The 132,670-nt window shown below is 39.9% G+C and overlaps 10 protein-coding genes, 2 long non-coding RNA genes and 4 other non-coding genes across 22 annotated transcripts; 5 read left to right on the forward strand and 11 right to left on the reverse strand.

Annotated features, from left to right (window-relative positions):
- Nucleotides 1–13,451: 13,451 nt before the first annotated feature.
- LOC112168281 (ketol-acid reductoisomerase, chloroplastic) lies at nt 13,452–16,071 on the reverse strand. Its single transcript, XM_040505438.1, has 6 exons — nt 15,624–16,071; nt 15,373–15,465; nt 14,889–14,954; nt 14,584–14,728; nt 14,094–14,168; nt 13,452–13,525 (listed from the first exon to the last, which is right to left on the reverse strand). The coding sequence occupies exons 1-4, from the start codon at nt 15,966–15,968 to the stop codon at nt 14,618–14,620; spliced, it is 615 nt and encodes a 204-aa protein (XP_040361372.1). The 5' UTR covers nt 15,969–16,071; the 3' UTR covers nt 13,452–13,525; nt 14,094–14,168; nt 14,584–14,617.
- A 5,267-nt stretch (nt 16,072–21,338) lies between these two features.
- On the reverse strand, nt 21,339–23,210 carry LOC112168228. Its single transcript, XR_002924158.2, has 4 exons — nt 22,834–23,210; nt 22,682–22,748; nt 22,374–22,539; nt 21,339–21,471 (listed from the first exon to the last, which is right to left on the reverse strand). It is a non-coding gene; the product is annotated as an uncharacterized LOC112168228 (long non-coding RNA).
- Nucleotides 23,211–33,290: 10,080 nt separating this feature from the next.
- Nucleotides 33,291–37,039, reverse strand: LOC112201420. The gene is made up of 4 exons (XM_024342297.2): nt 36,459–37,039; nt 35,921–36,370; nt 33,721–34,030; nt 33,291–33,626 (listed from the first exon to the last, which is right to left on the reverse strand). Exons 1-4 carry the CDS (start codon nt 36,912–36,914, stop codon nt 33,496–33,498), a joined length of 1,347 nt encoding a protein of 448 aa, XP_024198065.1. The 5' UTR covers nt 36,915–37,039; the 3' UTR covers nt 33,291–33,495.
- Nucleotides 37,040–38,042: 1,003 nt separating this feature from the next.
- On the forward strand, nt 38,043–41,580 carry LOC112166681 (ubiquinol oxidase 4, chloroplastic/chromoplastic). Of its 2 annotated transcripts, none has more exons than XM_024303561.2 (9): nt 38,043–38,416; nt 38,546–38,729; nt 38,995–39,088; nt 39,636–39,751; nt 40,122–40,230; nt 40,619–40,687; nt 40,807–40,878; nt 40,965–41,012; nt 41,218–41,580. In XM_024303561.2, exons 1-9 carry the CDS (start codon nt 38,247–38,249, stop codon nt 41,439–41,441), a joined length of 1,086 nt encoding a protein of 361 aa, XP_024159329.1. In that variant the 5' UTR covers nt 38,043–38,246; the 3' UTR covers nt 41,442–41,580. The 2 variants fall into 2 exon arrangements, with proteins under 2 accessions (XP_024159329.1, XP_024159328.1); XM_024303560.2 differs by having other exon boundaries at nt 38,049–38,416; nt 38,534–38,729.
- Nucleotides 41,581–42,329: 749 nt separating this feature from the next.
- Nucleotides 42,330–46,717, forward strand: LOC112167008 (E3 ubiquitin-protein ligase COP1). 3 transcript variants are annotated; one of them, XM_024303944.2, is made up of 13 exons: nt 42,330–42,935; nt 43,014–43,091; nt 43,188–43,343; nt 43,431–43,724; nt 44,044–44,183; nt 44,280–44,345; nt 44,626–44,704; nt 44,994–45,149; nt 45,238–45,336; nt 45,490–45,594; nt 45,793–45,972; nt 46,100–46,210; nt 46,304–46,717. In XM_024303944.2, exons 1-13 carry the CDS (start codon nt 42,654–42,656, stop codon nt 46,481–46,483), a joined length of 1,926 nt encoding a protein of 641 aa, XP_024159712.1. In that variant the 5' UTR covers nt 42,330–42,653; the 3' UTR covers nt 46,484–46,717. The 3 variants fall into 3 exon arrangements, with proteins under 3 accessions (XP_024159712.1, XP_024159713.1, XP_024159714.1); XM_024303945.2 differs by having other exon boundaries at nt 42,872–42,935; nt 43,184–43,343; XM_024303946.2 differs by having other exon boundaries at nt 42,892–42,935; nt 43,208–43,343.
- LOC112168543 lies at nt 46,612–46,725 on the reverse strand. The gene has a single exon (XR_002924304.1). It is a non-coding gene; the product is annotated as a small nucleolar RNA Z278 (small nucleolar RNA).
- A 109-nt stretch (nt 46,726–46,834) lies between these two features.
- On the reverse strand, nt 46,835–46,926 carry LOC112168541. The gene has a single exon (XR_002924302.1). It is a non-coding gene; the product is annotated as a small nucleolar RNA Z223 (small nucleolar RNA).
- Nucleotides 46,927–46,987: 61 nt separating this feature from the next.
- LOC112168542 lies at nt 46,988–47,079 on the reverse strand. The gene has a single exon (XR_002924303.1). It is a non-coding gene; the product is annotated as a small nucleolar RNA Z223 (small nucleolar RNA).
- A 436-nt stretch (nt 47,080–47,515) lies between these two features.
- On the reverse strand, nt 47,516–47,637 carry LOC112168558. Its single transcript, XR_002924319.1, has one exon. It is a non-coding gene; the product is annotated as a small nucleolar RNA snoR111 (small nucleolar RNA).
- Nucleotides 47,638–49,846: 2,209 nt separating this feature from the next.
- Nucleotides 49,847–52,865, forward strand: LOC112202147 (protein CLMP1). Its single transcript, XM_024343065.2, has one exon. The coding sequence runs from the start codon at nt 50,180–50,182 to the stop codon at nt 52,493–52,495; it is 2,316 nt and encodes a 771-aa protein (XP_024198833.1). The 5' UTR covers nt 49,847–50,179; the 3' UTR covers nt 52,496–52,865.
- A 276-nt stretch (nt 52,866–53,141) lies between these two features.
- Nucleotides 53,142–55,067, reverse strand: LOC112202148 (1-aminocyclopropane-1-carboxylate oxidase 1). The gene is made up of 4 exons (XM_024343066.2): nt 54,881–55,067; nt 54,565–54,791; nt 54,142–54,475; nt 53,142–53,678 (listed from the first exon to the last, which is right to left on the reverse strand). The coding sequence occupies exons 1-4, from the start codon at nt 54,983–54,985 to the stop codon at nt 53,406–53,408; spliced, it is 939 nt and encodes a 312-aa protein (XP_024198834.1). The 5' UTR covers nt 54,986–55,067; the 3' UTR covers nt 53,142–53,405.
- An 8,111-nt stretch (nt 55,068–63,178) lies between these two features.
- On the reverse strand, nt 63,179–64,632 carry LOC112164794. 2 transcript variants are annotated; one of them, XM_024301107.2, is made up of 2 exons: nt 64,273–64,632; nt 63,179–64,112 (listed from the first exon to the last, which is right to left on the reverse strand). In XM_024301107.2, exon 2 carries the CDS (start codon nt 64,053–64,055, stop codon nt 63,423–63,425), a length of 633 nt encoding a protein of 210 aa, XP_024156875.1. In that variant the 5' UTR covers nt 64,056–64,112; nt 64,273–64,632; the 3' UTR covers nt 63,179–63,422. The 2 variants fall into 2 exon arrangements, with proteins under 2 accessions (XP_024156875.1, XP_024156874.1); XM_024301106.2 differs by lacking the exon at nt 64,273–64,632 and having other exon boundaries at nt 63,179–64,264.
- A 4,505-nt stretch (nt 64,633–69,137) lies between these two features.
- LOC112167390 (plastid-lipid-associated protein, chloroplastic) lies at nt 69,138–70,657 on the forward strand. Its single transcript, XM_024304406.2, has 3 exons — nt 69,138–69,809; nt 69,888–70,083; nt 70,224–70,657. The coding sequence occupies exons 1-3, from the start codon at nt 69,349–69,351 to the stop codon at nt 70,536–70,538; spliced, it is 972 nt and encodes a 323-aa protein (XP_024160174.1). The 5' UTR covers nt 69,138–69,348; the 3' UTR covers nt 70,539–70,657.
- A 12,601-nt stretch (nt 70,658–83,258) lies between these two features.
- Nucleotides 83,259–86,135, forward strand: LOC112168293. Its single transcript, XM_024305411.2, has 5 exons — nt 83,259–83,823; nt 84,102–84,254; nt 84,377–84,460; nt 84,654–85,156; nt 85,236–86,135. Exons 1-5 carry the CDS (start codon nt 83,322–83,324, stop codon nt 85,869–85,871), a joined length of 1,878 nt encoding a protein of 625 aa, XP_024161179.1. The 5' UTR covers nt 83,259–83,321; the 3' UTR covers nt 85,872–86,135.
- Nucleotides 86,136–89,400: 3,265 nt separating this feature from the next.
- LOC112168360 lies at nt 89,401–93,003 on the reverse strand. Of its 3 annotated transcripts, none has more exons than XR_005810756.1 (6): nt 92,666–93,003; nt 92,439–92,532; nt 90,694–90,922; nt 90,532–90,595; nt 90,191–90,292; nt 89,401–89,794 (listed from the first exon to the last, which is right to left on the reverse strand). It is a non-coding gene; the product is annotated as an uncharacterized LOC112168360 (long non-coding RNA). The 3 variants fall into 3 exon arrangements; XR_005810754.1 differs by having other exon boundaries at nt 90,694–90,987; XR_005810755.1 differs by having other exon boundaries at nt 90,694–90,996.
- A 33,176-nt stretch (nt 93,004–126,179) lies between these two features.
- LOC112168308 lies at nt 126,180–129,615 on the reverse strand. Its single transcript, XM_040507132.1, has 7 exons — nt 129,011–129,615; nt 128,758–128,913; nt 128,532–128,639; nt 128,003–128,032; nt 127,359–127,909; nt 127,139–127,258; nt 126,180–127,067 (listed from the first exon to the last, which is right to left on the reverse strand). Exons 1-7 carry the CDS (start codon nt 129,576–129,578, stop codon nt 126,417–126,419), a joined length of 2,184 nt encoding a protein of 727 aa, XP_040363066.1. The 5' UTR covers nt 129,579–129,615; the 3' UTR covers nt 126,180–126,416.
- Between the last annotated feature and the right edge of the window lie 3,055 nt (nt 129,616–132,670).

The following is a 132,670-nucleotide window of genomic DNA, read 5'->3' on the forward strand; positions in this document are numbered from 1 at the left end:
CAATAAAATAAATTGAAAAAACAAAAGCACCGAACCAAAGGTTCAAAACAGAGTAAACTCGACGACCACGAAGTCGCTCCCCACCTCCTCAGTTGCAAGCCAAACAGTCCTAGTCTCAAGCTTTCTCAAGCTTAATTACACTTCATGGACTGTATTTGTCTTAGCCTATAATCATGAGATAAACCTAAAATAAAAACAAATTGAAAATTTAATGAATAATGAACAAGGTATGTATCAAGTATCAATAACATCATCATTCGCCAACAATGGGTAGTCCTCCATCAAATCCAATAACAATGGCTTTCCAAAACAAATTCATTTTCTACACATACGTGATTCAGTTAAATTCATCAAAGTACCAAAACTAATCAAGGTTTGGTCAGACTGCGTTTTGCTCCTAGGTCTTATTCTATTGAATTCATTCGATTACCCAAAAAAAAAAAAAAGATCAAGGAACCGGCACAGATGCTATTAAAAAGTCTTCATTCAATCACAATTACAAGACCTTGAATAGCATCTATGGAGAAACCCACTTGGGTCCAGATTTGCTTCCGCCCAACGTTATAACAGAGTCGTTCAGGGTTTAGGACGTCAGTGTCTATTGATGATTACAGAGCCAAAGAGTGACTACAAGAGTGAATGGGTTTGAAGGCCACACAACCCAGACTGGAGCCAACAAGAATATTAACGAAAACAGAAACCAAGCCCATTTCCCGACCCAAATGAAATTGATCTGGGCACCCAGACACTGCCCAGACCACAGGCGATAGAAGGACACAACAGCTGCACCACCATGGCGTAACCAGCCTCCAAACCTGGCAACCTTGATCACAACCCGATCCCTCGAAAACAAACTCTGATGCAGAAGCCAATCTGAAAGACAAGTGAAGCACCATGACAACTAAGCCGAGGACGATGCAGAAAACCAGCCGGCCCGTCGCCTCCCCTCTATGGATCCGGGATCCAATGACTGGTTTGGGTCCGAACCACGACGTAACCACCCATCAATCATCACCACGGGATCTGAGGACTGCACGAGCAAAGCCCGTATTGGAAGAATCCTAGCGACAAAATGAAATTCGGGTACAACAACTGAAGGGTTGAACAGAGGAGAGCCATGAACGCAATGAGAACGCTGGACAGGCAACACGAGGAGAAAAGGCCTCTGTGTAAGGCAAGGGGATTGATGGTTGAAACCCTAGATCTAGGGTTTGCCGACAGAGACCTAGAGAAAACTCTCACCCTCATTTTTGAAAGAGTTTGCAGAGAAATATTAGTTATAACTTTTTTTTTTTTTGTCAAGTAATATTAGTTATAACTTATAAGGCATCTCTGTACATCGTTTATTCTATTAATTTTTTAGTCAAATTTCTGCAATTAACTACACATTAAAAAATGAGCTATTTTTATATAAGTTCCTCCAACTACGCTTAGAATATGAGAGAAACTACGAGTGCTAGAAATATATATATATATATATATATATATATATATATATATATATATATAACCAATAGGCAATAGCAGTCATTTTTTTTTTTTTGTCCGATCCTCTGAGATTGTACAACAACTAATAGACGATTTTAAGAGTCAAATTCGATCAAGACTTGCTACTTACAGCGGGGAGCTAACAAAGATCAAGAGTCATGTTTTATTTTCTTAGATTACTGAGCATTTAATAATTTTGCTACTTTAGGTTCGTAACCTATCTCGTAAAAGTCTATACCAAACATGTCACTTGCTTAATATTTTGACAGTTGTCCATAGCTTAACAGTTTCCTAACTCCGTTAAATAATAAAACTACAAATAAACTCCACCGCTTCTTCTTCCTCTTCTTCTCCGCCCATGCCAGAAGTGATACCAGAGTAGTAATGTAGAAGATCTACGCCCACCACCACTTGTTGTCTTCATCATCGGTCGAAGGCGACAAGCTGGTTAAAAATAGAGCGTATGATTAAAGTCATCATTTTTATTTATTGTCAACTCATTTATGTAGTTCAGCTCAAGGGCTCATTGAAAATGCTCTGATTACACGTCAATGTAACTAATGTTTGTAATTAATTACTTTTCATTTATTTTCGCTTGAGAGATTATGAAGAAAATGCATGCAAGTGGACCACAAATGCAATTTTCCACTTCCACCCCAACAATTCATGTAAGGAGAATTTCTTAGGAGCAATCCAATCAAAATTAAGAAAATACTTTATATTTTTTGAAATTGTATTTCTTTTAATAAGCAATACATTTAAAACACTTCCGTGTAAGATCTTGATTGGACAGTCTCACAACCACGTGGTACGGCTGCTCTACCTAAAAATCTCTCTTCATATACAAGTCAATCACTCGAGCTCGAGCTCACAAAACCACAAGGATGCCATCAATGTGTGTCACCTTTGCATGACGTACGATAGAAGTATTGGACCTTTGAAAATTCACCAAGGCCAGCTACAAACTCTAGAGAATTAGAGCAACTCCAACAGATTCCCTATATTTTGATTTTTCTCTACTTTAGGGAAAAATAAGCCTCTTTTGCTCCAACAGATTCCCTATAACTATTTCTATTTTAGGAAAAGTGAGGAGAGAGAAAACCAAATTCCCTATATTTACAGCAAACTCCAAAATTTTAAAGAAGAATATAGAGTTTTTATAGATTACTGTAAACTAGGGAATCTGTTGGAGTTGGAGAAAAAAAATAGGTTAAAGGTTTGACTTTTGCTTCTCTATAATACAAAAATTATAGGGAAACTGTTGGAGTTGCCCTTAGTAACCTTGTCACTTGTGGTAAATGTGGATTTGAAAATGCCAATTTTCAAACACATCGATCCTGATGAATTACGAAATTTACATTAATGATTGTGCGTGCGTGCGTGGAGAACTCGAAGAGCAGAGGGATATTGATACCTAGCCTTCATTGATGTCAATAACGGTAGATCCCAAAACATCAAGCTCACCCATCAAAAATATATTTCAATTTGTTGTTAATAATAAAATGTACGATTATGGAGAGGATTGTATGCAATTGTGGATACAATTGCATACATATCATTGCCATTGTGGATGAAAAATAAAATTTGAATATTCAATGGCAAGAACAATGAATAATGATCAACTGACGGGAACTTCTCAAGTTAATTTGCTTTGTAGTTGTTTTTCTAGTACTCGTTTATAGCTTAATCTATGACTAATTTTACCAAAAATGAGCGTGATCTAGAGCTATGCAAAACCTAGCTGCCAGCAGCAAATTTTAACTATGGAGGCTTAACCGCTTCTCCACCACAGATATAAGAAGCACATAATATCTCAAAGTTTTGCATCCTAACAAATCAATATATATACAACCTTGCTCAGGTGCGGATATCTGCACCTAAGCAAAACGTACGGATTTCTCATTTTCACCCACTTTCCGATCATATTTTCACATCTTAACCGTTCAGTTTTTAGATCCTAATGTATATATCATATGTAGGTACAAGTTTTGATTAACTTGGTGTGTTGGCATTCCGTACAAAACGGGAAAATATCTTTGAGGTTTAACTTTCTTTATTTAAAGATATTTTTATGTTTATGAAATTGTGTATTTGATTCCCTAGGGTTTTTAGGATTTTGTGGATATCTTGGAATAAAAGCTCTTTCCTAATAGAAGTCTAATTAGGGTTGTTTCTGGTTGGTTTGAGTGGTTGCCGCTGGTTGAATATATATTGCAGGAATATACTCGGCAAAAGTGCACTTCATATATGCAAGAATTTTTGGTTTGAGTCTTACATGTTTGTTTGAGTTTGTGTCTTCACAAAGAGCTAAAACACTTGGTCCATGTATAAGTGTTTGTGATCATAGTTTCATATGCATAATACTCTCTCGAGATCAGTAGGGAGACTGTGAAGAAAGAAGAACAAGATTTGAAGATTGTTCAAGTGAAGGAGTTCAAGAACGAAGACAAACTTTGTATTAGATTTTGTGTGAATCTTATAGCCGAGCTAGTGCTATTCAAAGTTTGTAAAAGAACATATCATTTTCAATATGATGATCTTTATTTTGGGTTCTCAAGAGTAAGAGCCTCGCAGTATTTTTAATCTCATACTTGAGGTTTTCACTGCGTAACCAAAACCCGGTGTTCTATTTGTCATTTTGGTTTCTACTGCCCAGTGAGGATTGATCCGTGCACTGCAATCCCCATTCTCCAGAAAATCATATTCTGTCCTTGTATTTTCATCATCTCTACAAAATTTCAGCCAATGATCGTTAAGGCATCCAAAACTGCAATTTACACGAACGAACCGAATCTGTCGAACCGGAACCGTTCGTGTTTATAATGGTAAATTGCAGTTTTAGATGCCTTAACGATCACCAAATTGGCTGAAAATTTGCATAAGTGATCTATACATTAGGACCTAAAAACTGAACGGTTAAGATGTGAAAATATGATCGGAAAGTGGGGAAAAACTGGAAATTCGCACCTTTTGCTTAGGTGCGGATATCCGCAGCCAAGAAGGGTTGTGTGTGTGTGTGTGTGTGTGTGTGTATCTAATTACCATTCCATTAACTCATTTGTTCAAATTCCAAAATAATGAAAGATAGGATGGAGAAGAAAATGATGGTTTTCACTTATTTTTGAATTTTATCATATTTCAATATAACAATCAGTCAAACAAATTTTTAGAGTCAGAGTAATATTATAATGGGGCAATCAAATTATATCCTCAGGTAGTCAGTATCCTCAGGTAGAATAAAAATTATAAAACTGCAAAAAATTACAATTTAATGAGTTCCCAAAATCGCACCAGTGAACCCTTATAAAAGAAGCACAGCTATATGCACCTAAACCATATGGCTGACACTTTTGACCCGAAAAACCAAGGAACCGGTTTCGAATCTGCCGATTTGGATCAATTTTCTCTCTTATTTTCACTTTTCAGTTTCAGTTTGGTTCTTATATCTCACATGTCGGTTTGGTCACGGTTCTCAACTTTTGTTTCTCGTTTTACCCGAACCAAGAGATTGCAGTGTATAATTACACTTTCTCCTATACTTTTATATAACTAGGTGGCAGTATTTTAATGGGCAAGCTCATGCTTTTGATAGACTTGCCAGTATACTATCTTTTTCTCTAATAAAATACAAACCATACCCTCACAGACTCCCATTTCTCTCTGTCTCTCAGCTGCCGCTGCCTTCCCTTTCTCTTTCTTTGTTCTCGATCTTTTTCTTTTAATTATACTCCAATCTCTTCCCTCTTAGCTTCAACCATTCTTCTTCATCTCTTCTTCTCCTCCTCCTTCTCCTTCACTTCTTCATCGTAGCAGCCATTCCAGTCTTATAGAGGTTGTACCATGCCACCAGAGGCATAGTGTTATCAATTTGAATTGCCCATTTTTTCTTCTTCTTCGTAACTATTGGTATCGAGATTCTTCCGTGAATTTGTGTTATAAACATGTGTTTTAAAGCCAGAATATCATATTTCTCCATTGAACAACTACCATCAACGAAGTATAACCAGATTTTCAGATCAATTTAGATTGGGATTCAAGCATAAATGGAACCGAAGAACCGCGAAGCTGACCTGATTCTTGTCGGTTCGGGTTTTGCTCGATTTCAGAGTTTAGAAATAATCAAACCGACCCAAATTTTGTCTTGTCGGTTCGATCTCGGTTCTTGCATTTTTTTTGGTAAACCCGAACCATCCCAGCCCTACTAAACCACACTTCAGGGTTTTGCATCCAAAGCCAAATAACCCAGTCATATTCTATATCACTATTGCTATCTAGCTCTATTCCTTGGCTGTGAGTATGGATAACAAAATGATTTCCTTCTTGGCTTTCGCCTTGGCGATTATGGCCATCGTTCTCAATGCTTCCCCAACAAATAGGGATATCACATGCCAAGCTGCTTTGGTGTGCTGCCATGTAAGTCTTTCTTGGGGAGCTCCGACCAGCTGACCCCTAGTCTTTCCTACTGCCTAGGTGTTCAAAATGTGAATGCTCAGGCTATCACCACGTAGATTCGCAGGAGCCTTTGCGAATGCTTTAAGAAGGCTGCTGCTGGAATTCCAATTGACCCTGCAAAACTTATGAAGCTTCCTCAGTTATGCCAGGTCTCTGTTCCTGTTCCTGTTCCCCTTGACCATAGTCTATGCTTCCTCAGTTATGTTGGATAAAAACAATTTGTTATAACCATATACTTTTGGTGTGAAATCTCACTTTCCACATGTCCCTGAATCCGATAATAATTAAGACCGTGCCAACTCTTTTCCATCCAGTGCATCTTGTAAAATTTAATTTTGAGGTTTTTTCAGATTAGTAAAGATGTAAATAGGGAATGGAAAGCACTTGGGTAGGATCAAAATCTCATAAAGTAGTAAATTAGAAATGGTGCAAATAAGGAAGAAGACTCTTAGGTAGGATCAAAATCTCATGTGCAAATCTTTACATTAATGACAAGCCTATATAAGAAGCACATAGTACCTCAGGTTTTGCATCCTAAACCAAAACCAATATCTACTTACCATTCCATTAACTCCTCTGTTACAATTCCAAAAGATATCTAGAATATATGGAGAAGAAAATGATGATTTTCGCTGCGCTGGTGATTATGGTCGTCGTCCTCAATGCATGTCCTACAATTGGAGGATGCGACGAAGCCTTAGTCGAGTTGTTGCCCTGTGCCACGTTCGTGATGGGTCCTGCAGAAGGAACTCCCCCTCCTGCGTGTTGTGAAGCTATGCAACATGTCGTTGGTGGAGCAGATACCGTTGAGAAGCGCAAGAGTCTTTGCTAATGTTTGAAAGACACAGCTGTTAAAAATGAGGTTAAAATCAAGCCTGAAAACATTAAGCATGCTGTTGATGCTTGTGGCGTTAAAATCCTTGTTCCTATTGATCCTAATATCAACTGCAGCAAGTAATTACTCTCTCTCCCTCTCTCATTTTTATTACATAATACATGTGTGTTCGGTGTCCAACTAAAGACCAACGTACTTAACCAAAAACTCAATCAGGCGGTCCATATGTTCATTCAACATGAGAGTGGTTTGACACACACACACACACATATAAGATGTACGATACTTCTATTGATCTTGTGCTTTGATAATGTGATGTGCAGAATTCCGGCGTTATAAAGTGATCAAATAGAACTATTGGAGAAGAAGATTAGCTACAGGATGATGTTTTATGATGCATAATTAATCAGTATTCATCCAATAACAAGAATTTATATGAATAATATGCATCGTTTCTATCCAGATTTTGGTCTTGGTAACACATTTGTCTTGATTCTGCAACAATTAATTAGTAGCACGCTAGAATTCAATTGAGATCCCAAGCTTAAATTTTACATTCCCTAATATTGCCAAGCTAATCAAATTATTCGGGATGTTCTCTTGACGCTGATTGTAACATAGAGCATTTACATAAGGGTTTTTATCGTAGGTGAGAAATGAAATTTTTTTTTTTTGGACCAGATAGAATGGTACCTGAAACTTTCAAAGTGATCAAATAGGTACCTAGATTTCTAAAACCACATCATTATATAAAAATTATCTAAAATGTCGAAACCCTACTCGGTCAAAAAAAAACCCTAAAGCCTACGAGCTACACGAGCCCCTAAGCACATGTTTTGCTTCATGTTCGATCGTACTCGTCCGGCGGAGCGTGCCGGGCTGGTCTGGCCTTCCTACTGTCTGCCCTGCTGCCGGATGAGTGATGAAGGTTAAGGCTTGGGGCAGCCTCCTAGCGATTGTGGCTACTCAAAGCTGCGGCAATGATTCGGTGGGTTTCTTTACCTCTCTCTTCACACACGGTGGCCGGTGTTCGATTTCTGTGATGTGGGCGATGGATTGAGATGGGAGGCGGTTCGGATCCTGATTTTCTTTCCTTCCAAGCCGTGTTGCCAACTGTGTTTGGTGGCTTCGATCTGGTTTTTGGGTGAACCCTTGTCGGGTTTTTGCTTGGTTTCCAGTTTGGAGTTCTAGATGGTATGTGACGCTCTGTTGACGGTATCTGAGATCGGAAACGACGTGGTTCGGGCGGTGCTGGTCTCGGCGGTGACGGTGCTGGGTTGTATGTTGAGTCACAAATTACATATGCAATTGTGTTCCATAATTATGAAAATTGATTTGTCTTCCATGCTATTTTACCCTTTTTAATCCATTTCCTTTTATTTGTAGGAAACCTTGCATTAAGAATTCAATGATTATTTGAGGTTTGAAATGCGGAGATTTGAAGCTAGGGGAAGAAGACACGGAGATTGGAAAAAAATTGCAAATCGATTTTTCCGGCAAATTTTTCACGAGACTTTTCCTGCAAACTTTTCCGGCCAGCCGCCACTCATTGAGGGTCTTTTCTCCAGCAAAGGAGGACCATAGTTGTGAGAATCTCCCATCACTTGAAATTCAAATATCTCCCTACACCTTATCCTTTTGTCACCTTGCCAATTTGGGACCATTTGGGGGGACAATGGTGTAAGAGCGTCTCTTGCACACTTTGGGATCAAAGAGGACATACATTTAAGGGCAAAAGATTGAGACCTATCCAGTAATTAAATTTGTCTCTAGGTAGTTAACTCTAGGCTTATCCGGTTAGAGTTAATAAAATGAAAAGGGTTTAAGCCTTAGTAGTCATATCCGGATGCTAAGAGGGTAGTTGGACAATTAGCTTTGCATCATTCATATTCAATTGCTTTAATGCTTGCAAAGGAGGCAAAAGGTGAAACCCAATACCCTAACTCCCATCCATTTGATAACAACTTGTTTAGTTTAGCTTAGTTTATATTACTTGCTTTCATTGTTTCAATTTGAATAGAAACCAATCTCAAAATCAAAATCAAATCTCTACATACCATCTTGCACATACTCACCATGAACTTTGGTTCACTTGTGAGCCTTTGTTTGTGATTGTACATTTGCATATTCTTCTACTTTTTCCTTAAGTTTTCCCTAGCTAGGAAAGGATTTACCAATCCTCGTGGGTTCGACATCCTTACTTAATCTCCTATTCTATAACTTGTATCTCTTACACTTGAGGGTGGCTTCAATGCTAACATTGTACACGTCGATCCGGCTACTGTGCGAAGGATTGGGGCAGGGCCTGTTTGGGCCGGTTTTGCTGGGTTTTGAGTCCACTGTTTCTTTGGGCTGCCTCTTGGACTTAGAGATCGAGGTTGGGGTTTTGTGCCCGAGGCCCACTTTATTTCTCTCTCTTTTTTTTTCTCCGGGAACCTACGTTAATAGCTTTGTTTACTTTCAATAATTCCCTATGTATTTAGGGATCATAGCTTTGGTACTTTGCCTACAGAATGATCGGGGATTCTACAATCTAGATGCAAAGTTCTTTGGTGTATCACAATTGAGTGCATAGGCACTGAGAATTTTGTCTACTATTATTCTTAGTTTAGAATTATGTTATTCTGCTAGGCTCCTGCAAAAGGAGCGGAATTATTTCAAGTGTAATGACACCTATCCCTGATACGCTAAAAGCAAGCGTGCAATTTAACCCTGAAAATGTCATCGTTAGTATACGGTAAATAGGGATCGTTCTAACTGGGGATTGAGGGTACACCTGTAATTGCAAAAACAACTAAAGAATTAAAATAAGTATAAAGTATTATTTACAAAAATAAAACAAACAAAAGGGGGTTGTAGGATTATTAAATCAAAAAATAAATAAATAAAATAAAGAAAATGTAAAAACATATATACAAGGGTGGAACGCAAGGAACAAAGATCAAATCCACAATCATATGAATGAAATCCAATCACAATTCCTATAGTTGATTTTCTATGTCATGAGAAAGAAGTTGACCATGTGAAACGTTAGAAAGCAAACGATTTCCTATTTTTTACTTTCCTTCAATATTTAATCTAAGTGAAAGCACCTAAATCAATCCTATCACTACTACAAAAAGGTCATCAGACGACGGTGATTTTCTGTTGTGTGATGACCAAACTAACCGTGGTCTAAACGAGTGTTGTGTGATTGAAAAATCAAACAACGGTGATTTCACCGTTGTGTGACAATACTTTGCTCAACAGAATATCTGTTTCTGTTGTGTGAATTCTGCGCAAGCATGTGCCTGGCATGGCATGCACGGGGATGTGTCGGTACATTCAGACAACAGAAGAAAGAATTCACTGTTGTGTGAGATTCATAACACACAACAGATATAACTCATTCTTTGTTGTCTGAGATATGTAACACACAACAGATATTACTCATTCTTTGTTGTCTGAGATATGTAACACACAACAGATATTACTCATTCTTTGTTATCTGAGATTAATAACACACAACTGAAGTGAAATTATATCCCTTGTCTGTTGATTACTCAGACAACGGAGATGATTTCATTTCTGTTGTGTGTTATGAATCTCACACAACAGAACTTTTTTTTCTTTTGTTGTAGGTTGTTAGTTCACACAACTACTCTATTTGGTTTCTGTTGTGTGTTATGAATCTCACACAACAGAACTTTGTTTCTTTTGTTGTTGGTTGTTAGTTCACACAACTTCTCTATTTGGGTAGCTATGGTGTGAATATTGTAATCAAATTGGGTAACAAACCAGTGACTATTGTAGGAAAAGCCTCAATTTTGAACTCTTTTACAGTCAGACAACACATTGATTTGCATTGTGTTGTAAGACTAAATATTGGACAGTAATTACCACATAAAAAGTACTCAAATCCATATCATTCCATTACCATTTTTCAAACATCCATACATCCAAGTGACTAGGTAATGTACCAAACAAGAAAGCATTCCTAACTAGCTACACATGAATCAAAAGCTGATACAATATCTTTTCGCTTCAACAAAACCTTCTTGTGCCATTTTATCAAGCATCCTGTGCACTATATATACTCTCATTTGCATCACCTCCAAGCTTATTGTGAAGCTTCACAAGTTAGCACATATTGCAGCAGAAGAGCATGATACAGTACCAAAGGGGTTGGTTTTCCAGAGGAATAAAGAACAAGAGCATGTAACCCAAGTTCAAGTGCCTTTTCCCCACTCACTAGCACCAATGAAGCTGCACCATCACTGCTCAAGAGAAAAGCACAACCCATTATGCACTGTTAAAAATGTATGAGAAGTACCTAAACACAGACACAAATATAAATAATCTTATGATAAAAGTATTGCCAGCAGTAACTGTACCCCCATAATATAAAGTTTCAGATAGATGTAGATGGGGTGTGGGTAATTATTGCCTCTTTCAGTACCTAGTGCTAACTATATGAGTATACTTATTCTTCTTATTAATAATGAGTTCAATCTTATTGATGTACAATATTCTCAGGATTTCACAACTATCAAGAGAGTAATATTATATGAAACTACATAATAACTGACGATCTGATCATTCAAGTTGTCCAGAAGACATTGTAATGATTCCCCAAATGAATCTGAATCAACAAATAAATGTACGCAATGATAAATAAATATATATGAGATCTAGTAGCATGCTTCTCCGAAGACATATATAAACATGCCCTTCAGAGGAAAGTGGATCATGCAAGACTCGCAAATTGTAAGGACTTGCCTATGCCATATGATAAACCCATTGAGAAGAAATGCATAGACACTTGCAGGGCACAGTTTGATTAACTTATAATAAAGCAGTATTGATTCATAGTAGTATAAGGCTAAGTTTAACATTCAGATCAAATAGGACATGATCATGTAGCAGAATCTGAATCATACCTTGATATTTGGCAACTTCTTCTCCATCAAAGAATAGCTTAAATGTAGGATAAGAATGAATATCAACTTTCGAGCACACCGGTTTACTCGTACTGCAATCCACTTCCCCAACCTCTATTTCGTCTTCGCTTTCCACTGCCTTCCCAAAATCCTCCCACAATGACCCCAAGTTCTTACTGAAAAGCAATTATATATGTCAGTTGCACGCACTTAGTACCAACAACAACTTAATAAGTCCGAACTCAATCCTAGACTTGGCAAAGACAGGAAACCTTACCAATGTTTACACCATGGTAAACATGCAGGTATACTACATTATGAAACAGAGGCAATAGGTACTCTGTTTTATAATCTAGCAAAATGCAGGTATACTACATTCATTTCAGTATTTCAGCTTGAGAGGTCTTCTAATATCAGTTCTCCTCCACGGTTGCTATGCTCTTCAATATATAATCATGCAACAATGATTCAAAGAAAAAACATATAAAATACCTTCATCCATGTTGAACACACTCCTTTGTGAATCCTTCCTGTTGATGTTTTGTCCCAAACTAGTGCACAAGTAACATGAATTCTAGATGGTGCCATCCTGTGGAATATATTTGCAAAAAGTACACAATGAAATTCCAAGATATATGAATATAAAAGACATCTATAAACACAGAAATACATAGAAACATTATTTGTTGAAGAAGATCATCAGATTTTTCTAATGATATGTCTTACAGATACATAAGAAAGTCAACATGAAGGAGATGTCTTACATATAGTTGGATCAAATGTGAATAGAAATTTTAGAAATTATCCGCCAATAAGGTTCACAGAAAGCATAAGTACATATAGTTGTTCCCAATATAAACCCTCTATAAAACAGGTTTATTGAGAAAGGTCTATAACAACTGAGTGGAAAGATACAGTTGTTTTTAGGTTGTTCAGATGAGCAGACGAAAGAAATAAAAAAATCCAACCAAAAGTAGTGATTTATTTAAATAATTTCAAACTCAGAAAGCCATAGTTCCAACTCTCACTTACATTACTAGAAACCATTCAAATATGGATACTCACCTTGAGGCTTATACGAAGGGAACTAATAGATGTCTCAATTAAGCATTTTTCAGCCTCATTTTGACATATCAAAACATGTAATAGCAATTCCATGAACAAAAGACTGATGTCAAACTCCTGGAGAAACAACCTTAACAAGCTAGGTAACAAAAAAAATTTCCAGAATTTCCGAGTTTTATGTGTTCACTGACAATTTTAAATTCCTGTAAGCTGTAGCTTAAACTATGAAGTCTATATATTAACTTTTCAGGTGAAGACTACATTTCGGAACCTAGCAAAAAAAAGTTGTTCCTACTATATGGCATGAATACTCAAAAGTATGTTTCCACAAGAACAATATTAAAACAAAAATGAAGAGGAACTGCTCAGGATGTTTCCACTTTATTAGCTCTAACTTCCACCTTTTATGTGCCTGTTTAACTCTGAAATTCTTCATCCCTACTCAGAGAATTTGTCTAAAAATGGTAAAGATATTGTTAATAAAGCTTAGGCACGAATAGGAACTATCTTTGCCAAACTTTGAAACTGATACGACAAAGTTTACATATTCCAACATGCTTATTTAGATTAAGTGTGGGAAATAAAAAAGAATGTCAGTCCTTGCACAAGACAAGGCAGTAGAAACCACATATATTGAAAAAAACAAAACAAAAATCCATCTTTTGCAAACATAACCATTAAAGTAGGAAAGGTGGGATAAGAAAACTATTTTTTTTGCTATGTCAAGATGGTTCTCACAGGATTTAGCAAAAGTTCTGGGCTGGTCCTGCAAAATATGAATAGAAGATTACAACCTTCCTCACAAAATAATTCAGTCAACACTTTTAAATGGCACTTTAAATTTCAATCATATATCTATCTAACAATGAGCAACTAGGTTGTTCTATGACACCTCTTTCAATCTGCACGCATACTTGCAAAAGAAGTTTATTTAGTTATTCTGAGCTCTATTATTTTAGTCTACTGATGACCTTTAGTTAATTTAGATACCATTAGTATAAAATAGCCCTATAAAATCCAGAACACTTAAATTTACGATATGATGCATCATTAATTTAAGTTGCATGCAACAAGAAACCCCAAATGTATAGGTCAAGTGCCGACCCCATCAAATCAAGCTCAACCTCAAACTCGTCAATGTATCGATGTCTAAGAGAAAGATACCCGTCTATTTACTATACATGAAGATTATCCAGTAGGATTGGCCACTGGTGCTCAAATTTGAAACAAAGCCCAATTAGTTTCATATCAAAATTGAACTCACAATCTAAATATTGACCTCTTATATACAACCAATTGAATTAACAGAGCCCAATCTCAACCCAAAACAATACCTGACATGAGAGCTTCCTCGAGAGTCCGAGCCTTGAACTGCTTGGGGAAGACGTACTTGGCCAAATCAAGTAAAACTGCAACAAGAAGAAGAAAACACCAAATGTTAAAACCAACATTATGCACAGATATGCAGAGATTCCTGAAACAACCACTATATACAACTGCCACTTTGTTTCAACACCATAACTAAATTAATAAACTTAACTATTACAATCAATCCAAACCTTTGAGCAGAAAGTGTGTAATGTTGCATTATACAAGACCAACAAAAATAAAATATATCAATAGTTAAATACTAATCCTTTTTTCCCCAAGTGAATTGGTAATACAACTGGACAGGGGTCATAGATGGGGAGGTAGAGTTTTGAAAATTTAAAAAGTGGTAAATGGATTAGCAGTCTATTTTTAAGCATGATAGAACCAAGGTACTGCACCGCTACAAGTAACAGCCTATTAGATGTACGACTTTCCAATGCAGAACCAACATACCTGTGCGGGATCAGCAATTAGTAGCAACACAAGATCACTCTCTGAGATTGTTTCCCATATATATGTCACCTAAAGTCCCATTCTCCTCGGTGAAACCAGCTGCGCGAGCTTCATTAAATGAACGGGATCCCTTCCTAAGCCCAATCTGTGAAAATCATGGCATGAAATATAGCATTCAATCGTGATTTAGTTGACCACAAAAATCTTACAAAAGTAATCCTATAACACCAGAAGAAAAATTATAGGCTGAATCTTTTTACAAACTTCTAAATCATTTTATAACTTAAAAAGAGACAACAAATTACCTTGACCACAATATTCGACTTTGCTTCAGCTAGAGAATCTCTTAAGTTTTGAGCTTGAGCAGGTCCCTGTATACAAGAAAGTTATTAAGATCAATTATTACATATGTTGAGTGACACAGGTTAGTGAAAATATCTAGAAATGATTAAAATCAGATTACAGCAAATATAGCACGCCCATCTTTCTTCCTACAAGCTAAATATTGAGAAGAGGCAACATCAAGCTCATACACCATAAATAGGGTGAATTGCGGTACAAATAGAACCAGGAAAAAAAATATACATTCAAATGCCATGCAGTTCTTTGTTTCTGATTAAGTTGTTTTCACTTTCAAACATAAATAATCAGTACCGCAATTGACAGATACTCTAATGACAAACGCAGACCTCTTAACATAATTTAACCAAATAGACAATGAGTGATATTCAAGCAAATAAATAACACCATTCATTAATTAGATGAAAAGATTCGAGAGAAATTATTCACCTGTGAACCCCAACCGATAACACCGATCTGCTTGATGCCCTTGAAGGCATCAGGCGGCAGATGGAACAAGTACCTTTCTCCCTTTACAATATACTGCAAAATCAACAAAAACCAAATACCATATCTCAAATCACTATGAATACTCTGCCAATAAGTACAATAAATAAAGAAATGTACAAAAACAAGTATAAAATATTGAGATAGGATAGAGGTTAATATATATATATATAGAGAGAGAGAGAGAGAGAGACCTCATCGTGACCAGCGAGGTTGATCTTCTCCTTGTTGAAAACAGAGGTGTCGAAATCAAGAGAGAGCGGGGGCTTAATCGTTGGCATTGAGACCATACGAGCTCTGAGAGCGGATCCGCGGCCAATAGCAGCACCGCAAGAGGCGACTCTGAGCCTGAGAGGGTTGAGGGACTTGGAGACGGCGGAGGAGAAGGCGAGAGTGGAGGGAGCCGCCGCGTGGGCTTTAGAGGATGAAGGTGGAGCCATCCCTGACGAACCCATCAGCTGCTCATCCAGGTTGATAGAAATGGTGATGACGAAATCCACATGGCACTGTTTGGAGAAAATTCTGAACCGGAAAGGCATCGTCTTTCTTTTTAGGGCTTTTTGATGAAGAGAGAGGCAGACAAGTGCAGGGGAGGAGGAAGAAGCAGCGAAGGTTTTAAGGGTAGAAAGTGTTTTGGGTGTTTGGGTGGTTTGAGATTTCAATGTGATTCATAAAATTTCTGGAGAATTTTGGGGTTTCAAATCTACGAGAGAGAGAGAGAGAGAGAGAGAGAGAGAGAGAGAGAGAGATGATAGGAGAAAGAGATATGAGAGAATGAGGGACTTGATTGTTTGATGGCTTCACGATAGTAGTCGCGGAGCTTGGCGTGCTCAGGGAAGAAATGGCTAGCTTGAGGTTGAAATGGAGTGATTTGGGAACTGGGGTTCTTGGGAAGGATTGAAGATGAAAAATTGAGTTTTTAGGGTTTGATGGAAGAAGGGAAACATTCGGTCGAAGAAGTCTTATTTTGACTCAAAGTGCGGAAGAGGGAGAATGAAAGGAAAAGAAATTATTTGAACTTCAAATATTACTTCTCAAGTCGATCCCACAACAGAAACACAACACACTGTCGTAAGAGTGTATGACATAAAATCAAAATGTCAAAACATGGAGGGAAATCTGCCGCCTGCAGCATTTTGGCTCAAAATGTTGCCGCCTATGTTCCCACTTCACACAACAGAAAAGTATAATTTATGTTGTCTGATTTCTACAACTTGCACAAGGTTTACCTAGTGGAAGATATCCAAGCAAGCTTCCTCACAATTTGGCGTTTAGTTTTCAATCACACAACAGAAAATGTCAAGCACCGTTGTCCTAAGTACCCCAAATTTCAGATTTCAAGAGGCAACCGTGATTCAAGAGTGGAGGGAAATCTATTGCTACATTTTTTAGACTCAGACAACGGACAACACTTAATTGTGTTGTGCAATGTAGTTCTGAGAAAAAAGTTATCACTTTGTTGACATTCGCACAACGGAACATTACTAATACCGTTGTACAATAGATTTTACTTAAACACACAACAGAAGATTTCTGTTCCGTTGTGTGATTAGTGTTGTGTGATTAAATTTTTGTAGTAGTGTATTGAACATGCAAAATCATAGTCTAGAAAGCTAGCTAATCAAGAACACATTCAATGCATGAAGAACAAAGAAAGGATGTCAACCAAAGTGCACAACCTAGTTATGAATAAGTTCACCTATTTGCAATCCTCCTTAATTGATTTCGACTTTTGTCCAAAGCCTTTACTACTTAAATTAGCTCCAATTTCATGCATATATCCTAAGTTGGCCACCAAAGAACATAAACATATAAAAGTTTTCTATAAAACAAAATCAATTAAGCAATCTCACATAAGCAACATATAAATCAACATACAAAAATCACAACTTTATTTCAAAACATAAAAATGGGCTTTAAACTTTGCCCTTAATGTCATATTAACTAGAATTCATAACTCTACGAATCAAACAAAGGAAAAGAAAAGAAAGTTTGAAATACACCATGAAAGATGGATGACAAGCCTTGAGACGAAGAACTTGAAGATCCTTGAAAGCAAGCAATCTTCTAGGGACGACACAAGGGTGGATGGTGGTTAGGATCTTGATGTATTGCATGACTTCTTCTCCTCCTTGGTTGAGACGCAGAGCTTCTGAAGACTAGAGAATGGAGAGAATTTTTCTGATGTTTATTTTCTGAGTAAGAGAGGTGTGTTGTGTTGTGGTGTTGTCAGTGGTTGTGTGATGGTGTCTAGAATTGTGTAGAGAATGCTCCTATTTATAAGAGGATGGTAACTTAGTCTCCAAGTCTTCAAGATTGATCCACACAGCATTAGCCAATCAGATAAAGCCACGTCAGCTCTGCTATGTCATCCAACTAATAAGAAACCTCCAATTTAACACCTTGATTTAGGGAGATTATTTTTGAATTAATTGCATGATTATTTTCTGATTTATCTCCTCAAATAACTATCCAATCATGCCACACAGCTTCGACCAATCACAGAATGCCATGTCAGCTCTGTTGAGTCATCCAGCCAATCAAAAGCCTCCAAAATAAGTCCATAATCCTTCAAAATATATTATTGCTGATTTTCCAAGATTTTATCTGATTTTTCTCTTAATTTTCGGCCAAAATACTCTTGAGTGAAAATAAGAATGAATCTGGACTTGTTTTGGACATTTTCTCCCTTAAATCTCTCCATGGCGTCATTATCCTTGATCCTCTCTTGATTTTTGACATTAACTCCATGATTTTTCACATTATCTCCATGATTTCCCATGCAAAAATCAGATTTAATCTCCCATAATATCTCCCACGTCATCTTCAAGCCATGTGGTTTCCTAGTACCATCAGGACTCCTCTCTTTTCGCCATGTGTTTTCATTTCAGCTTATTTCTTCTCCATTTATTCCATTGTACCTAGAAAATAAAAACTAAATTAAAATTTAATTATTTAAGGAAATAACTAAGTAAAATATGAGGAAATAATTATTAAAATGTCGCATTAAAATGCTCCTATCAATCCCCCTGATGTACTAGGTCATTCTAGTCTGTGTTTGCTATGAATGAATTCATTCTTTACTTAAAAAAAAGTATCTAAAATGTCGTTATGGTGAAATATCAAAATCAAATAAAAGGAAATTAGAAAAGAAAAAAAGGAGTGGGTCAAAAATACAAATTCAATCAAAAAATTGTTGGAGATAGTTTCCTAACTTTTATTCTCTTTAGTTGCTGAAATTTGAGATTAAAAAATATTAAGTATCTACTATATTACTCTGGGCATCGCATGTGTATGACGCTAGTAATAATAATAATAATAATAATAATAATCCTTTCAGAAAAGAAAAAAAAAATATTATTATTATTATAGTTCATAAGACACAAGAATTTTGATAAATCTCGCAGTGACAAACTACATGAGACACTACAAAAAAAAATTCAAATTGCCACGGCGCTGTGCCGTCGCGTAAAGTGAAATTGCCGTCGCGAAAGACCAATGGCGACGGCTAGGCGACGGCAATTGCGCCGATGTCGTTGGGGGCGTCGCCATTGATATTAGCGACGGCTAATGCACCGTCGCAAGCTTATTAGCGACGGCAAGACGTTGCCGTCGCAAGCATTTTGCGACTAAAAAATGCCGTCGCAAGTATCTATAGCGACGCCACCGACGGCTACCAAAACTTTGCGACGGTGAAATTGCCGTCGCAAAATTTTATTTATGAATAAAAAAAAAATCTAGCATGCAAATATGCATTGCCAGATTTTTTTTTTTTTTTAATAAAAGATGTACAAAAAGGAATTAAACATATATTGAAAAGGGAATGTTACATTTTGATTTTTCTCATGAATGTTACAAAAGAAATGAAGCTCTTATACAAGAGTTTACAAGATAATACAAGGTACTTTTCTTCCTCTACTTCAAGAAAAGCTTTGCAGGGATCTTCCTCCATCTTCCTCAAGATATGTGTCCGTTTTCTATCTACATAGATAAGTGAAAAGTTTTCAGATAGAGAAACATAAATCAAGTGAAGAGAGGGAGGATGAGCATGAGAATTGGGACTACACTTACTGATATGAAAGTTCAGGCAAATTGACTGGTGCTTAAACCCGCGCGATGCTGCGGGGATTTTTTTTTTTCTCATGAAACCCTGTAAAAGAGAAGACACAGGACAGAGAAGGCTATAGATCCAATATACTCCAAAAAAACTACAAACTCAAAAGTCAAAATAAGACAGGTTACAAATAAATCACATACATACACCTAGCATATATGTGTTTCCAATCAGCAAAAGAAAGTATAACATTCAGTTTGGAGCATAAAGTTTATGCACTCCACTGGAACAATGAGATTTCTTAAAAGATATTATTTCACACACCTTATTCTACCAATTTCTATGGTATGATGCTATCAAAAACATAATTTCATCAAATTGGCAATGTCATTGAGCACAATAAACTACAAACACCCATTATGTAATTCTTTATTGGGTTGAAAATGAAAGATGTTTCTTGGTTCTAGAAAGAACCATTTTGAATAATTATAAACTGACTTTGGAACAATGAAGTAAACTTTTGACACCCATATTCCTGTTCTGAACACCCACATAGAACAGAAACATAGAGTTTAGCTCTGAGTTGGACATAGAAAAGTGACAAAGTGATTTCAGAAGATAAAAAGAATTGAAAAGGATATATTAGAAAGTACTGAAGCTCAACCTAAATTATGAAATGATAGTCTGTGCTGCTGGTTGTATTCAATATATGATGCATTTGCAGGTCAAATGGCTCATAGACATACCATGGAAATGAAAACAAATATGCATTAGGCATTTCTTCAATTTCAGGCACAAATTTAACCTAAAGATCACCAAGGTTTTGCATCAATTACCAGAAGACACCATATGAAGGGGTATCTTTGGTAATAACTGCTGGAAACAGATTCTTACCATAAACCCAAAATTTTAAACAATCTTGATTACTTTCGTATTCATTATTTCACCCAAAAGCAATCAACCATTTAATTTTTTTTTGTTCTGAAATTGAGTCGTGTTTTTAAGTAATATATATCAGATATTATATATCATTTTAATGATACTCCAGCATTACTTTCGTATTCATTATTTCACCCAAAAGCAATCAACCATTTAATTTTTTTTTGTTCTGAAATTGAGTCGAGTTTTTAAGAAATATATGTCAGATATTATATATCATTTTAATGATACTCATTTGTATAGAAACTTGATCAGAGGTATCCGCAGCTATAGGTTTGTATAAAATCATTTGTATATTGAATATGTATCTTTGCGACACAGATAAATACTCAACATAATCAGAAAGTTTAATCAAAATGTTAAAACACTTTCTCAGACTTGCATATAGTTATCCTAAAGATTTGTTTAACAGATGAGAGAGAAGATTTTTTTTTCATAATTAGAAGCTGTAGGAATCACAACAAACCTAATTCCTGGATATCCACTTTATCAAGAACAAATTTATAAATCCCAGATCAATATAACCTTCGACTCAATCTTTGGACATTATTATCTCCATCAATTCAGCATGTGAGAGTTCAAACAGAAGATTAAGAGACTATCAAAGTATCCATCATCAGTACAAACATAAATCTTGAGTTTTCATGTCATTGAAGTCAAATTTTGAAGACCATACCGCTGTACTACCTGAGGCTGTTGCGAATATCTTCACTCATCCAATACCCAAGTCCCACAAGAAAGAAACAAAATAAAAAGACGCTTGAAGCTTAAAATTGTAAATCCAACTATATTTTTATATTTAATCAGGAAAGAGGTAATTGTATTACCTAAAAATTAACAGTGTGTGAAGGCAGCACAAATATATAGAATTTACAGAATAAGCTCTCACAAACAGGGACATTCAAGTTTGAATTACTGACCTGAATTTAGATAAATTGAAAATCCTGACAACTGATGAGAAGAATACAATTTGTATTCCTTTTGAATAAGAAGCAGCTCAGATTGTTGGAATATTGTTTAGCCTGCCTTCATATTCTCACTGGAATATACTGCAAGCAGAACATCATGCAAATAAACATATTAATATATAGGAAACTAACCCAGAAACAAAAAACATGATGAAACACCCCCCCCCCCCCCCCAAAAAAAAAAAAAAAACAAATGCCACAAAATTGCATGCAATCCGACAATAAACATAAATGCATAATTTAAACAAACCATAATGCATAAATAATCTCATTTGAGCTAAGAAGCAGCAACAATATTTATTCAAATACCTGAAATTGAACAGACACATAAACAATTAATTAACCAACCCCGAACGCAAGCCATAAGCAAATTACAGAAAACGCATAGCAAGTGGAAGAGTTATTGGTCAGTTCTATCTTGAATCTGAGCTCTGATGAACTTCCAACAAATTACTGTTTAAAGAAGTTGCTCTGCAATGCTGGTGAAGGATTACACAACGATAGTGGAGGGAAGTGGTGGAGGTTAGGTGATATATACACCGCAGCTAAACTCTACACCTAGAAAGACTTTGTTACGTGTAAGGAAACTGTTTTTTCCACTCCTTAGGGGGCAACTAAGCAAAAGTCAGAGCAAAAGGCAGGAGCAAACAGAACTAACTCTTAGATAAATGATAAGAGTTATCTCACAATTCAATCACTCGATCAAACAATTACGAAAACTAAAGCACCAAAATTTCGAAATTTGAGAAAGTAAAACTGAGCCCTAATTACGATACTTTAGCTATTGAGCAATTAAGTAAGCATTTCTAACAATTCTTCCCGCAATTTCCATGAAACAAATCAAAATTAAACATGATCCAAATTTCATAATCGGTAAAAATGTAAGCTTGGCTCAGATTTTGCAATCCCAAATCAAATGAGTTATTGGGTTTATTATAATTGGGATTGAATTAAAATTCATGGTGTGCCCTAAATCTAATTACCTGAGACGGATGAAGCCCTGAAGCTTGTGGAATCTTGTTCGTCTGCTTCTGTTTTCTGCAAAGCCCAATCCAGTTGCAAAGTGTCTGTGACTAATGAGAAGCCAGAATGGTGCTAAAAAGCACAAAGTTGCAAGCTTGGGAAATTGATTCTAGAGTATCCGAAGACCTGAAAGAAATTGTGAATTAAACCACAAATCCAAATAAACCAACCCTTTAATCATCGATTAGGAAAAACTGGTACATTCATTAAAACTCGTACATTCATTATTAGAACCAAGAGAAACTGAGAAAGGCAGCGAACAACTTACCAAGCTTGAAGATTTTTGAATCGAACCAAGAGTCCAAGAGCAAGACCAGTTGACCAAAAGCTCGAGACTTCAATTGAAAACCCAGAAATCCATGATAGAGTGAGAACCCAGATAGATCGATTGAAAAAAATAAACCCAGAAATTCAACTTACCAAATTCCAATATCTTCAACCCAGAAATCCGCGTGCTTCCGATGAACCTCACGTTTCTGGTGAACTGTCTCACCTGGAATATGAGAGCTGCAAGTCCATCGTGAGGAAACTAGTGCTAAACTAGAGGAGATCCAAGCTTCCATACGCGATTCCATGGCTGCTTCCTTCGCTAGTTTCAAAACCCTCTTATTGGATGATTTCAAGCAGCAGCTCACCTCCTTCATCAAAGAGACCCGCGGTACGCCTCAACCACAGGCCACTAAGCACGGCGATCGACGTCGACGTAGCCATCACCCATCTGCGTGTTTGCTCTGTGACGAGAGGAAGAGAACGAGAGAGGAAACCAGATCTGGATCTGGCTTTTATCGTTTTTTTTTTCTTTTCTTTTTTTCCCCCTCATACTCGAATCTTATTGCCTAAAACAAGCGATGGCTTGTTAGCTCTGTCGCAATTGACACAAGTACATGCGACGGCATGTATATGCAGTCGCAATTGATAAGAATAGAAACGACGGTGATGCAAAGCCGTCGCATCTTATTTTTGAGTTCGCGACGGCAGTAATTGCAGTCGTTAAAGGAGGACCATTAGCTACGGCAAATCTGCGCCGTGGCCCTTTGCTGTAGCCAATTGAATTCTTTTTTGTAGTGAGACCCTCATTGCTGCCGTTAAAACTCAACGAAGCATTTTGTAGAGCAAAATAGACAAATAGAAGTGACTGTGACCAACTATAAGGGACATATTAAAAAGGGGTAATTCCCTTTTGCCCAAAAATCCTATGTATTATGCCCAAATGCACCCGTATCTTACTATTTGCTTAGGAAAAGACTAAAACGGGGTAGTTCCTATGCTATCCTGAGCTTTAGAGCTTTTGTCTACCTGAGAAACTTCATTAAAAAACAAAAATGAAAACAAGACTAGCCTTTAACATGCCCAAGTTTTTCTCCTAACGGCTCCCTGCCTAGCGGATACTTTAACAGGCGGAATCACTGTTGCTTGTCTAATCTTAGTTTTAAAACTGGTTTTTTTCTGGTAGGCAAAACTTTTCAAACTTCAGACTGCATATAGGAAACGGATAGTGATAGCTATGGATAGAATGCAAAACTATGAAACAGATAGTGATAGCTAAAGCTATTTGATTTTGCTACTTTTGACAAAATGGGTGGGTATTCCTTATTTTATTTATTCAACAGAAATACATGCTAGAAATCCAGAGCCTCATTCTCAGGTAAACAGCAAAAGGCTGTTTAGCTATCCATAAGAATGAAAACAGGTACTTACTTGTAATGAAAGCACACTACTACACACCAAACAGGAAAACACACTGCTACTATGGCTTTCGTATTCTTTGAGAGAAGACTCTTCTACTCAATTTTTCGATGCCTTACAACTGAAACTTAAAACTCCTTATATAGAGAGCGGAACTCAAACTATAATTCAAAACATAAAAATGTACAGGACAACTCCGTGAATTTTTGCTTTTCTGAGTGCTCCTGCTGGTGGAGGTCGGATGGAGAAAAACAAAAGCAGGTAGGTGAAGTGTTTCTCTTTTTTGAAAGCAAAAGTAGCCTTTAACTTTTAAAAGGTCAAAAGTGCTACAGTTACTAATTTGGTGTTTTTCTTCTTTCACCTGTAGCTTCACCCGTGATACTACATATTCTTGTCTGTTTCTGAATGGTAGCCAAAAACAAAGGAGCTGTTGTCTGCTTGGGCCATTCTAACAGTGGTAGCATTATCTTCGACGTCTGTATCAACATACATCTTGTAGTGGTTGTCATTTTCAAGCTTTTCCACCCAGTGCATGCATGCCATAGTCGAATCTATCTCTTTTCTGGTGAGAGATAAGAATAGGTCACTGCTGACTACGTCAGGATGATCGTATGCAGTGATAATAATTTTTTGTCCTGCTGCCAGGAAGGTATTGCTGATATATTCAGAGATGATCTTTTTGATGTATTCTAGAGCCATGGCTTTCATCCATGGGATGCTTGAGTTTGGTTGGCCATTGTACCCTACACAGGCTGGTTAAAGATATTTTCTTTGAATTATTCTCACATAATGATATGGAGGAATATATTCAACCTCACCGTTTGCCTTTTGGATCCATTCTGTAGGAGTGGATCTAAACTTCAGACGAAGCATACAGTCATTTTTCCTGATATTTTTAACTGTGTTGACAATGATAGGTGGCAAACCCTTCAGATCATCATTTGTTTTGGTCCACAAATTATGGACAAAACCATTTTCAACAAGCCAGAGCTTGTGTTCTTGAGGATGTTCACTCTGAACATTGACCAAGTATCTTCCAACATAAGGTCCTGAAACAATAAAGAGAGTGGGAGGAACTAGGTCTTCTGAATTGTGTCTTCCTATCAGATTATGGAATTCATGCCAGTCTGATTCATTAAGTGCCATGATAGGGATCCTAGCACTTTCAGGACTTTCTAGGAAGTGAATTTTTTTCTTTTCTTATAGCACTCTGCTGTGTATGAACTTCTTCAAATTGTGGCCTAGCATTTTCATAAAGTTCTTCAATTAGTGCAAAGAGAGCTGGGAACATCAGACCACTGCTTCTTTCTTGAAAGGCGAATAAAAGATTATCTAAGATTGCCTTCTAGTGATAAGCTAGCCTCCTGCCAATTCTGAACACAGGAATATCAAAAGTTCTTAGTATAATTAAAAACATTTATAACTCTAGTTGGAGTTGGTCTGCTTTTTGGCAAAGCAGCAGCCGTCAATGGTCTTGATGAGCCTTTACCGTCTACCGTTTGAGACGGGCTAGCCAATCCTTTACCCTGGGATTGATAAGTTGTAGCTAGTCCTTTTGGACTTAGCAGAAACCATTTAAGAATTTTTTCTTTGGTTTCTTTGGGATCTTCTTCAGGTTCATGCTCTTTCCCAGTTCTTCTGCTTCTGGGATTACGACCTTTGTCGTCATTGCTTTGGCTAAACATTGCCATTTCTCTGGTCAATGCGTCTGAAAGATAATTCTTGTTTCCTGCAATTAATTCAACAATATAATCATATTGGTTAAGAAACAATTGCCAGTTAGCTAATCTTCCTCTGTCAGCAGCTTTATCAAGTTTAAAATTTTTGAAATTCTTTACTCTAGCACAATCGGTGCGAACAGTGAGAGTTTTCCAAGAAAAGCTGGAGAATTTAAAATCGTTTTCTTGACAGCCAAAATTTCTTTTTCCCCTGTGGGATAATTCAGTTCTGCAGGGCTGAACTTGCCACTACAAAATTTGCAAATCTTTTCTATGTTAGTTCCAGGCGTTTTTGCTAGGACTACACCAGACCAGTAATTATCACTCGCATATGTTTGGAGGATAATTTCATCATTCTCTTCTGGTTGTTGGAGAGGAGGGAGGTTTTTGCAGAGATTTTTTATCTGCTTCACAATTTTTTCATCATCTTCTGTGAAGTTCCATTTTCTTTTGGAACTTGTCTTAGGAGATAACATTGCTGTTAACCCTGAAATTTTAGGGATGAAATCTCTCCCATAATTTATGACACCAAGGAATCTCTCTCGACTCTTAGCATCAGGAATTCTATCTGGGAATTTCCAGATTTTCTCAAGAATATGTGGTTGGAGTTTTATCACTCCATTCTTGATGTTTATTTCTAGGAAATCGACTTCATCGAGGATAAAGAAGATTTTCTTTTCTCCTAGGATAATTTCATGCTGAATTATCAGCTTTACAACCTCGTGGTGTGTTCTTCTCTATTTTTGGAGAAGACCAAAATGTCATCTATATAGACAACGCAGAACTCCGCAACATGTTTGAAGATGTTGTCCATCTTTCTTTGGAAGATTGAGGGAGCTTACTTTAGACCAAAAGGCATTACTAGCCATTCGTAATAACCTTGTGATGTTCCAAATCCAGTGAGAGGAATACTCTCAGGATGCATCTTGACCTGCCAGAAACCCGACTTTGCATCTAATTTCGAAAAGACTTTAGCTCCTCTGAGCTGGTTGATCAACACTCTTACTTGAGCAATTTGATAACCGTCTTTGACAGTCTTCTTGTTGACATCTCTGTAGTCAATCACCATTCTAGCTTTTCCTCTTAGATTTTCTGCATGATTTCTCACGTAGAATGCTGGAGCATGATGAGAGCTAGTGGAAGGTTGAATTAATCTCTTTTTCAGGAGATCTTCAATATCATTTCTGAATTCCTTTTGATCTTCCTCTTTGTACTAAGGAATGGCTTTGACATGACAGATGGCATTCATGTCATGTAATCTCAATTCACAGACCACTAGGTCTTTTTCCCAAAACTTCTGAGAATTTGTATCAACATTCTGCTCGAGTAGTTTCTTGATTTTTTCAAGAGTGGGAATTTTCTGAGACTCAAGCTTATTCTGAAAATGCTTGAGGTTGTGCTCATGGATGAAACTAGCTTCTTCATCTTCACTAGTTCCTTCTTCTTCTTCTTCAGAAGATTCTTCAACAAGCAATTCTTCTTGTTGCTTGATTTGGAGTATGGGCTCGAGTTTGGGTTTGTAGGGGGTAAAATCACCACTATTCTGTTGCGATCTCTGATATTGGGTAGTAAAACCAGGACCTACTACACTTTTTGCCCGTGTAAGTCGGTCTGCCCAGAACACCCGTTCTTCTTTTCTGAAGCCTATTTCTTCTTCATCCTGAATGAATCTTTGTTGGAGAATAAAATCATTTCCCAACAAGAAATCAGATCCTTGGCCTTCAGATTGCCAAACATTCTGGATGGTAAATGTTCCTCCACCAATGGTGACTTGAACATTTTTTGCTACTTTTTTCATGGTGAGATGGCTCCCATCAAATGTAACACTAGTAGCTGATTTTTTCTTATCTTTTTCCAGAGTTCATCTGGAATTGCAAATCTCTTTGCAACAGTAAATCCTGATCCATTGTCTACAAAGGCATGTAGATGATATTTTTTGTGATCAGGGAACTTTAGTCCAATCTCTATGTAGTTGCTGTATCTACTAGTAGAGACGACTTTTGAGGGCTGAAACTCATTTTGTTGAGCTTGTTCCTGAGGAATGAATGGTTTACATTCTTCTGGAATAATTTCTGGTGTTTCAACTAGTTCAATATCTTCATCGATTTTTTCTTCACCGATGATTTCTTCCTTTATTTCTGAGGAAGATGGTTCCATGATTTCTTGGAACAGAGTTTCTACTTCTTTCGACTTTTGCTCAGCGAAATACTCTTCATATTCTTGTTCAACCAACTGGCTGACAAGGCCATTCTTGGTTTTTCTTCTTGCTTTAGCTATGAAGCATTCTTTGTGATAAGTTTTTTTTGACTCTTCTCAAAACATAGGGAGACCATTCTTTTCGTGACATAGGCAGTAGTCACAAACGAATGTACCAGGGTTTACCAGATAAGAAGACATGAAGGATTCTGTCTTACTTTCTTCCCAGTTTTTGATTCTTAGAACATTCATTTGTCTGGATTCGAAGTACTCTACTTCAGAATCTATCTCAGACTCACCTGATGACTCTTCTTTTTCAGACCAGGCAGAATAAACTGACCTGTCGTCATCTTCATCACCAGAATAGACTATTTCATAGTTTTTCATGTTTGCTGTTTCTACTATTTGCTCATATTCTTCAAAGAGAGCTTTAGTAGATCTTTTACCCTTTTCCAGGCATTCATTGCATAGTGCCCTTCAGCTTTACATAACCAACATTGGCAAGCTTTCTTGCTTGGTTGTTTATGCTGATGAGTATTCTTCTTTTTCTTGAAGAATTTCTTTTTAGGATCTTCATCCTGCTGTTTCTTGTAATTGAAACTTCTCTTGAATTTCCAATCATTCTTCCGATTACTTTTTTTGAATTTTTTAGAGTAATATTTTTCTTTTTTCTTTCTGTGGAACTTGGATTCATGACATCCCCAGTTTGTGGGCATATCCAGTATTCCATAACAGAAATTTTCAACTCCTTTGAGTTGTTTCTTGGCCATCTTAGCTCTAAGATTGGCTTTGCATTGTTCTTTCAGTAATTGCCGGATTCTGTCGGCAATTCCTCCAACTGAAAATCTTTCAATTGGTTTCTCAGCTATGCTTTCTCTCACAGCTGTTCTCCATGGTTCAGGGAGTTTTCTGTGCAATAGATTAACTAGATCAGTATTCTCTAGTTCACCAATTGTACAGTAATATTCTTGAAATTCATTCAAGTATTCTACGAAATATCTCATGTCACAGATTTTGAGAGCATAGATATTCGATTTTGCCGTTTCTTTGGCTTTTTCACTCAGATTTGAGAGATCTCCACAGAACTGATCGTACAGGGGTACTGCAAAATCATACGGAGACTTGGAATTCTTGATTTCTTCCAGCCAGTCTCTTCCTCTGGCAGTTTCTTTGAAGGATAGGTAGTACTTTTCTACTCCAGTAAGAGTAGTTTCATAGTACATCTGCAAATCTGGTGCTTCAAATTTGCCAAGGGTGAGTGCAGAAGCCATCATCAGGCTATCTACCCATTGGTCAATGGTTTTTCTTTTGTCTAGACTCTTGTCTAGATTCAACCAGATGCCATAGTTCGTGATCGGCACTCTAGGCATATTGTCCTCTGAGACAAATCTTTGGGAATTTCTTTCCCCTTTTTTACTCGTGGGGGCTTTCTGAAATGGGAGATTCGTTTCCCTTTTTTCTCTGCTAATGAAAGTTCTGGAGCTTTCTCCATCTTCCATTTCCATATCTTGATAAGGAAAGACTTTTCTCGTCTTTCTGATTTTGAATTCTTTCATTTCTTCGATTAGTTTTTCTAATCGTTCAGGACTTTCACAATTCTCAGCTTCTTCATAAAGATCATAGAGCCTCTCAGCTCTGAGCATATGGACTGGTCTGTTTAGATCAGCTTCCAGATCTTCTTCTAATATTGGTTCTTCAATAGTGGGTTTTGTACCACTGATACTAGCTTCTCTAGTGCTGTAGTTTCTTCTCAGAAGACTGCTGTTTATCTTGAGGTTCTCAGGACAGACATCACTTTTTCTGTGACTGTCGAAGTTGAGGTTGATTTCTCCAGTTTTTCTACTCTCGTAGATTTTTGCTTTTGCTCTTTCCGGTTGCTTTTTTGGATCGGATAGTTTCCATTCAAGTGGAAAAGTCACTTCATTCCAAGTAACTTTATGAATCTGTTGTAAATGGTTCTTCTGATTGGTGAGGAGCCCAATAGTAAGACCTGGGATATTTGTTATCCTTGTCTTGGGGGCTACTGTAGTACTCATCAATTTATAGTATATTCTATATACTATTGCAAGTTCTTGCATATCTTCTTTCATTGATATACCATCTGTCTTGACTCTCAGTTGTAGACAGTGAGCTGCATCTTTCAAGCTGGTGGTGAAGTTTGGGAAGTAGTTGAAATAAGCTACTTGATCACATAAGGATGCTTCAAGTGTTCCCAACAGACTAGCTTGGAAGTCTGTCAACCTATTGTCCTGTAGAACACATAGGACTGAACAGTTTATGCCTTCACGAGTAAGCAGATTTATGCCTACTTGGACTGCTCCAATATGCATAAATTGATATTTTTTTGCTTGAGCTCTACCCACTTCTGAAGGAGTGATCAGTAGAAGATCAGTCTCTCCCCCTGCTGTAGCGGGGGTTGTAATTTCCAGTAGTTTAAAATAATGGATGTCCATTAGATCAAACTTTCCCCTTTTGTAGATTTGTTTAAAATCTAATTTTGGAATTGAGGAGTTTTTTACCTCTTGTTCGATTTCGTTGAATTCGAACTCTTTAGCATTTAGGAGCTGTACTCCTTTCTTTTTTCCAAAGATGCTTAACATCTTCATTTCTCTTTTTTTTTTTCCGGGTTTTCATACCGGATACTAGTCTGACTAGTAGATAGTTCCAGAAAAATCATGTTTAGAACACGATTTGTATCTGGTTTTTCTAATGGTTTGAATCCATTAGTTTTCTTTTTTTCTTATCCTTCAGTATATTTTTCATAGACTCCAGCGTTTTTTGTTATTCATTGATTTTTCTACTGACGACTGTCAACTTTTCTTCTTCCGTTTTTGAAAGTTCCTTGATATAATCCAGTTTGTTTTCCAATTTTTCCAATTGGTGGATTATAGAAGGTAATTTTTCTAGATGAGTTTGACATCTAGATACTTCTAGTAACAGCTTCTGATATTTCTCATCAGAAGATTTTAGTAGAGAATTTATTTTCTCTAATAACAATTCTGACATTGTCCCCATTAAGGAGGGGTTCTCCTTGAGCTATTTTACAAGCTCTGATACCAGTGAAGTGCGGATCTAACCAATGCTCAAATAATCAAGAGGTTTTTGTTCCTCTTCAAGAACATATAAGAGATTATCAATCTCTTGTTCTATTTTATAGATTCTAGTCTGAAGTCTATAAATGATATCCCAATAGTTGGGTGATTCCCTATCAAGACTATCTCTATAGGCTCTCAGCTTTCTCAATTTTTCTCTTTCCTTTTACAATTCTTTGCTAGTATTTTTACAGATAGCTACTAATTCAAGTTTGTCGACGATTGAAATTATGAATAGTAAATCGTACCGTTTACCTTTGAAATAGAGGATGAATTCTATCACACTTCTGTTTAAACAAATAATTTTAAGAATGGGTCCATCACGTTTCATCAAATGTAACAGAAATCTAAAACATATTATAAACTAATGTAAAGCAACAACAGAAGGGTACTGATGGAATGAAAAAGAGAAAGTTGTGTAGGTAAGAAAGAAAGGGACAGATGGCTGGGTGAAGAGGAATGAAAATAATTTGTTGGGGTTTTTGGGAAGTATTTTGATAGAATCAGAGTGTATGAGCATTAACCCTATTAAAAATGATCCAATGGTGTAAACGCTGCAACATCAAAATCAGATTTTGACAACGTGATTTTATTTTGAACACCTTATTAAAGGAACCTCTACCGCATTCTCCCCCATGGTTAAAAAAGAAGCATCTCATGGTTGAAAAAAGTCAAGTCACGTACATAAGCTTCATATTTGGTAATTGAATTTGGAGAAAGTTTATAAAGTTTATGATCATAAGGCACCAAACGCAAAATCTCAACTAGATTCATATAATGGATTAACATGTTTTCTGGAAAAAAAAAAAAAATTAACATGTTTTCTGGCTTGAGCAAGTTAAGTTTTTTTTTTTTCCTCTGTGACTTGGCTTTAAAATCATGTGCTGACATGAGCACGGCCAACATTTTCTAAAACAAGTCTTTTTCGGTGAGGAGACAACCCAGAGTTTGGTTTGACATTGTCATGGCTAAGCTGCCTTTGAAGGCAATGAACTGCAGATTGGTTTCAAGTTTCAACCCACATAATAAGAGATCTTTTTGGAAAATAAGAAAAGTTATGTTGGACAATAACAGCTGTGTGCTATAACCCACATACTTTCGGTATGAAATCTCACTTTCCACATGCGGCCGAATCGTCTAATAATTAAGACCGTGACAATCCAATTCCATCGGATGTATATTTTAAAATTTAATTCTGAGACTTTTTTCTGATTAGCAACAATGCAAATAGGGAACGGAAAGCACTTAGGTAGAATCAAAATCTCATAAAGTAATAATGGTGCAAATAAGGAAGAAGGCTCTTAGGTAGGATCAAAATCTCATGTGCAGATCTTCACATTAATGACAAGCCTATATAAGAAGCACACAGTACCTCAGGTTTTTTGCATCCAAAGTCAAAACCAATATCAACTTACCATTCCATTGACTCCTCTGTTCCAATTCCAAAAAAGTGCTAGTATGGAGAAGAAAATGATGACTTTCGCTGGGTTGGTGATTATGGTCGTCGTCCTCAATGCATGTCCTGCAATTGGAGGGTGCGACGAAGCCCTAGTCGAGTTGTTGCCCTGTGCCACGTTCGTGTTGGGCCCTGGCGTAGGGGAGCCCCCTTCTCTGTGCTGTGCAGGTTTAAAGCATGTGGTTGCTGGAGCTGATACCAGTGAGAAGCGCAGGAGTCTTTGCCAATGTTTGAAAGAAAAAGCTGTTGGTGCTGGCGTTAAAGTCGACCCTGAAAAACTTAAGCACGTTACTGACGCTTGTGGCGTCAAAATTCCTATTCCTATTGATCCCAATGTCGACTGCAGCACGTAATTACTCTCACGATCTCCCTCTCTCATTTTTATTACATGATACATGTATGTTCAACGCCCAACTAAAAATCACCTCAACCAAAAACTCAATTAGTCGGTCCATATATTCATTCAACATGAGTGTGGTTATGTGTGTGTGTGTGTGAGAGTACAATACTTCTACTGATAATGTGCTTTGCTCATGTGACGTGCAGAATTCCGGTGTTTTAAAGGGATCAAATAAAACTTGGAGAAGAAGATTAGCTACATGATAATGTTTTATGATGCATAATTAATTAGTATTCATCTGAGAACAAGAATTTATATGAATAATAGGCATCATTTCTCTCCTGATTTTGTTTTTCCTAACTCATTTGTGTTGATTCTGCAATAATTAATTAGTAATACACTAGAATTCAATTGAGATCCCAAGCTCAAATTTCACATTTCCTAATATCGCCAAACTGATCAAATTGTTCGGGATGGTCTCTTGACGCTTGCTTGTAATCTGATGCGTGCACTTACATAATTCAAGAAAAAACAATATCGCCAATCATATAACAAACAAAAAAAAATCCATCTCTCTCCTCTAATTAATTTGAATTAACTAATTGTCTTGTTGAGCATCCAGAGAAGAAGAGCCAGCTGAATTCCAAAAATAGAGTGAAGCCATGTTCTGTCCACCATGAACCCAAACACTGTAATTCCTGCTCTATTATGCTCTAAATATTTCACTGCAAAAAGAAATTAACAGGCCACTTTGTGATTTACAACATTAAAATGATAATTATCTAAAGGGTTTAAATTTGATATGTCCTTGTTACTAACCTAGAGCTTGTCTCTTCTGGAATGAGATTGTGTTTGTGAAAATTGGCACCAACTTGGTGTTGTCAAGATCGTCTTCTTCGTCCCCTTCTTCATCATCTGATTCCAAATCAGCACCGAAGGGAAACACTAGATGATCTGAGGAAACCTGAGGCACCATCGGAGTCTCAGTTTCTGCGTAATCAAAAGAGTGGATTGTGGCACAGACATGCCACTTTGCAGCAAGCCCAGTAACTTTCTGTGCTTTATGTGTTACTTTGGTTGCACTCCGCAAACATATGAATAGACTAGTCACAAGGCTTATAGAACATAACTGCACCATGATTAAAAACAAGAGAAAATTAGATATAAACCCAAAAATATAAGCTTCTATTGAGAAAAACCCATAGATATTTTTCTTTCAATTTACACCCACTCTACATAAGCAAACCTTCCATATAGAGTATATGTCTATAATTAATGGTTTTTCTCATTCTTTTGATATATCTAATATGCCATTCTGATTATGGAGTGTTAAATTAAGTAACTTGCTTAATCTTATCATCCATTTGAATTTGAATTTGAAATATTAAGCTAAAAAATCAATCATAAACAATTACGTCCTTAATTTCTTCCTTACTTTATATTTTGATTACTGACTTGAGTATATATTTCTATATATGCTCATTACAATAGTAGTTCATTTCTAGCACAAATTTCAATTATTGTTTTCCTTATATGTAGGTATTTTGTTTTCGAATAGATTTTCAATTTTCTTTTCCTTGATGGGGTCAATTATTGTTTCAAAAGATGAAAAGAGATTTTGATTCAATCACTGGGAGAAAATGTTTTTCTTGCTTGAAAGAAAGGGCCGGGGGGGAGCAGGTATGATACTTCTCTCTTGTGTCTATGAAGAACGACTAAAGAAATGTTCTTAAAGAAAAGAAAAGGATTCGAGATGGGGTCAAGAAATGGGAAAAAAGCTTTTGTTATTGTGTTTTCACTTCTAGGCTCACACTCGGTGGCTCTCTATATTCTCGAAAGCTTTCTAATTATAAGGTATGTATCTTGTTCTTGGATAACTTTCTTCTTCTTTTTAGGTATCTTGTCCCATGATAGCTTTCTACTCTCAACTACTACATTTCTAATTTACCTACTGAGTAATTAGATGTAAGTGAGGCTTGAATACCATAAACCTTCAAGCTAAAAAAAGGTCGTATCTTCTACGATCATAGGTATAATATAATAGAAAACCTAATAAAGAGGTATGATACAAAAAAAAAAATGATTGTAATATAGAGGTGTCTGTGTCATACAAAAAGAAACTTCCTATATATATTAGATACATACTTGAAATCAAATTAACTAGAAAAAGTGTTATGATGATCAAGTACTTTATTATATAGGTATACGCATATATTATAGAGACTTTCAACCGAATAAACATGGTCAACTCGCAATGATAGAATACCTAAAAAAGAGGCTGATGTTGAAAATGATTCTAATAAATAGGTTGATATGAAAATTTCTAGAAATCAAGTTAGCTAAACATACCTGTCTAATCTTTAGGTTGTAATAAAAAAAAAAAGACAATCTATTAGTTGGGTTAAAAACTTTAAACCTCTACCTTTCAGTTAGGTTGTAAGTAAAACAGAAAGTTACTTTTAAAATAGAAAGTTTAAATTACCGAAAAGTAAATTTCACATTCACTTAAATCTATATAACCTTTGAATTCAGAAAATTATGTAAAAAAATATCCATAATTCTAGCAATCATGATGAATTTAAATTCTTGCGATAATAATGGGACCAATAAAAAAATCTACAATTAAGATATTTAAAGATGACGTTAATTTTGCTAGTTGACTTATGTTTGCCAGATTTAAATTATGGCAATTTGTGTAATTCTTCAACAATTGAAATCTAATATTTTATCCTAGTTGGCAATAATTGGGTGTAAATTGAAAAGAAATAATAGGTGGGTTTTTTCTATTAGATCTTTTAGAAATTGGGTGTATAATGAAATGCCCCTAAAAACAAAACAAAACCAATCAGTGAATTAGTATATACAAGATATCACCCTATTAATGGCTACTGATTTTTCATTTCTAGAGAGCTAATCAGGACTTGTACTGCTGAGTCCAGATTAGCTCTCTAGAGATGTTTTTCATACTATTCTTTAAATGTTCTCTGTAACATTACTCGATCAGTTAATTGACACTCACAGCGAGTTCTCCAGCCGTGAAGATATTAACATGAGCACTGGACCTGGTTATCATGACAAGAAACGCGAGCTGACTAGCTGTAACCATAATCAGAGAGATCAAGATGAACGCTCGAAACCTGTGGCTTATAATCCTAAAGGTCCTTCTGATCTTGTTGTGTTCCATCATTATTGTCTCCACCTCGGTTTCCTTTTGAAAAACTAGCGCGTAAATTTCTAGTCTTAGTATTTGCAGATGGCAAATGAGCCGGAACAGAACACACACCAGGAAGAAAATTGTGGTCCTATAAAGCCATGAACACAGCTCCAACATGCATAATATTGTGTCACTCAAGTACATGTTACCATAGTATGGTAGTTCTGTGGCCCCTGAGACATACCACCAGATTTTGTACACACACTCTGCAGCAAAACAGGGGAAGACAATCAAGCATAGGAGCTTCATTGAATTCTGCAATAGGGAATCAAAGAATTAAAGCTTTAATTTAGTTACATGATTGTATAACTATAAGAATTACCAATAATGAGGTCTAGCTTACCTGGAACTGTTGCTTATATTCATGACGGACTTTCTCACTTGCATCACTTAACTTGTCAAGGAAGAGAAACCTCTTCAGACCAAATTTACGAGTCCAGCAGGAGAGGCTAATGAAGGAGAGCATTGCGAACAAGGAAAGCGAAATCTGGGAAACAACATGGTAAGGTCTGCTATGGTTCGCATCACAGCTCGAGCAGGAGAGAAGGAAGTGAGTGACTAGTGGTACGCCAATGGCTAAGACGAAGAAGATTGACCATGAAAGACCAGTTCTCCATATACTAGACTGGTCCACAAAGACCCATTTCAGCCACGAACCAAAGCTCGGCAACTCAAGTCCTTCATGGCTGGAGATAGAGGTCTGTTTTGGCAGAATTGGATGGCTTTGATCTTCCATGGTTCTGTATAAGCTTTCTTTGGAAGTCTGAATATAAATGAACAAAGAGACAAGAAAATCCATCCTAGTCCTAACGTAATCGTGATTTCTCTTATATATGATTATGATTATCTTTTTTTTGATGACATGATTATGATTATCTTTCAAAGAGATAAGTAATGCTTAGATCTACTTGAATCAAGGGGCACAAGACAAGTGTTAAACAACTTTGATAAACAAATGTTTATAAGGTCTTTGATTCTTGATTGTGAATCTATATGCTTCCACATAACATGTTATAGTTTGACGAATTTGGATCATATACAGCTGTAAAAGAGTTTGAGGTTGATAGAGATCTACCATTCAAAAGCGACAAATGATTAAGGTGATACAAAATTGATTCTCATTTGCTGAAATCATATACACCTGTTTTTGGGGGGGTGCGCGTAAAGGGGATGTTATAGATTGATTGCTTGCAGGACTGTCTAAAGTCGACTAATATAGAATTTGCAAATATCACTTCAAAATCATAGTCACTATTATTTATGACACAAAGGGTCTATACTTTGTGTGTGTGTCATAGCCGATAAGAAATTTTCAAAAACCAATTTATAAATTTCATTACTTCTTTAAGTTTGTAAGGTGGTCGCAACTCACAACCCCATAATTTATACGGTTGGCATCAAGCGTCTTAAATTTTCGACTATAACACTTATTTTTAAATTTTAAAGAAAATTTTCAAATACCAACTTATAAACTTCATTATTCCTTTAAATATCTAAAGTGGTCACAACTAGGACCTCATAACTTTTATAGTTGGCTTCAAACGTTTAAAATCTCAAAACCGGCCATGACACTCATTTTCAATCATCAAATACCAATTTCATCAAAGTGCTTTCTATTGGGCTTTTAGCAAACCCTTTTGTTTGGGCTCATTTAGCAAATTCCACAAAGAATAGGCCATTAGGCTAAGCCTCAAACACGAAGCAAAAACACCCGAGCCTGCTCTTTTGAGTATGGAACTATGGAGTATATGATTCATAGAACCGAAAATAAAATATCATGTAGTCCGGTTCGTGTCGTGTAACGAAAAAAGCACCAAGCAATAAAATATCATATAGTCCGGTTCGTGTCGTGTAACGACTAACGAAAGAGCACCAAGCAAAAATGGCACATAATCATGGCCACCCCCGAATTTAGGCTCAACGTCAACCGCCCACTCTCCCAAGCTCACAACAGGACGAGCAATACCCACTAAAACAAAACAAGCCCCTCCATTTCTCTACACCAAATTTGGCCGTTGACTCTTTCCCATTAGTTTCTCTTGTGCACCAAACTACCCAATTCCAATTTGATTTCCATTTCTCAGCTCTGAATTTTCTTCTCTGTTTCTCTTTGCAATAACAACAGTCGAGAATGGCAGCGGCGACTCTGTCTTCGACGGTGTCTGCAATCCCAACTTCCTGCTCTTCTTCGTCTCTCAAAGCAAGGACCTTGAAGACTTCAGCTTTTTCTTCTTCGTCCTCGCTCTGCTCTCTGAATCGTTTTCCTTGCAATCCCATCTCAGCTCGTCCATCGTGTTCCAGGTACAGAAAATCTTCACTGACTTTCCCATGTTGAAAAAGATTGAATCTTTGAATTACCCAATTTGTTAAAAGTGAATTTCTGATTCAAAGTTTTGGGCTTTTTCGAAATTGGTGTAGAAATTTGTATAGGGTACATGCAACTATTCTCCAAGATGAAGAAGAGAAAGTGGTGGTGGAGGAGTCCTTTGAGTTCAAGGCAACTACCTCTGATGAAGTCAAAGCCAGCAGTGGGGAGGCCTCTGAGAGTGAGCCTTCTAGTGATTTTGAGAAATGGGTTATCAAGGGTGAACAATCCATCAACGTTTTCCTTACGGTAAATCTCAACTCTTGTCAAATTGTTCGTTTTACAAATTTACTCTAGCTATAATGTAGAATTGCTATCAGTTTGCAGCTATGTTGATCCATTTTGTTGGCTTAAATAAGCTTAATTAATTCGCGCAACTTAGTCATTAAGATGTCATTTTTATCGGTTTGTTATACTCTTGGATTTAATAAACACTCTCGGGTAGATTGGAAGGTTCTGTCTCTGGCTGTGACGATGGTGTTGGATTGTAATTTAGTTCTGCTGATCGTTTCAGGATACAGTGATTAAGGTACTTGATACTCTTTACCACGACCGTGATTATGCCAGGTTCTTTGTACTGGAAACTATTGCAAGGGTTCCCTACTTCGGTAAGTGCTCCAGTTTTGTTTGGTTGTAATTTTTCAATTATCTAAAAGGTTTATTTGTATTGTATGTATAAAACTTCCTTTTCAAACAAGAGGGGTAAACCTCATATACTTGAAGAGAAGTTATCAATACAGTTTGAGTCAAGTGTGTACTGTGTATGTATTGTTGTCCTAGAATGTCAAGAAATGTAAAGGCAAGAAGTTTTGAATGCAGTTTAACAAGAAGATATCCATTCATATTCACATACACCTCGTAAGAGTGGCCTGCTATCTTTTGTTAGGAAGGCCTTTGTGTTACTATTGGTGGAGGCTAAGATCATGAAAGTGGGTGCTCACAGATTTTCTGTATATTATTATCTCTCCACCTGTTCATCTTACCTAGTTACGAATATGTGGCGATTTTATGTTTATATTCTAAGGACTATTGTGAATCGAAATGCTCGTGTCTCCTACAATTCCCCCCTCTCCAGTTGTTTATTTTATCTGTTTAGGAATATTATTGACTATTGTGATTAGTTGACATGTGGGCTTTGTTTTTAAATTTTGGCAGCCTTTATGTCTGTTCTGCACTTGTATGAGACTTTTGGCTGGTGGAGGAGAAGAGATTATTTGAAAGTGCATTTTGCTGAGAGCTGGAATGAGATGCACCACTTGCTTATCATGGAAGTGAGGATCTTTCTTATTTCTTCAGTATTCATGTTCACGCATGTTGTTGTGTTTTCTTTATCCATTGCACAAGTTATCATTACAACGTTCTGCTGTTGAGGCAGATCAACAATCCCTTGAGTGTTGTGTACAATCAGTACTTCTTACTCCTGTGATATTCATTAACTTGTTGGAGATTCCACAATATGAAAGTATAATCCTGCAGCAAGAATAGAGTGAAATTAGGAAGAAAAGAAATAAACAAATGTTTCTGAATAATGATTCTCTGGCTCACATATGCTCATGTAAAAGCTTTTTGTGGAATTATGGTAGCTTCATATCTTTACTTAAATGTTCCTGATTTAACAACAGCATATGGATCTAACTGCAGGAATTGGGAGGAAATGCTTGGTGGTTTGATCGTTTTCTTGCTCAGCACATTGCGGTCGTCTATTACTTTATGACAGTTTTTATGTATTTAATAAGCCCACGAATGGCATGTAAGTGTGAGCATCTAGTGTTTAATATACTGTACATTCTTGGGTTTGTCCTCTCTCTTGCATCCCAACACCCTGTTGGTTCATTTATCCTTAAATGTTACAAGAACTTCCTCTCTCATCTAGAAAATAAAACCTTTTTTTTTTAAAGTATATGGCAAACTTGTCCAAAAGATTGTATTCTTTTTTATCCAATCCAGGTGTAAATTTCAGAATACTTGCCTAGATAAGAATTAGGCTGGTAGCTTTGGATGATGATGAAGTTGTTTCTTGGGTCTTTTTATTGTATGAATCAAGTGGCATTACAGAATTAGGTGGCCAGAGAAATTAGCTTGCTGTTTTGCATTCATCTGTAAAAGATTATTGATGTATTTGGTGTGATGACTTGCAGATCACTTCTCTGAATGTGTAGAGGGCCATGCATTTTCGACATATGACAAGTTTATCAAGGCTGAAGGAGGTATGATTTGAAGTTTGTCAGCACTAGGATCACATCAAAATATCTCTAAGCATGTGAAACGCACTCTTTCTTAGCTCAAACACTACTTCATTTATGTGTTCTTTTCTTTTTGATTGCAGAGAATCTGAAAAAATTGCCTGCTCCTGAGGTTGCTGTAAAATACTACACTGGAGGTGACTTGTACTTGTTTGGTAAGTTTTGTCAGCTTTTGATCTTTGTTTCTGCATCATGGAAGGCAGTCGGATATTTAAATATCCCTCAAAATTTCTTTTTCCAGATGAATTTCAAACTTCCAGACCTCCCAATTCTCGAAGGCCGAAAATAGGTAAGTCTCAACACTCTGTTTCTGTTGTGGCAATTCATAGATCAACTCATCAACATGCTATGAGTTAGCTCAGTTTTAAAACTTTTATTGGTTTATTTCTGACATCATGTCTGATTTGTACCATGTAACATCAATTTATATAATGGTAAGACCATATCTTGACCTATTCTGCATTGGTTCTTGCCAATTCTGGTTTGCTTTTCAGAGAATTTGTTCGATGTATTTCTGAACGTAAGAGATGATGAAGCTGAGCACTGTAAGACGATGAAGGCCTGCCAAACTCACGGGAACCTCTTTTCTCCTCATTCAATTGTAGAAGATCCCTTGGATCCTGTGGAAGATGAGTCTATCTGTGTCTCACCTCAAACAGATTCTGAAGGTATTGTAGATTGTATTACAAAATCCGTTGCAACGAAACCAGCAGAGTGAACACTTACAGAGACACAACGGAAGAACAGGAAATTAGCTAGAAGTTACAAACGATAATAGTAGAGTTTTGTATACACTGAACAATAATATAGGTCCAACAGATTTCTTCGTTATTCAATGAAGTTTGCTTTCTCTTCCATCCTCACTTAAAGTGGTAAGTAGGAAAACAGTTTCACATTGTTGCTGGGACTTTCAGTTTTACCAATAGGGCTTGGTATTATTAGCTTGTCATACCTCAGCATCTTGCTTTTCTCGTACTCGTGGACCCACTAGGCTCAGAGGTAAGCAGGGCTTTCCTATGTTACCGCGTTGTTGTGACTTGTGACGTGTGAATTTGTGACAAATTTCAAACGTCCATCAGTGATCAGTGAGTTTGTGGTCCACCAGTAGTTGCTGTCATCTTAATGAGCTGTCGTTGTAATCGACCTGCATTAGGTTTATTTAGCAACACTCATTCATTATCCTTAACGACGTGTAACAAAACTCGCCCAACCAGAAGATCATAAACTCATGTTGCTCTAAATATGGAAAGAAAAGGAAAAAAAAAAAAAATGTAGTTCTAGTGATCAAGAGAGGTTATGCATGTCCATAACTACCAAACAGCAGTAAAAAATGATGCAAGAAAGTTCCGACTAAATACTACTCCGGCACACCTTAAATTTGCTTCATTGTCGGCCATAAAATTAGCCTCTCAAAAATATGACAAATATGACTGAAAAGACAAATTTGAAATGAGCTCGTATACCTCCCGCAAATTTAGAAAACTGATAAAGTAAGTGCACGTAACTAGGCGAAAATAAAATCTAATGGTAGAAAAATCCGGAACATGCGCCGTGATAGAACAGGAAGAGTAATGAGTACGGTAAAGTCTTGGTCTTTCTTCTGTTGGAAAAGAAATGATTCTTCTCTCACCACGTACCTAGTGCTTCACTATTTCCTGAACCAGTTTGGGGTAGCATCGTGCTCAAAGCTCGCTGGTTCAACATTTTCTGAAAAAATATAAAAGAAAGCACCGGTTTTACGTGGACTGTTGTAGCCCTCACAACGTTTTCAGGCCCCGCAATTAAGCAACGACTACGGAGACTAACTGCTCAACTCCATCACTGCCTTCCTTCTCCTTTCTTCTTCTGTAACAACATTTCCCATAAATTATGATGGATAACCCAAATTCTTCATAGAGTCAAATCTATTGCGAATAGGGGGAAGAACTGAATGGGTGGAGGACCAATGTTGCCGACCGTGGCGAACCTGGAGCTAATGGCGGCAGACTCATCGTCCGCGGAAACGGCGGCGTTTCAGAAGGAGGCTCCGCGGGACAAGGACTTGATGTGTCCGATATGCATACAGGTGATAAGGGACGCGTTCCTCACTGCTTGCGGCCATAGCTTCTGCCACAGCTGCATAGTCACTCATCTCGGAATCAAGAGCGACTGTCCTTGCTGTGGTCAACACCTCACACCCAGCCTAATCTTTCCCAATTTCTTGCTCGACAAGGTTCGTTGGAAACCCTACTTGTTTTGCTTTGGTTGAATGTGCGTTGTTACGTGGATGTTGATCAATATTTTGTTGCAGTTGTTGAGAAAATCTATGGCGTATCGGATGGAGAGGACCGGATCGCCGTTGGAGCATCTGCGGCAGAAATTGCATGAGGTCAGCAATGGCTAGTACTCATTTTGCAGTGGTGAATTGATTTTTTGTTGTGTAGATTTGAATGACTTAACACTTGTTTCGAAACTAATTAGACAGGGTTGCGATATGTCAATTAGAGAGCTGGAAGGGCTGTTGTCTCTTCTTGAAGAGAAGAAGAGGAAAATGGAGCTGCAAGAGTCTGAGTCGAGCATGGAGATCATGCTTGGGTTCTTGCATTGCCTTAGAAGGCAAAAGCTAGAGGAGCTCAATGAGGTAGGTTGAGACATGATTAAGTTTTTTATGTCTAATTAGTATTTGGCCTGTAGACGATTGATGATGATGTAAGATTTTCCTCGGCAGATACAAGCTGATCTTGATTACATTAAGGAGGACATGCTTGCGGTGGAGAGACGTAGAATTGAACTATACAGGCAACAACAGAATAGGTCAGTGAGACTGAGAATGCTTGGTGATGATCAGCAGAGCAATGACATTGTCTATAGTGCACAATATGTGCAAGCGCAGATGAGTTCTATCAATTTACATAACAACAGGGCTGTTGTAAATGATGATGTGCAAGACCATACACAGTCTATGCAGCCTGTTACTCCACAAGTACTGTCGGTGGCAAGGAAGAGGCGAGTACATTCACAGGTTAGTAATCCTGCAAGTGAGTTTTATGCTGATTTTTTTTTTACTTAGTTAATCTTAGGTTCGTTAAACAACAGCCTGGCCAATTGTTGTGGATGTTAATGACCTTTGAATTGTCCATGTTATTATTCCTTATCAAGTTTCTTTCCAGAATTGGACCTTCTACTTAATGTTTCATTAGAAATTTGTGATCTTAAGAGTTACTCATTGTGGTTAGGCCAAAAAGGAGTTCTGCACTTCAGATAGACTAGTAACTGAACTTTAGAGTTTCCGAGTCCTTGGGACTTTTATTTTCTTGATGTCATCTCTTATGTTGCAACAGTTCAACGACCTACAAGAGTGTTACTTGCAAAAGCGGCGAAATTGCAACAAACAAGGGGATTCATATGCTATGGATATAGAAGATTATAATCCAGGCCTTGAAGACTTCCACTCTGTGCTAAAGGGCTTTACACAGTACAGGTACAAACTTCTTGAAGTATCAGTTTTAAGTTTCTCTTTTAGTAAACCCTGTCCTGCTATAGTTACTTACACCTTCTGTTTGGTTGCTTGAACCAGCCGATTGAGGGTCATTTCTGAACTGAGACAAGGTGATATTTTTCACTCTGCAAATATTGTGTCAAGGTGAGTTTACATGCCATTCCTTTTGTACTTTTAAGTTTTAACATGCCATTGACTCTAAAATATTGGAAAATTATCTTGAGAATAATTTCTGGATTGATTCTCCCTTCATCAGAGAGTTGTTAATTTGACTTGGTCAGTAATACATATAGGCACAACAATGACATGGTCTACCATGTCATGTCATTTGGCCGCTACAAAGATCTCAGACTGTTAATAATATCTTCCAGCTGATTATGATAAAGTCTGTTGGCATTTGAGATTCCCATTATATTTGCTACAGCATAGAATTTGATCGAGACGAGCAATTGTTTGCTACTGCTGGGGTTTCACGGTGCATCAAGGTTTTTGAGTTTTCCTCGGTAAGCGGCCTTTTAATGCTTCAAAGTGCAACTGCTTCAGTCTGTAAATTTTGCTAAAACTATATATAATGTCTCCAGGGTGGATGTTAAGCTGTGTATCTGTTTATTTCACCGATGTCTCTCTTTGTTTAAAACTTGTTGGTTGTGGTGTAATTTGTGATAGATCATCACCTTTGGTTTTTATATGTTGCTTTATTTTCTTCTTATGAAAATGATTTGCTAGACTTTGGTCCATCACCTTCAGGCTTTATGCTTTGAGATACTGATGTTGCTTTCTGATCACTTCCAGGTTGTTAATGAACCTGAAGATATCCACTGTGCTGTCGAAGAGATATCCACACGATCCAAACTTAGTTGCTTGAGCTGGAATAAGTACACTAAAAACCAAATTGCTAGTAGTGACTACGAGGGGATAGTAACAGTTTGGGATGTAACTACTCGTCAGGTAGCGAAACTTTTTCCTTGCTTTCATAATACTGCTAATACAATACGGCACATCCATCCGATTACTTAACAAGATTTTTTTCTTCCAGAGCGTGATGGAATATGAGGAGCATGAAAAGCGAGCTTGGAGTGTTGATTTTTCAAGCACCGATCCTTCAATGCTTGTGTCTGGAAGTGATGACTGCAAGGTAACTGGAGCTTATAGCAAAGCTTTGTGAGCTGTCTTAATAACTGACCTATAACCGGACTGTTCATAGTCATAGTTAGCTAGGAAGGTATTAGATTGCTTTATGTTTATAACTGGTCTCAGGCTCTCAGCGTGTACTTTCCTTGACAAACAGGTCAAAATTTGGTGCACAAATCAAGAAGAAAGTGTTCAGAACATCGACATGAAGGCAAACATTTGTTCTGTCAAGTACAATCCCGGATCCAGCTTTTTCGTGGCAGTATGTCTCTGTTCTTAAGATTGGCCTCGTGTGCATATTCTTTTCTCAAAATGAAAGCTTTTGATACATGCATAGTATACCAGTTACTGGTACGGTTGAATAATCTTAGTATTTATATTGAACTGAGTTCAATCAACAAAGGGTGTCTAGCTGGTAAAACCCTCCTAGTAGCTTTGACACTCGAACAAAATTTTGCAGGTTGGTTCTGCAGATCATCACATTCATTATTATGACTTGAGAAATGTCAGCCAACCACTGCATGTGTTTAGCGGGCATAGGAAAGCTGTTTCGTATGTGAAATTCTTGTCTAACAATGAACTTTCTTCTGCATCCACTGACAGCACATTGCGACTGTGGGATGTAAAGGAAAACCTGCCGGTGAGTTGTCATGTTTCCGAGTTATGGATCTATCTTTCTTTACCGATAGTGTTGGTAGTTTGAAACTTGGAAGTATCATTCACTGTGCTCCTAAACTGAGTTTGCGCTAATTCTTTGTTTTTCACAGTTGTGCACGTATAGAGGCCACATGAATGAGAAGAACTTTGTAGGTCTTGCAGTAAACAATGACTACATTGCTTGCGGTAGTGAGACAAACGAAGTGTTCGTTTATCACAAGGTTTAAGAAACAAACTAAACCCCAGACACACAACAGCCAAAGTTGTAATCAGTATTTCATAGAGGCTGATATGGTGTTGATGGTTACTTGCAGGGAATCCCAAAACCTATGGCTTGGCATAAATTCGGGTCATCGGATTTAAACTACAACAACGAAGAAGACGATGGTGCAGGGTCATACTTTATCAGTGCCGTATGTTGGAAGAGGGATAGCCCGATGATACTGGCGGCGAACAGTCAAGGAACGATTAAAGTTCTTGTGCTTGCAGCTTGAGCAGCCACTCAACTCCGGCAGCGTCATTAGCACTCTCAAATCACAGGGTGAACGGAAACTGCAAACTTTATGGTCTAGCAGCATATTCAGTACTTGCTAGTCTTGTTATAGAATTTGGGTGTAATTAAACCTCAGTTGAATCCATTAATATCATCTGAAATGTAGCTTCACCAAGGGGTTCTCCCTTTTCAGGGTCTCGGATACACTACACCTCAAAACAATCGGATTGAATCATCACTGGTCTCATTTAAATCTAAAACTAGGCTACTAAAGTTTCAATCTTTTATATTCACTGGTCTCATTTAAATCTAAAACTAGGCTACTAAAGTTTCAATCTTTTATATTAAAGTCCCAAGGCTCAGAGTATAAGACAGCTCTCTCTATCACGAATTTTCTGAAGCAGAACTGGCATAAAGCTGTAAAATTCATCATCACTGCCAAAATTTTCATCTCATTTAAATCTAAAACTAGGCTACTAAAGTTTCAATCTTTTATATTGAAGTCCCAAGGCTCAGAGTATAAGACAGCTCTCTCTATCACGAATTTTCTGAAGCAGAACTGGCATAAAGCTGTAAAATTCATTATCACTGCCAAAATTTTCATCTGAAGATCCAAACTTTTTCAACAAAAATCACAAAGGCTCATCATACTGTGCTTCACATATTGCTCCACTGTGAAATAACCCAATCATGTCATTAATCAACTGTATATTTTTTCCGTATCAATCTATACCCTATATCCGAGTAATGTTCTCTAATTCATTTGTTGGGATCCTAGTATGAACCTCTATAAATCGATTACGATCCAACTATGAAAGCAATCTTCCATTGTTCATAAAAGCTAATCTTCGGGGTTTAGGAATAATACCAGAGTTGAAATACAAAACCAAAACTAAAAGTGAAGAAGAGTGCATCAGTGAATATAAATATCCACAAGGAGAAAAACGCTCCAATCGGTTCAAAGTGAAGAAATTTATAAAATTCAGACATCATTTGCACTCTTTCTCACAATCAAAAAGTTAAATCAAAATGAATATAGACGAGAAACAATCAGACCGCCTAACTAACAACGACGACTGAAACGATGACTAGCCCATTCGCTATGCCTCCATGTTCTTCCAAGCTAAGAGACACAAATTGTCCCTCATTGATTTACAGAACGGAGGCTTCTAGATTGTGTGAGAAGAGAGTTGCATACATTTTGATGCATTTGAAAAAAGATGAAGTCATTTGAAACAAGAATACAGAGAGAGAGAGAGGAGGAGGCGCAAGACACAATTTTGATGGAGGGTTTAGGGTGAGGAATGGTGGGTATTTATAGAGACGCCCAAACCCTATGTTCCATTTGCGAATTTACCATATTACCCTTTAACGGTATAGTTTTGGGCTGTTATTGTACCCGCGTCGATGCTGCTAGTCTACCCGCCCAAAATTTATCTTTTTGGCGGGGAAACCGGCCCAAATCTTTTGCTTTTGGTGGAGAAGGCCCAGTCCTCTTAACTATTATTATTATTGTTTAAACTTGTAGAGCTGTGGACGACTAATGCTCTTTTTGAAAACCCTATAATTCAAGGCAAATTGTAACATACATTTTTTTTGTTTTATCAAATTGTGTAAAAATTCTTGTAATACCAGAGAGATATGTTACAAACATTAGATTCAGTATTAATCATAACATAATTAGATACTAAAATCATGTACTTTAATGGGTAGATTATTTACTTACGCGCGTTTCGTAAAGAAATCTATCTCCACTTCTATAACTATACATGGGATTGTTGTATAAGAATGAACATATTGTGGAAATGCCTTGGTACCTATAGCTCAACCTGCTTACTCGACATGTTGCATATATACATTCCTACAAAAGGGTCAAACTATTAAAGTCAATGATATCAATGTTACAACAATTTAACCATAACAAATGATCTAACAATCGTTTGAAAAATAAGAAATGAAGTATTTAAAAATTGTATTTAAAATGACCATAAAAGTAGAAATAAGAAATTGCTTATTCTTTTCTGCCTTATTTTTGTTTTTCGTCGATGAAGATTTAAAAGACACAAAAGTAGCTGGGATTTATTCCTATAAAATATAAACTCCAACAACATTGAAAGAAAAGACATGTGTTCCAAACTGAACTCCAATTAGAAACCCCAACAACATTGAAAGAAAAGACACATGACTCAGACTCGACTTGAATTGATATCATCTCCATTTAATTACCTCCAACATCTCATATATAAGATAATCCATTTACTAAAATGATGAGATGTTATATAATCTAGACATCAAGTGGTGAAATCAAATAAGTGAAAATCATGCAATTTCTAGATGCCATAACACTAAGAAATGTGATTAAGGTGATATAAACAAAGCAGTATGTACATGCTACATGAGCCACCACCTAATGTATTTATGTGGCTTCTGAGGTGCATGTTAAGATGCATTTTAAAGTATATGACCACAAAAACACACATTCAATAAACATGCTAGAAAAATACTTACATCTAAACTGATTTAGACATATGTATCGAAACTCTCTCTTATTTACATGTATTTGGTAATCTAAAATTTATAATTTAACCATTCAAAAATTACATCAATCATTGAAAACAATCTCTATAAAAAATCAATGTAAACAAAAATCGCTCATTCATTCGAATGCATCAAACAAATGTACATAATTATAATAGTTGCAAGTAGTTAATTAAAATTAAATGAATCATATAATTGAAGGGCAAACTATTACTCAAAATTTCACACAATTTCCACGTTTACTTATTTGGCCTAAAAAAAATTATATTTCAAATAAGTAAATATGTCATATTTCTATCTCCATCTCTATATTGGAAAAGAAGTAAGACTTTAGATATATAAAGAAAAAAAAACTAATATTTGTTTGTGAAGATAAAGCAGAAAATCGAAACAAAATTTTACAGTTAAAGGCTTTGGCTAACAACCACTTGGTGTGGTAAGATTGGTCGAGTGGCCAAACATGGAACCCCCATGTCCAATGTTTGAGTTCAAACTCTCACCAGTTTGTGGCCAACATGTTTGAGAAGTTTTCAGGTCCATGCGTCTATTAGTCTGATTTTGTTGGGATACCCTCGTAAACCTCGGTCAGAATACTGATCGAGTTAGTGCGAACTTACTACCATAATCGAAGTGACTTGCTATCTCACTAAAATTTGAAAAAAAAAAAAAAAAAAAATCTGTGCCTTTTACACGATGTACTAAATATCCAAATCCAATTAGAAAGGGTCAAACCGTCAAAGTCAACGATACCAAATGCACCAGAGATCAACGGTGTTAAATAATCCAATCACAAGGACCCACCTCAGTTTATTAAACCCAGAAGGAATCCATCTAACTATCTAGGGTTTGAGCCCAAGAGTGTGCTTCCAGCTATTCAAGGGTTTTATCTCCCCCCTTCCCCTTCTCCGTCGCTGTGTACCCAAATTATCCATTTCCAATTCTCCAGGCTCCGAAAGCCCATCAATCACAATCGGAGCCTTGCATCAAAGACTCATGCTTTTTCGAGCTTGGTGATCGGTAAGCACCCATTTCTATCTAGCTGAATTATCATTCAAAACTGTCCAAAGCTTGTTGCTTTAGTCCTCAGATACCTCAATTTTGAGCTAGATATAGATAAGAGATTGTGTATATACAGGGTGAGTGATTTTGTGTTTATTACATGGGGAAATCCGGGGGTAGGAAAAAGAAGGGAGGTTCAAATCAAGTTTCGAATGACAGCAATTCGAATTCGGTTCCTAATGGTACTGTGGATTTGGACTCTTCAATCTTTTTGAAACGAGCCCATGAGCTCAAAGAGGAAGGGAACAAGAGGTTTCAGAGTAAGGACTATGTGGGTGCTCTTGAGCAGTATGATAATGCTCTTAAGCTCACTCCCAAGAACCACCTGGATAGGGCTATTTTTCATAGCAACAGGGCGGCTTGCTTGATGCAAATGAAGCCTATTGATTACGAAACTGTGATTTCCGAGTGCTCTATGGCGATTCAGGTTCAGCCCCGGTTTGTCCGGGCTCTTCTGAGGAGGGCTCGGGCGTATGAGGCTATAGGGAAGCATGAAATGGCGATGCAGGATGTTCAGGTGCTGTTGGGGGCTGACCCGAATCACAGGGATGCTCTGGAGATTGCTCAGCGGGTGAGGACGGCTCTTGGGCCTCGTCAGGAGGCTCAGCAGGACCTCCAGAGCCGTCCGTCCCCTGCTGCTCTTGGGGCTTCTGCAGTTCGTGGTGCTCCAATTGGTGGTCTGGGGCCATGTTTACCCGCCCGGCCTGCACCAAAGAAGGGAGCTGCTTCTGCTGGGGGTCCTGTTTTACCTTCAGTTAATAAGCCAGAGAAGCAACATACGGTTTCGCCATCTGAGAATGGACCTGAGCCCAAAACCCAGTTCCCGAAGCTTGTATTGAAGCCTTCTAATGGTACTTCAAGATCTTCTAACCCAATTAAGGCTAACCAGAAGGAGCTATCATCTTCTTCGTCAGTGTCATTGCCTGTTCATAGGCAGCGTGCAGAGGCTGCAATTCGGTGGAGACCATTGAAGCTTGTGTATGATCACGACATAAGGCTTGCTCAAATGCCTGTGACTTGCAATTTCAGAGTTTTGAGAGAAACTGTAACAAAACGCTTTCCGTCATCAAAGTCAGTTCTGATCAAGTATAAGGATAATGATGGTGATTTGGTGACTATAACCTCGACCCCTGAACTTAGGTTGGCGGAGTCTTCTGCAGACAGGGTTATTCTAGAAGATCCTGAAGATAAGGCAGAATCAATTGGGATGTTAAGATTGCATATTGTGGAGGTGAGCCCTGAGCAGGAGCCACCTTTGTTAGAAGAAGAGGAGGAGAAACCTGTTGAAAATGAGGGGATCAAAGAAGATGAGAGTGGTTCTCATTCATCACTTGGTGAATCTGTCTTGGAAGCTGCTGATGATGAAATTGATAAGACAGAGAAAGAAGCTCCAAAAGAGAAACCAGGAGCCGGAGAAGATCCTGAGTGCAAGGAACTAGAGATGGATGATTGGTTGTTTGAGTTTTCTCAGCTCTTCCGCAGCCATGTTGGTATTGATCCAGATGCTCATATTGATTTGCATGAGCTGGGAATGGAGCTTTGCTCGGAAGCTCTTGAAGAGGCAGTAACTAGTGAAGAAGCTCAGAGTCTTTTTGACAAGGCTGCCTCAAAGTTTCAGGAGGTGGCTGCATTGGCTTTCTTTAATTGGGGAAATGTTTATATGTGTGCGGCAAGGAAACGAATTCCCTTGGATGAGTCTGCTGGAAAGGATGTAGTGGCAACTCAGCTTCAAACTGCTTATGACTGGGTCAAGGATAAGTATTCCTTGGCCAGAGAGAAGTATGAGGAGGCACTCATGATCAAGCCTGACTTCTATGAAGGTTTGCTAGCATTGGGGCAGCAGCAATTTGAAATGGCCAAACTTCATTGGTCATTTGCACTTGCTAAGAAGATAGATCTCTCAACTTGCGATTCTACAGAAATGCTGAAGCTTTTTGACAGCGCAGAGGAGAAGATGAAAGTAGCAACTGAGATGTGGGAGAAGCTAGAGGAGCAGAGAGCAAAGGAGCTGAAGGATCCAAGTCCAAACAAGAAGGAAGAAATGCTGAAAAGAAGGAAAAAACAAGGAAGTGGCAATGAAGGTGAGTCATCAGGAGCGACTGAGTTGACGGCAGATGAAGCAGCAGAACAGGCAGCTGTTATGAGATCACAGATCCATCTCTTTTGGGGTAACATGCTTTTTGAGCGATCCCAGGTTGAATGCAAGTTGGGGCTGGATGGTTGGGAGAAAAACTTGGATGCTGCTGTGGAGCGCTTTAAGCTTGCTGGAGCTTCTGAGGTTGACATTGCAATGGTGCTGAAGAATCATTGCTCAAAGGTCGATGTAGTAGAGGAAGGTGAAAAACCAGTTCAGAATCTAGAAAGTACCATGCCTGGTGAAGCAAGTAAGGACAGTGAGGTTGTTGCAGAGAAGTGAGATATTATTTATTGAATGGTGGCTTCTGGGATACATCTTCATAGGGTGCTTGTTGACCATGAGAATAAACTGGTGGAGAGAGGAAGGTGCTTGTTTTTCTCCACCAAATGGTGGAATACTGGAATTCCTTTCATTCAGTTCTGAAGATTGAAGGTGCAGCTGTGTGTACTCAAAAGATTTTGGGCAACCTTCTTATGGTAAAGGTGACATTTTCGAAACAGTTTTTGCAGTGCTGATGAGTTAAAAGTGTCAAATTTATGTGCGTAGGGTCTGATTTTAGCTTTCCTGCTCCTATTTCGTGCAGTGCGGTTTGTAATTGCAATCTTTATATTTGATAAAGGTGACATTTTCTTAAACAATTTTCTAAATACTGATGAGTGCAAGTCTCAACTTTATGTGCCTAGGATCTGATATTTAGCTTGCTGTTCCAATTCTATGCAAACTGGTTCACAATTGTTTTTTCCCCCCTTTTCCTTTTTGGTATTGTTACTGTTGAATATTCCTTGATAAAGAATATCTGAACATGGATTGCCCTTGTTAGAATGTTGGATTATATTATGCAAAAGACCCGATAGAATGAGAATCTGCATTGTTAATTACAAAACCTCTTTACAGTCCAATACAGTGAAACTTTCAAGAACATGGGTCCCTGAAATTTTTGGCATTTTGATAATTATTTGTATTCATTCCATATTTTTTCTATGACAGTACATCAAAAACATTGATATTGATGTTATTTACCAGAAAGTCCCAAACTAGCTTATAGCTCTATTAATTTATGCTCTAAATTCCCACCAGACAAGGAGGAAATTCAGGTAGATAAAAACGAAATTAACTGCCCTTAACAACCTTATTACAATAGTAACTACACACAGACCGACATACAAAGTCAATCGACTGATTTCAGGGCTCAAACAGTTGCAATTGATTCCATAGCCTTCATAGCTTCAAACCTCGGCTCCTTGGCTTGGAATTTGAGGCCTGAATAGAGCTTCATGTAGTCATCAAACACAAATTTTGGATAAGTTGGGCATTCCTCAGTTTGTTTTTCAAGCATTGCTGGTGCTGGAGAGATAAAAGCATCATTGCCTGGGTTGTAGAACGAGGCTATCGACATTCTGTTTCCATCAGGTTGCGCTATCACACGGTGCATCACACTCTTGTACTTGCCATTAGTGATCACCTGAATTAAGTTATAGGCCAAAAAAGAAAAGAAAAAAACAAAATGAGCATTAAAATGAAAAATCAGATTGTTGTAGGCTCATAGTAAAACTAAGAAAATTTTGGCACGGCCCAGATATAAGAGTCTAAGGAGGCAATCGCTACATGCTCCTAAATCTCGAACCCCCCAGAAAAATTTTGGCCGATAAAGCCCTTTAATTTCTAGTATCCCAACACTGCAGCTGATATCTTAATTTTGTCATCGTTTTCTGATTTTTTTGTGGTTTGTGACGATTCTTCTTCTTTTGTCATAAAAATTTGAGTCCGGTTGATTTTCGAGAGTTTACATACTGTAAAGACTTTCTCTTCTCTATTTTCCTTTTTGGAGATGCAAAAATACAATATACAATTCAAAAGTACGATCAACTATCCCCTGACTCTTGTATGACAAATAATAATGCAAAGTGTGTAGTGGGGATCTATACCTCAAGTTGGTCACCTAAGTTGATGACAATGGAGTGGTGCATTGGGGGCACATCAATCCATTGGCCATCCTTGAGGAGCTGGAGGCCGCTGACCTTGTCATCTTGGAATAGTAGGATGATGCCACCGGCGTCGGTGTGGGCCCGGAGTCCCTTGATCAGGTCCGGTTTGGGGCATGGAGGGTAGTTGCTCACCTTGGTCCCAAAATTTGGTCCCTCGGATCCATAGAAAGCCTTCTTCAGGTAACCCTTATCCAGCCCCAGATTCTCACACAGCAAGTCCAACAGTTGCTCAGCCAGTTTCTCTAGTTCCACTGCAAATTCCTTCATGGCCTCCCTGAAGTCCACAAGATGTAAACTAATCAATATGCATGCATGCTACATAATATGGAAAAACATCATGTGTGATCTGTGATGAAGTGTGACCTGTAATCTTCGTCGAGATCGGGGATTTGGGAAATGTTGGAGAAGGGGAGGTGGCGCAAGAAGAAGGTGCTTTCCCAGTCCAAATCTTCTATTTCAGAGTTGACAGATTCGAGGCCTTTGCTTGCCACCATTTCCTTGAACCTTTGCTCCATGCACTTTCTGTAGTGCTCCTTTGTGAGCTTCTCTACCTTGTCCATCAGCTCATGGGATATCCCATGGTTCACCAACTTCATATATACACATGTAACTGAGTAAGTTATAAATACATACATAACAAGTCAAAACATAAAATAGAATCTTCAGGTTATATTATTACCTCAAAGAAACCCCAATTCTCACAAGCATCGTTCATCTTCTCCATGGTTGCTTGTCTCTCTTCACCGTTGAGTTGCTCCATGTTAAAAACAGGGAAATTCTCCATTTCGATCTGCCTCTTTGATGTCTTGATGTCTCTCTCTCTCTCTCTCTCTCTGAACCTTTCTAGCTTTCAGATGAATGTTGAGTGGAGAGTTCTAGCAACGCAATATTTATAGGCGTTTTGGAATTTGGAGTGGCAAACTGTAATTACTTGGGATATTTTAGTTAATGTTTATGACTGAATTACTTTAAAATGTATATATGTTAGCATATTTGCTTGAGTAAGAAATTTTGTCCGTACATCTCTAAGTATTTAATATACACACCTTATTTAATACACTAAATATTTGATTTCTTATTCTATCGTTTTATTAAATACACCACTTAAACTATATAAACCATCTTCAATACAAATCAATATTTATCAAACAAAACTTTATCATAATCAACATTTATGATTGAATTACTTTATATATATATGTGTGTGTGTGTGTGTGTGTGTGTGTGTATATATATATATATATATGTTAGCATATTTGTGTGAGTGAGAAATTTTTTCCGCACAATTCTAAATACTTAGTACACACACCTTATCTAATACACTAAATATTTAATTTTTTATTCTATAATTTAATATGGTGTATGAACTTTAGACATTTCTACACTTTGGTGTACCAACTTTCATAACTATCAGAATGGTGTATCAAGTTTGCTCCAATATTTCATTTTGAAATATGCCGTTAAATTTTCCGTTATCTTTGCCTAAAAAAAAAAATTCCGTTATCTTTCCTTTAGCTTTGTCAGTTTTTTTTTGTAAAGATAACGGAAAACTTAATGGCGTACACCAAAATGAAAGATTTGAGCAAACTTGATACACTATTCTGATAGTTATGAAAGTTGGTACACCAAAGTGTAGAAATGCCCTAAAGTTCATACACCATTTGTGATGTTTTCCCTTTAATTAAATACACCACTTAAACTATCTAAACCATCATCATATCTCATAATACAAATCAGTATTTATCAAACAAAACTTTATCATAATCACAAAATTCTAAAATATCATATTGGAATTGAATGAGTTTATCATAATACTATTAGAGCCTCTCCCTATTAGAATAATTATTTTATTATTATTATTAATTAATTTGAAACAACATGTACAAACATAAGAAAAACTTGGAGTCGTGGAGTCATGGAGTTTGTACCTCCTAATGGACTCTGCCAACTTTTGTGTGGCCATGATCTATGTGTTGTTGAGTCATTTTTTTAAAAGTCTTTTATGTAATTTATATATTTGTTTGTGCATAGATGATAGGTGATTGAGGCGGCACAAACCATAGGTGATTATTTATTTCTAATTTCTAGTAAATTATGAACAAACTTTTCACATTTTTTTGCATTTTGTAAGGGTTATAGTTTCTAAAAAGAATATATTTGTAAAATGCACCAACAAAAATTTATAAATGACAAGAATAAGTAACAATTATGGAACAATGAGATAATGCACAATAATTTTTTGATATAGGATGAATTTCTAGGGAAAAAAGACCCATAATATCATTTTGTTGATGTCAATTATCAGCAAACCATAAAGCCTGAAACTAGGGAAGTAATCGTGGTGCATGTTTTAGAAAGCAGAAACAAGGCAAATTAGCATTTTACCTTGTACCAGTTATACTTTATTATTTTTTTGCATGAAAAACAAAAGGCAATGCATGCTACAAAAGGTAATCATCAAATTTTTTTTTTGGGTCAAAAAAGGTAATCATCAATTGATCATCATTCATCAACAAGCCACACGTACGAAATGGAAATTTTTTTAATATTTTTTTTTCTTTTTGGTTGCAGAGGAAGAGGATCGAACTTTTGACCTCGTCTTATCGTAACCCAATTTTCAAAATTTGATATATAAATGGAGACTCCAACGAACTATAGATACTGTTTATGCAGGCGTTGCTCACCTGCTCAAAGGTGGTTTTGGCAGTTAACTCAGGTTGCTAATTACTTACTAAACAATGGGCGCTTTAGATTCATTTTCAACTAAAAGAAAGTTGTCGGCTAGCTTCAAGTTGACGAACCTTATACCCCAGCTCCATGTAGATCAACCTTCAAATATTTCCTGCTTTGGTCACTTTCAAATATTTCTTACAAAATACAGTAAAGAAATCACATCTACTTTTTAACTTTCGGTCCTTCAATAACATGCTCAATGACTGCTTGGTTATAATATTGCAGTACGTACCAGACCAAAGCATAAGCTTAGTTATATGTAAGTTTGTTCTTTTAGTTCAAAATGCTATGAATGCATGCATATGTATATATTTTGATTATTTTCCATAAAGAAGCAAAGGCAAAGCACATGTCCTTTTGTTATTCTCGGATCAAGTTCCAGATTCCATGTATTTCCTCCATGGATCCAACTCTTCTAAAGTTAGAGGGTTGTGAATTTACGTGAAGTTCATTAAATGTTGATGTTCTAAATTATTTAATCATCTCAAAATTCGCCACATCATTTTCAATCAAATTTAAAGATTTTATATCTTAATTTGCCGTTACCAAAAAATAAAAAACTAACAATTCTCTTTTGCATGAACGTGATCAATTCTTTTCTTCGTGAATATGATCGATCTGGGTTCTATCCCTTCTTCTAAGCTCTCTTTTTGTCCTCTTCCCCCCACCCCACCCCTCAATTTCTCTCCAAATAAGGGTTTTTCAGATAATAATCTAAATTGATCTTCTTTCAATTAATACTTCCTTTAATCTTTCTCTTTGCGCTTCAATGGACAAATTCCCAATTCATTCTTTGTAGATCCCTGTTCTATATATAGTTTAAACTCAATAGGAAACAAAAGGGACTCATTCAAATAAAGAAAAGAAGGTTAACCATATTGAATAAAACCATACTTCTTGTAAGAAGAAAGAAAACAATATTTCTATTCTGCAGCACTTAGGACTGTTTTCAAAGACGACAAATTGAAGAAAAAAACATATGTTGTTGCATGTTTATGTAGAGCAAATTGAGTTTATGCAAAGAGAAAATCAAATTGAACTTACCTAATAGTTAGATAGAGCAAAACTTCTTTGGATGTTCAAAACTGAAATTCAATGTCATTTCGTGAGAGGAATTGAGGAAGAAAAGAAGAGTACAAAGTGAGAGAGCTTAGAACACATAGAACCCAGATCATGTTCACGAAGAAGAAAACTGTTAATAAATTTTTTTTTTTTTTTTCTAATTGAGGTAACCGCAAGTTAAGGTATAAAATCTTTAAATTTGGCTGAATATGATATGACAAACTTTGAGACCATTAGATCATTTAGAGCATCAAGATTTAATGAACTTCACTTAAATTCGCATCCCTCTAACTTTAGAGGAGCCGGATCCTTCCTCCATTGTTGGCCTTGCTCTTGTCTTGTATATATAATCTGCAATATTGTTGTGAAATTTCCTGGGAACTCAACACGATTAGGTACCATAGCAATTCAAATTCATCTTCGATTTTAACTTCGTGCTTGGTCTTTACTTTCCAGTCTCAGCTAGGAAACTTGTTTGGTAGTCACCCTGATTCCTCATATCAACTTGTATTGTAACCCAAGAAGGGGCAGAACCAGGATTAAGATTTTGGGGGGGTCCAAAATGTAAAAGTTTTTTTTTGTCATCTGAACTATAAAATTGAAGTATATATTAAAATAAACAAAGAATATATTAACGATAATTAATGTCCTTTACAATCACATTAAAGATGTTGCTAGATAAAAACTTAATGTTTGATACATCGTTCCTTACTGGATATTTTGAGAATATTAAATATAAACCAAAAACAAAAGGGAAAGACTAAAAGCATTGAAGTATAGCATTAGTATGAAACTATGAAATGAGAAGGGAATGATTAATGCAGAGGGGTTCTAATATAGCATATATATGGACAAAGAAGGAGACTATTCAAACTGGCAGGAATCCAGACCCCCCAGACTCTAACGCAGGTCCGCCACTGCCCAAGATAGTATATATGAGATGATCGAAAAATGCATGTTCGATTAGTTTTCGTAACTATTCAGATAAATCAAAATGTCATCGATCGAGTACCAGTTCACTGATTGATCAAATCACTTGTATTGTAAAGAGGAGGAAAAAGAAGAATGTCTTTTTGCGAAGTTCTTAGTGGGCATGACATGTTACTCCATACTTAATCAGGAGAATGTCGAGCTGCTGGCATGCTTTCCATTATTAATTCCAGACGTGAATTATCTGCCCAAGCCTTCCCGATCATTTGTCTCTATGTTCCACTTTCGCAGCACTATTATTGAATCTATACATGCGTGAGTAACATATTCCATCATATCACATCTAAGTTTATAGTTTTTCCCTTTCAACTTTAAAATGTATAACGATACCATAGGTAGAGATATAGAGATCGAGATCGATACCGGGCTCATTTACTTCTTTTTTTCTTCTTTGATATTATGAGATTGAGGAGAAGAGACCCCAGGATGTTGTATTACTTGTATATATTAATTGAATAAATCATCAATGGGTGCTGCCCCAAGCTTAGATTCCATTTGAAAGTGAAGTCTAGCACATCCACTTTAAACTAAAAGTGAATTTTAATAATTGTATAAACTATATCTCGATTAGCAATCTAGATATCTCAATCTATAATGTCAATGGTAAGAATATAAGATATGTTATAGTCATCAAGAAGCACTGTGTTTAAGAGCATAAGTAATAGAATAATTGGATCGTCAGGGGACGAATATGATTCCTTTTCATATGGAAAATGATTTCGATCTTTGGCACTCAACAAGTTGCCCAATCAACAAGAAGACATTTATTAAGGAATAATCAGATCACTGTCTCAACCTAGTATTGAACAAGAGCACCGTAACCAAAGCAACGATTTGTACAAGAAATGACAAGACCTTATAAGTATCGTCTTATAGGATGTTATTCTTACTAATTTATACACTCTTTTGTTGAAATTACATGCTGATAGCTTAGTGAAACATGATTGTTTAGGTCTGATTCGTGAGCATATGAAGGATTTATAATTGTTCGCATATCGTATATGGTAAAATTAACAGTGTTATAGGAATACTATATATCAACTGCTTAAGTTGACTCAAGTCTATTGCCTCTCATGGTCACTCCCATGAGCCATGAGCAAATCAATTTTCAAAGCATGGCAGCATCTTATTGGAAATATGTTTATGTTTATTATTTACTATTCAATGAATCAATCAAAGCGTGTAGTTGGAGTAGTTAGATCTCTGATCTGACGCATGTTTGTATTTGTTTGTATAGTCGACTGAAGTCACTGGACCCTCAGTCATCTTCCTTGATCGTGCAATTTGACCAGGTCTAGCTGCTCTTTCGGTTCCAATGATTGTTCTGGATAACTCAGTAATGGGTCCATCCATATCTTCATTCTTCAACATGCACGTTATGGGCGACTGGATACTCATCTCCTCTCTCAAGTAATCAACATTCTGAGTTTGTAATATTTTCACCTACAAATTCTCGTGCCATATGATTGAAGAATAATATTTCACATGTATGAGCTGAAAGTTTTGTACTGTTTTAAAGTATGAATATATTTTTTTTAATTTTAAAATAATTTACACCGTTTAATTCTCGTTACATATGAGTTGTAAAGCACTATGAACGCTCTTAAATAGAAGTTTGTGCCGACATGTTATATGTTAATAATACATGAAATTTCAAAAGACTTGGAAATGGAACAAGACTCATAATTAGATCCATTGGGTTCATGATTGTACGTGTAAGATTAATTTGCGCACATTTTTGGTGTTATCATTCTGTAATTAATAGGCATGTAGACGTAGCACAGCAATCCAATCTCTCAAAAAGCATCGAATCCTCCTGCTTGATGCCAGAACTGTAGTTACTCACACAAATCCTCAGTGAATCAACATCAAAGTAAAGGCTACAGGGATTCGAAGCGACTGAACATGAAGCTTTTCTTTCAAAAGTAGAATTTTACTAAGTCTGCACATTGATCCGGCCACTAGCTAACTTGGATGGGATAAAGAAACTTTCATTGAAAAACTTGTCTATATAACTTGCACGTATATTAATAAACCATTTTTACTTCAAAACTACGTAGTCACCTCGATCGATCAGATTCGATCATATATACAGATGCTTTCTTCTTTCTTTCTCTTTGTATATGGGCCGCGTTGATCGATCATAATTAAGTATTTGCATGACCAACTTCTTGGTGAAGAGAGTAGCTCATGCTTATGCTTATTCATGCGCATAATATATGATGCCCACTTTTAACAGTATATATGATCACAGCGATCATATTATATATCTAATTAACTTACTTGCTATGGTTTATGCAAAGAAAGTTTTGCGTATGGAATGTGTAAAGGACACGTGGTAGGGTTAGGGCTGTCAATTTCAACACGACTCGAAACCCGCACGAAATAAAGCGGGTTGAACCCGCACGATTAAAAAGCGGGTCAACCATGGGTCAACCCACCATGACCCATTTAATAAATGGGTCGGCCACGGGTCAACCCGCCAACACGAAGTGAACCCGTATAACCCGATTAACTTTATCCTGAAATTTTAGACGTTGGGAGTATTTGATCATATGATTAGACAATTTGAAATATTTTTCTTTATAATTATTGGATTTAATTATTTATGAATTATATATAATTATTTATATTCTTCGTCTTGTGGAGTTTTTAGTGAATTTAATCAATTTATACATTTTTTTAGTTAAATGGGTGGCATTGTTAACCTTTAAATGACTTATTTTGTCAAACACGACACAACTATTTATTAAATGGGTCAAGCGGGTTGGAAACAGGTAACCCGTTTAATAAATGGGTTGGGTTTGGGCTTAAATTTTTGACACGATTATTAAATGGGTTGGGTTTGGGTTTGTATCTTGCGACACGACAAATACTTTGACCCGACACGAACCCAACCCGACACGACCCATTGACAGCCCTAGGTAGGGTTGTCTAATTAGGTTCTTAATAGGGGGTATTTTGGATATTTCACTTTAAAAAACAAATGTAGCTTTGAAATACAAGTAAAGTTTGGTGGATTTTGATTGGCCAGCCGCACGGCCACGTGGTGTTGCTGCCGGCCTGCCGTATGTAAGAATTTTTCGTTTATGCATTCATGAATAGGATACTGCGCACCATGGTATATAAGAATTTTTCTTTTATGCATGCATGAATAGAATACTAATGCCCGGTCACTATAGGAAAGCTCTCTTTCAATCGCGCCCAATATTGAAGGAAAATTCCAGTTTTGACTTTCAGTTTTATACTAGTTCAGGCCCAGAGCCCAGAAGACCACCTTTCAGTGGGCTACCTAGCTTGTATACTTTGTAGTTATGGACTAATGGTATGAGACCATCGCTGAAGGGATTACCTCCGTTCCTTCTTTTCCCTAGCCCAGAAGACACGTGGATGGATTAAGAGTTAAGGCAATGGGGCTACCCTTTGTATTATATACAGTTTCTTTGGTTCAACTAGCCATATATATACAGTTGAAGCCTAACACCATTGTCGTGGGCGCGAGCAAATCCTATTGCGACGTTTTCTGTACTATATGGGTCGTGGAGAACTGAACTAAGGAAAGCTTGTGGAATTTTTTTGATCAAGCTCGAGACAAAATGTACCACCAAGCAGTACATACTTTCAAGATCACTACACTTGTTTGAAGTGTAATGTTTTTCCATGTCTTGTAAAAGCACATATGCATATTTGGCGAACAAGTGTAGTGCGTAATATTACTGTTTCGTGCCTTGTAAGAATGTATATGCATATCCTATTTTCAAACTAACAATTAGAAAATGGGTTTTATAGTATCTTTTGCCAAGCTTGGTAACATATCCTTATAACATAAACGAAGATACTAAGGTGTTGGATTTTTGGCTCCGCATTAATAAGTCAGGTTTAGAGTGACTTTATTTTGACTTAATGAATTTAACAAAAAAAGTTGAGCCGTATGAATTTGGTGAAAATTTTAAATTATATAGTTTAGAGAACGTAAGATAATTCGTGAGATCAATATCTTATTACAATGTTTATAAGGTTAAAGCATCGATCTATAGCATGCCTCGGATGGGATCAAATTATTTGACTAAAGTGGATCGAACTCTTTGAACAGTCTTGATCTGGCATAATTCTAACCCTAAACTAGTGGCATGGATGTCCCATACAACACTCGGGAAAGTAAGAACAATAGTGAGAAAATTTACGAACCAACTTGACGAGACAATAGTGCATCAATTCAGCTTCGTTTTAATTCTCAAGTCGAGAGAGAAAATAGAGTAAAAATTACACTACTACATTCATAAACATATCATATTGGGTACAATGAGGACAATCAAATCAAATTTCTGTAAAACGAAGAAGATGACGATATTACTACTACACCTTTCAAAAGTTTCAACAACAGTCCCCGTCATCGTCGTCCCTGAATTCCACGGCGGCGCGAATCTCCATGCTCGTCAGAAGATATCGAGAATCTCGAGGATCGTACGGTTGCAGAGGGGACAGGAGCCTCGATTCAGCCACACCTCCCTCGAACACACCCTGCAAAAAGTGTGCCCACATGGTATGAACGCCGCGCCTTTCTTCCTCCCCATGCACACGCAGCACACCGAATCACAACCCACCACCCCCGTCGCCGCCGCCGCCGCCGCCGCTTTCTCATTTTTCTCCTCCGCCGCATCGCACCCGTCCATTTCCGTCTCCTCCAGCAATCTCATCAGCGACACCCTCATCGGCGTCCCCGGAGCCGCCCCAACGCCCGACGCGGCCTCGTCCGCCTCCCGATAATGCCGTTCCGCCGCCAGAGCCGCGGCGAGGTTCATCCCCGACCCGGGGTTCACCGGACCCAGGCAACCCGGATCCGAATCGGACCCGGCCGCCTGCCCCAGAATCAGCAGCTGCGATAGGTTCGGCAGCTGCTGCCGCGGTTGTTGTTGCGGCGGATGTAGGTGCTGTTCTTCATCGTCCTCGACGGTAATCGTGGCCGTCCGTCCAAATCCCCAGACGGCGCCGCAGCACCCGATTCCGGTCAATCTCAGCCGCTGCTTGAAGCTCCTCCTCCCGGCCGTCGCCGCATCGCCGTCGTCCATTTGCTCTCTCAGAACCTCGAGGATCGTCCTGGCCTCCCTTCCTCTCCGGACCGTTTCCTGCAACACCAGACTGAGTTGACTCATTCTCTCGAATTTGAAGTATTGAACAGAACCCACCACCGGATTAACAGAAATCAACAAACTCCACCAACCAAACTCCCAAAAATATAATACATAAAATAGAAACAGTGAATGGAATTGTACGGAAAAAAAAGACCTGCGAGTTTGGATTTAAAGCGAGGCCATGGAAGACCCGTGAGTATCTTCAAGAAACCAAGTAGCTAGATGGACATAGCTAAGAACAAAAGCCCACCTCAATCGACAGCGACCAAGCGAAATGAGCAGCAATCAATAGTGGGCAATGATAACGGTAATTTGGATTTGTAAAGAAAGATGCTAATTCAAGGCCAGCAAAGAGGGGATTTGGGAGTTTGAAAAAGGGAAGAAAAGGAAAAGAGACAAAATAGAAGAAAGAAGGAAAGTGAAAAAGAAGGGAGTGGAAAATGGACCAGTTGCTGATTCGTTGGGTTTGGGAAAACGGGAGCTATAGTTTTTGTTTTTGGGTAGAAAAAACAAATTGGTTTTTTTTTTTTTTTTTCCCTCTCTCTCTATCTCTCAGGCAGAGTTGGGGGGTGGTGTTCTTTGTTTGAACACTACTACTGGGTGGTCGCCGGCCTGAAGAATAAAGACAAAAGCTATGGAAGCCGGCGCATTGACAGTTGGTTACTAACTTCAAATGGCATCAATTATTTTTGGCTTAATCCGATTGGGTTACTAATTTCATAAACTCTACTTAATCATCTTACTTAATTATAGGATAGTATGATGAAGACGAAGCTAATTGTAATGTACTCAAACTTGTTTTAACAAAACTTGATGGATGATTCTATTGTCCGTAGTTGCAATTTTATGAATTTGGGAGATAATAGTATAATCTATCCTGTATTTGTTGGATAACCAATCACATACATTCGGTTTATGGAATATTAGTATTCATACTTAAGTATTAGGTTCTAAACCAGGTATTTATAAGAATACAATCAACAACCACAATAAACAACTGTAATAGGGTTTCTTCTCGGGATAACGCAAGCAAATAAAAGTTGATTCTCGGGATTATTACATATATAAATAGTATTCGTCTATGAATACTCAATTACCGAATAAGTTGTATTAAGTGTTATTTATTATTGAGATTATATAGTAATATCAATGAAAGTTGCCAAAAAAATCATGATCAGAGCTTAGGAAGATAATCCCCGATGAAAGCTCGAGTGTGTGGTTTGGATATTATTACTTGGTAAGAATACAGTCATCAATCGCAATAAACAACTACAATTAGGTTTCTTCTCAAACTAATGCAAGCAGATAAAAGTTGATTTTTGGGTTACCATATGTGTAAGTATTCATATATTTTTGTAAATTAAGTGTCATTCATTATTAAATATAAATAAGACATTAGATTTTGCCGCGTAAAAATAATGATCATAATTCAACAAGATAATCTCCAATGAACATCTGAAGATGAGGTTTGCCCAGTGAGATTGAATTATTACTTGGTAAGCGTCATGATATACTAAGAAAAGTTTGTCCCTCAAAAAAAGGAAAATCATGGCATGGATTGCGTTGAAAAGATAGAATTTAGCTATTGAGAGCATGAGCAAGCATAGGTGATGAGTGATTCCAAGGATTATTACAGATACTGATCATAGCCCACCAATATTGCCCTAACAGAAAATCATCGAAAAGCCTAAACTAAAGTCTAACCTAATAGTGATTACAATAATATAATAACGTGACTAAGTGAAGAAGTGGGGCTCACGTAACTTTGTATTGTTCCCACTCCGTTGGTTTTGGTTGGTTCCATTCTTTTGATTGCTTGTTTGAATGGAGAAGCTCATGCTGGCACGAACCATGTAACAGATAATTAATTAAAACTAAAACTATTATTCTTAGCATGAAGTCATCAATGATTGGCATTTGGCAAAGAGTATCATTATAGCATAAATAATTTTTCGCATAGACTATACTTTTAACGTGACACTATAATATTGGTAGTGTTATAAAGAAGTTAATTGATCATGTATACAACATATTTTTATGATTGGCATTACGAAGTAGTATATGCATCATTAATCACACTCCAAGTTTGATGTTGAAGAATGATGAGGTCTTTTGATGCGGACATGACCCAAATACAGAGCACATTAATTTACACGCTGAGAACAAGTCAAACACAAAGAAAAAGAGAATAGAAAGAAGGAAAATGAATCAAAGTTTTACATGTTGAAGACAATGTTGGCTTTTTGTTAAGATTATTAAGATTTAAAATTCATATTTTATTTAAATATTATTTATTTAAATTGAAGAGTCATAACTTTTCAAAAGATGAGGAAGAGTTCTGTAAATACTTAATTATTTAGACAAGGAGTGTACGTCTTTGTATTGCTCTCATTCTCCTACTCTTCATCTTCCTCATTTCCATTCACATTTCCTAATCTTTGGGCAATCGATAAACACTTGGCACCCCGTTTACCGTTAGTTGTGCAAAACGGATTAGACATCTTGTGAGACTTCAAGGGTTGTATCATGAAGTTGTAGACGACCATTATGACCTGCATGTAGGGAGACGTTTACAACTTTAGGACAGCAAATGCCGTGCCTCTTTTGTACTCAAAGACTTGACTCTTCGTATCTCTTCTTCTTTATATTATTTGTGCCGCTCAATTAGGGATGACAATGGGGAGGGTAGGGTAAGGGGATTAAATTACCATCTCCATACCCGACTTCATTCCCCATCCCCTTATCGGCCCCAATCCCCGTAATAAGAAACTGGGGATTTCCCGTCCTCGTCCCTATTGGGGATTAGGTCCCCGTACCCGCCCCAATCCCCGTTAATAATATTACTAATTTATTATATAAAAATTCATACAAATAATTATTGATTGTAAAGTATGAAGTTAAAATCAATCATCAACATAAAATAAATTCTTCATTTCAATCAAACAAAAACAAATATAAGTTTCGCTTAAAAAATAACAATAAAAGTCTGCATTTGACAAAAAAATTCCACAATCAACTGCTTAGTGTAACCTAACAACTTACTCATTCACTCCAACAAGGTGAATTGAATAATATCAAAAATATATTGATAGAATTTAAATATTGACAAAAAGATGAAGTTTACATAGATATATTTATAAATAATATCAAAAATATATATAATAAATATATATATATATATATATATATTTTTAGATCATTCTTATTGGGTGGGTATGGGGATGGGGATCAAAATATCATCCCCACCCCGTATCCGATTTCAGAATTCGAATACTGGGGATCCCCATCCCCGTTACCCGATTTCTCCCAAATTTCTCCCCATTAGGGTTAAATACTCGATGGGTACCCTACCCTATGGAGATTATTGCCATCCCTACGCTCAATTGATTACTTGATTTTGTTGCTTGATTATATTTATTAAATATGATTATTTGATACCATATTTCCAACAGACAATCATATATTAAAACCGAAGATTTCTGTTTGATTTTTTCTGATGGTTGATAATTGGGGAAGTGGAGATTATGGCCTAAGCCCAACAAACAAGGTCTCATGAACTATGTTGCTAGTCCACATGTCCCAACACAAATAAACCCACATTAAGGATCCAGCCTCTAACCCCTTAAAAGGTCCACTCCCTCAATGAATGGGCTTTATTTGAATGCCGAAGTTTTCAAGCACACTACTATCATTTCCCTGCCTACAGGTCCAGGTCCACAATACTTTCCGGTAGAGAGCCGTCATCAAATAACCATCCCACAGGCAATAACCCGGCTTCTGTTCCGATGCCAGCGACAATTCACTAGCTGAATGTTAACTAGAGTTCTTCTCGGTGCATATACCTAGGCCTGGCAATAGTGCGGTCACGGGCGGACTTAACGGATTACCGGTCTTAACGGGTTGAGCCTGATGGGTTCGCGGGTTATCTGTTAAGACCACTAAGGTTTTTTTTTTATTTTTTTAAAATTCTTTTATAATCAATTACCCACTAAAACCCGTTAATACCTGTTAACAATAAATTGGCTATTGAAACCCGTTAAGACCCGCTAACATAAAAATGAATTTATTATTTATTATTTTTTCATTTTTTTTTTAAACTCTATTTCACACCCATTATCTATTAAAACCCTTCTAAAAAAAAATGTTTTTATTTTTTATTTTTTTAAAACCCTTTTCCAACCCATTACCCATTAAAACTCTTTTTCATTGTTGATTTTCATTAAATAGAACTATCAAAAGTTAATACATATTGGGTTCACAATTCTAAAAAAAAAAAAAAAAATTTCTCTCTTCTAACCGGGCTAGATGGGTTCTGTCGTGAAGCGCGTTTCCGCCTGTTAACTAACGGGTTGGCAGCCCATTAACATGTTAAGTTATCGGGCTGAAATAAATGAGTTTTTTGCGGGTGGTTAATGAACAGTTAACGGGTCATGAGCTGAATTGTCAGGTCTACATATACCAATATAGAGCCGTCTTTGTGAGCTATATAGTGAGTCAACATTTATCCAACTATCCAAAGCAAAATCTTTATGAGGAGATGAAATAGTTGTTGTTAGCCAACACTTGACAAGATCACGAGATTAGTAACTTGGTTGGTACACATAAAGATTGCAGGATTTAAACGTTAAAGAAAACTAACTCACACATTTGTGCAATGCTATTATAAAATGTATTGAACTTTTACCGTCACAACTCAGAATCTCAACCTACAACTAGTCTTGGAAATCATAAAATATGTCCAATTCAAGAGAGATGTTGCGTTGGGAGATCAACATGTATACAATACCATATAACTAGATATTTTGTGGGTAAATCCTTCCCTCTATATATTCCTTCTCATTCATTTCTTCACTAAAATAGAATTCGGCACCTTTAAAGTGCAAAACAGACCAAACACGATTCAACAAAGAAGGCAAATAGGCCAATTTTGGGTATCACTTACCCAAATCAACTCCCCATCCTCCGGCCATGTGATCTGTCCATCCAACCCATGATTTGGGGACTTTGAGTTCCATTCCTGTCCTCACAACCACAGCACAAAACTCCAAACCAGTCACCAACCCTCGGGACAACAACGTCTTTTCAAAACCCTAGACTCCGTTTTGCGTAACTATTTTGTCCTCCTTAAACTCGCGGAGTTGCAGAAGCCACACCTCAGAACAATCACCCCCTTCTTCTTCTGCTTCTTCTTCACAGTCCCAATTTTACTGTGTTTTTAATTAATCCAAACATGGCCTTCGTCTCTCAGCTAAACCAATTCCCCTGCAAGACTCTCTTAGTAACTCCACGTCACCCCCGCCTCACCTCCAAGCCTTCAACTTTGGCGCCAAACTCCGTCGGACTCGCCACCCCCAAATTGACACTTTCCAACCCGGAATACCCACAAGTCATCCGACCCCCGACCCGGATCCGAGCCATTGACGAGGACGAGTCGGCCCCGGAAACCTCGGAGGAGCCGTCCGGCGTGGCAGCTGGAGCCGTGGCTGTGGCGGAGAAGCCGGCTGAGCCAGAGGAGATCTCGAAACTGAAGAAGGCTCTGGTGGACGCGTTTTACGGGACTGATCGTGGGCTCAGCGCCACCAGCGAGACCCGGGCCGAGATTGTCGAGCTTATTACCCAATTGGAGGCCCAAAACCCGACTCCGGCTCCGACCGAGGCCTTGCCTCTCCTAAACGCGAAATGGATTCTGGCGTAAGTTTCATTAATCATCATCCTCTGACCCCCAGTTTAGCTCCAAGTGTTTAATTTCAATATGTTTGAAATTTGTAGGTACACATCTTTTGCCGGTTTGTTTCCGTTATTGTCCAGAGGAACTCTTCCTTTGGTGAAGGTTGATGAGGTTTCGCAGACTATCGACTCCCAGAACTTCACAGTTGAAAACTCTGTTCGGTTTTCCGGGCCTTTGGCTACAACTTCTTTCAGCACCAATGCCACATTTGATGTCCGAAGTCCTAAGCGTGTTCAGGTTTAGTTCTTACTCTTTAGTTCGTTTGATGAAATGATTCGAAGTGTATATAGATATCTTTGATTGCCATAGGTTTTTCTTTTTCGATGTATGGGGTTTAATGTGTGTTTAAATGAGTGGTTTTTTTTTTTTTTTTTCAGCTCAAGTTTGAGGAAGGGGTGATTGGCACTCCACAGCTAACAGACTCGCTAGTGATACCAGAAGATGTTGAGTTTTTGGGACAGAAGATAGACCTTGCACCCTTCAAGGGTTTGCTCACCTCTGTCCAAGACACTGCTTCCTCGGTTGCAAAGTCCATCTCCAGCCAACCCCCGTTTAAGTTTTCGATCTCAAGTAGCAAGGCCGAATCGTGGTTGCTAACCACATACCTTGATCAAGAGCTTCGGATTTCGAGGGGAGACAATGGCAGTGTGTTTGCGCTCATCAAGGAAGGCAGCTCCCTTTTGACTCCTTGATCTGGATCTTAGGAATTTGTGTATTATTAATTATGTGTACTTTCAGGAACATGAGATGTAATTTTCTATAAATCAATAAATTGAAGCACTGGATTCAGTGGATTGTATGTTTGTACACACTCCGGTATTGCCGTATTGGTAATAGTTGGAGAAAACATATCTTACGCCTAAATATTTTTTGCAGAGTAGCCATGAGTAAGGCTTAGAATGAAACTGGAAAAGCCTATGATCTTTGTTGAAGTTAGTGTTGGTTAACAATAGGGTTGAGATAAGAACCTTTATTGCCTTTACGCTCTATATATATATGTGTGTTTTTGAATCTTTGCTGGGTGTGGCTGATTTAAGCTTCTCTGTTTTTGTCATTTTGAGTGATCTGGAAACTGAATGGGGTTGATGTTGACTAAAGTTAGTGCTAATATATACCTCAGTAACAGGCACAAGGAGTTGATCCATGATGTGTGATTTTCACGTTCCGTTTTCCCTTTAAAATACTAACCCCACTCCCTTTTATCTTAATCGTTAGGACACAAAAACGAGTGTGAGTTGTTTAAAGAAAATAGGAAGCAAAGAGATTGTAGAGAGAATTGGTGTGTTTTTTATTGATAATAAGAGTCCCTATATATATGATGTACGAGTACATAGTCTTTGAATACAAAGAATCCTATTCTAATTAGAACTAGGAATCTAGAACATTTTTCTCCTATTACAACAATAGAAAGTACTGATAGTTTGGTAAGGTATACATAATCCTGATATTCTTCAACACTCCCCCTTGTGCCGTCCAAACATGATGTCATTGTGACACCAAGGCGCTTTAAGCGTTGCTTCGTTAAAAATCTTGATCGAGTAATAAAAAACCCTACGGGACAAAAGCAACGTCCAGGAGGAGAAAAAGAGTACAACACGCCATTTACTCTTCGAGATCAAACATGTAGACATCATGCCTCCCTCTGATTGCTACAATCGTGAGAGTTCGGATAATTTATGCATTTCGATGCTCTTCACATGTTTCTCGAAAGTGAATTTAGGTAACGACTTAGTGAAGAAGTCCGCTACATTATCATCTGATCAGATTTGCTTTACTTCAATATTTAGAAGTGTTTGTTGTTGCTGATTGTAAAAGAACTTAGGCGATATATGCTTGGTGTTGTCGACCTTGATGAAACCTTACTTCATTTGTTCAATGCAAGTTGCATTATCCTCTTAAATGCACGTAGGTTCATATGTGGTTGACTTCAGACCACATATTCCTCGAATATGTGAAACTATGGACCTCAACCATACACATTCATGCACTGCCTCATGAAGAGCAACGATCTCTGCATGATTCGAAGAAGTAGCGACAAGGGTCTGCTTTATAGACCTCCAAGATATGGCGGTACTTCCCATGGTAAAGACATAATTAGTTTGGGAATGACCTTTATGCGCGTCTGAGATGAACCCTGCATCAGCAAAACCCATCAAAACATCACCATCATTTTGACGGAGGGAGAAAGAATGCGGGCCACCCTTGGCGGCGATGGTTGTAACGCCCCAAACTGCACCTCATCAGCTTGAGCACGTCATAAAAACCCGCAAGTCATTTTTGTTAAATATCTGTTCGTAAAACGCGTAGCGAAAATGTCGAAATACTTTTTGAGGTGACAGCTTTTAAAATCATTTATAGAACTAGTCCGTCTAGAGTGATTCTAATTCACCAGTAAAGTAAACAAGACTTGACACATTTTCGATACAAGACGGAACAAGGACTATCAAGTTCCAAATTAATGACTTTCAAGAGATAGAATTCTAGACTAGACACGGAACCTGATTTCCATTACAACTATTCGCCAAATCTATTCCTGCACACCCTGCTCCATCCGTCAATCCTGTAACCAGTGCACAGTACCTGCATCCACACTGCTGTTAGGTTGAGCTTTCGTCCTCGCTGCTCATTGAGAAACAGCTCGACTAGGTTTGAAAACAATATAGTATCGCTTTGTGGCCACAATATAAAAATATACTCAAAACCATATCATTTAAATAACGACAAACTTTACAATATTTTCTAACTTGAAAACTGATGCATGATGTTTAAATAAATACGGTGCCAAATCCAAGTATTACTTGATGGCAGGTCCCACTACACGACCTTAACTCAAATTAAATTAATTTATAACCAGGTAAGCGTAGCGAGAGCGTCCACTACCTAGCTACACACACGGAATCAGATCGTCATTGCGTTTGCGCACCGTCCGACCGGTGTAGCTAACCCTCTCTAGGTTAAGGGAATCGTACCCAAGGAAGTTAGTGTCACTCTTCACTCTCAAGCCATCACATCTCTCACAGTTTGGTTAGTACGCGTTGCATTTTAACATAACCAAACCACACAACTTAACATGCATCGTTTTATAAATAACATAGTATAAGAAAACCACTAATCGAGGAGAGTTCCGAATCCCCTACCTGGATTCCGATGCTTTTCTTCACGTACTCCGAGAGTCACGAACCTTCCGTTCCTCAGGTAACTGGAGTCCTAGATTCCGACATGATTCCATATCAATAACACTTTCTTAGGGAAATAATTATATAAACCTCGACAAATTAAATTGTCCGACCATTCCCTAATTTGACCAACATTTACCAATACCTATCGATGAGCTTCCAATTCCAATAAATATATGGAGTCTCTGTCCAAGCTTATAAATTAAGCTCAACCTTGTATTTGTATTTAATTGTGCTGCTCCCTGCACATATATTAAATAGAACCAATCTCTACATTTAAAACTGCTTAATCCCAAGGATTGAACAACGTGGTTCTTCAATTCCTTTAAAGGCAACGTGACCTTTTAAAATTTTGTCACTACTTGCATAATTAGGATATCAATTCTACCTTACAAATAGAACTAAATGACATAGCTTTACTGGCATATTACATGATCTACGCATTGAGCGAGTGGTTTTGCTCACCCACCCATCTGTAATACTTTTTTCAAAGAAGTACTTAGATTTTGACGAGCCGAAGTGGGTTGGACGAGCCTAGAAGGAAGATTTTATTTACATTATGCTTTGTAACACTCACACCTCAAATTTAGCATAAGGTGCTTAAAATCCACCGACACCGGGTCCAAAGAGTGACAGTTTCCTTCCTTTGTAGGGCGGTTATATAGACCCACACGTCCTGTTTGTTGTCCCTTATCTTTAGGGTTCCACTCCTTACGCCCTCATTTAAGTGTACTACCATAATTTACCTCATGAATGCTCTTAGTCCCAACTGGCCTTGAATTATAGTTCTTCACAAGAATATTGTTATGTTTCTTAGCAACTGACATAGCAGTAATAAACTAATGAAACCTCGTGATTTGTCCAGCATTACACTCATGCCTATATTGCTTTGCAACCATTAATGCTGAAATGGGGAAGGTTAAGAGGGTTTTCCCAATTAATTCTTGTTTTGTGAGCTGTATTCCAAAGAATCACATCATCGATTTGATGCGTAAAGTCTTTGAATTGTAATCAGAAATAGTCTTAAAGTCAGTGAAGCGTAGATCATTCCACGTCACCTTCAAGTTAGGGAGGAGGGTATCTTGAATATTTCCAAAACGCTCTTCAAGCTCAACCCACAAAGCCCTAGGGTCCTTGACTGACATATACTCCCATTGGAATGACTCATCCATATATCGTCTCATCAATATGAGGGCTTGAGCGCTCTTAGCCGTAGTAGGCGTAAACAATGCATTAGAATTCGGCTATCGAATTATGGGCAATCTCCCTTTTGCAGTGAGGTAATTCTTCACCTAACTGTGATATCCTGTGCCAGTTGAATCCAGTTTAGCAAAATCGAGTTTTTGCATTTTATCATTCGACATCCTAAAATGGAAAAAGAAGAATAGATTAGTTTCGGACTATAAAACTTCCATGACAACTAATTAAAGATTTCTGATCTTCTTTGCTTCTAAGAAATTTGGATTAGAGCGAAACAATGATGTTTGAATGGTCGTCAAATTTCGATGCTCACGAATCTCTTGTTCGTAGCTTAGCGCACACCCCCACAGTTCCGCTTTATATCAAATCCCATGTTATAAGAAATGTGGGAGGAAGAAGAAGAGATTTTGGAAGTCCTCGAAGAAAACAAAAAAAAATTAAAATTCAAAAGCAGGAACTTTAATTTAAAACTTACTTGTTGTTTTGAAGTTCGCAATTGTTGTTTTGAAGTTCTCAAGTCTTGATGCACGTGCGTGTTGATGCAGACATGTAAGGCTCGATCAGGTTTGCTAGGTGGTGTCGGAAACTTGTTGGAGCTTGGCTGGAGTATGGCAGAGAGGTGGCTGAGTGTTGGACGTTGTTTGGCCAAGGCGGGGCCGGTGCTGGCCTAGACAGGGTCGGTACTGGTCGAGACGAGGGCCGGGTACTGCTGGTGGCTGGCCGAGATGTAAGGGCGCGCTGATGCAGGTAGAAGCTTGCAAGGGGCTGCAGGGGCTATAGGAGCAGCGAGGTTAATGGTAGAATGCAGGCATGCAAGTCGATCAGGGTTGCTAGGTGGTGCCGGAAACTTGTTGGAGGTTGGCTGGAGTATGGCTGAGTGCCGGAAGCTGTTTGGCCAAGGCAGGGCCGGTGCTGATTGAGACGGGGTCGGTACTGGCCAAGACGAGGCTGGACAGCTGGACGCTGTCGGACCTGGTGCTGCTGGTGGCTTGCGGAGGCACAAGGGCACGCTGATGTTGGTAGAAGCTTGCAAGGGGCAGCGAGGTTAATGGTAGAATGCTTTCTTGGGATTTTAGCTTTTTGGTTTCAGGGTTAGGGCTCGTGCTGATAAAAGTTTAAGGAAAATAGAATGTAAAGAGATTATAGAGAGAATTGGTGTGTCTTTCATTGATAATAAGAGCCCCTATATATAGACTGTACAGGTACATAGTCTTTGAGTACAAGAAATTTTATTCTAATTAGAATTAGGAATCTAGTGTTGTAGGAGAATGAAATTGTGTGTTTATTATTGATAATAGGAGCCCTTATATAAGGAGTTACAAGGTATACAAAAGGTAAGAGAATCCGAATACAATTGAATACCTATAACACTTTCCTATTACAATCCTAAACCCTAGTTTGTAGAGGCACACTATGTTGACATCCTTCAACACTCCTCCTTGTGCCGCTCAAACTTGGTGATGACTCTTTGATCGTTGCCTCGTTAAAAACCTTGCCAGGTAACAAAAACCCTGTGGGACAAAAATAACTCTAGTCGAAGGACAAAAAGAGCACAACACGTCATTCACTCTTCGAGATCGAACATATAGACATCATGCCTCCCCCTGATGTCAATATCTCCCCCTGATTGCTATAATCATGGGAGTTCGGATAACTTTCTCAATCCGATGCTCTTCACATGTTTCTCGAAGGTGGATTTAGGTAACGACTTAGTAAATAAGTTTGCTACATTATCATCTGATCGGATCTGGTTCACTTCAATATTTAGAAGTGCATGTTGTTGCTGATTGTAAAAGAATTTTGGCGATATATGCTTGGTGTTGTCGCCCTGATGAAACCTAATTTCATTTGCTCAATACAAGCTGCATTATCTTCATAAATACATGTAGGTTTATCTGTGGTAGACTTCAAACCACAAGTTCCTCGAATGTGTCTAACTACAGACCTTAGCCATATGCATTCTCGCACGGCTTCATGTAGAGCAATAATCTCTGCATGATTTGAGGAAGTAGCAAAAAGGGTCTGCTTTGTAGACCTCCAAGATATCACAGTGCTTCCCATGGTAAAGACATAACCCGTTTAGGAGCAACCTTTGTGAGGGTCAGAAAGATACCCAGCATCAGCAAAACCCATCAAGACATCGTTGTTATTTTGATGGAGGGGAGGAGGAGCACGGAAGGTGGCGTTTTGCCTTGTGGAGTTCGATCTCACACTTCCGTTATTTCTCTTCTCTCTGTAGGGATAAAACAAGCCCATATCAATCGTATCTCTCAGGTATCAAAAGATTGTCTTTATGCCAATCCAATGGCGGCGTGTTGGCGCAGAACTATGTCGAGCTAACAAGTTCACTGCGAATGAGATGTCTGGTCTTGTGCATTGAGCTAAGTACAACAATGCTCCTATTGCACTTAGATAGGGCACTTCAGCCTCTAATAAGTCTTCGTCCTCATCCCTTGGACGAAACATATCTTTTTCAGGCTCAAGACTGCGACCAATCATGGGAGTACTCACAGGCTTTGCTTTATATTCATTAAAGCGCCTTAATAATTTTTGAGTATACGCTAACTGGTGGATCATAATCCCATCACTACGGTGCTCGATTTCCCAAGATCTTTCATCTCAAATTCAGATTTCAAGTACTTAGCAGTTTCCTTTAACTCATCTAGAGTTCCAATTAGGTTCATGTCATCGACATAAACTGCTATAATTGCAAATCCGGAACTTGTCCTCTTTATAAACACGCATGGGCATATTTCATCATTGACATATCCCTTCCTAATCAAGTAGTCACTTAGACGGTTATACCACATCCGTCCAGATTGTTTCAATCCATATAGTGAGCGTCTCAATCTTATTGAAAATGCGCTCCGTGGTTTAGAGCCATTTGATTTGGGTAATTAAAGTCCATCTGGAACCTTCATATATATATATATATATATATATATGTCTGAATCTAGATCCCCATAGAGATATGCTGTAACCACATCCATAAGCTACATGTCAAGTTTTTCGGAAACTACCAAACTGACAAGGTAGCGGAATGTTATAACGTCCATTACGGGAGAGTATGTCTCCTCGTAGTCGATTCCAGGGCGTTGTAAGAAACCTTGCTCCACAAGGAGGGCTTTGTATCTAACAACCTCATTTTTCTCATTACGCTTTCTAACAAAGACCCATTTATGGCCAACATGCTTTATACTTGGGGGTGTCAGCGTTATAGGCCCAAATACCTGTCTCTTTGTTAGTGAATCCAATTCAACCTGGATCGCATTTTTCCATTTAGGCCAGTCTGCTTTTCGTTGACATTCTTCAACGGAGCGAGGTTCGATATTATCATGTTCTATAATTCCTTGAGCGATAGAATATGCAAACACGTCATCAAGGATAATAGAGTCTCGACTCAACGTCTCATGTACACTAGTGTAATTCATGGAGATTTCTCTATTCTCTAGAATTGGTTCTGACATTGGAGCGTCCCCCAATGATGTCTCTTGGACATAACCATAATCTGAAATATCTTCATGAGACGGGTTATTTATGTCGATGATTAATGGATCTCTTTGTGTCAAACTCGCTTTCTTTCTCGGGCCAGAATCCATCGAACCTTTGGGCCTCCCACTTTTCCTTGCTGGGAGCTCGGCCTGAGCCACATTGCCATCACCATTAGTGGTGGCAGCGCCTTGCTCAATACCCCTAGAGGTGGCGCCGTGTCCACTATTTTTAGGGACATCAATCCTTGCAGGCACGTTTGCAGCAAGTATATGTGATCTTATCATTTTAGCGATATCAGAAAATGCGTTAGGCATAGAGTCTGCTACGTTCTGAAGATCGTGAATTCTCTGCACTTCAATTTCTAACTGTGCGGTTCGGGGATCAAGATGAGACAAAGTGGGGACAGACCACGACAGTTCCTATTGTTTCTGTTGAACATTATTGTTCTTATCTCTCCCTAACGACTGGAAGATTGTCTCATCAAAGTGACAATCCGCAAATCTTGCGGTAAATTGATCGCTTGTCAAGGGTTCCAAATAACGGATAATGGTTGGAGAGTCATATCCAACATAAATGCCCAATCGTCTTTGAGGACCCATTTTGGTGCGCTGTGGCGGCGCAATTGGCACATAAACTGCACACCCAAATATGCGTAAGTATGAGACATCATGCTCATATCCAGTAACCATCTGGGATGCAGAAAAGGGTTGAGTGACAGTAGGCCTCAGAAGAATAAGCACAGCTGCATGCAATATTGCATAGTCCCAAGTAGAAACAGGGAGATTGGTGCGCATAACCAATGCTCTAGCAATCATTTGAAGTCTTTTAATGGTGGCTTCTGCGAGACCATTTTGGGTGTGAATGTGAGGAACAGGGTGTTCAACCTCAATCCCAATGGACATGCAATAGTCATCAAAAGTTTTTGATGTAAACTCTCCAGCATTGTCAAGACTAATTGACTTAATGGGATAATCAGGGTGGTGAGCCCTTAACTTAATGATTTGTGCTAGGAGTTTAGCAAATGCAGCATTTCTGGTGGACAAAAGCATGACATGTGACCAACGTGTCGATGCATCAACCAACACCATAAAATATCTAAATGGTCCGCAAGTTGGTTGGATAGGTCCACAAATATCACCTTGGATTCGTTGCAAGAATGGAATATTTTGTTTAGTATCCTTTGCATAGGATGGTCTCGATCCTAATTTTGATAAAGAGCAAGCTTTGCAAAACGAAAGATGGGCTGTAGAAGCAACCATGGAAGAATCCGGTTGAGCCACGAAGTCACAATTGACTTGAGAAGTAGAGAAAGGAACCAAGGAGGCATTAGTGGTGTCAATACCACTGTTGGGCGGCAGGGGGTAGGCAGCTCTGGCCCTACCTTGGACCGAATTTTTGTTCTGACTTATTTTCGTTTTGAAAAATGGATGTCCATGTGAAGTCTTTAGTATACGGATCATCATATCACGACCTGGGTGTCCCAGACGATCGTGCCAAAGCCTATATGTGTCAGAATCCCATAAGTCATATCTCATGATATGGTTGGATTCAATAACTCGAATAATGGTTGCATACAACCCACTAGAGCGACACATAAGTTTCTCCAATACTTGTTTATGTCCGTAGTCATTAGAGGTGATGCAAAGGAACTCTTGTCCATTCTCACAATGTGTTTCCACATGAAAACCATTGACTCTTATATCTTTAAAACTCAATAGGGTCCTTCCAGCCCTAGGAGCATATAGAGTTCGGTGACATTAATACTTGTGCCATTTGGCAACATAAATTGAGCTGGTCCTCAACCATGAATCAATTGTGATGTTCCAGTCATCGTAGTCTCAGAAGATCGACTAGGCGTCATGCATAGAAATAGTTGCCTATGTCGCAATATAGTATGTGTGGTACCACTATCAACAAGGTATTCCAACTCTCCAGGAAACATACTGAAAAATAATAAAGTTAGAAATTAAAACCATGTCCATGACATTGAATAATACGATACTTTATTAATAAATGTAGCCAATGATTACATCAAATGGTCTAAAAAGGTCTAATCCAAAATAAAGAAAATCAAACTGAGACTCGTTGTAGTCACTCTATTCGTTTGCCAACTCCAATCAAATATGACCAGGAAAGTAGAGAGAGAGGTTGGTGGAGCGAGGCTCGCTTAAGTACTAATTATCTCAATGACTTTCCTAGACATCATATTTTATTGGGTACGCCACATAAGAAAGAGTTAATACAATTGTCATTTATTGACTATTACATGATTCTTGAAAAATAAAGAGGACTATTTCTAATCAAATTCTGCAGCATCCTTGTGCACTTCATCTTCAGCTTTGAAGTCCTCTACGGTGAGATTAACGTCTCCACCATTTTCTTCTTCTTCTGCAAGGTACACTTCGTGCTCCCTCAGGTCCCTATATGCCCTGTATCTTGAAGCTAGTTGCTCGCTTGCCTTGCATTGCTTGAACCAATGCTCACTAGATCCACATCGATGACACATGTCATTGTGGTTGCCTCCCTTCAATTGAGGTGCACGTTGTGGGCGTTCCCTAGGAGGATTGGCGCCTCCACCACGAGCTATGGCTCCATTTCCATGGATAGGGTTGCCACGACCCCCTCTCTCACGTGTGGCATTGCCACCACGTGTATCCACTCCAAACTTGTGGTTTCCTTCCTGATTAAGGCGGTTATATGGATCCATACGTCCCTCATGTCCCTTATTCCTAGGGTTCCACTCCTTGCGCCCTCTTTTGGGTGCATTATAATTCGCCTCATGAACGCTCTTAGTTCCAATGGGCCTTGAATTATAATTCCCCACTAGTATGTTATCATGTTTCTCAGCTACAGATATGATATTGATAAGCTGATGAAACCTCGTGATCCGTCCAGCATTGACTTCAGTACGGTATTGCTTTGATACCACAATGGCTGAAACGGGGAAGGTGGAGAGAGTCTTCTCAATTAGCTCTTGCTCTGTGACAGGTTGTCCACAGAATCTCAACATGGATTGTAAGTGAAGAGCCTCTGAATTATATTCAGCAACAGACTTGAAGTCAGCAAAGCGCAGATTGTTCCATTGAACCTTCAAGTCAGGGATGAGGGAATCTTGGACATTGCCAAAACGCTCTTCTAGCGCTACCCATAGCTCTCTTGCATCCTTGATCGACATATACTCCAATCTGAGTGCCTTGTCCATATGGCGTCGCATCAAGATAACTGCTTGAGCATGCTTTGTAGATGTTCGGACGAACACAAGATCCGGGTTAGGTGCCTGGATTATGGGTAATATTCCCTTGGAAGTGAGATGATTCTCAACATCGGTTACCCAACTGTGGTAATCCGAGCCTGTTGAGTCAAGCATGGGAAAGTCGAGTCTAGGTTCATTCAACATCCTGAAAATAAGAAGAGAAAATATATTAGTTTCAGAGTTAAACTTCCACGAAAACTAAAATAATGAGATTTCCGAGCTATGCTACCAAGAAATCAATTTCCAAGAATCTCTTTTGGATTAGACCAAACAATAATGTTTTAATATGGTCACAATTTGATGCTTACGGACGCTCTTAGTCCAAGCATTGTGAACGCTCTTAGTTCACACGAACACTCTTAGTTCGTTTAATTATGAACACTCTTAGTTCATACGAACACTTTAGTTCGTTAAGCGTGAATCCCCACAATTCCGCTTTGTTAAATATAAAATCATTTGGCAACATATATTCCAATATTTGCAGAAAATAAAAGGAATTTAAATACAAGAAAGCAGCAACCTTAATTATAAAAACTTACGTGATTGTTCTTGGCTTGAGGACACGCGCGTGTTGGAGCAGGCATGTTTTTTTGTTCTCTGGGCTGTCTGTTCTTTGGGCTTTCCTCTTTTTTTTTCTTTTTTTTTGGGGCCGGGTCCCTTCTCCTTTTTTTTTTTCTTCTTTCTTTTCCTTCGGTCTTCTTCTTCTTTCTTTCCTATGTTCTTCCTCTTCCTAATTTGCAGGTGGGTGGCTGGATGGGTGAGTGCTGCAGTGAGGTTGGGTGGGCTGAGCAGACGCTAGGTGGGCGGCGCAGGCGCAGGGGTCGGCTGGCCGGTGAGGTGCAGTGGTGCTGATGCAGTGGCGCGGAATCGGCGGTGATTGGGCTGGTGCAGTGCGAGCTGTGCAGGGGACGCAGGCGTGTGTGTAGGTGCGTGGGCTGCTGCAGGCTGGTGTGCAGCGCGGGGCGCAGGTCGACAGGAGGCTGGCTGGAGGTTGCAGAGAGACAGGCTGGAGGCTGCAGGGAGACAGGCAGGAGGCTGCAGGGGGGGTTGGCTGGAGGCTGCGGCAGATTTTGGTGTTTTAGGGTTTTAGGTTTTTTTTCTTTTCTTTTTGGCTAGGGTTAGAACTCGTGCTAATAACGTGTTGTAGGAGAATGGAATTGTGTGTTTATTATTGATAATAGGAGCCCTTATATAAGGAGTTACAATGTATACAAAAGGTAAGAGAATCTGAATACAATTGAATACCTATAACACTTTCCTATTACAATCCTAAACCCTAGCTTGTAGAGGCACACTATGTCGACATCCTTCAACATCTAGAACATTCTTATGCTATTACAACAATAGAAAGTAATCCTTGTTTGGTAAGGCACAAATAATTACTCAACATTCTTCTCCTATTACAACATTCTTCTCCTGATATTCTTCAACATGATGAGTAGTATTTTGGAGAAAGAAAAAAAAGGAGTCCGAATATTATCCAAGTAAATTACTCAAAACCTCTACTTATTACTAAAAGAATGCCTTGCTTTGTAACTTTGTTACTGAAGGACGCAAACTAGATGCTCGATCCATCTACATGCTACTTTCTTTTATAAGATTTGGGATGAAACTGGAAAAGCCTATGATCTTTGTTGAAGCTTGTGTTGGTTAACTATAGAGTTGAGATAAGAACCATTATTGCCTTTACGCTCTCTCTATATATATATATATATATATGTGTGTGTGTGTGTGTGTGTGTATGTGTGTGTGTGTGTGTTTTTTTGAATCTTTGTTGGGTGTGGCTGATTTTGAGTGATCTGTAAACTGAATGGGGGTGATGTTGACTAAAGTTAGTGCTAATATATACCTCAGAAACGGGCACAACGAGTTGATTCATGATGGTTGGCCTGAGATATATAAGAGAGAGGTGATATTCACGTTCCGTTTTCCTAACTCCACTCCCTATTATCTTCATCACTACGACATAAAAGCGAGTGCATGTGAATGGTATTTTGAAGAAAAAAAAGGAGACCGAATGTTGGAAAGTTACTATACTTCTGTTACTTGAAGAATGCCTTGCTTTGTAACTTTGTTACTTAAGGACGCAAACTAGATGTCTTTTATAAGAACACTTATGCAGTTATGCTGCAATTGTTCCAGACACGAAATTTTGTTCATGGTTAAGCAAAAGTGGAAATTAAAGAAAAAGTTGCAGAACAAACCCTTTATCTGTATGACTAATAAATACTTTGGTTCTTGAGTAGGGCAAAGCTGATACTCTATATATCTATATATTACTCTCTTTTATTTTTTTGCGCTCTGTGAAACAAGCCAGGCAAAATTTCCCTTGATAGTGCGAGAAAGAGAGAGATATGCCCAGTTATAAAAGTGTCGCCCGTATTTACAATTTCTTCTTGGAAAAGAAATGGAGTGAGATAAGGATCTTTTACGAGGAAAACAATTTTGATGTGTTCCTGCTTCTTAATGCTTTGGGAGATACGGCTCTTCACCTTGCAGTGTACAGTGAAGACCTGGAATTGGTGAGATCTCTGCTGAAGATAGTGTACGAAGACAATCCTTTTGCCGAAGCTGGTATAAAATTTCCCTCATCAGCGAATGCATCTGGAAACACACCACTTCATGAGGCAGCTTCAATAGGAAATGTTAAATTGGTAAAGCTGATATTGAGTTGTGGTGGCGATCATATGCTGACGACAGTGAACAAGAATGGTGAAACACCTTTTTTTATGGCCGCACTTTATGGCCAGACCAATTTGATAAAAAATTTGGTGAACGATCTTAAGGACATAGATTATCATATCCTGTCTAATACCTCCACCATGCTTCATGAGGCTATCCGCGGCTATTACTTTGGTAATCTCTCATCACTCTTTCGTTTCATGGTAATACAGTTATGGCTATTTATATGCATGATGAAAAAGACTTCGTTCAATTATTAGATTTTGGTGAGACGATTGGTCAGCCTTCGATCGGTGAGTAAGAGATCCAAAGTTTGATACATATATAGGATATGTGTTCCAAATAGAGGTGCATGAAATATCATTATGCTGCTATAACATGTATATGTTGTAATAACTCTAGGGAGATTTTTGCTAATAAGCTGAAAATTATGTGGATCTTTGATAATGCAGAAACAGCTCTGGAATTGTTAGACCCAAAATACCGCATACCGAAGGATTGGGTGGATTCAGATGGCATGACCTGCTTTCAGCTGCTAGCTGACATTCCCTCTGCTTTCAAGAGTGGATATTCCTTTGACATATTGGAGAAACTGATCTATGACGGTCTGTCAGAGACCGCAATCCAATTTGCTTACCATTTCACTTTTAAGGAGCTGTAATACATTCATATATAGATATATCTGATAACATCTAACTTGTTCAAACTGCATGTGTTATTATATCAGGCCTTCCAGTTCCAGAAGATAAGGATGAAAGTGAAAACAATGTATCTCCGGTCAATCCAAGTCGAAAGACTGACAAAAAGCATGGTAATGAAAGGAAAGATCTTGACTCATCTATGCAAATACTGTGTTTGTACTTATAATTACTCAGTACTAGCAATTATATGTGCAAACACAATCAAGTACAGATTGTCATAAACCACTAATTATTCAATTATTAAAGCTACAAGTTCACCTAGCCTATCTGTCTCTGTTGTGATGAACATTGGAATATGCATAGGATTCCCATCAGTCCAAAGTCTAAGAGACACGAAGAAGCAGCACGGCATAGTGGTGAAGCTTACCGAAATTCTGGCTAAAGAAGACAAGTCATGGCAGGGTCCTGCAGATGGTGCTATGCCAAAAGAATATAATAATTCTACTGGTGCTCCTATGCCAAAAATTAATAATAATACTACTGATGGTCAACGTGACACTCCACTTATTGCAGCTGCAAAGAATGGGATCCCAGAGATTGTTGAGGCCATCTTGAAAGTGTTCCCACAGGCCATCGGGCATGAAAACCACAAAAAAGAAAATGTATTTCATGTTGCTGTGCAGAATCGCAGGACAAATGTCTTGAATCTTCTCAAATCTTATAAATTTGACTATTCGAGGCTCATTTGGAAGTTCAATGCAGATGGTGATGGTATTTTGCATAAAGCTGCATACAAGACTGGTATTTCCTCAAGGGAGAGGCCCGGGGAAGCCCTTTGCTTGCAGTCAGATATTCAATGGTTTGAGGTGCTTACTCTTTTACTCGAATATCTTTGCTCACTTTTTCACCGAGTAAAATGTAACAAGTTTGATATGTACAATGCAGCGAGTGAGGAAAATGGTGCCTGCACATCACGCTAACCTACAAAATAAGAAAGAATGTACGCCTCAATCTTTGTTCACAAAAGAGCATGAGAAGCTCGTCAAGAAAGGCCAAGAATGGTTAATCAGAACAACAAACTCATGCATTATAGTTGCAGTTCTTATTGCAACTGTTGCTTTTACAAGTATCTACACCGTGCCTGGCGGTTCTGATGCAAAGACAGGCAAGCCGTTGCTCCTCAACACAACTGCATTCACGGTCTTCACAGCATCTGATGTGGCATCTCTTTGTTTTGCCTTCACCTCAGTGGTGGTGTTTCTTTCCATCACTACATCAAAAATGAATGAGAAAGATTTTCGGATGTCTCTGCCTCTAAAGCTTGTTTTGGGGCTCAGCATGCTGTTTTTTTCAGTGGCAGCATTGATGATTGGTTTTGCTGCTACTCTTGTCATGACAATAAGGCACAGGCTACATCAGGCTGCTGCCCCCATCATTGCCATTGCTTGTTTTCCTGTCGCCTTTTTCCTCTTCCTCCAGCTTCGTCTCTATACCAATATTACTTGGTTTACCATAAAGGACTTGCTGCGCAGCCTCATTGATATTATTCCGAAAAAAATGTCAGCCTCGATCATAGACTAGGTCCAGCTAAGTCTTCTCGGATGAAGATGAATGATTCCTCTTGGCAAAGCTTTTTCTTTACTTTATTTCTTTATGGTTGAAAGTGTGATTTTCATCTACGTTACGTAGTACTTCAGCTAGCTAGCTAGATTGCTTGCTGAAGAATGGCATCCCTGATCTACGTTGTTGTGTTCTGTCAACAATGGCCGTGAGTCCATCAATAATGTATGTAACACTACGGTATTGTATTTTACTGTGAAATTAAGGGGGGCGCGCGCGCGCGCGCACACACACACACATATATATATATATATATATATATAAATTTTCTGTAACAACTCTTGGACTATGATTCAAATTAATGTTCTAAAAATCGCTACGCGCTAACCGGGTGGTGGTCAAAGACCTAGCTAGGCATTACCTAAGAGTTTTTTTTTTTTTTTTTTTGCAATTTTTATCTTATATATATATATATATATATATATATATAGAGAGAGAGAGAGAGAGAGAGAGAGATCCTATCCAGAGCGGAGCTCCGCTTTTAAATTAATGTGTGAAATTCGAGTTTTTGGTCACTTCTCGGTGGCATGTCGACATCTCGACCGTTCAGTTTTTAGGTACTAGTGTATAGATCATCTCTGTAAATTTTCAACCAAATTGATGATCGTTAAGATATCTAACTCACTTAAACCAATGGACAGACTGAATCTGTCAACTTGAACCGTACTAGCTTTAAGGCAATTATCAATGCCTTAACGATCATCATTTTGGCTGAAAATTTGTATAGATGATCTATACACTAGTACCTAAAAACTGAATGGTCAAGATGTGAATATGCGACTGAAAAATGACCAAAAACTCGAACTTCACACATTAATTTTCAAAGCGGAGCTCCGCTCTGGATATGATATGATATGATATATATATATATATATATATATATATATATATATATATATAAGTGCTTCTCTTCTAATTAAAATATGCGGATTTCCTTGATAGACTCACTTTTCAATTGTATATCCACATCTCGACCGTTCAGTTTTTAGGTTCTAATATCACTTATGCAAATTTTCAGCCAAATTGATAATCGTTAAGGTATCGAACTAGATTAAATAAATGAACGAAATGAATCTGTCCAACCTGAACCGTTCATGTTTATAATTGCAAATCGCAGTTATGAATGCCTTAATGATTATCAATTTAGTTGAAAATTTGCAGAAGTGATCTATACATTAGGACCTAAAAATTGAACGGTCGAGATGTGGATATGCAATCGAAAAGTGAGTCTATGAAAGAAATTTGCATATTTTAATATATGCGGAAATCCTTAGCAGAGAAGCACTGTAATATATATATATATATATATATATATATATATATAATTTCCACTTCCGCTTGATTTTTGGTATCAAAGCCGTAAGTGTTGATTGTATATTTTAAAACTTCTCAATCCCCAGGTGGTGGATTACCGCCTAGGTGAGGTTTTTGAGTCAATATCTCATATTCTACTTTTATGCTAAGTGATTATTTGTCTGGTTCTATTTCTTAAGTTTGTAAGCACTTATTTTACCCCTTCTTTTCCACCTTTAGCCTATAGCTTTCTCCAACCAAACATTAAGTCCATGTCCAAACAATGAGTCTCGGGTGAGGCATGAGCGGATGCGGCATGAGCAGAGAAGAGAGATGCTAGAGTCTAAGGTAGAAAATTAAGGTTTTTTCAGTCTTCCAAACTTAAGAATTCGTCCCAGCCTTTCTAGTCATTTCTCATCATGAGTAGATTGTTTAGATTCAACTCAGTTACCTCTAGTTCGTCTAGATCTTCCCTAAGTAGGATCCCTGACATAGTTAATGAAGAACATTGAATATCAGTCAAATGATAATATTGACATGAATGATTGGAATATACCCAGAGTCCCTAGTAACGAAATTTATAAGAAAAAATGGTCCATTTCTTCATTCAAAAGTGAACATCATATTAAAATGGGAAAAAATCATGAATAGTACCCGAAGTAAGGCCCACTACGAATTTCAGTACATAAATTTTCAAAACATAAATTTTGGTACATCAAATATGAAGCCCGACCCAATATAAGTACACGACGTCAATGACTCCGTCAGACGTCGTGCCATTACACATATAATGAAGGGTAAAATAGGTTTTTCATTTGTCAATGGTTTCCTCTCTCTGACTCTCTCTCTCTCGAAATGGCTCTGCAACTCTGGGATCTCTTTTCCTTCTTCTTTTCGTTGTCATCGATAACCACGCCTCTGCACCGCCTTTCACCACTTCCGATTACAGCCCCTCACCTCAACATCCACAACCGCTTCAGCCGCCTCGAGGGCCGATCTTCACTGTGCCTAGGCTCTCATTGAGTCCAGCCCGGCCTCAATTCAAGCCCTCCTTCATGTCGCCAAGGTCACCGGTTGAGCACCCAACAAGCTCTCCAAGATGTAAGACCCTAATTCTGTTTGTTTTCGGTTTTGGTTTATTTGTTTTTATGAATCAGGTGGGCTTGATGTGTTTTGCAGTAAGGTTGTGAGGCTTAATTGGGATTGCTCAGGTGTTGACAGTAATGTAGCAGAAGCAGAAGACGGAGGTAAAAAGAAAAAATAGAATGGGTTTTGTTCTGGGCTGGGTTTCGGGTAATCGTAGAGATAGAGAAGAAGAGCTGTCACTATACCACAAAGTTAAACAGACGACAGTTCATTAACTGTCGTCTGAATGAAAAAGCTGCTGTTGTCTAGTAGCCTGTCATCTGATTGACCTCATTCAGACGACAGTTAAAAATCATTGTCTGTTCAAAATTCACACAACATATATAGCTAAGTATGTGTCGTCTGAATATTTTCAAATTAAAATAATTAGGTTTAACTGTTGTCTGTTACAAACTCACACGACAATTGGTTTATTAATTGTTGAGAAAAGCTATATTACCTCAACAGTTTTAGGAAAACTGTATTGTGTGTGATGAATCTCAGACAACAGCAACACAACTACATGATGTCTGGAATGAATTTCACACCACACAGTTATAATGACACTATTGTCTGAAATGAATTTAGTTGTGTCTTATGGAGATCACACAACATCAATTTGTTATTTTTGTTGTCTGAAATGAATCTTAGTCAACATATTATTGTTATATCTGTTGTCTGATTTCAATGTCAGACGACAGTAACTTTATTATACATGTTACCGGAATAGAGATCACACAACAATAATGTGTTATTTCTGTTGTCTGAAATGAATCTTAATGAACATATTATTGTTATATATGTTGTTTGATTTCAATATCAGACGACAGTAACTTTATTATACATGTTACCGGAATGGAGATCAAACGACATCAATTTGTTATTTCTGTTGTCTGAAATAAGTTCAGACAACATGTATTATTTGCTGTTTTTAGATGTGTTGTATGAATGGATCTCAGACAATGGTTTTATGAACCCTTCAGTTGTGTAATACCTTTGGAAACTACAGTTATTTGACCTATATATGTTGTCTGAATTAACTTTGCACAATTGTTGCAAATATGAACATTCATATCCTGAACAAATCCAAAATATAACATTGTCATATATCAATGCCATCTGTTCTTACATTACCAATCCAAAACATTTCCAAAAGTACATATCCATATCCAGATATGATCAAATCCAGCAATCCTAACCAAAAGTAACCTCAATATAGCAAGTAATATTGTCTATCTTCTACAATCAAGGAGGTTACCAAAATAAGTCACCAACTACTAGATACGATAGTACTATTTACGCACAGCAACTAAGCCAGCAGTGTGGTCAAGGCAAGCTTTCTCCGTATGCCTTTATTATTATCTCCGCATACCAACCTTCTTGATCCTAATTTTTAAGCAAAGCCCACCTTGATACCCAATCTTGATGAAGATACAATGTAAAGTGCCTTTCAGTATTTGCATGGCCTGCAATAAAAACGTTGTGCTCTCAAATCAAAAAACTCATACGGAATAGTTCAAATAGAAATCTTCTAGCATTCCAAGCAATACGAAGCAGCGACAAAAATAAAACCCCGATCTTACCCAAGCCACTACTTGAAATTATTTAAACTGACAGAATAGATCATTAGTCAATAGATAAGATAACCACAGTAGTAAAAATGCTAAATGCTGCATCACACTTCTAACTAAATAGACTCAAGAACCAAATATCAAACTTAAGACTACTAACATTGAGTCTACGATTCAACTTTCATTCAAACCAGAAGCTCAAAGATAAGCGATAAATATCCATAAAATCAAATGGTATCGAATCAAATTGTGTTAAGATCTAAATATGATGGCAGTGACATTCAAGCTTACCTAGAAAAGCAAAACTGTGTAATCTGTTAAAAGCACTATATTGCTTGTGAAAGCATTTGGTGTGTGCCCTTTATTAAATTAGCTGGAGCATGGATTTGCTGCCTACAAAAACCACATTCAATCCAATTTATATCAGAGAACACATTCAATCCAGCAGACATTCAATCCAGCACACTTTGCAACAATTCAGTCAACGAGTTAAAATCTAAAATGTGAAGTCATATACTGAGAATCAATAAAATTCACAGCAGTTCATAAAAACTATACACTCCAAAAGCAGTGGCATTGAGTAAAAAATTCATCATCTGAAAGTGTTAAATTCACTTGACAAAACCACATACTCAGTACTAAGTAAACTTCCAGAATTCCCATCAAGAAGCTCACCATAACATACACATCCCGCCCCTGGCACCAAAAACAGTCAAAGAACTTAGTTTGAATGGCTTTGATCAATTTAATGTTATTTCAAAAATGCAGATGCACATAAACTGAGAAGTAAATACCTTCTTTTCCTTTTGTGCAACTCCAACTACTCCAACCAAAGACTTTGCACTCGTCAGGTGAATGCTCATAACATTGCAAACAAACAAGCACCAAGGGAAACTCTTTTAGATAGATAATATATAAATAAGTAGAAGAAAATGTGCGTGCAAACTAATCTTACTTTACAGTGGCCTCCACAACCCAATCACCAATACAATTAAAATTAGTCCCCTTGGAAAGTACATCAACCTGTCATTAGAAAGTCCAATTAGAAAGCTGCATGTGCATTAGCTAGTGATTGTGCCCGGAAGTTCCTGCAATCACTATAGAACATTAGTAAGAAAGTAACAATCAGTCCACAAAGAACACCTATATAACAAATCCATTTGTAGAATCGATCACAATACAGATACAACAGTCTAATTCCAATAAAATATGACAACTCAAAGCAAATGCTGCATATGAAGCAAAAACTTTGTCTTATTAAGTTAAACATAAAGAGTGAGGTATGCATCAATAGCTGGACTCTGTATCACTTTGACTCTATAAACTCAGAGGTAAATGTATCAAAATACTCCTACTTACGTATCTAACCGTAATATTCAAAGCAATAAGTTGTTAAATAGACCAGAAGAAATAAGTAAGAGAATCAACAACACATCAGCCCATTTCAGATAAACTCACTTTCGCTTTCCTCCTAGAAAATCTACTCACTTCTTGGGTTTTCAACATCCATTTTAGGATGCAAAATTTGACACTTCCATTAACTAAACTAGTACTTGACCTTTACGAAGTGCAATGAGTTTTTTTTTTTTAATGATTAAATGACAAAATCTTCCATTGAAACTTGGGCAAATATAACTGTTAACCATTCTCAATGCAAAATGCTAGCTCCATTGTTCTTTATCCTCACAAGCTCTTTAGTTTCCATATCCTAACTTCAGTTTACTATCTCTAGGCAAAAAGAAAAGGAAAATACAGGTCTAGTTATCCATTGTGAGTAGCACTGACTCCAAATTTTGAAATATAGAAAGAAAGTGGGATGAGATGATATATAGACTGTAAAACAAAATAAGAATTAAGAAACCTATAACAGATACAATTTGAGATATTCCCTTCATTTCCTTAAACCGATTCTTCATCATATTAGGATATGAACTTTGATATTCTCATTCCTGATATTCCCTTCATTGACTTCCATCCTCTTATCCACTACTTGACTTTAACAATATGCAGTAAGAAAAATGCTCCATATTCATTATTCAACAATCAACTCAACGATAGCATATTACTGATATTAGCAATTTAGGAAAACACAAAATAAAATCAATCTCAACAGTTTCTGATATAGAAAAACCCACAAATTCTTCTCTTCAAAGCTCAAACTGTCCAATAGTTCAACCCCAATTCCAAAATAGATTCAGTACCCTACACTCATCCTTCCATAATCTGTGTAATCCTACACTCATCAAATCGTTCATTGTATCATAGTTTGAAGCAACATTGTTGAAGACATTACCAAGTGGAAACTAGTTCAATACACTCAATTCCAATTTCTACAGATCCAATTCCAACCAAGTGAACCCAGAAACTAATTCAACACACTCAATCGAACCAAATATTAAAAACCAAACAGACACCATCTTAGATTACCAAATAGCTAGCTATAAATCCTAAGCTTCAGACAGGCCCGGTTCGCTTTTGATTAAAAACCTAAACAAATTTACCAAAATCCATATGAATCCACAATATCATATGGTCATACCTGAATTTTATTATTAAAAATTACAATCTGAGTCCTTCATCTTTCTCCTCAACCAAAAACACAACGCCGGTGCACCCAACCCGTGTCACAAAATCTGATAGACCAACAGAAGAAGACGGGGAAGAGTTGAGATTTTTGCAATAAACCCAATCATATCTGTAAACCCAATCAAAGCCCAATGAAATAAAACAAAGAATTGAACTGAATCTGAAAAGAGAAAAACTTACAAGAAGAGAGAGATGGAGGCTGAAGAGTGAACCCGTGGATCCTTAAGGGGGAGGGGGAGAGAGAGAGAGATATGGAGTCGCGACTGAGGGAGACTGACGGAGAGAGAACCCGTGGTGGAGAGACTGAAGGCGCGCGCGACGGAGAGAGACGAGGTTGAGTGAGAGTGAGGCTGAGAGGCTTGACAAGGGTGAGTAGGATTGAGGCTGAGAGCGATGGGGAGTAAGAGAGAGGCTGAGAACCATGGTGAGTGAGAGAGAGGCTGAGAACGATGGTGAGTGAGAGAGAGGCTGAGAACGATTTGGAAGGGAGTAGCTAAGGAGGGAACACTTTCAGATGGGCTAGGTTGTGAGTGTTTTCACTCAAATAAATGTAAATTAAATATTTTAGTTTTTTTTTTTTTTTTTTTCCAGACAACAGATCTCCTTGTTAGTGTTGTCTGAAATCTCTTAAATTTACCAAATGACGATGTGTTGGCTGAGTAGAGATGAGACGACCGATTTAAAAAATCTGTCGTCTGACTAACTCAGACGACAGCAAAAACTCATGTGTCGTATGATGAGTGTCGTGTGATTAACTTATTCTTGTAGTGTGTGGAGATTGGAGCGGAGAAGAAGAGAGTGAGGGCTCCAATAAGTGCGTCGGAGGTATGGGTTGAAATTTGGTTGAAGAACCAAACCCAGAAGATTAGGGATTCATGAATCCAATGAATTGGGAATTTTGGGTTCTTGTAATTGTACCTAAGGTGCTATAGTTCTCGTTGTTTCTGTTGTTAATCGGCCTTCATTGGAATCATGGAAATCGAAGACTTGAATTATAGAGGAAAGTCTATAAGGGATGAGGGCAATGGGTCTTCTTCTTGTTGTTGTTTGACGAGATGGTGACGAGAGGGTGTATATTTTTTTGGACCATAATGAGAGAGAGAGATATGAAGCAACCCAGATAAGAAAACTAGCGACTTCTAATTCAAAAGTATAGTGGTGAGTCGCTCAGCTCAGATTAATCCTAGTCTTCTTCTCTTTTTTTTTTTTTTCCTCCTTGCGATATATTTAATTTAAGGTTTGAGGAGTGGTATAATTTGTTGGATTACTTGTTGATTGGAAATTTGGTGCATTTGTGAAGTTTTTGTAGGAACAGGAAGTGCTGGAAATCATTCATCAGTTTGTTTCAATCTTCAAAGAAAGCAAGGAACCAAGATTGTCGTTTTTGAGAGTCCAATGGGAGGAGGAGAGAGATGTAGAAGAAGAAGAGAGAGAAAGAAAAACTAGAAAAATAATTAAACAAAAAAAGGAGTGAGGGTAAGAGAGCTGGGTGCCCAGAATAAAAGAAGAGAGACAGCTGAGTGCTCTAAGTAAAAAATTTGAAGAGACCATTTTACCCCTTGAAATATGACAGCTGGCACGAAACTAATGGCGTCATTGACGTCATGTATGTTTATTGGGTCGGTTTTGAAATTTCATGTACCAAAGTTTATGTTTTGAAAATTTAAGTACTGAAATTCGTAGTGGGTCTTACTTCGAGTACTATTCATGAATTTTTCCCTATTAAAATAGTAGAACAAGTTTATGCCCTTACTAAACAACATGAAACATGTCAATTATTTAGCCCTGAGTCGATAAAAAAACACAAAAAGATGGTCACAATTTTTTAAATATAAAAAGTGTTAACTAGAGTTTCCACACATGTTAAGTTTACAAGAAACTAAACCTCATATAGTCAAACAATGACTTAGAAAAAGAAAAGGAAGAAGCAATTGCACTAAAACAAGTACAAATCCCTATAATGCCTGGAACAAATTATGAAAAAGAAAAAGAAAAAGAAAGAAATGAAAGTAAATGAAATTATAAAATTTTGTGAAATGTATTGCATTCCTACTGGGAATGAAGATATCATTTTTGCCCCAAGCCAAGGGGAAAAGAGATATACATATGTCTTAGGAGAATTTAAATCTGTAGGCTATAAACCATATAGCTTGTGTTCATTAATAGATACGGGAGCAACAGTCTGTGCATGCAGACCTAACACTCTACCACCTGAAAAATGGACATTAATGAAACACCCCATTAATGTCACATGTATAAAGGGGAAAGATATAAAAATTGAACATAAAGCTAAAAAAGTAGCAATATGGTTAAATGGTGTTAAATATGTAATACCAAAAATTATAGTTTTTCCTGAAATGAATGGTGATGTTATATTAGGCAATAATTTTACTTTTGCCTATTAGCCCATTCTCATAGACACATGCAGGGTGCATAGCCCTCGATGTCAATAATGGAATCCACAAAATTTCATTCTTACCATAACACAAGTATAAGTATCATAAGGGTTTCGCGCCAAGCCAGCATGGTGACCAAGAAATAACTGAACTTGAACTCACCAAAACTCAACTTAGTGAGACTAAACTCAGCAAGATAGACCTGACCAAGAAAAAACTTGATAGGACAAACCTTCAAGTACTTAGTGAAAAATATTGGGTATATAAAATCCTAGAAGAAAATTTAGTGAAGAGTGAAGACCTGTTAAAACTTTGGTCAAAAAGCCCAAGGTACTGTGCTCTTTGTAATACCCGAGAACTTTATAAAAGTACATATAATAACAAGATGTTTAAGAATTTGTTTTGATGATTTAAAAGCAAACATCAACTTATAAGGGCTTGATGAAAGTTCATGTTATGGCGAGTTCGGAGGAATTTCAGAATACTCAGGTTACATATTATGAAAAACGAAGAAAAAAGAAAGAAAGAGAATAAGTAATTAACCAAAAATTTAACATGGTGCAATTTGGGCCATTCGTCCTAGCACTGACTGATCTGGACTGTCCATCTTAGGTTATCTTAGGCATAAATAGATGTGAAAATACTTGGATGAAACGTTATTCTGAATTTCGGGGATTGATAGACACGTTTCAATCCTTACTAGGCAGAAACCAAAATTTAGACAGAACACAGAATTTTGGTTACACAGTGGAAACCTCAAATATGAGATTAAAAATATTGTTGTGCTCTTATTCTTAAGAACCTAAAATAAAATCAATTCACTTATGATGAATGATATGTTTCTTTACAAACACAAGTAGCACTAGCTCGGCTACAATCACTAGACTTAACTAATTAGCTGTTTGTCTTCAACCGCCTTCTTCACTTGAACGATCTACAACTATCATTCTTCTTGCTTCACAACCTCTCTACTGATCTCGAGAGAATCAATGAATGTGTATGAATGAGCAAAAACACTTAGACAAGGAACAAGTGTTTTTGGACTCCTATGAAACTTGATCTTGGGAAACACGACTCACAACAATTCTTGCGTATATATCCCTCCCCAAAATGAATGCACACTTTGTTAATATATTGAGGAGAAAATAGATCCTCAATAATCATGACTCAACCCTAATTGGACTCCTAATAGGAAATAACTTTCAATAAAAGATATTCAATAAATTAAAAATAAACCTAAACCCTAAACTTAAAACCCGAAAGATACTTCCCCAAAATCGACCTTCCTAAATCATAGGGCCGACTTGAACAGACTGGAACTAACTCGGGGATTGCAACACATGTTGCAATCCCATGCTTATGCATGAGATACATTTACCTGAAATTCTCGAAGATCAGCTTGTAGGCTTCTTCACTTCGTTGTATGGGAATGCCAACACTACATATACAAATTGTGTACCTACAACATGGAAGGGAGAAAGCAGCATCGCCCTCTCTCTTGGTCTCTCTGGAACCCTCGAGAAATTCCCCCCTCTCTTCTCTTACAATTCGCATGAAGCTTTCCGCTTTCATTACATCACCAATAAATAACATAGCAAGGCATAGGATTTGATATTAATTATCAATCCGATCACAATTTTGTGAAGGAAAGATTCAAGTAAACTTATTCGCGAAGCCACGTGATTTTCTTCTTTACTTGGTCTCTCTTGTCGCTGACACAGATCACACCATGACTGGCATCACCATCTTTGATTCTCGTGAAGAATTTGTCAGGTAAGCCATAGGTTGATGAGGAAATGCTGAGGTACACACTCCCTCCTTTTCAACTAGAAGGCGATATGCAAGAGCAGCGGTTCTGTTGAATTCCCCTGATCAAAGGTAAACTTGGTGAAATTCTGGTGATTTCAATTCGGGTTCGAGGTGTTACTATTGGATCATAATTCATATACATATTTGTGCCCTAAAACATGGAAAATACTTGTTCTAAAGTCCAATTTAATGTTGACTAATCTAATTCCATTATTTCCCTAATATTGTACTTTTGCTTAACCTTTGTGTTTATTTATATATATTTATTTATTTATTTTGTTTTTCTTATAATGCTAGGAAATGATGGAGAAGCATGGAAATGCACTAAAAAGTCAACTTTAGCACATTTTCTTACTTTAGCTAGGAGAAAGTAAGCTAGACAACAAAGGAGGGTCGGCAGCCTGAACAAACAAACTTCAAATGAATTGAAACTTTCCAGATTCATTCTAGACATCTAAGGATCATTTCTTATAAAGAGTGCAAGAGCTATTTGGGAGTGGAAGACCTTCAAAAGATAAGTCCAAGTTTCTGACTAAAAGATGGAAAAGGCAAAAACCGGACCTGTACGTATTTCGGCCAAAACACGGTGAACTAAGCTCTGAAATTTTACCAGGATGATCAACACTTATTGAGGAACATTTGGTATGACGAAGTCGAGGGCCAATTCAGAAGTCTCAGTGGAGATTCAATTGAAGGAAGCTTCAGAAGCAGAAAACGAATCCTAGTCGAATAAGGGTAACTTGGCCGAGAATCCATTTTGGACTATTTTTCTGTGCATTTTTGAAAGGTTTATGATAATGAGATTATCAAGGAAAGTCCTAGAAGAATCCTACAAGACTATGACAAGATTAATCCATCATATTATCTTTTGGATAATAGGCATCCTTTGCATATTTTCTCTCCCATGCTTGTCTACTTGACTTTGGTGACCCAAAACCACTCCAATACTCTTCATTTACATGCTTCCTATACATAATAAAGAGAGCTAGCTGCTCCTCTCTTCTCCCTTAGCCATATTTCTCTACTTTACTCTCTTTAATAGCTCATCATTACTTCCCTCTTTTTACTCAATCTCTTCCATACTCTTTTCTCTTGTTTTTAGGATCTATTATCACTTTCATACTCCACCTCCATGCTTGAGCTGCTCCCTTTTGCTTCCATTCATCATTTTACTCCTCTCTCTTTTCTCTATATAAGCATCCCTTTATCTCACTTTTAAGGCATCACTTATTCCACCCTATTACATCTTCTTTCTCTCTTCATGTCCTTTATAAAACCTCCATATCCACCTCCCAAAATCCTAAACCATAATATCCATACTCCCCTTACTACTGCATCTTCCACCACCATAAACTCCATCACTAACACTCAAAATTAGCCAAAGAAGCATCATATCTTTATCACCATTCTATTCATCCACCATAAAAAAGAAGTCCATCATCCATCATTTCCACCATCAAGAAGAATCCAAGGAGCAATCAAGGAGGACAAGGAGGAGCTAGCCATCAATTTTTCAAGCTTCAACTAGTTCACTCTTTCCTTAAACTCCTTCATTTTCCTTGATATATTTTAGATTTGGTGTTAATTTGTATGAAAATGAGTGAGTAGTTACTTTGTTGGGGCTAGGGTTGAAAACCCTAGCCAATCTTGTATGGATTGATGCTATAATATGATGTTATAAAAATTTCTTTAACATGCCTACATGCTAGTTCAAGAGTTGAATGCATATGCTTAGACTTTACCACTTTGAGTGTGTGTGTTTGCTATGTCATGATATAATATTTAGAGATTGGTAACCTTTGAATGTTAAAGCATGAAAGCACACTAGGTGTGCATGTAGGGGTTGTGAATTACAATCACTTAGAGATAAGCTTGGTTGGTTTGCATGATTTATTTATCTCCAAACTTTATGCACTTAGGGTAATGCACTAGATACCTAACCGGATTGAAATGCATGACTTAAGTAGTTAAGTACTATACCCGAGAAGGGTTGCTTGATATCACAAAAGGAGCATGTCCCTTGTCATACCCGAGAGGGATGCAAGGAGAGAAATTGGTTAATTAATTTAGCATCATTCATATAGAAATGCATCAATACTTGCAAGGGAGGTTAGTGGTAGACAATCTAAATCCTAACTTTCATCCATTTGATCACTAGTTTAGTTTAGAGTAATTTAGTTTACATTTGAGCATTTAGTTGTTCTCAATTCAAAACTATCTTAAAAAAACCAAAATCAAATCACTACTCCATCTTGCACATACTCACCATGAGCCTAGATTTCCTTGTGAATTTAGGTTTGTGATTGTACATTTGCATATTCTAGCTCTCCTTAGGTTCACACCCTAGCTAGTGAAAGGAATCCAATCCTCATGGGTTCGACAACCTTTCTTAAATCCCTATACTATTACTTGTACCCCTTATACTTGAGTGTGACTATTTGGTTAACAGTTACACTCTTTGTTAATGTCTAAAAGTCTAGCGGTAGCAGGACTTTAGCTAACGTTGATCCGATGGGCGGATCGATACTTGTGTTGTTGTGGTTCCCGTTACCTGTCAAGTGAAAATACAAAGGGGCGTCAGAGGGAGACCGCGCTGGGCGGTCTTCAGCTCTCCGATGCCTAAGTTAGTCGATGTATTTATGTTGACAAAGTAACCGTAAGCAAGTATTAAATGCGTAATAAATGAGGAGAGAGGAGAGGACCTTTTATAGGTGAGGAAGAGGATGATCTTCTCCTTGTTTTCGATGTGGGACTGATGTGCTTCAGTTCCCAGTTTCAGTAGCTTCTGATGCTAACTTGACACGGCGCGTGGCGGCGCGTCTGCGGTGCTTTGGGGTTGCTCCGGGGCTCAGGCGGTAACCTGGCTAGCTGTCTTTACGCCAGTCACTTATATGGTGGGCGTTGGTACCCCTGGCGGTACAATGAGCGTGGCTCATTATAGCTAATTATGCTTGCAAATGCACATGTATGTACAAGTCCCCCAAATCCCCAGTCAAGGAGGGCAATCTTGGTTGGGGAGTTGATCGGCGGTTTGAATCGTTTCTCCCGCTAGACTTTGCAGAAGCATAATTAGCGTCAGTGCGTCGTCAACCATGGATTTACTGAGCAAACGCTTTGTGCCCTTTCGGGTGGGCCCCTGCTAGGCCCCCCAGGGAGTCCCCCACTCCCCGGCTAAGATGGACCTCCGGATGGTCGCTATTATTGTTTGTTGAGGGGGAGCTGCATGGAGCAGCGCTGCACGGAGCAGAGGGTGTTGGGTTGCGAGCCCAATCTTAGCACCCAAGTGACGGGGGTCAACGTACCTGATCAGGGCTGTCGTAGACTGTTGACTAGTCCCCGTGTCCCGTAGGGACATTCTGACCGTAACTCCGCGTGGCGGCGTTGTCAGAGAGGCGTGGCCTCGGGATCCGCCGCTGGCGGAAGTCCCCCTGCTAGATGTAGCAGGAAGCAGCGTCAAGTAGACGTGCTTGGTGGTATTTTATTGAGCGGTATTGCGCTGAATAAAGTACGCAGCTTGTCAGATGAGAAAGGGGGTCCGCTAGCGGTGTGCTGTGTAGCGGAGGACGCCCCGTTTACCGAATGACGAAGGAAGTTCCGGTGGAGACTTCGATGGTGACAAGAAAAGTTCCGCTGGCGGGGTGTCGCTCAGTGGACTGTCACCTGAGACGACAAGTGAGAAAATCCTCTGGCGGGGTTTCGCTCAGCGGAGACTCCGTCACTTGGAGAATGGCAAGTGAAGGTCCGCTGGCGGGGATTCGCTCAGCGGAGACTCCGTCACTTGGAGAATGGCAAGTGAAGGTCCGCTGGCGGGGTTTCGCTCAGCGGAGACTCCGTCACTTGGAGAATGGCAAGTGAAGGTCCGCTGGCGGGGTTTCGCTCAGCGGAGACTCCGTCACTTGGAGAATGGCAAGTGAAGGTCCGCTGGCGGGGTTTCGCTCAGCGGAGACTCCGTCACTTGGAGAATGGCAAGTGAAGGTCCGCTGGCGGGGTTTCGCTCAGCGGAGACTCCGTCACTTGGAGAATGGCAAGTGAAGGTCCGCTGGCGGGGTTTCGCTCAGCGGAGACTCCGTCACTTGGGGTTTCTTCTCAAGTGGTGACTTCCCTTGGAAGCTGAAGAAGACGACGGTTGACACGTGGCCAACTCCTAGAGGGTTAGCGTGTGGAGGTTTGTCTGCTAAGCCTAGCCGTCTTCTCGTCATTAATGTGAGTAATGATGGATTTCGTAACCGAGGCGACGCCTCGGCTAATCCAGGGAGTTAGTGAAGACGTGGGACACGTGTACGGTTGCTACGTGATGTCGTTTTGTAGCGGACGGCTCAGGATTACTTGATGTTGACATAAAAAGGGGGGAACTGAGCGAGTTTCGACACTTCTGGAAAATCTTCAAATCTGAGTTGCCTCCTTCGAGCCTTGTTCGTCTGCGAATTGCGAAGGAGATCCCCGGGTTTGCGTGGAGTAGTCGGACTGGAGAGGACGAAATCTGTCAGTGAAGACGAGCTGCACTCCAAAGTCTTCGACGTGAGGTTGGTATTTCGGATCCTTTTCCTGTTTCATTGAATCTGCAATGGTGGTTTCTGGGTTTTGGTATTTCTGTTAATGGTATGACATTGCTTCTGTGTTATTCTCGGAGGGTGTAGGGAGAGATTTGAGGGAGGTTACGGTGTTTGACAGAAAGTTGGGGTTTTGGGCTTTGCTAGACGGTCCAATCTGGGTTGAGTGTGTGGTTGTTTTTGTTTTGGTATTTTTGTGGGTAATTGTTCTTGACATCTTTGGCTATATCTGATGTGAGAGTAGGTTAGATCTGTATTTGTGCTGACTGATGTGGGTTTTAGGGTTTGGGATGGCCAACGTTATAGAGATTTCGAGCAGTGAGGATTCCGGGTCTGACGTGTCGTTCAGCGTGGCGGATATGACTTTTATTGACTCGTTGCGTCCGTCTGCCCATGCAGGAACCTCACTGCCAGAACCGCTTGAAGTTGAGCCACTTCAGACCATCCCCTGGGAAGTAGCTATGGATCGTGGTTCGCGTCCAGAGAGCTCTAGGGCGGGTGAGGTTGCTGGGCGCGACGAGCGTTTGGCGAGCAATAGTGCTGCTAGCGGCTCCGCTGGCGAAGGGGAAGTGCAGGGCCAAAATGTCGAGTCGGCGTGGTACCTCTCAGACAGCACCGCCGTCGACGAGGCAGGTGGGCGGATGGATGCCGCCGCTGTTAATCGGATGAAGCGGACGTTCCGGTTGCCGGGCTCGGTGAAGCTGCGCCCGCCGACAGCGGATGAGAAGGCCTCGATGCTCTCAGCGGGATGTGCTGCCGTGCACGAGGCTATATTCCGCCAAGGAGTGACATTCCCGCTGGTGCCCAATCTCCAAATTCTTGTGTGCGAGTTTGGCCTTGCCTTTGGTCAGATCTGTCCCAACATGTGGCGGTTGATGTTGGCGATGAACTCCTTGTGGCGCTTGTCGGGGTGCGAGGGGCCTACCGTGGCGGAAGTGCTTCATTTCTACGAGCTAGTGTATGTGAAGCGCCGAGGTTGCAGAAGGTGTGTGAACCTGAGCCGCCGCCAGGGAGCGCCCAAGTTGATTGAGAATCTAAGGGAATCAATGTCCTACTGGCGGGGGACCTTCTGCGTCACCACAGATGGCTTGGAATACCACACCAGGTCGAATGTGGAGGGCCGACGTTTAAGACTAAGTCGGAATTCCAGCCCATCCGAGGTTGGCAACTGGTTTCCGCTAAAAATAACTGGCGGGTTCAAACTTTTGCAAACCTGCGCTTTTTGTTAATGACTATTGTGTTTGTGCAGCGGGACTGAGGTACATTTTGACGCGCGAAGAGGAGTGTCGCGTGGCGAGGATCCTTGGCTGCTGGCGGAACCGCAATTTGCTTGACTTCCGTCTTCTGACCGGTTGGGAATTGCTGGTCGACCTGCGGCTAACTCGTTCTATTGGTGAGAACATTTCCGCCACACCTCTCTTTTTTTGTAAGTGATCCGGACTGACGGGTGTTTGTGTTTTTCTTTGCAGAAACCCCGCCCGGTAACAAATCTAGTCGCGACGCTTTCGAAAAAGCAATGGATCGTGCCGAGATAGAAAATTTTCTGGAGGCTATGTATGCCGAGGGGCTGGCGGCCCAGCAGACGGTGGTGAACCCGGAGACGCTGGTGCTGAGCCAGTCTGCGGTTGCGGTGGAGCTGCCGATGCCGCACCACTCCCATCTGGGTGAGGATGGTCTGCCGGTAGTACAGGCGGATACTCAAGCGGGCGGCGGGGATAGGGGGATTGTTGCTACCGGGCCGCGGGAGCGGATGCCTACCACCCGGCGCGGTCCTCAAAAGAAGACGGTGCAGCCGACGGAGACTGCCACCGAGTCCAGGGGTGAGCCGCCGGTGCGGGTGACGAGGACCGCTGCTGGGACACAAAGGGCGCTGGAGAAAAAACGCCGGCAGCCTGACTCCCCCGTCGAGGAAGAGGAAGAAGGGGTGGTGATCGGAGTCCGCCAACAAAAGAAGGCCCGGCAAGCTGCGTCGAAGGTTGCAGTGGCGGAGGGAGAGGCGGCAGCCGCCAGTGATCTGGACTCCTTCGCCGAGTATGCGCCATTCATGACAGAAGGGGAGCGGGCGTTCCTTTTCCATTTGTGCGAGCGGCTGGGGTTCGGGGGTCTGGCGGGCCTATCGCGCCCGACAGCAATTGACCAATCGCCCTTCAACTCGGCGTTTGGTCAAATATCTGTGGGATTACATGGTATGTTCGAGGCGGCGTCTAAGCAGCCCCGGATTGAGGAAGAGCTCAGGGGAGAAATCGGAGGTCTCCAGAGGGAGTTGGCGGAGGCCAAGGAGAGACTGGCGGAGGTCGAGCGGGGACTGGTCAAGGCGGAGTGTGATTATGCGGACGCTCGTGGCAAGCTTAATGCGGCTATCCGGCGGGATCTGGAGAGGAATGAGCGCGTCTCCAAGTTGGAGCAGGAGATCGCGCTGCTGCAGGAGCGGATAGCCGCTAAAGATAAGAAGCTCATTATTGTGCAGCGGGAGTCTGCCGCCAGACTGGATGAGGTGCAGCGGCTGGACGGGGAGGTTAACCGCCTGAAAAATGAACAGCGTTCCTCTGCGGCCGCCGCCGTTGAAGCGTTCAAGCTGTCGGCAGAGTATAAAAAGACATTGACCGAAGCGGCGAAGTCTGGGGCCCTGGCCAATATAGACATGTTGACGCGGAAGGGCGCCATTGACTTTGCAAAGGCGTCACAGCCCGACGTGCCGGTGGTCGAGAGTGTCCCGCCGGAGACAGAAGTCGTGCCTGACCCTGCGGCGGGTACTCATTCAGGCAGCGGGGAAAGTGGCTCCCTTCCGCCGGAAAGGTCCCGGCAGACTCCCCAGCAGACCCCGTCGGAGGTGTCACGTGCCGGATTTCTGGAGGCACACACCCGGGCGGACGGTACTATAGAGACTCCCAGTCCGACAGCTCGAGGGTCCGATCAGGCGAGCCGATCGGTCGTGCCGCCGCCTGTTGAAGCCGCAGAAGCTGAAGACAACCGCTGAAGCTAGCTGAGACTTCCATAGTTTTTTTTTTTTTTTTTTTGACACTTTGTAATAATGAACTACTTTGGGTGGGGAGTCCCAGCCCTGAAATGAAATTTCAGAGTTTGTCATGATGTGCTTGTACCGCTAGAGTTTTGACGTAGAGATTTTTCTTTTGCCAAGAAATGAAACATTAAAGGAATTAAAATTGGTCCAAGTGCACCACGTAGCGGACGTGGTCCGCTGACGATTCCTGGCGTTGCCAGTTGCCCTCAGTGCTAGACTTGGTAACAATGGTTTGAATAATTCCTCGTTTCATTGATAGCTGACTGATCAGCGTTTACAAAAGAGGGGTAGTACCCGTTGGGTAGCTTCCCTTAGCTAAATATTGAACAAAAATTTAGCTAAGTCAAGATGCTCTTGGGTAGCGGTATGACTATTTGTAATAATACCGAAGGTGTTTGGTATTCCAAGGGTGGGTCGTTGTGACGCCATCCTTGTCCATTAAGTAGAAGGTGCCTGGGCTAACGACTTCCACAATTTTGTATGGACCTTCCCAAGTTGGGCGAAGCTTTGTTGGCGGTGGAATGACTTCCTTCATTACACAGTCCCCCAGTTGGAGGTTCCGGGCCTTGACTCTGGCGTTGTAGAAACGCGATACCCGCTGCTTGTTTTGCAGGTTGCATAGGTGGGCCTTATGTCGCTTTTCCTCCAGGAGGTCCTTGTCCAGGTTGATGCCGTCAGTGTTGGTCTCTGGGCGGTAGCCCTCGACTCTGGCGGTAGGTTGAGAGACCTCAATAGGCAGGACAGCCTCCGTTCCGAACATCATGCAAAAAGGAGTTTCACCAGTTGCGGAAGTTGGGGTTGTTCTGATGGCCCATAGAACTTCCGGGAGTTTCTCCGCCCATAGACCCTTTGCTTTGTCGAGTTTTTTCTTCAGCAGCTTTTTGATTATCTTGTTTGCTGCTTCGACCTGACCGTTGGTCTGGGGGTGGGCGACAGATGCAAAACTCATCTTAGTACCCAAGTTGGCGGTGAAAGAGATGAGCTCCTTGTTGTTGAATTGTGTGCCATTGTCGGTGATTATCGTGTGTGGGACACCGTAACGGCAGTAGATGTTCTTCCAGAGGAAGTGAATTACCTTGGCGGTAGTTATTGCTGTTAGTGGTTCCGCCTCTATCCACTTGCTGTCGTAGTCGATAGCCACTATGATGTACTTGAACTGGCCCTTGGCGGTTTGAAATTTTCCCATCAGATCCAGGCCCCAAGTTGAGTGGATCCATGGAGCGACGATGACTGATAGTGGCTCCGCCGGTGCATGCGGGATGTCAGCAAATTGTTGGCACTTGTGGCATGATCTTGATACCTGGCGGGCATCGTCGCCAAGAGTAGGCCAAAAATAGCCTTGTCGCATTGTGCGATTGGCTAAGGATCTGGCGCCTGAGTGGTTTCTGCATTCTCCGCTATGAATTGCTGGCAGAACGACCTTTCCCTCCTCTGGGGTTAGGCAGCGGAGGTTGGGATGGGTGAATCCCTGGCGGTACAGCTTGCCGTTCTGGATGTTGTAGCGGGTTGCCCTCCGCTGGAGTTGTCGCGCCTTAACTTTGTCTTCCGGCAATGTGCCGTTGCGCTTATACTCAATGACTTCGTCCATCCAGCTGGTATTGACCTCAATGTTGAAGATCTCCGCCAGGGTTTTTGTGATACTTGGCTTGTCAAGACACTCCACTCTTGTGTCCGCTGGACTCTGATGTGGCTGGGCGGTTGCCAGTCTTGCCAGTGAATCGGCCTTGGTGTTCTTTTCCCTGGGGATTTGTGTGATGTTATGAAATTTGAATTTCTTGAGGAGTGTCTTGACGTACCCCAAGTATGCCGCTAACTGTTGGTCCTTGGCCTGGAAGCTGTCATTGACCTGGTTAACGACCAACTGGGAATCACTGAAGATGTTGACACTGTCAGCCCCTGAATCGATGGCGAGGAGTAAGCCGGCAATGAGTGCTTCGTACTCCGCCATATTGTTGGAGGCTTTGAAGTTGAATTTTAGCGCGTATTCCACATTCAGCCCCCCAGGTCCTGTGAGGATGACTCCGGCGCCGCTGGCCTTGGCGCTGGCGGAGCCGTCCACATGCAGGTTCCAATCTGATTGTAGGGGAGCTGGCTCCTTAGCGGTGACCATTTCCGTCCCGGGCTCATTCTCCGTGCTGGGATTGGGCTGACGCTCAGTGAGCTCGGCGATGAAGTCCGCTACCGCCTGGCCCTTCATGGCGGTTCTTGGCTTGTAATCTATGTCAAATTCACTGAGCTCGATGGCCCACTTGCTGAGGCGCCCTGAATGTTCAGGGTTCTGCATCACCTGTTTTAGTGGTTGGTTAGTTAGCACATGGATTGTGTGTGCTTGAAAATATTGGCGGAGGCGCCTGGCGGCAACAATGAGTGCGAGAGCTAGCTGCTCCAAGGGTGGATATCTTGTTTCTGCCCCGTTCATGCCTCTGCCGGCGTAGAAAACTGGGAGCTCGTCCTGTCCCTCCCGCCGGACAATGGCGCAACTCACCGCTGATACCGATACCGCTAGGTATATGAACAGTGTCTCTCCTTGCACAGGGATAGAGAGTAGTGGGACTGCCGCTAGGTAATCCTTCAAGCCCTGAAACGCCGTCTGACACTCTGGGTTCCAGTTGATGACTTTCTTGTGAGTCGTTTTGAGGAGCTTGAAAAATGGGGCACACCTGTCAGTGAGCCTGGAGATGAATCGAGAAAGGGCGGTTAACTTGCCTTGGAGGCACTGGACGTGTACCTTATACTCAGGGTCCGCCAAGTCGAGTATGGCCTGTACCTTGTCCGGGTTAGCCTCGATTCCTCGTTCACTGACGATATAACCCAGAAATTTGCTGGCGGTGACGCCAAAGAAGCATTTTTCTGGGTTGAGGCGCATGCCATAGGCCAGGAGGATGGTAACTATGATCTTGAGGTTTGCCACGTGTCCGCTGGCCTTTATACTCTTGACCAACATGTCGTCCACGTAGACCTCGATTATCTTGCCCAAATGTTCAGCGAACATAGCATTCATCAACCGCTGATAAGTTGCACCGGCGTTCTTCAGACCGAAAGGCATAACATTGTAGCAGTACAGGCCTTTGTCGGTGGTGAAGGTGGTACACTCCTGATCGCTGGGATGCATCTGGATCTGATTGTAGCCGGAGAAAGCGTCCATCATGCTGAGGAGTTCATGCCCTGCGGTTGCGTCAACCAGCTGATCAATGCGTGGCAGAGGGAAACTGTCCTTTGGGCACGCCTTGTTGAGATTTTTGAAGTCGACACACATCCGCCATTTGCCGCTAGGTTTCTTGACCATGACCAGGTTGGAGATCCACTGGGGATAAACTACCTGGCGGATGAATCCAATGCCCTGGAGCTTGGCGACCTCCTCTCCTATGGCGCGGTACTTCTCCTCGTCAAAGGCCCTTCGCTTCTGCTTGATGGGATAGAAGGATGGCTTGATGGTTAGCTTGTGTGTGATGATTTCAGGAGAGATACCTGGCATGTCTGCATATGACCATGCGAAGACGGCGGCGTTGTCCCGTAGGAATTGAGTGAGTTCTGCCGCCACCTCTGGGTCTAGCTGAGCTCCTATGCGGACTGTCCGCTCTGGGTGCTCGTCAGAGATGCTGATAACCTTCAACGATGTTTCCGGATTGACCGGTTCCTTCTTCACATATTTCTTCTCCTCATCCCTAGGATCTTCGAATATATCTGGTGGCGGTGCCTGATTTCCTACCGTTAGGATTTCGTGGCGGCGGGTTGACCGCGCAATGGTGGTTGAATAGCACTCTCGTGCCAATTGCTGACTTCCCCTGACACAGCCCGTGCCGTTGGGTGTGGGGAACTTCATGAGAAGCATGTATCCGGCGATGATGCATTTGAACTTGTTGAGTGCCGGCCGTCCTATGATGGCGTTGTACGAACTGAAACAATCCACAATTATAAATTCAGTATGTACCTCCGCCATACAGGGACTGGAACCGATGGTTAACAGCATGTAATCAGAACCCAGCGGTTGAGTGATATCGCCGGAGAAGCTAAGCAATGGCTCATGGTCTTGTAGTAGTTTCTTGTTCCGCTTAAGGTTGTTGTAACAACCGCTGAATATGACATTGACAGCGGATCCGCCATCCACCAGGATTCTTCCTACTGACCATCTGTCGAGAATGGCATCGATCAGAAATGGGTCGTCATGGGGTAGATGTACTCCGCGCTCCTCCTCCTCTGAGAAGGTGATGGGCTCCCAACCAGACTTTGGGAGTTTGGCGGATCTCTCGTAGCGGATGTTACAGACTTCCTTTGGGTGATTGGCGCGTGCGTAACGCTTTCTTGCCCTGTGAGACATGTTGGTGATTGGAGCCCCGCCATCGATGGTGTTGATGCGGCCCAGTGGCTCAATGTTGGCAATCACAGGTGGCGGTTGGCGCACTTTGAACTGATCCATCTTGCCGTCACGGTACAGGGTCTCAATGGCCGTTTTGAGAGCGTTGCAACTGTTGGTATTGTGACCGCTGTCCTCGTGGTACTTGCACCACATGCCGGTGTTTCTTGGCTTGCCCTTTTTGGGGAATTTCGGTGAGGGTGGCGGCGGTATCTGATCCTTACACTGATTGTAAATTTCCTCGTACGAGGCTGTGAGGACGGTGAATACTGCATACCGCTGAGAGGATTCCGTCTGCTTGTTGCGATTGTCCCCATGGGATGGGCGGTTGCCCTTGTAGTGGTTGTCTTTCTGCCTCTTGCTTTGATAACTGCCCTGCTGCCATTCCCTCTTCTTGTCAGCTGGCGGTGCAGTGGGGGCTTTGCTGGCGGTCTCCTGATGGCTGGAGGAGGGTTGAGATGACTTTGTTGGTGTTGCTGGTGGCGGTGGGGTTTCTCCATATGTGATAAATTCCGCCTGGGCATGAATGACCGCCTCACTCATAAGGTGATCATACGCCGCATTGGGATGATTGTAGTTGAGGTGATAGAGGAATGGTCCCTTGAGAAGTCCCTGCCTGAAAGCCGCCGAAGCCATCGTTTTGTCGAGATCGCGGCACAGAGATGCTGCCGCCCGCCATCTTGTGACGAATGCCTTCAACGATTCGTCCTCTCCCTGCCGGACGCCAAACAACTGGCTCGTATTGTGATGACCGGCGGACAACAAGATGAATCGAGAGAGGAAAGCATGAGATAATGCCTGGAATGAGCCGATGGACCCTGGCGGACACTCGAAAAACCAACTCATTGCCTCACTATCCAGCGTTTCGCTGAACAAGTGGCACAGGGTGGCGTCATCAAATCCCTTGTTGTTGGTGACCTTCTTGAACGTGTCCATGTGGACGAAGGGATCGGTCTTACCGCTATAATGTGACATTTTTGGGGTCTTTGCAAACGCTGGTCTGACGGCTTGCAGAATTGTAGCGGTGAATGGTCCTGGCCTGGATGCGAAGAGTGGGTTTGGGACTGGCGCCGGGGTGCCCGCCTCCGCCAGGATTAGCCTCTCTTCTAACTGTTGTATCCTTTCCAAAATTTGGGCGGTTGTGCTGCCAGCGGGGCCTGCTCGGGCGCTCCGCGGAACTGACCCCCGCCCGGGAATGGGTAGATTGCCCTTAGTGCTTGCTCTAGTCCTCGAGGGGTGGGTGCGCAGCGATGACTCCGCCTCCTGCTCCAACAGTTGGGGGACAGGGGGTGGTCCCATTCCTGCCAGCTCAGGTGGGTTTAGCGGTACCTGCATTTGCACAATGGGTCCCATACCAGCGGTAGGCCGGCTGTGTCTGGTGCTGTGTGACTGGTCACTTCGTGCTGGGTTGGCGTTTGCGTCCAGCGCCCGCTTTAGCTCGTCGAAACGTGTCATCAGTGTGGCCACCTGGTGTTGGGCTTCCGCCTTCTCCTTGCGTTCCTGCTCGCGTTCCCTGTTTGCTTTGTGGAGGTCCGCGAGCGCCAGCTCATACAAGGCGGTGAGGTCCTGACCTGGGGGACGGCTGCTGCTTGGATTTGTTTCACCGCCTGGGTTGACCGGGGTGTTGAATAGTGCGCGGTTGATGTTTACCGCTGGGTGGGCGGGTTGGGGAACGGCGGACTGGTCTGCCTGCTCCTCGACATTTCCCCCGCTATCGTTAGTCATGGTAATTGTGATGGGATGACTTTTTGTTCAAGGTTTCCCACAGACGGCGCCAATGTTAATGTCTAAAAGTCTAGCGGTAGCAGGACTTTAGCTAACGTTGATCCGATGGGCGGATCGATACTTGTGTTGTTGTGGTTCCCGTTACCTGTCAAGTGAAAATACAAAGGGGCGTCAGAGGGAGACCGCGCTGGGCGGTCTTCAGCTCTCCGATGCCTAAGTTAGTCGATGTATTTATGTTGACAAAGTAACCGTAAGCAAGTATTAAATGCGTAATAAATGAGGAGAGAGGAGAGGACCTTTTATAGGTGAGGAAGAGGATGATCTTCTCCTTGTTTTCGATGTGGGACTGATGTGCTTCAGTTCCCAGTTTCAGTAGCTTCTGATGCTAACTTGACACGGCGCGTGGCGGCGCGTCTGCGGTGCTTTGGGGTTGCTCCGGGGCTCAGGCGGTAACCTGGCTAGCTGTCTTTACGCCAGTCACTTATATGGTGGGCGTTGGTACCCCTGGCGGTACAATGAGCGTGGCTCATTATAGCTAATTATGCTTGCAAATGCACATGTATGTACACTCTTAAACTTAGAAATCTAGAAGTAATAATAAGGGTCAAACCAATGATCTACACTAGACAAGATATCAACGATTTTGATACTCAAAAAAAGAGTTAAAAGAAAAGCATCTCATAGAAGAAACTATGAGTCCACACTCTAGTCCTGCATTCATGGTAAGAAACCATGCAGATATTAAAAGAGGAAAAGCGCAAATTATAATCAATTATAGGTTCCCCAGGAGCACCTACTGCTCAGCCCCTCCCTCAACCCCTCAAGTAGTGGAGGGGCTGAGCCTACCTGAGATTAGGCCATAAAGCCCATAACCCAGGCATGAGATTAAGCTATAAAGCCCAGAGGGTAGAACTGAAAGAAACATTTCTGGAAGAAAATGTGGGCCCCTGAAAATTTTAGTTAATTTCCAAAAGTAATTTCTTGCCTATAAGATTTTTCGCCAGGTGATTTAAGTGAAGAAATTGACCTTGGAGATCAATTCGGTGTCGAGACTTTGATTTAGGCCTTATAATTTAAGTTTGGGCCGAGATTCCTTCATTTGGGCCTAGAAGGTTACAGAAGTTTAGTGAGGTAACTGTTTGTTGAAGTTTTGAAGATAATAAATTGAGTTGTAGCAGAGTCTTAAATTTTGGGCTTTTACGAAATCGAGTTTTGGGCTTAAGGTAAAGTCGAGAATTTAAAAAGGGTGTTGTCGACGAAAAACGAATAAAAGAAAAGTTGCGAATCCAAAACCCGGAAGTAATCCACTAGGAGAATTGTGTAACTCGTCGGAAGGGTAAATCTGACATTTTACACACACAACTATAAATAGGAACTTAAGCACCCAAAACCCTAAATTCTCTCATTCCTCTCCCTCTCGGTCGCATTCTCTCTCTCCCCGATCTCTCTCTTTCTCTTCTCCTTCCCTCTGCCACCACCGGAGACCCCAGCTCTGGCCACCATCTCACCACACCTCCTCCACCGGTCGACGCCGCATTTAAACCAGACCAAAACCCACCTAGCATCACCGACATGCACCGCCGGCAAACTCCAACTCGACAACCCATGACTGCGAAGTCACTGTTCCTCAAGCCTCATCGGTTTCCGGCGATTTCCTTGGCTTTCCGCCACTGTTATTCTACTCAGCAAGCAAAGCGGAGAAAAACCCAGAGTATCCTCTTCGCTGCCGATGACTGACAACGACGTACGAGCTTCGCCGGAAACCCGTATCTCTGCATGCCTACGTTCTCCTGTCCCCAGCTCAAATCGGGCTAAACCACCTCCGTAGTTGGAATCAGCACCTCCCCTTTTGACCATAACCCCATGGCTCCGACTTCTGTCACCAACCATAGACGCCGCACGCGCCACCGCTGGCGCGTGAGCCATCGCTGCTTCGCCGCTCATGGATGTTGGATTTCCCCACACAGTTTTGAATAGGTGATTATCGTACCCTCTTTTGGTTAAACCCCGAATTTCAATTTGGATGGAGAAATCCCTAACCCACTGCTGTTTAATTTGAAAATTGAGGTTTGAGGAGTTCTGCGTTTTGGGGTTTGAAGAGTATAGCACGAAGCTGGGGTTAGAACCTTTGCGTTTTGGTTGATCCACAGTTGAAGAAGATGGGGTAAGGCCTTGATTTTTGGACTCTGTCTTGTCACGAAAAATTTTACAATCTTTGATTTTATATGGTTAAATAGGGCAGTGATTTGGTACTATTATTATAGTTTTGAAGGCTATGAAGAAATCGAGTTGGTGTCAAAGGGCTATTGAAGAACAGAATTGATTGTGGAAAAGAAGAATGGTAAGGGTTGGGTATTTGGATCTATTTGGTTGTGTATTGTTTGTACTGATTGAAGTTAAGGTTTCATTAAGTGCAAATTAAGATTTGGTGCTGCTTAAATGTTTAAGTGGTTTTGTGCATTATTAGTTTTGTTGGAAACTTGGTTTGAATGAGCGTGTTAATGAGCTCATTGCAATTAGATGATTGGTGTTGTTTGATTAAAGAAGTGAGTCTATTGTAATAGTTAACTTGGTGAACTCTTTCAAAGAAGTTTTGATACGAAAAATAGGAGATATGAGTATTAACCATTATCGAGCGGAAATCAGTGGTAGTGAATAGTGGACGTTATGCATGCCATTAAGTTAAAGATGCTCAAGGAAAACCTAATTTGTGTTTAGCCCAAACTCTAGGTTTCTTGACCTAGTGGTAATAGGATTTAATTAGAATGATCTAGAATCCTAATCAATGTAGAATTACTTTCTTTGTATGATTGAGATTCTATGTATTGTAATCCTCTATATATAGAGACCCCTATTATCAATGAGAACACACAGCAAATTCCTCTCAATTCTCGTTTCCCTAAAACACGTTATCAGCACGATGCCCTAACCCTGAAACAAATAGCCAAACCCTGATTCAAGAAGCTAAAAACCTTGAATCCGAATACAAAACCTTGAAGCCTTTTCTTCCTCCACCTCACATCTTGAAGAACTCGATCCCAGAAGTCCGGAACCGGCAGCCCCACCTCAAGAACCGGTCGGAAAACCAGCGAACCGGCCACCGGAAGCTTTATACAGCTAGCAGCAAATATTCCATCGGTTCACCATCTTCCGGACGTCCAATTTCCACCAAATTTTGATAGCAGAAGCCTCTTCATCTGAAGTTTCAAGAATCGGAAGAAAAACGCTGAAAACCAGTCTAAAACCCACTGAACCGGCAGTCTGAGTCATCCTGCAGAAAACCGGCAGAAGAAGAAAAGAAGAAAAGAAGAAAAGAAGAAGAAAGAGAGAAGAAAAGAAGGCCCAGCCCAAAAGAAGCCCAGAAGGCCAGAAGCCCAAGCCCACTGACGCAGACCCCACTGCCACGTCAGCACCCTGGCCCACTGCCACATCAACACCCTGACCCACTGCCACGTAAGCAAACAGGGACCACTGACACATCAGCAAACAGGGACCCACTGCCACGTCAGCAGATCAACGGTCAGCGGTCAACTCCGGTCAACTATTTTCTAGCGACTTTTCCCACCATTTTCCGGCGACTTTTCCTGCTACTTCCCGGCACATTTTCCGGCAACTTTTTCAGGTCAAATTTTCCGTCGACCTATTTCGAGGTATTTTTTACTAAACGTTCCCGTTTTTTTAGAGTTTTTAAATTCAATTTCTCTTCTTTTTCGGGGACTTGCAACCTCCCTTCTTCTACCCCCCTTTCTTCATTATAGGGGAGACCAAATTAAGCCGAACTGTGGGGGTTCGTGCTAACTCCAAGCTTAGAGCTTGTTGAGATCTCCAAACTTAGAGTTTGTAGAGAATTTATGATCGACCACTTACATCATTGTTTCAATCTAATCCAATATCTCTTGGAATTGAATTTCTTGGAAGCGACTACGCTCGGAAATTCCTAATTTCTTGGAAGCGATTCCGCTCAGAAATTTCATATGTTTTCGTGGTAGCCTATTTCGCTCCGAAACTAACCCTAATTTCTTGTTCTCTTTCAGGATGAGTAGACTGAACAAATTAGACTTTGCTCCATTGGGAACAACTGGCTCTGAATATCACAGGTGGGTTCGTGATATCCGCCAGCATCTCAAGGCTGTAGGAATCTTGGATATGATTCTCGAGCCTAACCAAGACATGATAACTGTTGAGCAAGCTCAAGCTTTGGAAGCAAATAGAGCAGCCTTAGAGGCAAATAAGGCGAAAGCCATCATCCTAATGACTCGTCATATGGATGATTCGCTTCAGTACGAGTATATGAATGAAGAAGACCCTAGAAGGCTGTGGGTCTCACTCGAAGAAAGATTTGGCAACGTCCGTGACTCCTTGCTTCCTGACCTAGAAGTGAGATGGCATAGCCTCCGCTTCTATGATTTCAAGTCAGTTCTTGACTATAACTCGGAAGCACTTCGCATTAGATCCTTAATGGAATTCTGTGGTAAAGAGATCACAGATGCGATGTTGATTGAGAAGACTCTCTCTACCTTCCCCGTCTCTGCATTGATGGTTGCTAAGAACTATCGAATCGATGTAAATGCAAGACGGATCACAAGGCTTCATGAGCTCATTGGAACTATAAATGTCGCTGAAAAGCATGACAATATCCTTGTGAAGAACTATAATTCGAGATCTGTAGAAACAGAGCATATTCCGGAATCCAATTATAGTCGCACCTCTAAGAGAGGGCACCAAGAGCAAAACCCTAATCTTAGGTATACTTCTGGACATTCTGATCCATATAATCGCTCTACTTGGGAAGGTAACCGCCAAAATAGGTGAACACTGAACCGAAGAGGTAAACGTAGAAAGAGAGAGGGAGACAATGCCTCTGGCCATATTGGTGGCGCCACCAACACTAAAAGCCATCTAAATGACGCTTTCAAAGCGCCTCAATCAATGGAGTTCGAGCAAAGAGATGTATGTTCTCGATGTGGAGTGTCTGAGCATTGGGCACACATTTGTAGAGCTCGTGAAGAACTTGTCACCGCCTACAAAGCATATTGTGAAGCAAGAGAAGCTCACTATGTGGAACAAGAAGATCAAGAAGATGATCTAGAGTGAAGGGTTGAAGACTACAAATCTGGCTGGGATCAATACATCGCCAAATTCTGTTTAAGTCTTTATTTTCCAAGAGATGTAGGCGATTGCCATATTACTTTTATTGGATTAGATTTTCTTTGATCAAAGAAACAATGATGTACTCCGTTGGATTATGAATAAAATTTTGAGTTCTTTTCATTATGACTCAATTTTGATTCTGAGCATATGACTCTGTGACTACGATGGCTGGGCCATCAGTATTAATTCAAGGACATGGAATAGCCCAAGTTCCACTTGCCAAATGGCACCTTGATTACAGCTGTCACAGAAACTCTCTACGCTCTTAGGGCAAATCGTATCCTATGAATAGCCAATGAATTCCATGCGAAAATGCATGTAGAGAACGGAAATAAGTTCCCTTGCATTACCTTTAATGATTGCGAACAAAGACGCATCTTAGAGAAGTTTATGTGTCTCTCTAGTGGACTCTATGTCACTATTCGAGCTATTAATCCAATAAAGTTATAAGAGAAGATCTCTTGGATTTAGACACATATTGGCTTTTTCATGACAGGATAGGTCATCCTGGTCATGATATGATGATCCGTCTACAAAGACTTTATATGGACATCCTTTCTCTCGAGCGAAATGAAGCATGAATCAAAAGTTGATTCCTAGACTCAGTGTGACCGACGCTGTTGCCTAGGGCACCGCCTCCGTCCACCATCAGCCTAGGGCCGGTGTAGTCCCTATCCATGACGCTATGGATGGCGTCCATCATGGTGATGGCGCCCCAGGTGATGCTGCAATCACCAACTTGCTTCAAATAGCGTTTTAGACGCCCAGGCCTAACCAAAATACTCAATGGTTGCTTCTAAGGCCTCTCGCTCGTTTTATAAAGCCCGTTCCTTAGGGAACCTAGGACTGAGACCGTCCTATGCAAAGGATATGACATTACTCATTCTGTTCTTACAAAGAATCCGTAGGGATTTTGTGGATTGATTCAACCAACTTGCAGACGCTTAAATATTTCATGATGTTGGTTGACACGCAAACACGCTGGTCACGTGTGTCCATCTATAAATGCTACTTCTGCTACACTCCTAGCACATATCATATGACAACGGGCTCACTCCCCGAATCATCCTATTCAGTCAATTGGATTTGACTATGCTAGAGAGTTTATATCGAAAGACTTCCGATGGATATTGCAATGGGTTTGATGTTGGGCATCACATTCTCATGTACACACCCAATTGGTCTCGCGGACACGACTACGATGGTAGTCCGAACATTGGTAATGCGCACCAATCTTCTTACATCCGCTTGGGGTGATGCAATATCGCATGCAGCTATGCTAATTCGTCTACGACCTACCGCCACTCAATGTACCTCTGCGTTACAGCTAGTGACTGGGTACACCGCTTTTGTATTTACGCACATTTGAGTGAGCCATTTATGTGCCAATTGCGCCGCCACAGCACTCTATGATGGGTCCTTACAGACGAATGGGTAATTACGTTGGATTTGAAACTCCAACAATCGTCCGCCACTTAATGCCCTTGCAAGGCGATCTCTTTACCGCTAGATTTGCGGGTTGTCACTTTGATGAGACAGTCTTCCAGTCGTTCGGGGGAAATAAGAACACAGATGTTCAGCAGGAACGACAGGAATTGTCATGGTCTGTCCTCACTATGTCTCATCTCGATCCCTATTACAGTGACGAGATCACACAAATATGCTGCAAACATGCCTGCAAGGAAGGACGTCCCTACGAAAGGACGTAGCGCCACCCTACACGGAGGTAGGCATGGCGCCAACGCCAAAGAGAGTGGCACTCTGGCGTTACAGGCCATGGCCCCAGCTAGGATGCGTGGGAGGCCCGTGGGTTCGAAGGATACTTTGGCACATTCCAATCCTTGAATCATCGACACTCAAAATCTGCCTCATGAGTATCTTCCGGGTTATGGTTATCGTTGGGGGACGCCTCAACGTCAGAACCTATTCCTGAGAATATAGAGCTCTATGAAACTTACACTAGTGTACATGAGACGTGGGATAGAAACTCCATCATAATTGATGATGTAGTCGCGTATTTCGTTGCGCATGAGTTTGTTGAGTCCGATGATACCAAACCACGCTCCATTGATGAATGAATGCCAACGTAGAGAGTTTTGGCCTAAATGGAAAGATGCGATCCAGGTTAAGATGGATTCTCTAACGAAGAGGAAGGTTTTCGAGCTAGAGATGCCAACACCTCCTAACATAGAACTTGTTGACTAATGGGTCTTCGTTAGAAATCGTAGTGAGAAAAAGATATGGTAATCTCGCCTTATGGCACAAGGCTTCTCACAAAACGCCCTGCAATTGACTACAATGAGACATATTCTCTCGTAATGGATGTCATTGCACTCCACTACCTTGTCAGTTTGGTAGTTTCCGAATAACTGAACATGCAGCTTACAAATGTGGTCACTACATATCTCTATGGGGATCTAGATATGGAATATACATGAAGGTTCATGGTGAACTTCATTTACCCAAGTCAAGAGGCTCTAGACCACGGAGCGCGTTTACAATAAGATTGAAACGCTCACTAAAGTGACTACTTGATTGGGAAGGGATATGCCCACGCAGTTCTATAACAAGTTTCAGATTCTACCGCGGTTCATGTTGGACATGATCTTCATTAGAAGTCCTTAAAGAGTTAAGGGAAACCGCTGAACACTTGAAATCCGAGTTTGAGATGAAGGATTTTGGGAGAACACGATTATGTCTTGGTTTGGAACTTGAGCGTCGTGTCGATAGATGCTTAGGCATTTTGACAAGGTCAAGCCTTCAAGCACCCCCATGATCGTCCATAGTCTTGATCCTGAAAAGGATCCTCTTCGTTCGAAGGATGATGACGAAGATGCGCTAGGGGCAGAAATGCCCTAGTTAAGTACAATAGGCGCATTATTGTACCTAGCTCAATGCACAAGACCGGACACCTCATTTACCATGAACTTGTTAGCTAAGATATAGCTCTGCGCAAAAGCGACGCCATTGGATTGGTGTAAAAGATATCTTTCGATATTTGAGATGTACGATTGATATGGGCTTGTTCTATCCCTACAAAGAGATGATGGATTCAGACCCATCACACACCTGGAATGCCGCCAACAATGGCCTACGTCCACTATCCCCATCCCAAAATGACATGTGTTTTGGAAGGTTTTGCTGATGTTGGGTATCTCTCTGACCCACACAATGGTCATTCCCAATTCGGTTAAGTGTTCACCATGGGAAAAGACCGTGACATCTTGGAGGTCTACAGAATAGACCCTAGTCGCTATATCTTCGAACAATGCAGAGATTATTGCTTTTCATGAAGTGGTTCGTGAATGTATATGGATTGGATCCATAATTACGCATGTTCGAAGCAATTGTGGTTTGAAGTCTACCACAGATGAGCCTATGAGCATTTAGGATAATGCTGCTTGTTTTGAACAAATGAGGCAAGGCTACATCAAAAGCGACAACACCAAGCATAATCAGCAACAACAGGCTCTCCTCGAGATCAAAGTGAATTAGGTTCGATCTGAGGACAGTGAGGCAGACTTGTTTACTAAGTCATTGCCTAAATCCACGTTCGAGAAACATGTGGCAAGAATTGGCTTGCAGAAATTATCTGAACTCCCATGATCGTAGTCATCAGGTGGAGGCGCAGACATCAGGGGAAGATGTCTACATGTTCGTCTCGAATCGTGAAGGGTGTGTTGTGCTCTTTTTCCCCTTCGACCGAGGTTATTTTTGTCCCACTGGGTTTTTGTTACTCGGCAAGGTTTTTAACAAGGCAACGAGAGAAGCACCGCGTTTGGGCAACACAAGGGGGAGTGTTCAAGGAAAACCTAATTTGTGTTTAGCCCAAACTCTAGGTTTCTTGACCTAGGGGTAATAGGATTAATTAGAAGGATCTAGAATCCTAATCAATGTAGAATTACTTTCCTTGTATGATTGAGATTCTATGCATTGTAATCCTCTATATATAGAGGCCCCTATTATCAATGAGAACACACAGCAAATTTCTCTCAATTCTCGTTTCCCTAAAACAAAAGAAGGATTTTCAATTATGGTTAAGGAAACAATTACAAGTGAAGTATTTTAAAGTTACCATCTCCCAAAATCGTAATCCTTCGGGAATGGTAATTATCATTTGTTCCCTTAAAATAGAAATGTTAAAAAAATGAAGGTGAATGTGTCAAGTATGGTCACCATATCCCAAATGATTTAAATGCTATATCATTTGGATTATTTGGGAATGGTGCGTGGTTGCTATTTAATTGCTTAAAGTTAGAAAGCTAAATAGAGTGAGGTCAAACCGGTTGCCCGAAACTTTAGTATGGAAAGAAGTGTGATCACCATATCCCAAATGAGCTCACTACTTTAAGTGAATTGTTCGGGAATGGTTATCATTAAATATTGGTTCAGGCTAAATTGGTGACACATAAAGAAATTGAACATGTGAATTTATGACTTGAGTTTATTTCTTATTGGAAATAGTTTTTGTTAAAGGATTCGAGCGTGTGCACATGGAATTGGACGAAGTATCGAAAGTTGGAAATAAAGCTAAGTTTGGGCAAGCACTCCATATCCAGGTAGGGTGAGCCGTCCCTATCTTGTTAGTGATTTTCTTGTGTGTGTATATGCTTATACATATATTAAGCTGCCTGCAAGTACGTTTTTGGTTGTTCATTAGTTGATGCCTCGTGATATCCGTGTTTCCATAACTGATTATTGCTTATTGCGAAAACTGAGGCTAGACTTGCATGTTGAGATACTGTACCCATTGTATGTTTGTACTTGTGACCTGAAAGTGAATGGGACCTAGACGCGTAGATTCCTAGGGATCCCACGGTGTCGATAACCGTGAACCTCCAAAGGGGGCCGTGCTCCTATGTTTGTCGAGGAAGAGTGAGTACAGACAGTGAACCAGTCATAGGAGACTCAGGGCTAGGAAATGGACACTTTCGCTACTTGTAGTTACAAGGACTACAGAGTAGTTGGCCGGTTCTCGAAGGATGACGAACTAGGTTGGTCACCGATTTGTTTGAGTTTAGCCGACAGGTAAGTATCTCGGAGCTCCAAGTTGTGTGAAGCATGTTGCATATATTTCATAAAAGTGAATAAATGTTTGTGGTTGCCTCTCTTTAAAGTATTTTCGATAAACGTGCACAATATTATGTAGTAAATATTTTCAATTATTATTATTATCTTTCAAACCTAGCATGGTTGGGTCGGCTCCTATTGGGCATGCGAGTACGAAAGCTCACCCCTACAATAGTGTGTAGGTTTCGAGCATATGGTCGGGGAGCGTACAGAGGAGGCACATGGCCTGGCTTGGCGCATTTCTCTTTGACTTTATTAAAAGAGGGTTTTGGTCCCTTATTGAATTTTGAAGTAACTTATTTATTTACTTTTTATTTATTTGTTTTCTACTCACTTATTTACAAAATTTCGGGAGACCCGCAACCCTGGGGTGCGTCTCTCATACTTGTATTTACCTAGTGATTTGTTATCTTCCAAATTGGGCCCCTATTGTAAGTCCAAATCCTTTAGCCCACTTTAAATTCCGTTTTGAAAATATGATGTTCGGTTGCTAGAATGATTTGCTCAAGAAAGTGTTTTGTAAACCAATAGTTTGAACCCAAAAGGCCTTGCGATTTCAGGTTGATGAGTTATCGGGATGTCATTCGTGACATGTCGGTTTCTCATTGGCTCGGGGTCACGGCGCTGTGGGACCCCTCTCTCGGGTCACCACATAAAAGATTTCAGAAAGAGGAGAAGAATCAAGAGCAGAGACAGAGACATTTTCTTACTTTGTTGGATGCAATTCGAGCTCCAGTACCGCACCTTGAGAAGCACAGAGGTCACCAAAATGCCTCGAGAAGCACAAAGGTCACGTCACCATAGTGACCTGTACTTACGACATCATTGAAAACATAAGGCACATTCAATGCATACAACGCATGGGGGACTATTGGTTACCAAGGTAACAATTTCCAATAAAAACTCTCCATATTCCCTAAACAAAAATGAAATCAAATATCCGGTCAAAAAGACCATCGTCCTAACAAAATTCAAAGTATTTACACGTCAGCAACGCTATCACCAAACAAAAACAAACAGCTAAACCAAAGAAAAACCAAGTCTCACCCTCGGCGCTACAATCTCACTCGCCAGCTGCATCTCGACCCCCAACATTGTCGTCTCCCTGAGCATTCCAAGCATCCACATCTCAATTACCTCCCGCATCACTCACAAGAGCATCATCGCCATCTCCAGCCTCTCGATTCAAACTTTGACCCACACTTTGCTCTAGGGCACTCTGTGGCTCCTGGATCACGATCCCCCATCTCGCCCCCTGGGCCCAGCATCGGCCTGTGCTCTGGCCACTTTCTTCGCTTGCATATCGCAATACATTTTCTTCTTGTGTAACCAACCACCAGCATACACATCTCGGACCCAGTGGGCAGCACCCTCCTAGAACGCTTGATCAAGCTTTGCATGGAAATTTGGCAATAAAAGATAATTATCAACAGTGCGATGGGCACCATCCTTCCTCGCTCGCCTAACTTGATCAACATGCAACCTTGCTTCTCGGCGCAAGTGAATGAAATCCTCAGCAAAAATGTTGGCCCGAGATCGGTCATCAGCCACCTCCTTCATAGTCGCTCCAACTCGACATCCTTTTCCACTGCTTGCTACTTAACGACCCTTAAGCGGTCCACCTCCCCTTGAAATTGTCCAAGTTTCCCCTTCAATTCAGTCACACGATCATGATAGGGAGCCAAACTCTGCAACCTCACGAATCTCCAACTAAGCATCCCGCTCCGTAAGTTGCCTCTCAAACACCACCAAACACCCTTCAAGAGCCTGGAACTGCTCCTTAACAACATCCACAGCTCGCAACCCTTCCTCAGCCTATTGCAACCTACCAGTAAGTTCCAAGTTCCTATCCTTAACCGGACCAAGGGCTTCCTCGGCCTCTCGTCGCCGAGTCTGCTCTATCACCAAGGACTACTCTAATTCTAACCTCCGAGCAATCCCCGAGACTACATCTATCACCGTCCCGGGAATCTTGAAGCTCTTGGGCCCTTCCCCTCTCAACCTCCAACTCAGCTATAAGCCAAGCCATCTCCTATCAAAATGCTCCACCAACTTGGCTGAGACACGATAGTTCATCTTCACAGCCTGCATATAATACAAAATAAGCAAAAAAGAGCCATGACAACGCTAACAAATATTGGGAATAATGACTTACCCTCATCATCCTTTCCTGGGCATCTCGATATCCTACGCGAGGATCATCAATGTTGACCCGATCATGATCACGATGGCAATTACGTAGGTCCGCCACCATGTGCAAGATGGCATCATCATGGATCCCAATCTCGCCAAGAGTGCAAACAAGGCCCCCTGCCACCTCATCAATAGAGTGCCGAGATCCCTCACTAGTAGATCGTGACCTAGCTCTCTCTTCAACTTGGGACCTCTTACCCCCACGAGGATCGACAGATAACCTTATCGAGGGACTCCCAAGACGAAGCTGAGAAGCAGTCCTCTTCCTCTGATTACCAACACCCTCAGTAAGAGCACAAGTCCCAGCAACTCGGGACACATCCTCCTAGCTCAGCTGAGTCCTAATCCCCATCTCGGCCTCCAGAGCGGGACAACACCTTCACTACCAGGTTCACCCACACCCAACTGAGAACCCTTAGCACCAACGATCACAGCTGTGATGACCTGGAATTTTGTTATTTAATTCTTGAAATTAATAATGGACCAGTTGTGTGAATTGTAGGTGTTGTGCTTTATTCATATGTTATTCGTGATTTGAAATTATTTTCGGACGAATAATTATTTGGAAACGCGTCTTTTTAGAGAGCTCAAAGGTTGAGTTTCTCTAAAAACTTCCTTCACGAAAGTCGTAGAGCACGTTGATACGAGTTCGTAGACATGCGGCATGCTTAAATAGGAGTTCGTATGAGAAAGTTATGATCAACGGAAGTTTCTACTTTTTTTTAAAATTACTATAAATAGAATTTCTGTTTTGGGATTAATCCTAATTTACCTTTTTGGAAAGTTTTCTTTTTCGGAAAGCCTAAACGCTTCGTTCTCTCTCTTCAAATGTTCGACCTGACCCAGCTGGCGTTCTTTTTCCCGGCGACCTCTGACGGTGAAACCTACCCAGATCTCTTCCTGTCCTCGTTCTGGTCCTCCCTATAGCGGTCTCTAGTGTCGATTCTCACCCACGGCGGCGCAACGAAGCGGCGAAGGTGAGAGACTTTTGACCCGATCGGTTCTCCGATCTCCGGCGACAGCAGGGCTTGAAACCATTCTTGTTTTGCTCGTGGAAGCTTCCTCCTTCGATCCTTGGTGGTGGTTTTGATCGATTCTTAGTGTAGAGCTGCAACTCAAGGTGAACAGTGATTTTTGGCTTGAGGCAACGATCTAGGCCGAGTTGGCTCAAGTCTTAAGTATTAAAGTTGATCCTTGTTGTGTAAACTCCATTTTAAACGGTTGGATCATGCTATTCAATTTGCTTTTAGATCAAGCAATTAGGGAACTTATACCATGCTTATACCTTGAAAAATATATCATAACTGACTTGACAAAACATGACATCAATTTTCTTGACAAAAAAAAATATCAATACGTACGAGATATATTGAATGCCACTTAACATCACATTAAACATGTGAATGATTCAAACAAAGAGATTCACACTCCAAGTACTTGGAAAATTTGCTATTGTAAATTGTCATGCTCAACTTAACCATACTGATAATTTCAACATCCATGCCAACTTTAATGTTTTTGCAGTTAATTTGCTATGTCTCACAGGTAATGGAAAAATAACAGATAGCTTAGCAAACAATATAAATATAGTGATCACATCAAACAAGATTTACTGTAGTAAGCCCCTTTAGACAATGTCAAGCAACACCCTGTGTGGCAAGAAGACATGACACTCTGAAGTTTCTTATTCACAAAACCAAAATAGATAAAAATGCTATTTTGCTAAGATCAGTCAACACCTATATATATATATATATATATATATATATATATATAGGATTTTTCTTAGGTAAGGATGTCCTTAGTTTTTCTTATGGAACAGATTTACTGTTTTCACCCACTTTCCGATCACATTTTCACATCTTAACCGTTCAGTTTTTAGGTCCTAATGTATGGATCACCTCTGCAAAATTTCAGCCAATTTAGTGATCGTTAAGGCGTCCAAAACTGCAATTTACACGAACGAACCGAATCTGTCGAACCGGAACCATTCGTTTACATTGTTGTAATTTGCAGTTTTGGATGCCTTAATGATCACCAATTTGGCTGAAATTTTGCAGAGGTGATCTATATATTAGGACCTAAAAACTGAACGGTTAAGATGTGAAAATTTAATCGGAAAGTGGGTGAAAACAGTAAATCCGTACCTAAGAAAAACTAAGGACGTCCTTAGTGTAGCCGGACTGTATATATATATATATATATATATATATATATATATATATATATATATATAGACACACACACCCATCATGGTTTAGCTAGATGTGACTAATTTGATTAGGGAGTGAAAAGCTGAACTATATGGCTATGTTTGTTACATGGGACTGGACTGGATTGGAGTAACTTATATAAGAAAATAAGACTCATCCCACGTTTGGCACACATGAGGACTCAATTAAATGAGATTAGAGAGTCCCCGCATCAGCTCCCGACCTTCTTACATAGAACCCCCAAAACTCATCGGACTGTGGAAGCACGGGCTTCAACAACGCATTAGTCTCTCCTTCCCTTTTGCGCGCTTCAACCTCGTCTCTCCTTCTCTTTCGTGCTTCAGCCTCGTCTCTCCACTCTCGATCGCGCATCATCCTCCTTGAACTTCTATGTTCAATTTCTTTTCTATGTCATGCTCCTTTTGCTTTGATTCTGATTCCCTCTTCCCTTCAACCCTGTCTAGCTTCTTCTTCTCATGTATCTACTGTGATTTGTTAAATTAAAGACTATGGATTGATTTTCTATTAACAATTGTTTATGGGTTGTAACAATTGGTGTCTGGGTAGCTTGATTTGCTAAGAATTGATCAATTTCAAGATTGGGTTTTTTTTTTCTTTTAACAATGTCTGTGTTTTTATCTTCTTCTTTGGTTGGTTGTTTTCATTGATTTTGAATGTTGATCAATTCTGGGTTTTTTCTTTCTTTTAACAACGTCTGTGTTTTTATCTTCTTATTTGGCTGTTTGTTTTCATTGATTTTGGATGTTGATCAATTTTGGGTCAAGTAACTGTAACTAGTCATGTAACTGGTCACGTAACTGAACATGTCACTGACCAAGTAACTGACCATGTCACTGGTCAAGTAACTGACCATGTCACTGACCAAGTAACTGACCATGTCACTGACCAAGTAACTGACCATGTCACTGACCAAGTATCTGTAACTGGTCAAGTAACTGACCATGTCACTGACCAAGTAACTGACCATGTCACTGACCAAGTAACTGACTGACCATGTCACTGACCAAGTAACTGACCATGTCACTGACCAAGTATCTGTAACTGGTCAAGTAACTGACCATGTCACTGACCAAGTAACTGACCATGTCACTGACCAAGTAACTGACCATGTCACTGACCAAGTAACTGTAACTGGTCACGTAAGGGATACAATTTCTGGATTTGTCTTCAGCTTTCTCATTCCAATTTTCCTTTCTTCTCACAAACTCATAAAATTGTTCATGTCTCTACAAATTACCAACTTTTAGTCCAATACACAAACAAACATGAGATAGGACTATTTTGACTATTCTGCTCTTTAGTCCTAAGCAGTACCAAACATGGGTCATGTATTAACATAGCATATCCCAGGTTAGAAGAGTCCTAGACTATTATAGGAAATAAGGTGGGGGATAATAGTCCCACGTAACAAACACCACCTATATGTGCTATTGGGTCTTGTCGCTTTTCAAGATAGAAGCAGAGATAAGAAGCCGCCATACTCTTTTCATGGCCATGACTGGGTACTTGAGACTCTTTTTGAAGGCCAACAACAACGGGAATTGCAACAGTGCAAACATGGTGACGGGAAGAAACGCAACGCAGTACACAAAACTTTTGGTCACTCTCTTCTTCATCGGAATTGTCAGCATCAGTGTGGACGCAAAGGCCAGCATGGTCACCGCCACCGAGATGAAGAGGAAGGTGAAGCCGAGGATCAGCTTCCGAGGGAGAGAGTGGCGGAAGTCGTCCATCTCGAACGGTGATGTCAGGATCGAGAGGAACATGACGAGTGATGTCAGCGAGCTGGCTAGGGAGAGAGCGTCGGTAATGATGAAGACTAAGAAGAAAGGGCTGTGAAGAAGGCGTGGAGTGCCGCTGTTCTCGTCGTTGCCTCCGGGGAGGGTGAAGGCGGCTGCGAAGGCGACGGTGGCCATTAGTCCGGCCACCGTCGAGCACGACTCGGAGGTCCGCTTCAGCCATTCTTGTGCGCTCTGGAGAAGCGGATCATGTGTGCGACGAAAGTACTCTATGGGGGTCTCCTTTTTCTTTTCTTCCTTGTGAGAATCGGGTGTTATTATCTTATCCACTTCAATGTTCTGCAAGTTAATTAATTGATTAGTAAGGAAAGAGAGGAAAATTCAGGGTGACTAATCAGGGATGAAAGTACCTCAGACAAGTCCTTGAGAATCTCTACATATCTTTTATGAAAGGACTGTAGGGTGGTGTCTTTGCCTGCCTCACAAGCACTGAATTTTTCATAATGTAGTGGGATTAACCCCTCCACCTTCTGCAAGTTAAGTGTATCAATTAGTTAGTTCAAGATTTCCTATGAAATAGAGGATTAGGTGAGAATTGATTCCTTCGCTGTCAGTCACCTAAGTACGTACCTCGAACCACTCTAGCTCTTCTTGCAATTGGAGTGCAGGACCAGGCTGGGTACCTCCATTGTAATGCTCTATGTTGCCAACTTGGTGCAATACTGTGAAGTCATTAATATCGAGTTGTCGTTGCAACCTCGACTTAGGTGTCTCCTTCTTCATTACAAGATCAAAGATGTCCCGCTGACGGTGCATAATGGACAGGTGCAGTATGTTTTGTCCCTTGGTATTTCTATACTCGTATGCCGCAGGGTGGACTCTAAGAGTCTCCTTCACAATTTCTAATATTCCATGCTCTGTTGCAATGTGCAATGGGATAGCTGGTGGATTACTCTTTTCCAGGAATGGAGCGGAGGGGTCTTCAGTGCTAGTGATACTGAAACCACCTGAGTCTTCGGAATCTGGGAATGGGAGTCCCACAGCAGTCTGCATCATACTTTCATTTAATGCTAGTCGTGTGATGTCCCATGAAAAGTCTGCTGCAATTAGAAGCGTGGCTAGTTCTAAAGCCAATCCATGCCTCTTCTTTTCGTCGTAGATGCTCCTCATCGCACTCCATGCTGCACTTACGAGTGAATTTATACATGCAATAGTTGAGTGTATATATAAAAGAGTAATATTTCTGATAGAGAATCAGGGAAAGGGTGTTGTACCTCGAAGAACAATCCAAACCGATCTATTAACTGCCAAAAGAAAATTTGTATGCATATCAGTTCACCGATCGATCAAACGAATTATGATCACTTATATGTTGAGAATATATGTCATCCCACATGGGAAAAATGAGATTTTGCCTATGAGTTTATAAGGATTTGGATCACTCTATTCATTGCCAATTGGTTTTAGATGTGAACCTCAGATTACTTTATCATGGTATCAGAGAGGGTTACCCACGTGTACGTGCATGCCTAACGGCCACACGGGCTCCACGTCACCCAAAGTTGTCCATGTGTATGGCTTGAAAATTCGCCACACGTGCGGGGGCGTGTTGAGAATATATGTCATTGTCATTCCACATGGGAAAAATTGGACTTTGCCTATGGGTTTATAAGGATTTTGGCCACTCCATCCATTGCTAATTGGTTTTGCATGCGTATCAGCTCATCGATCGATAAAACGAATTATGATCACATAGGGTCATCGATCTATCAATTTGGTGAAATTATTAATGTACATGCGTACCTGAAGAGAAGACTCGCCTTAGAAACAGAGTAGCTGATGATCTTTCGGAACTTTGAACATGACTATCATCATTGGAATTTTGTTCATGAGCATCTTCATATGGAGCACCTACATTATGCATAAATTATACATAAATAAACATATATATATATATACATATATATATATGTATGTATGTATTTTTTTTTTCTGTAAAGAAAGATTAATTAGGGATGATGATACATACAGTTGTGAATGAACCTCTTGATCAATCCACATTTCATTCCACTCTCGAATGCTGAAGAATTGGATGAGAGGAGCTGAAGAGGCGTCTTCAAATTTTTGTCTTTTAGTCGAACAATCTTCGCATACTCCGGCTTTCTAGCTATCAAAAGTGCAAGCTCTGTATATTCAAGTTATGGCGAAGATCAAAAAATAAAACAAAAAACTTTGTTCATAGTATTATTGCTTGAAACGTAACCAAGTAGCTAGAAAATTACCAAAGAACTCGGCATGTATTGCAGCATGAAGAATGGTACTGCGTATGTGTTCAGGGCCGTAGGAGTGCTCGTCAAGTTCTTCAACAGACTTGTAGGAAGGAGATAGGGAGCAGAAATGAGGACGAAGATCACAATGATTGTTTTTTAGTTTTTCAGCCAGCAAAATGAAAATTTTTTTCTGGCCAAAGTGAGCTGCTGTATAGAGAGGCATTTCCCCTTTCTTGTTTGGAATGGACAGCAATGCCGGTGCCTTTTCCAACAACTTCTCCACAACACGTACAAAATCAGCTGCTGCAGCCTCATGAAGAGCTGTGTTTCCAAACGCATTGCGTTTTTTAATTAGCTCGTCATTATGCCTGCTTATTTCGATGATTCCTATTGCGATGCTTTCTTGCCCCATGTAAATCGCCACATGGAGGATTGTGTCGTCGTGCACTGTTGGAATTAGCTTTAATCTTGCATCAAGAGTAGTAGCTTTTGCATAAGCTTTCACCACTTCTAATACATCACCGTCTCTGAGGCTTTGAAAGAGGGGTTTGGATTGTTCGGAAATAAGTATTTCTTCCATTGTGTAGAGTTAGGGATTTCGAAATAGAGACAGATAGCTGGTGCTTATGTACGTACCAACTTGTTGGGGATGAGGTGTGTTTATATGCAAGTAGAGTTTGCAGCTTGCATGCATGATTCACGTACCATGTATTTCTTCTATTTTTCCTCTTTTCCAATTCATTTGCTTTTTAAACCTAAGCAAGGAATAAAGTATGATTAAAGTCTTGACGAATAACCACTTTGTCTTTTGCTTTTTTTTTTCTTTTTTCTTTTGTTAAAGAGCAAGGGATAAGAGAGGCAGAGAAGCCTCCCCAGTCCCTGCCACTCAATTTTATCAATCAAGGAAGAAAATAACAGGAGGGTCGGGGGACCCGACCAACTCTTCCAAGACAACGAACAAAAGTACAAATTATTGAAAACGACATTGTAAAATACCTAAAATGACATTGTTATAAGGGAAAATTTTACAAACAGTACACCAAGTAAAGACCACTAATAATTCTTATACACAAAGTTTCAAATTACCAAACATTTTGGTACATGAAATTTGAAACTCGACCCACTATCAGTACACGACATCAATTTTTGACACCAAAATATCCGTTATGCCCTCAGTTCTTTTTTTTTTTAATAATTTTTTTTTCTGTTATTTTTTTTTCCTTCGTTTTTATCTCTTTCTTCTTCCTTCTTCCGCGCTCACTCCCTCACTCGATCTTTCGCTGTCGGAGACGACTATGTTCCCGGCAAGGCCTTCGGCTCTGGGACCTCAATCTGGCTGAGCGGGGCTCACAAGCTTCAGTTCAACAACTGTGAGAGAGCCAAAGAGGCCCAAATCCACTGGATCGAGACCTTGATCTGCATCCCAACTTCCGACGGTGTTCTTGAAATGGGTTCCTCTGGTTTGATCAGAGAGAACTGGGGGTTGATCAAGCAAGCCAAGTCGTTGTTCAGGTCGGATCAGCCAGACCCGGAAACAAGACCGCTCGAGTTCATCAACTGGAACTTCTCCATTTTTGACATCGGCATCATTGCCGGTGTGCAGGAAGAGGATCACAGCTTGTACAATGACGACAAGAAACATGTTTTTGGTTCTAGCAAGAAGAAGAACGGAGCTCCGAACCCAAACTCGGACTTCGCGGATTCCGACTGCCAGATGAAAAGAGCGCCGAAGAAACGGGGCCTGAAACCCGTGCTGGGCCGAGACACGCCGCTCGACCACGTGGAGGCGGAGCGGCAACAGCAGGAGAAGCTCACCTCACAAGGGCGGCGTTGGAAGCGAGGGAGTGAGCGTGGAGGTGAGGAAGGTGGCGTTGGAAGCGAGGGAGTGAGCCCAGAAGAAGGAAGAAGAAAGAGATAAAAACGATGGAAAAAAAATAACAGAAAAAAATTATTAAAAAAAAAAAGAATTGAGGGCATAATGGACATTTTGGTGTCAAAAATTGACGTCGTGTACTGATAGTGGGTCAAGTTTCAGATTTCATGTACTGAAATGTTTGGTTTGAAACTTTGTGTATAAGAATTATTAGTGGCTTTTACTTGGTGTACTGTTTGCGAAATTTTCCCTATTGTTTAATGCAAACTTTACAGAAGAAGGCTTGTAATTCAAGTCTTCATAATATAGGCAGTAACAGTTTTCTGTCATACTACAACAAATAATGAAATGAAATTCAAATACAATTAAACTGGGATTACAATTATACTCAAACTACACTGAAATCAAACCAAAGCCCAATTTATTTCCCAAAAATAAGCAGAATTCCAAAGCAGTAGAAATCAAAGATTTAAGAAATCAAACGCAGACCCCAAAAACAAAATGCATACAAATATAGAACTTATGTAGGAAAAATATTAAAGCTTCTGAGGGTCTATACTAAAAACTTTCAATGCTAATCTGTGCCGAAAACTGCGATATGATTTTTCATCCTATAAACTGTGCACCCTAAACCGAAGGCATGTCAGCAGATATATTTATCAGGGTGAGAAAAGATGTAAGAAATAGAAGGCTGTCAGATTTTAAATGATCATGTTTTCTTTAACAACTATGAGTACTCAAAATCGGCCTAGCAGTCCTTGTTACTCCAACGGAGATGACAACAACCAAATGATGTTCTGTAAGACTTAAAATAACTGTGCAAATGTAAAAGGGAAAATTTCGCAAACAGTACATCAAGTAAAGGCCACTAATAATTCTTATACACAAAGTTTCAAACCAAACATTTCGATACACGAAATCTGAAACTCGACCCACTATCAGTACACGACATCAATTTTTGACACCAAAATGTCTGTTATGCCCTCAGTTCTTTTTTTTTTAATAATTTTTTTTTTCCTTCGTTTTTATCTCTTTCTTCTTCCTTCTTCCGGGCTCACTCCCTCACTCGATCTCTCGCCGTCGGGGACGGCACTGTTCCCGGCAAGGCCTTCGGCTTTGGGACCTCAATCTGGCTGAGCGGGGCCCACGAGCTTCAGTTCAACAACTGTGAGAGAGCCAAAGAGGCCAAATCCACCGGACCGAGACCTTGATCTGCATCCCAACTTCCGACGTTGTTCTTGAAATGGGTTCCTCCGGTTTGATCAGAGAGAACTGGAGGTTGATCCAACAAGCCAAGTCGTTGTTCAAGACCGCTCGAGTTCATCAACCGGAACTTCTCCATTTTTGACATCGGCATCATTGTCGGCATGCAGGAAGAGGATCACAGCTCGTACAATGACGACAAGAAACATGTTTTTGGTTCTAGCAAGAAGAAGAATAGAGCTCCGAACCCAAACCCAGACTTCGCAGATTCCGACTGCCAGATGAAAAGAGCGCCGAAGAAACAGGGCAGGAAACCCGGGCTGGGCTGAGACACGCCTCTCAACCACTTGGAGGCGGAGCGGCAGCGGCGGGAGAAGCTCACCTCGCAAGGGCGGCGTTGGAAGCGAGGGAGTGAGCGTGGAGGTGAGGAAGGCGGCGTGGTTGGAAGCGAGGGAGTGAGTCCAGAAGAAGGAAGAAGAAAGAGATAAAAACGAAGGAAAAAAAAATTATTAAAAAAAAAAAGAATTGAGGGCATAATGGACATTTTGGTATCAAAAATTGACGTCGTGTACTGATAGTGGGTCGAGTTTCAGATC

Source organism: Rosa chinensis, chromosome 5 (genome assembly GCF_002994745.2).
Source record: "Rosa chinensis cultivar Old Blush chromosome 5, RchiOBHm-V2, whole genome shotgun sequence".
Lineage (NCBI taxonomy): Eukaryota > Viridiplantae > Streptophyta > Magnoliopsida > Rosales > Rosaceae > Rosa > Rosa chinensis.

Bases quoted from the DNA above. Each gene is read 5' to 3' on its own strand.
- LOC112202148 (XM_024343066.2), bottom strand. From the start codon at position 54,985: ATGGAGAATTTCCCTGTTTTTAACATGGAGCAACTCAACGGTGAAGAG. The intron at 54,476-54,564 runs GTCACACTTCAT...TGTGGACTTCAG, and splicing joins GATCTCGACGAAGATTACAG to GGAGGCCATGAAGGAATTTG. The intron at 53,679-54,141 runs GTATAGATCCCC...AACTTAATTCAG, and splicing joins ACTTAGGTGACCAACTTGAG to GTGATCACTAATGGCAAGTA.
- LOC112167390 (XM_024304406.2), top strand. From the start codon at position 69,349: ATGGCCTTCGTCTCTCAGCTAAACCAATTCCCCTGCAAGACTCTCTTA. The intron at 69,810-69,887 runs GTAAGTTTCATT...TGAAATTTGTAG, and splicing joins AACGCGAAATGGATTCTGGC to GTACACATCTTTTGCCGGTT. The intron at 70,084-70,223 runs GTTTAGTTCTTA...TTTTTTTTTCAG, and splicing joins GAAGTCCTAAGCGTGTTCAG to CTCAAGTTTGAGGAAGGGGT.
- LOC112202147 (XM_024343065.2), top strand. From the start codon at position 50,180: ATGGGGAAATCCGGGGGTAGGAAAAAGAAGGGAGGTTCAAATCAAGTT.
- LOC112168308 (XM_040507132.1), bottom strand. From the start codon at position 129,578: ATGGAAGAAATACTTATTTCCGAACAATCCAAACCCCTCTTTCAAAGC. The intron at 128,033-128,531 runs GTACGCATGTAC...TTCTTTTGGCAG, and splicing joins AAGGCGAGTCTTCTCTTCAG to TTAATAGATCGGTTTGGATT. The intron at 127,910-128,002 runs GTACAACACCCT...TCGTAAGTGCAG, and splicing joins GGTTTGGATTGTTCTTCGAG to CATGGAGTGCGATGAGGAGC.
- LOC112166681 (XM_024303560.2), top strand. From the start codon at position 38,247: ATGGCAGCGGCGACTCTGTCTTCGACGGTGTCTGCAATCCCAACTTCC. The intron at 39,089-39,635 runs GTAAGTGCTCCA...AAATTTTGGCAG, and splicing joins TGCAAGGGTTCCCTACTTCG to CCTTTATGTCTGTTCTGCAC. The intron at 40,879-40,964 runs GTAAGTTTTGTC...TTCTTTTTCCAG, and splicing joins AGGTGACTTGTACTTGTTTG to ATGAATTTCAAACTTCCAGA.
- LOC112201420 (XM_024342297.2), bottom strand. From the start codon at position 36,914: ATGGATTTTCTTGTCTCTTTGTTCATTTATATTCAGACTTCCAAAGAA. The intron at 34,031-35,920 runs GTGAGTGTCAAT...ATCATGGTGCAG, and splicing joins TCACGGCTGGAGAACTCGCT to TTATGTTCTATAAGCCTTGT. The intron at 33,627-33,720 runs GTTAGTAACAAG...TTCTTTTTGCAG, and splicing joins CCAGAAGAGACAAGCTCTAG to TGAAATATTTAGAGCATAAT.
- LOC112168281 (XM_040505438.1), bottom strand. From the start codon at position 15,968: ATGCCTTTCCGGTTCAGAATTTTCTCCAAACAGTGCCATGTGGATTTC. The intron at 15,466-15,623 runs GTCTCTCTCTCT...TTGATTTTGCAG, and splicing joins ACCTCGCTGGTCACGATGAG to TATATTGTAAAGGGAGAAAG. The intron at 14,729-14,888 runs GTAATTTGTTGT...TGATTTTCACAG, and splicing joins AGTCGAATATTGTGGTCAAG to ATTGGGCTTAGGAAGGGATC.
- LOC112164794 (XM_024301106.2), bottom strand. From the start codon at position 64,139: ATGAGTCAACTCAGTCTGGTGTTGCAGGAAACGGTCCGGAGAGGAAGG.
- LOC112167008 (XM_024303944.2), top strand. From the start codon at position 42,654: ATGGGTGGAGGACCAATGTTGCCGACCGTGGCGAACCTGGAGCTAATG. The intron at 42,936-43,013 runs GTTCGTTGGAAA...ATTTTGTTGCAG, and splicing joins CCAATTTCTTGCTCGACAAG to TTGTTGAGAAAATCTATGGC. The intron at 43,092-43,187 runs GTCAGCAATGGC...CTAATTAGACAG, and splicing joins TGCGGCAGAAATTGCATGAG to GGTTGCGATATGTCAATTAG.
- LOC112168293 (XM_024305411.2), top strand. From the start codon at position 83,322: ATGCCCAGTTATAAAAGTGTCGCCCGTATTTACAATTTCTTCTTGGAA. The intron at 84,255-84,376 runs GTCTGTCAGAGA...TTATTATATCAG, and splicing joins GGAGAAACTGATCTATGACG to GCCTTCCAGTTCCAGAAGAT. The intron at 84,461-84,653 runs GTAATGAAAGGA...GAATATGCATAG, and splicing joins AAAGACTGACAAAAAGCATG to GATTCCCATCAGTCCAAAGT.